The 103,577-nt window shown below is 42.0% G+C and overlaps 2 protein-coding genes across 8 annotated transcripts; both read right to left on the minus strand.

The window, feature by feature from the left end:
* Positions 1 to 822: 822 nt before the first annotated feature.
* On the minus strand, positions 823 to 43,215 carry DAPK2 (death associated protein kinase 2). 5 transcript variants are annotated; one of them, XM_040077615.2, is made up of 12 exons: positions 35,627 to 35,755; positions 35,181 to 35,277; positions 22,701 to 22,922; positions 17,638 to 17,776; positions 16,074 to 16,203; positions 14,975 to 15,023; positions 14,237 to 14,263; positions 10,426 to 10,578; positions 8,926 to 8,971; positions 3,962 to 4,051; positions 3,705 to 3,785; positions 823 to 3,176 (listed from the first exon to the last, which is right to left on the minus strand). In XM_040077615.2, the coding sequence occupies exons 1-12, from the start codon at positions 35,631 to 35,633 to the stop codon at positions 3,102 to 3,104; spliced, it is 1,116 nt and encodes a 371-aa protein (XP_039933549.1). In that variant the 5' UTR covers positions 35,634 to 35,755; the 3' UTR covers positions 823 to 3,101. The 5 variants fall into 5 exon arrangements, with proteins under 5 accessions (XP_039933549.1, XP_058278382.1, XP_039933548.1 ...); XM_040077614.2 differs by lacking the exon at positions 823 to 3,176 and adding an exon at positions 3,415 to 3,525; XM_058422399.1 differs by lacking the exon at positions 3,705 to 3,785 and having other exon boundaries at positions 35,627 to 35,754.
* Positions 43,216 to 54,655: 11,440 nt separating this feature from the next.
* TBC1D2B (TBC1 domain family member 2B) lies at positions 54,656 to 86,174 on the minus strand. 3 transcript variants are annotated; one of them, XM_040077175.1, is made up of 13 exons: positions 85,817 to 86,174; positions 78,991 to 79,144; positions 74,117 to 74,282; positions 70,499 to 70,656; positions 69,324 to 69,499; positions 67,571 to 67,963; positions 66,172 to 66,282; positions 65,055 to 65,248; positions 63,540 to 64,034; positions 62,356 to 62,473; positions 61,488 to 61,673; positions 61,040 to 61,161; positions 54,656 to 58,581 (listed from the first exon to the last, which is right to left on the minus strand). In XM_040077175.1, the coding sequence occupies exons 1-13, from the start codon at positions 86,138 to 86,140 to the stop codon at positions 58,386 to 58,388; spliced, it is 2,793 nt and encodes a 930-aa protein (XP_039933109.1). In that variant the 5' UTR covers positions 86,141 to 86,174; the 3' UTR covers positions 54,656 to 58,385. The 3 variants fall into 3 exon arrangements, with proteins under 3 accessions (XP_039933109.1, XP_039933111.1, XP_039933108.1); XM_040077177.1 differs by having other exon boundaries at positions 61,542 to 61,673; positions 69,324 to 69,550; XM_040077174.1 differs by having other exon boundaries at positions 69,324 to 69,550.
* Between the last annotated feature and the right edge of the window lie 17,403 nt (positions 86,175 to 103,577).

Below are 103,577 nucleotides of genomic sequence, written 5' to 3' on the forward strand. Positions count from 1 at the left end.
TGCTACACCAACATTAGTCCTGAGAACGAGAGATCCTACACTCACAGCATGCTCCTACCTGGAAAAGTCAGGGAATAGTTTGGCTGGACACGAGTGCTGCGTGTTGTGGTTTCTGTGCAATGAAGTTTCTTGGGAGCCACGTTGGAGTAACTGAGTGCCAGAGAGAAAGGCATGGCCTTAGCTCGCCTGGGCACAAAGATGACTGAAGACTGAACAGTGAGCTGTCTGTAATGTCTTTGTTAAAACACCACCTTATATCTTTATAAAGAAAGAATTAATAAGCCAGAGCTTCACACAGCCTTACACTCCTCTGTCTGCCTTTCTGTTGTGTCCCATCTTTCTCAATAGTTGCTAGGATTTTACATGAGAGTGACCCCATCTCCATGAGAGCACAAACCTGATCCAACAACCTAACACCTATTTTAACCAAGGCTTAATTTTCAGAAGTGTAATTTACACACACATCCCACAATCTCAAATTTGAAAACCAAACATGTTTTTAAAGTCCAGAAATTCAGAAAAATACCACTGGCTTGGAGTCTGGTTTTCCACATCCTTGGGAAAGCAGGAAGCAAAATTTGGTAGGTAAGCTGGGCAGCTTTTTACCCAAATATACATTTTTATTGTTCTGTTGATGAAAGATTCCCCCCAGACACTGCCAACTGCTGGGTTTTACTCTGGTTGGCAACTAGGCCCCACACAGCCCCTCGCTCACCTTCCCCTGGCCCTGGTGGGGAGGAGAGTTGCAGAGTAAACCTCAAGGGTTACTTTGAGATAAGAATAGTTTTGTAATTGAACTAAAGCAAAACATCATCATCATCATTATCATCATCATAATAGTTATTTATTAATTAATAATAATGGAAAGCAAAACAGAGGAATAAAACCCAGGAAAGAGAAGTGATGCACAATACAGTTGCTCACCACCTACAGACTAATGCCCAGTCCATCCATGAACAGTGACCTGTGGCTCCCAAACAACTCACTCCAGTTTACATACTGAGCATGACATTCCACGAGCTGGAATATCCCTGTGACCATTTGGGGTCAGCTGTCCCTGGCTATGGTCTCTCCCAGCTTTTTGTGCACCTCCTCACCAACAGAACATGGGAAACTGAAAAGTCCTGACTTATGGTAACCACTACTTAACAACAAGTAAAACATCAGCATATTATGAACAGCATTATTCTCATACTGAATCTAAAACACAGGACTGTACCAGCTACTAAGGAGAAAATTAACTCTATTCCAGCTGAAATTAGGATACACTGAAACCTCGGGTTTCCCTGTCACTGCTCCCTCTTAATACATACATTACTGCAACACTTTTTGAGGATTCTGTCTCAGAAATTACACAGGAAGTTCAGAAATACACCTTTTAATTGAATATGAAGAGAAGCCCATGCCCTGCACCTTGTCCCTTGACCAGCACACATCACAGGCTACGGCAGCACAACATACGAAATAAAAAGAAATTAAATAAGTAGTATAAAAATGCAGTGCCATATTTGCAGAAACATTAACTCTGCAGCTTCCACAATTCATACATTCACATTCCTTTCTTCCAACTTTCCCACTCCAGGATCACCTCCACGTCCCTCTCATACTCACTCCTCTCAAGTGCTTTTTTCCTCCCACCCCCTCCTTCATTTTATGTTTCTTCCATCAATCCTATGTTCTGCCTCTCTCCTCCAAGCTTCTCATCCATTTCTTTCCTTTCACACAAGTAATTTATCAACTGCATTTTAGTTTCTAACTAAGCAAGGATACAACATTACAAATAAAAGTAGAGTATTTCTATTTCTTTCTTAGAAACTGGAAGCCATTAACATTAAGCTGATACTAGTTTTCAACACCTACTCTAAAACCTCAGCCTAGAGGTAACAAGTGTAAAGCCAAACAAAATCAGTTTCCTCATCTGTCTATAGTTGTTTCTAATAAACTTGCTTTCTGATTTTTAATTCATTAAATGGCAAAATAAACAGGAACTTCTAACAGCAAATACATTCAATGAAAAAATACCCTAGTCTATGCACATTTTTGGTACCAATTGAACAATACTGGCTTAGAAACTAATATAGTTAAAATGATGTAACTTCCCTCTGCAAAGATGTTACATCAATATCAAAGTGCTTATTTCCTCAATTTTGGAGACAACTCCCTGAATAAAAAACAGATGTCTGCAGTCTGCGTTACATGTAAACAGCACCTATACAAATAGGTGTTAACAAGTCTCCAATTTGCTGGCAATAAATAATATTGACAACAATAACAAAGTCTAATAAAGACTATTTCTTCACATCCTTAGGTTTCTAAATGCCCCTTTTTTGGTGAGGCATCCTGTCATCATTCCATGAAAATGTTGTATTTGGGTTCATGAAAATCACTACAGATTTTTTTTCTCTTTGTCATCCAAAAATTGCCTTGCTTCATTGCCACAGGCAGTTGCACTCACACTGACAATGGGAGTTGTGCTAATCCTCACCCAGAGACAATGGCCAGAGCACAGTTCTTGTTGCAGTTCAGAATTACTTACTGCCAGGTTCACAAAATCAAGGTTATGCTATGTAATGGCATTGTGATTTTCTTCTCAGTGACAGCAATAACAGAGTACTACACACAGCTAACAAAACCTGTCAGATACCTGCCATCAAATATTTATCCTATTAACAAATATAAAAATTGCATTTAAAAAAAAAAAAATCCTAAAGACTCACTAGCAATTTCCCTGACTGAAATAATAATGCACAGTCTTAACCACTGTGCGGAAAGTGAATTTTTCTATAGTAAAAGATTATCAGTAGAAACCCTACACCCTGAGTGCAGTCAACATCAGAAATAGACTGAAGTATCACTGAAACACTCAACATATAAAAGCACTCCAACTGGTGCTTGTGCTGTAGCATTTCCCTGGGAATCTTGGTTCCCAATTTTCTAAAATGCTCAGTAGGTATTTAAGACCATCATCCAGTTATTGGTGTAGTTTGAGAAGCAAGAAGCATCGTATCAAGGACTCCAACAAGTCAAAGTCTGCTGCCAGGGCTGCTTGCTTCAGCAAGGATGGAAGGTTCATGTCTCCTGCCCATGGAATTCTCATCCCATTACGATATGCTGCTTCTCCTCTGAAGAGGGGCTTTTCTTTGTGAAAGATCCTCACTGTCACTTTCACAGTTTCTCTGAAATAGAAAGGCCACAAAGGCTCTGTCGTGTAAATGAGATACCATGCTCTTAAACATGTTGTTCCAATATTATCAGTGTCATTTACTGAGAAGAGCAGAGCTAATAGAGCCCTCACAGTTTCACTCCAGAAGGTCACAGGCAGTGCCAGGGTCCCCCACCCTCCATCACAGAGCTCAGCACAAGAGCATTGAGCTCCCCTGCAACTGCTCAGATCTCAGTCACACCTCATGGACACTGCCTGTGATCCAGACATCATCTGCAGGCTCTTTGCTGCTCCTTTACACAATAAATGTGCTTAGCCCCTAGGAAGTCTATCAAGCCACTGGCTCTCCCTGCACAAGATTCCTGTCACAGTAACAGAACATACAGCAGTATTAAAAACACAATTGATGTCATGGTCCCATCTGGTTTCCCACCCCAAGCCACTGCTGTCCTGTTGGGCTGTGCATCCATATAAGGACAGCAAAAATGACTGCACAGTAAGACTGGTTCTTCTCCTCTTCCCGTGTGAGGAATGTACCTACCGAACTCTCATCTTGTGTCCGGACCTTCTTCACCAGTGAGCGTGATAAGTGGTTGCACAGTGAAACAATGCGGTATGAAAGCTGTGCAGAGAGGGAGGAAAACCAATTGGACCACACATACCCAGTGCAGACATATCCAAATACATTTCATTCACTTACTGCCTATCACAATTTTACATTCAAGCTCTATCTTGCCCTCTGCTCCCATCAGGCTTGGAAAGCCGCATGTGAGGAGGATTAAAGGCTCATTGTCATACCTTCCATCGCCTTCTAGCGTATTGCCTTTTGAAATTTTCCATGTTAACAACAGATGATTTCCGAACCAAAGCCTGTTGCTTGTCCATGGGCTGGAAGATAAAAGAGCAATTTATTGTTTAGGTCCCTTTGGTGCATAAAATATGTAAGATACCTCATGTTGAGCTGGCTGAAAGGAAGCTGGGGAAGCTGCAGATTCATACAAGTAAAAGCAGAAGAAAAAGAATCAAATCTACCCCACTCTGGGCCTAGACAGGACCCTTTTGATTGCAAATTAAATCCTAAAATTAGCAGGTGCTAAGGCTATGCTTTCACTTGGTAAAGTTGCTAAGGTGCTTTTTGTGCACACCTGCCCCTTCTCCCTTTTCTCTGGATGACATCACTGTAATAAAATGGGACAAATGTAGCTGTCATGTAGTATTAGTGACAAGGATACATGCTATCTGAAAAAACTCCAGCTTCGTCCTTTAACCATAGCCAGAGTACGAGAGCACAAGGCATTGACATCCTGGCAATAAAATAACTGCAATATCTAACTATGGAAAAATATGAAAAAAGAATATAGATCAGAATTTAGACATGTGCCTAGCATTTTGGACGTCTACGTGGTGTCAAGGAAGAGATGTTCCACAAATCCTGACACAGTCCTTCTGAAAATGAAGCACATTTCAATTCCAAAAGCACATCAAAATTTGCATAAACCATAAAACCAAATCTGACAGATTGAGAGAAAAAAAATTGTTCAAAAGCAGATCAGGCAAGAGTGAAAAGAGAAAAGCCAGGAATCAGCCCTTCAAAGGGTATGGAGTGACAATCATTCCAGCTGTTCTGATCTGCATATGTAGGAGGTGGATAACACAGAAATATTTGTACTGAACTGGAATGCAACCAAGCCATGCACCTGAATGGTGCATCTGCAGCTTCCCCAGCAAAAGTACCAAAGGAGCATGGAAAACACACCAGTGAGGATTTAAACATCGTTTTTCAGCAAAATAATTTAAGATGTTTGAGACAACAAATTCATTTTTCTCATCAAATGCTGTAGGTTTAGCATTTTTGCAGGTACCTCAGCAGCACTTCAAGGAGCCAAGCTATCAGGTGGACCCTCTTAGCATTTAGATGTACACACCATTTGCATTCAGCAGAACTGGGACAGTTAAGCATTAAATATCATTTCCTCATGCTGCAAACAGCCAGTATGGTGCAGCAGGTGAGCAGAAATCAGTTTGAAGTCGAAAAAATGTACTGGCTAAATGTCAGCTGTAAAACCATTATGAAAAATTTCCCAGTGCCCTTTCAGCAGCAGAACCATCACTGACCCTAAATAACTCATTTTACTGCAGACTGCTAATAACTACCTCTCCATTTTAAGTACCCTGTAACCCAGTGACCTTGTCATTCTCTCAATCATCAGGATCTGTTCCCAAAAGCAGTGTGTGATTAGCCTCAAGGACCAAGTCACAATGACATTACCCTCACCCAAACATGCTCAAGAACAAGGTGGCCTCATTTTATGCTCCTTCTCATCATGCCAGTGTGTTTGTTTGTTCATAAAGAAAATCTATATGAACAAAGAATATGAGATCATGGCTGAGGGGAGGCAGACTATCTTTCTTGAGAGTGTTTTCTGCAAATTCTAACTCTCACTAGGCTTTAAGTTACATTTTAGGAATTAAAGCTCTCTCCCCCTGACAATAAAATCCTGTGTTCCAGTTCCCCTGGACAGTTTTTAATGGGTCTTCCAGCTCAAAGGAACCTACAGAAGCATTCTGAAACACTAAAAAATGGTCATGTGCAAAATTCTCAATACTATTTGTCACAGTAGAGCCCAATTCTCCCCAGCCATCAATGCCAGCTTGACAGGGTCACATCCTGGCTATCTACACTACTTTGAAGTTTTTGAAAATATCACATATTGTGCCAAGAACAATGCCACAGAGAGCACATCCAGCTTCCATCCTCCTTCAAGTACAATGATGGGAGCAGCAATATCCCAAGTGAACAACTCTTTTCACAACTCTGAATTTACATCGGCCTCTGCACATCTTTGTGAGGACGTGGCAGTCATGGGTCCACTGTACTCTGCACAAATTGGATGAGAGCACGCTTTTATCTTTTCATCTCAAAGTAGAAAACATTATTCTTAATTGTCTTAGGAACAACAACAATTCAGTTTATTTAGGTCATTAACTTCTTTGCAAAAGGAGGAGGGAGGAGGGGCAGTGAGAGATATATGCTAATACATATATGTAAAGATTCACTCTAGCTGGACTTGAGCTATTATCTCACTGATTCTTGAAGATGCACAACAGTCACCTTGAAGCAAATGCCCACAGAAATTTGGCATCTTTTTCAGTCGCTAACCATCAGGGAACAACAGCGTCCTGGATAAATAATTATTGTGTTTGAAAATGAGATTGGTACATCTGTGCATATTAATACAGTATAACCAAATGACTTATTTGAAATACAAGACAACAGGACATGATTCGAGGTTGGGTCAACTTTTCTTTTACTTTTTAAAACCTAAGAAAAAAATCTTTATAGCAAGAACACTAGTCTCAAATGCCACACCATAGATTAAGTTAGTTGTAGCTTTGTAATCTTCCCTGTAGAAAACAAACCAGAGGACTATGTTATCACTTAGTCACAAACTGACATTTGCACTGCAAAATTACAGTCACTTAATCATTACAAGTTCCTGATGGTGTCCTTTGAATAGGATTTATTTGGTATAGGACAGGAAACTCAGCTGTTGATTAATCCTTTATTTTAAAACTTACCTTTGACGGTAAAAGAGTTCACCCTGCACAACTGGCCTAAACATTAATCCTAACATTGCTATGGGCAGTCATTTCACAGAGAATTTCCACAGTACTAGCTAAATGTTAAATTACTGCACCATTTGCTTTATTTTACACATTTACACAGATTTAACCTTTGTAAATATTTGTCTCATTATGTGTATAGAACTGCCTGTAGCAGGGCTACCCAGCTCTCTCCTGCAGTCAACCAAAGATGCTATAAGGGGATTTTTATTTGTTTCCAGGCATCCAGTTTCTACTAAGTACAGACCAAGTTATTCTTTGTTCCACATTAATTACCTAGTAATCTTTAGGAACTGTAATACATGATGCAGAGTAAAATAGAGGCAGTACCAAAGGCTTTGGCATTAGATGTGTCCATACCACTGTGATAATCTTGTTCCTGCAAGTTCAGACACTGAACATAGGAAAAAAAAAACAACAAAAAAAACCAAACAACTTCAACACTACAAACCACTGTGAGATTATGGCTTTGGTCAGCAGCTCGTGCAACACGTCAGAACTTCTACTTTAATTCTAGGTCATGTTTTTGTGTAGAATCTATGCATTGGAACTTTTTAAACCGATGTATAATGAAACAAGCAACAAACCCTGCACTGAGCCTGATCTCAGTGTTACTGATGGGATTCTGTCACATCAAGATTCAACCCTGCAAGTAATTCTTCACAGCAGGATCTATTTAACAGCTCCATTAATGATTCATTAATATCTTTGTTGAAAACAGAGTCAAAGTTTCCATTCACACAAGCTACATTTCCCAGTTGAAAACTGCTCATTAAATCCTGTATCCACTTGAGTTCCTCAGAAAGTTCCACTCTGAGGGATTCATACTGGCTCTGCAGCTCAGCGTATTTCCCACACACGCCTGCGAGACTGGCGTCAACAGCCTCAATATCATTGTGCAAATGCCTTTTCAGGGACTCCATTTTACGGTATTCATACTTCAGCTGGGACAGCTTGTGCCTCACGCTTTCACCCTCTTCTTTATACCAAGCTTCTTTCTCATTATAAATGGAAAGCAGAGCATCCATGTCTTCCTGCAAGGAATCGTGGGATGCAGCCAAGGTGCTGAAACCTTGCTCCACACGGGAAATGTCCTCTACAACACGGGCAAAGCGCTCAAAATTGATGTAGGTGTTGTTGGGGGGCATGCTCGAATGGCACTTTATAGTGTACTCCCTCAGGCGTTTTGTCTTCAGCTGCATGTTCTCCACCTTCTTGTTTTCCTGGACTTTGGTTTCATCTTTCAGCTGGTGAGTCGTCAGACAGAGGAACCAATATTACTGAATGTTTACAAGACTGCAGCAATTCAAAAGCTCTACACAAATCATGCAGCTTGGGCTTCCACAGTGCTGGGAGGTTCTTTGCTCACAAAGATTTTCCTTCATGCATTTGATTAAAAGAAACAAACACCAAACACCCAAGCCCAGAACTGAATGGGACAAGTGATGTGCATTCATTCTAATGTGATAAGTGCACAACATGGCTGCATACTTATTTTCATGCTAATTTTTAACAATTAACAGTGTTAAAGCTATCAATATTTGTACAAGGAAAACCAACAACCCTAAAACCACTCCAATTAATTTTTGTGCAATGCAAAGGAAAAACTGAATTTCAAAAATCCTCATTAGTCATGCTGAGACTAGTTAAATATACCTTCAATAAGAGACTTATCCACATGAGCAAGCAATGTTTATGATGAAAAAATACATACAGACACACAAATATAAGCAAACCAGAACATGGGGTACAGCAGTTCTCTCTTCAGAGAGAATTTTCTAAATTGCTTGCAGTCAACTCTCAATTCAAGAAAGCACTAAAGCCAACACACAGTATATGCCCATGCAAACAGAGAAGAATGGAAAAATGCAAAGCCCAAGTCCCACTGTAATGTGCAATAAACGTCAGAGCTTTGTTACTCTCTTTTTGAAAGTTATGATAATAAAGGAAGTCATCTGCAGAAAACCAAGGATTTGGTGAGATCCAACCAATTTCCTTCCAGTACATCTCTTTGAGTCACCCAGCATCACAAAGTACTTAGGGGGCAATTTTCCACTTAACACACCAATAAGAGCGAGAATATGATCTCTGCCTTACTCATGGAAAAAAACAAGATCTTTTTCTTTATTCAGTCTTACCGTTATCCATGGATGAGACAGAGCTTCCTGAATCGTAAGCCGCTTCCTAAAAAACAACACAAAAAACCCCCAAAGACTTGAATGAGAAATACTTGGTACACAAGTCCATTGACCCACACGCTTCCTGGGCATCCTATGAAGCATTTATCAGGATAATTCCAGGACAAACCCTCAAATTTCAGGATTATGTTTCTCCCTGAGGCACACTGCTTGTGTGCAGTTTAGTTACTGTTCTGAACTTCAGTAGGTAACTGTCCTCACTCCACACAACTTTAATTCTTATTTCATCAAAATCTACCTGTACTTTTGTGCACCCTTCTATAAAAGGTAATACAAGATTCCTTTGTTTGTTCATCCGACATGCTTAGAAAATACATTCTTGCTATACATCTTTGATACGACTGTGTCTGAATCAACAGTAATTATACCAGAGGTAATCAACAATAATGATACCAAAGCCGTCCTTTGGAACACAGTATTATAGCACTGCAGGAGCTGTTGTTTCCTGAAAGCAACATTTCTGAGAGGAATACTGCAATCAAAGTGGATCAAACCTAACTTCTTTCTGCATTGTAGCAGTTTGGTGAACAGCACATTAAGAGCACTGAGAATCAAAGAGAAACACAGCATTGCACAGGTACCATGTCTGTATATGGGACAAATACCAACAGCTGACTTCTTGGAACTGCTAGACCTGTGCAAAACTCTCATCAAACACCTACTCTACCTCACACTGAGGCCTGATGATTTGCAGAAATCTTCATTGAATGGCTCCTTCTCTCTTGTAGCTATTTTCTCCCCTAATGAAGCCATTAGAAAGAACCACAATGGTCTGACTTTCCTCCAGGACAAAGAAGGTTACAGGGAAGGAGATGCTACTTCTGTGAGCACTTTATTAAAGGCAAGAAAAACTGAAAAAAAACCAAAACCAACCAACCAACCAACCAAACAAAAAAACCAAAAAAAACCACAAAAAAAACAAAAAACACCCCAACAACAACAAAAAAAGATTGTGGTTCCTGTAACCTGGGAACAAAGATCTGCATAGCTGTCACACAAACCCTAGGTGACTGCCGCAGATACAGACTTAGAACAACTCCATATCAGCACATGTAGTGATTTTTCTGGCATTGCACCACTGGGGGCATATTCTGGGATGGTATCACCTCCTTGGAAGTAGTTCATAAGAGACTGAAAGAGTGGAGTGGTTGTTACCCTGAACTCAAGATTGTGCACACCATTTTCAGCCCTTCAGCTACGCCATACTGTACCAGCTTGACTCAGGTGAGAATTCATTCCTGAATATGGCATTTAGCTGAGGAGATCTGGTTCCTCTCCTCAGGGTGTCTTGGTGCAGTGATTAACTAGGGGCACAGCAGCCTCATCCTGTCTTGCTCTTGACTGGCAATTCACACTGCAAGAAAAGCTCTTTCACTTGTAACACCACATTTCACCAGGTTTATTTTAGAGACAAATGGGTCTTTCTGAATATTTGCTTACCGTGTATCTTTCACCAGTAGTTTCCGAATAAAGTCTTTCGCCAGGTCACTAGTATTGCTGAAAAATTCTTCATCAAAATCATAATTCACAGCTGTGATGTTGGCAAGTGTTTCTTGTTTAGTTTCTCCGAGGAAAGGTGATGCACCACTGAGCCTAGATAAGCCAGAAAGAGGGGAAAAAAGTTGGAAAAAAAGGCAGCAGAAGTCCCCTAATGAAATTACAGTGACTGTGGAATATGCTTTTAGGACATTTGTGGCTCTTGTGCTGGAGTAGGTCTGCCATGTAGGAAAAAATGGCCAGCTTTGGCTCACTACAGCTGTGGTTATAAGCCAGACTTGCACTGAAAGTCTCTAGTGCAGCACTAATGCATGCACACAGAGAGAAATGCAGATTCTCCTCTCCTCTTAATGTCTCATTAAGTCATTGCTAATCAAACTAGAAAAAGTTTCAGCTGAGGAGAGTCCCTATCCCTGTGAGCCCACAAAGACCACCAGGCTGAAGCTTCTATAACCTTCAAGCAGATAATGTAGTGTTTCTATAGTTCTTCTTCAGGAAGGAAAACTCCGTCCCTACTTCTTTTCTCTCTGCAAAGTTCCTGATGAGTTCCCTGCACAGTGGGTTCAACCAAGAGACCTTTGTCAGCTGGAAGCAAAATGCAAGGTATGATCAGAAGGCAGGCATGTGGCCTTGCCTAGGAGTCAGCTCCACTGGAGAGGCAGGGCCATGCTGCTCAGTAAAAGGAGTCCACAAGCAAAAGGGCTTTGGCTGCAATAAAATCCAACTGTTTCCAAACAACACCAAATTTACATTATATTGGCACCCTGCTCCAAACTGCAAGGATATAATGGAGACAGCATCATAATAAAATGCCATTTAGCAATCTTAACTTAAGAAAAAGCTTCCCTCCTGCTTTGCCTATCTCTCAGCTGTGACTGTTGACCTTCATCTTTGATGACTCTGTATGTCTGCTCCATAAAACTTGTGTCAGAACAGGGTCATCCCAGACCCCTCCTGCCCTGCCTTTCCTCCAGGCTCCTCCTCCCCCAGCACAAAGGGATGCTGACTTGCAAAAGTCTGATTTACAGAAAATGTTATTTATATTAAGGAGATTGATCTCAGCCCTTTTTTATAATCTTCCGGGATATTATTGTGCTTATCTATTACGTCCAGCTTTAATAACATAGTTTCAGGATGCAGCAGGCTCAAAACAGGACTGCAACAAACTCCAGAGAACTAAACTGAGTTTTTGAATACTAAACCATTTGCTTACATGACCCCACTCTCAACAGACTTTTTACCTTGTCTGTATTGCCAGCACCAGGTTGACTGGGAATGTTGGGGGATAAGCAGAAAGTTAGATGGGACCACCTGAGCCTTTCAGCCCAATCCCCAGCTGCCACATGTGGTTTTATACACAGAATAAACACTCAAGTATATAAACTGCTTCCTCCCCCCTCTACAATCATACAACACCACCAAAGCATCTGACACAGCAAGAGAGCATGAGTGAAGTCCTCCAGCTGTCTTTGATGCAGTAAATTTAAGCCCATAAACCACAGTCAGTCTCAATTCTTAAGGGGTTTTACATACTTCCTCTTAAGCCTTGGCTCTACTTCTGCTGGCTACAAGCAGGCATCTCTCCCCAGACCATGGGCTTTGATCCAAAACTGAAGCTTGGAAACCTGCCCTAGGGCCACGGTTTCTTTTCCCTTTCCCCAAATTATGCCATGAAGCAGCTGTAATTCTACCTACTGGCCCTTTGTTGGAAGCCAAAATCAACAGTGCTCTATGCTCTGATTTCTTCTTTTTTCTCTTTGGGACTCAGTTTTGAAATCTGTGAAATGGAAGGATTCTCAAATCCTAATATCCAATGGAAATGGTTTTTGTCACATCCCGACTCCGTGCCTATAGACATGTACCAGCAGACCTCAGTAATAAAGGCTTTGCCCTTACAACTCACTGAATCTCTTCAGAGTTACTGAATGGAGGACTTGGATGCATTTTGATCTCTGCACCTGATGATGGCATCCATTTGATTGCTGCCACATTTGCTGAAGTAAGTGGTATCATAGACACACCCCACTTAGAACACTTCTGAGCAAAATGCTTTAAAATTAGGAGGCAATACGAGTTGAAGGCATGCACATTTATAGTCCATAGACTATCATGCAAGCTGATCCCTCCCACCATAAAAAAGCATGCTCTTTTTTCCTGATCATTTGTATGGAGGCATTTTTCTACCTTAATGACCATGGCAATCATTAGTAGGCAAGCAGGTAAAACAGATCTCCTGTGCTGGATGCAGTACAGGAACTGCTCCCTTACTCTGCCCCAGCACAAGTATAACAGGAAGACCTGAGGAGCAGCTGGCTCTGTGCATCACTAATCACATGCTATGTATTCCCACCTGCTTTAACCTCAACTCCTAAGTTTTCCTCTCATCAAACAGGAACACCCATTTTACAAATTCACAGAGTTTAATGTCATGGCAAGGACAGGTGTGTCAGTGCAGACCAGAGCGCAGATGAAAAAAAAGGGCCTGGACAATATTTTAAATCCCTTTACCTGAGCTTGGGCTCAACCAATACCCCAACCTTTTCTTTGCACTGCAGAAAAGAAGGGAATTTGTTGCACTGAATGTGATTCCTCAGACCCTACCTCCTTTTTACAGATTTTGGGGTCTAACCCTTGTGCATAGGCCAAAATTTATTTTCCACGCTGAAAAGGTAATCCTTCCCCTTCAAGCCTCTGTACTTGTCCTGGCCCCTGAGCTGTGTAGTGCAAATCCATCTAATACAAGAGTCCACCTTCTTCAAGTCTAGCATCAAGTTATTCCTCTGAGTATCACAAGGAACAGCCAAAGCCAAGGGTGTGACATTCCCAGGAAGGAGTCTCCACTCCCTGCTCCCCAGCAGTCAAGGGATTTCAATGGAAGCAGTTAGGACCAAGGATCACTATCCAACTCCTGCAATTCTCATGTCAAGTGAGAGGAAAAGCAAGGAGTGCTGCTCCTCTGTTGCACAAGCAGTTTCCCAAATTGTCAAGCTCCATCCTAAAACTCTCAGCTGCTTGTTCCCAGTTGCCTACAGAAACTCATTTCTTTGAGAGCCTAAGCGTGTCACAATTTCCTCCTTTTATTTATTCATCACCAGTTGACACACTTTTCTCTGAAAGAGAATCTGTATCTAAAAAGTATTCTGTGATCTATTTTCCCTTTATGCTTCCTGACTATAATGATACCCCCAATCAGTCTTTGCCTTACTAGCTTTAACAAACCCATTTTTTTTCTCCTGTAAGTTGAATTCTCAGTTCCCAGGGTCAACTTCCCTGCTCCCCTTTCAGATTAAATTCCCCTTTTTGAAATGGGTGACCTTAGTTATGCATAATAATCTAGACTGCTGCCTTTACAAGCAAATAAAAACTTCCCTGTTTCCACCTGAAATAACCCAACTTGTAAATGGGACCGTTACACTTTCTGTTTCTATGCTCTCACGCTAGTAGCTCACAGTCATTCCAGGAGCAATTAATCCTCTTGGCCTTTCCAGCCTCTACCATTTGGAACTGATGAGATCCCATAAAATGCAGAAATGCCCATTGATGCCAGGGGCATTTGTTTTTCTTCTGCTCAGAATGTCCATCTTTTACTCCTTATTTTAAACTGAAAAGGCTGCACGATAACCCCTGTCCTTTAGACAAACCCCTGCCCATCCCAGGTGTACAGGTCCCTAAACGACTGGAGGGAAGAACTGTTCTGTACTAGTGCAACAGAGCTTTAGGAACATTTCTACAGGAGTGAATCTGTTGTACTCACAGTATGTAGGTGATGACTCCTATGCTCCTAAAAAACAAAAGATATTAATTGCAGGGGTTCTACATCACCAGTATTCTTAATGTGCAGAATACACAAAAGTCAATAGTAGCTGCAGCAGAGGCAGGAGAGCCATTGTGGCTTTAGAAAACTGCTAACATCTCTTATAGAATGGAGTTTTGGGGAAAAAATAATTTTACATATAACATCAAGTAATGTGGACGTTTGAAGTCTCTGTGTATTTCTACTCAGTGAGTACACATGAAACACAGAGGAGCAGCATGTTTGATTTTTTTTGCCTGTCTTCCCAGCAGGCAACATTAGTACGCAGGTCTCCTCTGCATGGAAGGCTCTTATAAATAAAGCTGTCACAAGCTCTGCAGGAACATGTTTCCTTCTCAGAGCACTCCTCTGCATGGACAGCAGCAAACAGTTAACTCTGGAACTGCCATCACTCCAGTTTTTCAATGTAATTTTGCAAAAATTAAGTATTTATCTTTTCATTTAAAAGTATGTATAAAAATGGAATGACAGAACAAAGACTCATTAACTGTATTTAAGGGGTGGGTTTTTTGGGGGTGGGGTTTTTTTTGTTGTTTTTGTTTGGTTGGTTGGTTTGGTTTGGGTTTTTTGTTTTTTTTAATTTGTTGCAGTGCAACAGATTCTATTAAGAGCAAAATAGGAAAAAGTAACTGTAGAGTAACTGGGGGGAAAAAGGTACATACACATTATAAAACTTACCACATGTCTGCAGCTAGTCCAAGTGGTTCATAGTTTACAATTTCTGGAGCTGTAAGAAATATTTAATCAAACAGCAGCAACTGAGGTAACAAATTTTTACCAGGCTGCATTGTTTATAATTTTACAGCCCAAATAGGAGTTCAAGTTCACAGCTGTTCAGAAGAGATTATTGCAGAGTAACTTGGAGCATAATACAGCTCAAGAATAAGGGTAAAACAGACATTATATAGTAATTCTACTGCAAATTACAACAAATAACAATTTCAGCTCCCAAAAATGCTGCTGCCCCTAAGCATGAGCTTTTGTTTTGTACTTTAACTGGTGCCATTATAGCAAGTTTGTAAAGGCTAGTCAGAAAGAGCCCTTGAGGAAGAGATTGAAATTACTTGCCAGACTATATTGCTTAGCCATGTCAAACTATTATCTTTATAAGAAACGTTTCCTCATTGGAAAACAACCCCATATAAGACTGCATGCAAGAGAAAAGAGCAAGGATGAAATAAGTCGAAAAAAATGATCTGTGACAGCTATGTTTAACTGGAATATTAATTACAATTCTCTACTCAGCCCCGAAACAAACTCCAAAGTAGAAACTAATAGAAAGGAGTAGGATTAACCTAAAATCCAAGTGAGACGGATCAGAATTATGACCAGTGAAGAACAAAAAGAGAGCCACATGGAAAAATGTAAGGGGAGATGAGGGTACTCAGTAGGTGTACAGTGTGAGGTAGTTTTATTTACAAAGCAATGACAGAGATGCCCATATAATTACGTACTCATGTACCACACTGTAGAGATCTACTTACCCCAAGCAACAAGAAAAAGATTATAATTTCTATATGCAGAGTTTCACAATCTCAATCCTGAATTTACATCACTAAATATTTATTTAGCAGCAGCCAACTCTCACAGGAGTAGCACATATGGTTTACAGAAAGCACCTTTGCCTATTTCAGAAAAATAATGTAAACGTCTAGATTTAAGTGGCCTTGACAGAAGTAAGATTAAAACTACTTCTATCCCTCAATTTTTAACTTTGACGAGATGTCTTGACTTCCTCTGGAATTTGCAATATAAGACAAAGGAATGTGTAACTCACCTACAAATTCCGGAGTTCCAAATATGTTTTTAAAATCAACTCCATCTTCTATTTTGTGAGCCAGGCCAAAGTCAATGAGTTTGATGTGCGGAATAGGGATATTCTTGTCTAGAAGCATAATGTTTTCAGGCTAAAAATAACAAAAGATAGATCTATGTTATTAAAATATTAATATCTTGGAAAGTAACAGAGTTTTCAAGTGGTTTTTTTTCCTTTGCATATACATCACCATAAAACAAGAAGCACATACCTGTGGTTAACCATTTACAGTTCTTTTGACAGAGGGGGCAGGCAGCAGAAGCAGTTCTGGTGTTTGCAGACAGAATGCTACTGCCTGGCCCTGAGTGACAGCTGCACAGCACAACAGTTTTGCTGACAGCAATTTTACTGATTTGTTCTTGGAATTTACACTTCACAATATTTGCCCAGTTGACTCTACACGGTATTGTAAGCCAATGGAAGATGTTTTGTTAAATGCTGAACCTATTCAGGGAAGAAAAAACTAACTTCTCTATGAGACTAAATTCACAGCTACAACAAGGCCAGGAAAGATTCAGGATTTACCAGCTGAGCAGTCCAGAAAATGCGAAGAGTTGGAATCAGAGGTCCTAGATCATACAGGATAGCAAGCTATTGAAAGAACATGTGGCATTCCTCACAGAATTGTAAGAAAAAGCTGAAGCTTGGACTGTGAAATCAAAACTAACATGTTTAACCACAGACTTAACTTTTTTACCAGATACAACATATTCCATAAAGTTCTTTCTTCAACTAAATTTCTTAGCCTTAGCTACTCTCTACCATGGCCCGAATTCACAGGTTTCAGTGTAAACTACGAGTTCAATTTATCTCCCATGATGAGCTTTAATGCATTAATCTGTCATAACTTAATCACAAGTTCAAGTGCAGCAGTGAGAGAGTCTGATCCCCTGCTGGCAGCTGCCTGGCCTTTCCACAGCAGAATCTAACGTGGAAGTTGCTCCTGCCAGAGCTCTCAGTCAGAGCTGCACTGGGAAGCAGAGCATATGAATAATTTAGTCTCATAGTCATTGGAACAAGCATATTTTAGCCTCAGGGTAACAAGTCTGGTTTTCTTCCATGGATCTAGGGCATATATGTTCACCATAGACACATAATATAAGCTTCTTTGGAACAGATAGAACAGACTGAAGTGGAAAAAGTCACTATCACTATCTCTTGGAGGACTGTTTTATTCCTTAAGTGGTATAAACCATTGTAGCTCCACTGCAGCCAATGGAGCCCTGTCAAGTGCTGAGATAATGATGAACCATACTCCATCTAATCAGATCACTGCTTAAAGATACATGTCTAATTTAACACTTGTTAAACTTCACACCCAGTCCTTTAAAACCCAGGAGAGTTATTAAGTGAATATATATTAGGTCATTTGATAGTCACTATCAGTTAAATGATTCTTTACTTATGCTTTCTGATTTCTGCCTTGCAATTCTTGCAACATCTTCATTGACCACCTGACATTACCGGTATTAAATATCAAAATTAGCAGCTACAGATCAGCCAACGGCTAAATCAACATCTCTACCTTTAGATCAAAGTGAGCAATTTTCTTAGAGTGAAGGTAATTCACACCATCCAAAATCTGCTTAATGAACCTGGTTGCTTCCTCTTCACTCAAAGATTCCTTCTGTGCCAGGAAGTCAAAAAGTTCTCCTCCAGAAACCCTGCAAAATACACCAAAAACCATCCAGTTATCTCCTGCACTGTAATCCATAAAGTAAGTGTAAGCAAAGAAAATTAAAGCAGCAAAGAATTTCAATACAGTTAGAAAAAGTCTACTCCTGTAGACAATTACGAGTTTTGTGTTCTAGTCCCAGGTGTGCCCAAACTTCCTGTTGGCTTCAGCTCTCTTCCCTGTAAATTAAAGACTGGCTTTTCCATTGATGCTGCAAGGATTACAAAGGACCAGACCCAGAGTTAAATTGTTTGCTGAATCCCCAGACATGCACCTCTTTCAAAAGGTCAACTTGAACACTTCAACTGCTATTTTTCAACATTTTCATTTTGTATGAACAAGTTGTAAGAGTCAACAACTGCTGAAGAATTACTTTTCTTAGTGGTTGCCATCAGAACCTGAGGTAGTATAATGTGCCAACAGTACCTCTTTTCTTTCCAGAACAGCCATTACCCTATTCTACTACAGATTCTTGCCTAACATAACTAATAGGAAAGGATATCTTTGGTGCTGAATTTTTTAAGAAGAAAGCTGATTGTAGCAGGCTGGAAGGTACCAAAACCAGTTTTCTCAAATCAAGGAAGTGCTCTAAGTAACTATGAGTTTTCACATCAAAACTGAAATCCATTCTACCTTTAGTAATATCTAAGACTTTATTTTCATTTCTGTGCCTTCTACTGAGAGTCCCAGTGCTATTTTTCTGTTTATCTGAAACAAGATGACCTAAATATTGAATTAGGCATTGTTTGCAGCTATTATTCATGATTATGTTTACATTAATTGTTGCCAGTTCACAATCGTTGGGGGCACCCACAAAACAGTTGTTACTCTTGGGCGCTGGTGCACCACCACCTCGCTCAGAGTGCAAGCAAAGGACCTGAGAGATGCTACAGTCATTTTGGAAAACAAGCCCTTGCTCCTGTTGCCCAATGAACTGCCTGTCAAAGCACTGGCAGGTCAAAATGCTTTGAGTTCCTCAGGTGCTGTGAGTCACAAACAAGTCAGATCACACTGAGTTCTTCTGAGGTCTTTGGGGAATCACTCCTCTGACCCCAGGCTCCTACACCACACTGGCAGTGACAACATGGTGATTCCCTACTCTGCCTCTTTCAAAGGAAGCTACTGTCAACAGCTACAAAACCTACAAGGACAAGTCCACCTCAAGCAAGAACAGCATGTCAAAAGCCACAAAGACATTGGGTTTGTGTCTTAGCTTCCCCTGCTGTTCCCGTGGGTGACAACACGCCTTGATGTTCCAGAGACTTACACTGGGCATAGTGACTTGCCCATTGATTATTGGGGTTTTTTTTTCACACCTCTCACATAGTCAGGAACTTTTCTAAGCAATGTGAGGATTCCTCACCTGGGCAGAAGTTACCTCCCTTCACCTAGGCAGAAGTCACTTGATGCTTTAATTGTTACTACTAAATGGCTGGCAAACAAAAATTGGCTTATATGACCCAGAAATATGTTGCAGCTTCTGTCTTTGACTGCTACATTGTCCTCCCTATTAATCTCAGTTATTCAACCTGTGAGACTATTACTTGATCTCTTGGTTTTCTTTTCTAGGTGACACCTACCAAGGGTCTCAGCACTACCAACAACCTTTCTGGACAGGTTTTGTTGTACCCTGTATGACAGAGAACACAGTCTCCTTTCCATATTGTAGTAGGTTTAGAGGCCTTTGCTCAGTAGTGCAACAATTGCTACAGACTACTGTGACAAACCAGTACAGAAATCTGTAGGAGAAGCCTGGTAGTTTCTTGGTGAAATCTGTGTATAGTGAGCAAGCAAGTCCCATTTATTTAACAATTTCTGTTTCGAGTGCACTTAAGCAATCACCCCCAGCAGACACTCCATCCCATCCGCTCATCAGGAAGCCAGCTGGACCGGGATACGTGCTTGTACTTCTCTACAATGTAACCATGTAGGCAAACTGTTCTCTCTTCCTCTTTTACCCTGCAGAATCTCCTTGGTGATTGTTTCTTAAACTGGACACTTTAATCTCCCTTAGGCCAGATGACAGCCCAGCTCCAGTCCTGCAAAAGCAGGTTCCATTTCAGGAGAGCTCCCAGGCTGAGCCCCTTTGGCAGAGCCCTTCAGCTCAGGGTGTTCAGGATACCTTCCTGCTTGGAGGAGACTGGCAGCTCCCTTCAGAGCAACCTCCTTTGCTACACAAGCAATGTCAGAAAATAGTTCAGCTGCCCAGACTGAAGCTACTGAATTCTCACTTTCTCTTGGTGCCACAACAGTGGCCAATTAAACCAGCTGGGTCAGGTGCTCAGGGTACACCAGGGAGTTTGCCCCAATGGCAACCTCACCAACATCCTGGGCACCCAGCTATGCCCAAGGCATGACTGAAGAAACTGCAGTCTGCAAGAACGAGGATCACAGGATATTTACTTGAGAGCTCCTTGACGTATTTTTCCACTTCTCTTTAGTTCACACTAACCTTGAATGAGGCTAGGGAGGGGGCTTTCCAAGCTACAGAATACAGCATAAAATACAGCATAAAAGTAAAGGAAACAAGCAAACAAAAAAGATTCTCGAAGCCTCTTTGTTACTTTATCAACAAAAGACTCCCTTCGACAATAACCACATAAGCATTTCATTTTCTGAAGATCAGAGATAGGCATACATAGGCATACTAATCTCCAGTCTCCTGAGATATAGCCTAAAACATTGGCCTAAGCTGTAGAGATCTTAAAAGAGTAATCTAAAGGAAAATTCTAAAGTAGAAGAGATGTGATGATTTTTCATTAACAAAGACTCAGGCTTTAAAACCAGGCTTCAGTAAACTCTACCAAGAGAGTGGTAAACAGTTTACTGCAAGATCATTCTTATCCAAGTTATACACCTGAATTCAGAGAAACCCTCAAGCAGAAGAGGTTTAGCAATCCCAAAAGCCAGCCATTATGGAATCCCACAAAAAACCCACACTTCAAGCACTTATCCGTTTGCAGTAAAACACTCATAACTGCATCAAGTTACATTTGAACATCCAGGGAGGTTTGCACCTGCAAATGCTCATTTCTCAACTGTTACAGAATTCCTTCCTCTGGTTCCATCTCTTTCCCTTTTACCCTGTCACCATGGAAGTAAGCAAATGATACCTTTACTTTTCCTTTGAAGTCCAATAAAAGACAAACAACAACACTGCCTTACTTCTTGGACAGAACTGTTTTGTGTACGCAACCCTGAGGCTTACCCGTGGAGGAGACACTGGTGTATCAATTCAACCTCCTCTGGGCTGCTTCTGCTAGGGGAAAGTAGGCTCCAGGCAGGGCCCAGGACACAGGAAACAACCCCACAGAAAGCTGTGGGGAGCAAGTCCCTGGACAATGTGCAGAAGGAAAGAGAAGCTGTGTACCTGCCAAACTGCACTTCACAGCAATGCACCTGGCACTGCTCTCGAACAGGAGAACCAGCACCTGCAGAGCTGACCCCTCTGAAAAGAGGAGATGATTTTGCCAGCACTGTGAGTATGAGAGAAAGTCAACATTTCAGATGAATCCTCTTTTAAACACCAGGGCAGCCTCTTCAATTACCCAGCAATACTGGGGCCATTCTTTTGAAGCTGAAGTTCACTGTAGATTGCCATAAGATTGGTTGGCCAGGTGCTGTAACACTTACTTTGATAAACAGCAGGGAATATGAGACTCTCATGAGACCAGGGTATCAGAGAGAAAGAGATCATCTATTTACAGAGAGAATTTAATTATCTTTATTAGCAATTATCATCATCTTCAATTTGTATACAGCAGCTGAATGCAGATGCCTTAATTAGTCGAAATTCTGTTGCATGCAGACTTTTACAAACTGCAACATGTTACAGCCTGATAAAAGGACACACAAAATGTTTCAGGCCACGTGAGGACAGGAAAAAGCAGGAGATAATAAAACAGGAGGTTGCTTTAGCTCAAAGTAGTCACCAGTGAGAAAGAGCAAGCTCCTTCCCTGTCTTCCAAAGCTTGGCTACAAATACCAACATTTGGCCGTAGACATATATTTCAAAGTTAACAGATGCTCGTCATCACTCATATGTGATCTTCCAGCAGTCACACTAATCTCCAGGAATGTTCCCTGGCCTAAATGCTGGCTCCCCTAGAGAGTTCCCTCAGGGATAAAAGCCTCATTGCCTGGATTCCATACACAAAGTCCAGGCTGGTGTCCTAGGGAAATATATGGCCGACCTAACTTCAACCATAATGGCTGTATTTCTTGCCCTGTGAACACTGAAAAATTGCATCATTTTGCATGTAGGAATGCATAGGTCCACTTGTCAGTGGAACCTAAATGGCAGTGGTTTGTCCCCTCATATGGTGGCACAAAAGTAAACAGCTTTTCTTCATTCCTATCCTGCTGCTATTCATCCTCAACAGTCAATGCCCAGGGATCAAAAAACTCTTTTCCCTCACCCTCCTCTCCTTTTTTCTCTAGCTGATCTAAATAAGGAAAATAGGGGAGTAGTGAGAACGGCTACGAATTTTGGAAAATGCGTGATGGACTCACATGTATTAAAAGAGATGAAAGCAGGAAGAAAAATGAAATGCTTTTCTTGAACAATGAGCATTAAGCGGCCACTTGTACTTCCTCCAAGGTTCATGTCAGGGCAGCCCTAGGCAGACATAAGGTAATCACTCCCATAGTAAACTGTTTTCAAGTTGGCAAGATTCCCTGGCTCCGTATCAAATTACCTCAGCTGGTGTTCAGGTGAACCTGTATCCCCAGGGCACATGGATAAACTGGGGGCCTGTTTGCCACCAACATTACTCAGTGCTCATGCCGGGATCCGTGAAGCCTGAGAATGCAACACCTGCATTTCTCAGTGCCCCTGTCCTCCAGCAGCCTCTGCAGTGCTCTCTGCTTTCTATTCACCTCAGCCATCCCAGCAGGGAAGAGCCCTTACTCACAGCTCCAGGATGAGGACCACGTCTGTCTTGTTCTCGTAGATGTCGTGCAGCTCAACGATGTTGGCATGCAGGATCTGCTGCAGAATGGTGACCTCACGCTCAATCTCCTCCCGGCTCACCCCGCGCCGGCTGGCCCGGCTCTGGCGCTTCTTGATGAACTTGGCAGCATATTCCATCCCTGTGCTTTTCTCTCGACACTTCTTCACTATAGCAAACTGGCCACTGAGAAGACAAGGAGACAACAAAAACTCTCTTAAGGCTTTTACATGACAGCTTCCCAAATAAGCCAGTCCTACACAAAGCTTGATCCTGCAAGCCCTGAGCAGCACTGCTGAGCACTACTAAGCTTGTTCTTGGTACAAGAGTGAGGACTGTCAAGACTCTGCAGTCAAAGGCAGTGGAGCAATAACAAGGTAACCTCCTACTGTGTCTGAAATTTAGCAAAACCAAACAATGACTGACAAAAGGAGTTAAAACCTCTAAAAAACAGTTCATGTTTAAAGGAGTAAGATCTGCCTCAAAAGGTTCAAGTTACCACTACTTCATTCAGTAATGCTTAAGACATTTAAGTCTGCAATACACCACTGGGCATTCTGACAGAACACACACATGCTAAAATATTTGTCTTAAGAATAGTTCCTAGAAAAGAACTCAAAGTAATTTGAATTCTTTGGATATGCAAAACTGGCTTCCAGTAACCAATTTTCAAATTTAAAAAAAATGTTTATTCATATTTATGCATTTACTTGATAATTTGGCTGTAAATATAACTAGAGTAAGTGCAGGTTTCTCACTGCACCTCAAGGACAAAGAACTTCCCACTGAACCAAATAGGACAGTGGCTGCATTAAGGTTAAAAAGTATGTACTTGCAATTTGTTAAAAAAATTTTCCTCACCATGGCTCCTAATGTAGTCCAACTGCAAAATTCCCACCTTATCTCCTACGAATTGGCAGATCTCCAGTCCCAGAATACACATTTAGTATCAGATACTTCCTTATTCAGGACATTATATTCAGACTTGGAAGGAAAAGACTCATCTTGCAGGTAACCATAAGCTTTAGCTACTGTGATTTTATCAGACAGGATCTCTTTATAAGAATCACAAACAAAGTCATTAAGTGCAGCCCCCCATGACTACACTGTATAAGCACTGAGTTGGTCAACAGCAATTATATCATTCACGGGCTCAGTAAATGAGAAATGCAAGTACTGTTGATATTTAAATTATGCAGCATACACAGCAATAATACTCAGCACCTCATTAGAGCTGTACTTGGTGCTTCATTAACACAGTCATCTGATTGGAGCCTGTTTTAAACATACAAAGGTGAAGAAATTAAAAATTAAGGCTGTCACTTGGTACTCAATTGCTCTCAAAGGCTCCCACCCTTTGGCAGAAGCAGCCTCTCATTTCAGTGTTCAAACAAATACCAGGCAGCCTGACATATTTTTTAGGCTTTCATTTTCATACAGATCTTAAACCCTTATCAGGAAGAGAGGCAGGAACAGATGGGACAAGTGTAATTATCACTTTAGGAATAATCATTCACAAATGGAATTGAGACTGTGGCCATTTGTCACTTGCTTTAAATGATTCATATTTCTCCTGCTTCTATTATTACCTGCAAACTCTAGAGAAATTCCCACTACAAAATCCCCAAACTTGCCTTTAACATTCTACTGAAAGAGTTTGTTTTGTAGTGCTGAGAGTTGCTTGTGCAAACATCATAGGTTTCATGTTTTTCTTGTTTGTTTGATCATATTTGCAAGACGTGCCTCTTGCTTGGTTCAGACTTTCTGATGAAACATGGTAGTAATGTTCCTGTGCTTGTTTCCTTGAATCCTCTCTAGGGACAAATTTTGTTAAAGTTCAGGAGAAAATATGTGCTTATGAGTGCTGATTATGGGAACGAACACAGTCATTTTTGCATTTAGAAATTCCAGTGATACTGTGGATTTTGTACATTTCTGTTTATGCGAATGCTTACAAAAGTAAAAATGTCACAGCATAGGAATTCCTGTCTTCGCTTTTGACATAAATAATTGTCCCAGATTATAACTATTAGCGTACCAATTCCCTTGTAATCTACTATTGCTCCCCTGTGTGGCCACCAACACACACTGTTGCTGCTCCTGTCCTAGTCTTCATGCCATTTCCCATCTCCTTTAAAAACAGGCTTTTGGAGACACGTCTTTAGCGGGACAGTTTGGGACTGAGGAGAAGAGGTTGCAAGCCACAGGGAAAGACACAGATGCTCAATTTCCTAGCCTTCAACATTTAAGACGGTTACAATGCAATTACCAATTAATAGCTCCTGGAGGCCCATTCAGCTGTGAAACAAGAGGATGCCTCACAGGCATTTTATAATCCTAGTCAAAACACTTTGGATTTCTTGTCAGCTACAGAGATTCTAAGGTAAGGAGCAAGATAACAATGGTTTTGTGCCTTCTCATGTATCTGCATTCAGATCATAAGAATCAAACTCTGTCAGCTTCCAAAACTTTTGACCTAGGCTAGGAAAAAAACAGAAGAAAAGCATGTCCCCTGACACCTAAATTGTCGGCACTGAGAAATTAAGCCATTGAGATAATTTCCCATGGGGCATTTGTACCTGATCGTAGACTTGAAACTAAATTTCACAGTTCAGATATCCAAATTTCATCCAAAAGACCTTGCCAGAATTCTTGGGGTTTGGTACAGCACTGAAATGAAGATGACTTGGATCATGAACAGAAGTATTTACAACACACAGGATAAGCTCAGAGGCTGACACTTCTGGATGGAGCCTACCTGGACCTCAGTAAAGCCTTTGGCACTGTCCCCCACAGCATTCTCCCAGAGAAATTGGCTGCACATGGTTTTGACATTGGTCTTTGAAGTATTTTCCAAATTTAAGGACACTACAATTCCTAATTTCTAAAATGGTTTTTTTCCAAGAAGTTACATTTGTTCCTTCCAGTAATATTTTGGACAGCTGTGCAACAGCCTTGTCACACACTGAGCATCCTCAATTGTGGATACAGCTCACGAGTATGAACAATAGCAGCTGCATCCTGTCAGTAGTAATGTAATTAGGTACAACATCAAATCTGTCCATCAGTAATGATGGAATTTATCCCAGCAATGAAGACAACCTATCATTTGCATTGCTGCTATCATGTTGGAGGTTTGTCACTGAATAAGAGCACAGAGACAATATAGACAGAGGCTGGTTTTGGAGTCTATTCTCAGAAGCATGCTTTAGAAGAGCACAAGTTCAGCTCATTCAATCACCATGCACTTCAGGAGATGTAGGAGTGCATTTTTACACAAGTACAATAGAGTAAATTACTCTATTTAAGGAAAAAAAAATTCCGTTTACCTTTGAACATATAAGGAAGCCAAACTAGAAAGTTCTGTGCCCTTTTCATCAGCATAGTGCCAACATAGAAGCACCTTTTGGGCTTTGGAAATGATTCCCAAAATCTAGAGCTGTTTCTGTTGGCAGTCTGACAATAGAACCCTCCTTGATCCTTCTGTATTTAAGGAGCACAAAGGTGCTCTGGGATTTTTAAGGTGTCTTAGCAAGGTGTCAGGGGCTTCTCTGACATCTGTGCTCGGTTTTTTCTTTTGTTTTTGTATTGTTTGTTACTTTCAGCTTTGATTAAAACCTTTGCTTTACAAAACACACTTGAAGAGCCATCTCGCAAAATTACTTTAAGCCATTTCTCTGCGAGGTCTGGCCCCTCAGAGGTGACGGACCTTCGTGGGGTTTATCACATCGGACCCCACGCAAGATTCCATCAAGGAGAGGATGTGGAAAGGATATGGGAAGAGAGAAGCTGGACAATCCAGAATAACAGGGCAACTTCTTGCTCTTTGTCAAAGTTTCCTGTTCATGCTGGTTCTGGAGGGTAATGCTCTGGGGCAGAATGTCACCTGAGAGCAAGAGCAGTGCAGCTGCCAGTCCAAAATGCCCCAGTGCCCAGCAGTGCTGCTACTCCACAGCTTTAACATAAACAGAGCCCTTAAGCAACTGCTTGCACAGGCATAGGTTTATTCCAATCTTCCTCTGATGTTCCTGAAACACTGCACAGCTCAGGAGCTCTTCTCAAAACACTGAAAATAGGTAAGCAAAGTACTGAGATGACAGTACAGGTCACCTGCCTCCAATCAGGCTTTATGAGGCCTGAGTGGGGAGAAGTCAGGAATCTGATTCTGTCTGTCATTTGAGAAGAGCAAACCATTTCTTCTCCAAGTACCAAACATATGCTCCCTTTCTGCATGTTCAGTCTATTTCTTTATGTCCTGTTCATATTCAACTTCATTTCATTAATTAAAGCATTCTAAAAAATATGATGATGATTTAGTCATTAAAACCTGAAATTCCCATAAAAGACATGATATATGTGAACACGTTGACAGATACACTTCAGACTGAAATATGTTTTCAACAAGTTCTTTGAAAAGTAAGTGAACCTGGCAAAGGACAGTGCTCTGGCATTCTGCCAGACAAGAGGTGACACAACGCCCTATATGAGGCAGGACAATTTACTCAGGAATAGATTTGCAAGGGATTTTAGGCAGCCTCCCACTGACTTTAACACTAATAAAGTTGCTACACACTTGATGAAAAGTAACACCTTGGTCCTTCTGTACCTAATTTCCCCAAATGTGTAAAATACAGGTAATGCTGCTGGAAAATGAAATAACATTATATGGGGTAAGGATACAAATTAATTTCATGCCTCTAAATATCACTAGAAGTGCAATTATAATAATTAATATTTTATTCACTAAGTGTTCCTGCACAAAAATACATGACCTGAAAGGAGGCCAAAATAAAACCAAACAGGACCTAAACCAGTCTTTAACTGCTTAAATTCACAGGCAGTACTATGAATGCATGCTAGTTTAAAAATATATTATGCAATCACTGTGTGTACACACGAGTTAATAGACATAAACACAAGCACAATAATAGTGTTTAGCCAATCTGAGCACAGGGATTCTCTGCATTCAAGGCTGGCATGTTTAGTTCAGCAGAGATGGTAATTCATTCTCAGTTACATCAATTGCTACTATGTCACAGGTTTTGTTCATCATGCCTTTTTGCCACTATTAAATGAGGATTGGGTTTAACTGGTCTTCTCAAGCTTAGAAAGTCTGCATCTTATTATTTTTCCATCTTTTTCACCCCTATTTCATTTTTCTTCAGAAAAAAAAAATATACAAATAAATTTTATCCATTTATGGTTGCATTTTTTGCTAACTTTCAAAGCAAAGCCCTAGAGAATTCTTGTTGAATTCGAGGAAAAATATTTTTTGGCCTTTTTTTTTTTTCAAGTGATTATAGCAATTGCTCAACTATAGTTTTATTAAGCTAAATACTCTCTTCCCTCTTTGCTTACACTTCAGAGATGACTTCTGCTATTTGTAACTCCACTGAGTGCTCTTCCCAGCAGCGAGGACAGGATTCTGCTTGGAACAGCACTGAGAATCCATTTTTATGCTTTTAATTCCTTTATGAAACACAGATCAACAAAAGCCCACGCAAAGTTCACAAAATATATGCATAAAAACACCTTGCTGGAGGGTTTTTGCAGGAATTCTGTAGTCACACAAAAGTCTTCTGTAAATTACAATTATTTACAGTTCTTTTTTTTTTTTTTTTAATAGACTTTTTGTTTTAGATTAAACCAGGATTTTGGTACTGCAGAAATTTAACCTAAGCAGTAAATAAAATGGAAGTCAAATAGCACAGTATTTATAAAGAAATTAGAGTAGGACAGCTGAAACAGCAAATCAGCAATACTATGACAAGGTCACCAAAGGGAAAGAATCTCACTGCTTCTGTAAGGCTTTATGGAATAGAACAAAAAAAAGCCACCAAAATTTCTTCTGTTAAATACTCTGATGGCACCTCTTGTAACTTCACAAAGGGTTCTAAAAATAAAACTGTCACAAATGCCACTGTACTTCTGCTTAAGAAGCTTGCTTGGTTTATTTGTTTGCTTTTCTCTTCCCCCAAAACAAAATGCAAAGGAAGTGGTTACCTCTCCTAAAGCAACTACACAAACCTAAACTACCAGATGCCAGATTATAACAGAATGATCCAAAACTTTTTTAAAAAAGGCATTTAACAGGAATATTGCTGGACTACTAAAAAGTAGTAGAAAGAAAAAAAAAAAAAATCAGCCTCAACTTTTAAACACGCTGGTATTTTCACTCACAGCTCATGTTTTACTGATTGTGTAGTGCTCTAGAGCACAGTGACTTTGGGGGATAAGTTTTGATATTCCTGAAGGGAAGTGCTGAGGACCTTTGGACATATCATGTCTCTCATAAAGTCACTGTCTGGCACCTTTCATCCACATCTCTCTAAACTCACACAAAGGTAACCGACATACCCTGACCCAAAGGTGATCTCTGTGTCCAGTACCAGAAAACAGTCAGAAGAATAGAAGAATATGGACTCTAAAAAAAAGGATCTGATTTACTGGAATAAGTAAAGAGCAGTTCATTTGAAATTCGGAGTTTGATAAATCTAATGCTTCTGAACAGTGCTATGAATTATTACAAGCTATCAGTAACACAGTTAATACCTTAAACACCTTGTGGGATCCTTAGCCAAGAGTCACAAGGAATTGTGCCATCTACTGAATCATCAACAGCATCTCCTGAAACTGTTCAATGTTTTTGAAAACCTCCCAGTCCCGCAGTGGCCATCAGTGTGGCTCTTATCAGCTCCTCCTGAGACTGGAGGTACAGTCAGCAGGGAGAGAGCACGAGCCCAGCAGTTCTGGCAAGTTCCCGATAACCTGGCAAGTTTTTGTGTAATCTGAAGCTCAAGAATAAAATGCACATGATGAAAAATCTTCCCTGCTTATCAAAACTAGCTTTTGGATTGAGTATCAGTGCTCGGAGTGGCAGTGAGCAGAGTGCAGAGAGCCAGGGAAGGTCACAGCTGACTCATGCTTGCAGGAATAGCTGATCTGATAAGCTGCTCCTCTTGCCATGTGGAGCAACAACAAGGCAGACATGACGTGCATGAGGAAGGTTAGCACACTGCACCTGAGTGTGTAAAGGTCCAAATCCACCTAGATACTGACTGAGAGTAATAGACCTGGAGTGGAGCACTATTATGGTCAAATAGTTAATTGATTGTTCTCCTTCCCCACGTATCAAACAGATAGAAACTATGCTGGCATTTCATTCAAGATTTAAGGAAATTATCTGTAAGGCCAAAACTGCAAAGGGTTGCTGAAACTCCCATTTCACTGCTCAGCTATTACAACAGATCTTCACTCTGGTTCAAACTGCTGGTGTAGTGTTAGCAAGGATTAACAAATGTCACCTGAGATAAATTAAGCTTGACCATCAGACAGGTACCTGCGAGCTCTGTTCTGCATCAGATGTTAACAATTTGTCCAGTGCTTTATCACTTTGAGCTGCACTCTGTTTATTTCACATGCATTTTTACTCATAATTAGTATTTTTTTCATTTTAAAAGTATGAAATTAATACTATACAGAGTATATTTTCCCAGCTGTTGAAGTTTCCATCTGCTTTCTACTGCAATGCAAAATGGAAAAAATAGTTTTATTTTTACAGAAATGGCAAAACAAAGATTGGGATGAATATTCAATGTCTTTTTCCTGGGATTAATATTCTGCTTAAGATTCAGTGGTTAAATATATTAGAGAATTTAAGATTTGTGGGCACTACCACAGAGGTCATTCATCTCTAATTATACTCTCAAAGCCAGACATGGACTGAGGAGAAACACTGAGATAATTTCCATCATGAAGAAGGATGTTGATGATAAGGTATGTGTGAATTTGTTACAAAGTAAGGCCAAGGCTAGCTCTTCTCTGTTACTGTAGTTAGAGCAACTTTGTTATTAGGAAAAAAAAACAAACAACAAAACCTCCCATCTTCTCTGCACTTCGTGCAACAAATATTTCATTTTGGAAACAGTTGAGGTAGCATTGAAAACTGATAGGGAAACCTGCTAGAAGGACTAAAAAGAAAAAAATCAAGAACAGTGATCGTATCAGACAGCTGATAACAATCACAGTGATTGTGACCAAGTACCAGATGTCAAAGCTGTTTCAGCAAAAGATTCATATACATGAAACCTGACATAGAAGATTTGTAACAAGAAACATTATCAGAAGTGCTGGGTAGTCCTCAAGAATTAAATTAACATTTTGCATCAAACACAAAGACCTGCTTTGTGTGTGTTGAAAAATAAAGTAATCCAAAGATATTCTTCAAAATCTAAAGAAATAATTCAAAGTGCAAACTATCAAAGAACAGAGCTAAAGTTCATGTCTGAGAAAGCACAGTACTGAGCAATTTCTACAGTTAGAATAAAAACATTCTTGGTATGAAGATACTGTGTAGTGTGAGTTAAGGGTACCCTTCCCAGCTTCTAGCACAGCACCTCTGTTTAGCATGGAGGGTTCAACTAGCTCAGGGCCGTGACTTTTTTATCCTAGATGTCCATGTTCCTGCTGTACAAAGAACACCTGGGTTATCTCTGCTTTTTTGTTTTCACTACATAAATAAATACCTAGTTACACTGTCAGAACAGCAACTGGTGCCAGGCTCCAAGGTCCCATTATCACTGGTAAAATGCTGCATTTGTCCTTTAAAGCTTCACCCAGAAAATGTGGTTTCTCTTTTCTCAGAGCTGATCCTCCACACACAAGCACAGAGGAAGCAGGAACTTGTAGCTGGAGATGGGGAACTACAGGGAAGCATAACAAGCCATAGAGGAAAGATGGAGCTTGGCTTTAACCATGAAACCACAGCCCAGGTTAGCAGGGGCTGAGAAATTGAAGGCTCAATTATGCCCAAACTAATCACCAGAAATCACAGCGATTATTTTCAGCATGAAGGCATTGACTGGCCCAGGAGATGAGGGATGAGCACAGCTCCCAGTTACTGAGGCAGACAAGAAACTGGAGTGGCAGGTGGTAAGGCTGGCCCACTCTGTGGAGGAAGGCAGAGCCCCTTCCCTACAGTGAAAAGACAACAGTGAAGGAAAGGAGGAGACTTCCATGACCAGAAATATCACTCCAAGGTTTGTCTGTTTTTCTCTGATAAATGTGAATCCTTGCATGCTGCAGAGCTGAGCTGCAGGAGCAGGACACTGGCCCAGGACAGCAGTGCCAGGCTGCAGGAACACACTTTCTCAATGGCCACTGTCACAAAACACTGGGAAAAGCTCCATGATATTTTCTACCCTCAGCAACAACCTGACACGCAAAAGTGACACTGCCCAGAAGTCACAAATGTCAACAGCTTTCACAGCCTGGCTGGCACCACATTTAGGTAATAGATTAATGACTCTATGGTACATCCTTTTATAAATCACACTGCACATCTCAAATTCCGGTACCTACCATCACCATCAGTGTTTACTAGTAGAGCTGGAAAGGGCTCCTGCACCTTTGTATAACACTTTTTGTTCAGTGAGCTACAGCTACCCATCCAAAACACAACAACTGAAACATTATATTAAAGGTTTTCCAGTGAGCTTTATTGCTGCAGTGAGCTTTATTGCTGCAGTGAGCTTTATTTCCTGGAAACTATATCCCTAGCTCAGCAGGGCAGTTCTTCTTTCTCTGCCCTTGATTTAAGACTTTTCCATTCTTGGTTGTCTCCAGCTGTCACCACCCTTATCACAAGAACCAGCAGTTATTTCACCTGCTGCATATTTCCAAGAAAAGTTAGTCTTCACTTCATATTTTTCAAGGAGTATTTCCAGTGATTTGGCATGTCATTAACATCCCTGCAAATGGCTTAGGCCAGGACTCTCCTCAAAACAGCCCAAATTGTTAAAGCTGTATTATCTCTTTATAATGTTGAAATTTGCTTCAGAGAGTCCTCTTTTTAAGCTTCCTTTCAGCTATGGCTCAGTCCCCACAGACTTGAAAGTGACTGATACTATCTTGAGGGAAGCAACACAATTATATATGCATATTTGAAGTATTGCACACATTCAGCATAGGCCATGCTAAGCTTCCCAAACAGAACTGCTGTAATGAATGAGGCCATCAGCAAGTTGTCTCTAATGCCACATGCCTGACAGATTGCCCCGTGTGTGTACCCTTTGGAGAAGTTGAGCAACAGAAGTTGGTACAAGATTAATATTTGAAAGACTGAGGGAATGCTGGAGCTAAACAGCTGGTCAGAGCACACAGCTACAACCATGGAAAAGCTGCTCTATTCTCTGCAAAATGCCTTCTCTCACACTCCTGCCCTGGCATACGAGAACCGCATTGACAGCCCCCTCCAAGCTACTGCCAGCTCTGCAGGGACTCTGAGGATGATCTGACCGGGCAGTGCCCACCCACACTCTCCGTGTGCAGCGTTTTACACGGCTGAAGCTGGGGAGCTTTGCTGGGTCACCCTCAATGCTACACGATGACAGGAAGTGCCTCCTTTCATCACCAGACCAGAGAGTTCAGCCTTTGCAGTCTGTGGTGGGAGCATCCTTCCCTGAGTGCTGTGCAAAGACTTTCAGATAAACAGGTGCTGGCTCTGTCAGTGAGATCCTCTATTTTATCTCATGGCTGAATCCCAGCTAGAACAGCACTAGGCCTGTGTTAACAACTAGTTTTGTTCTTAAGAAGTAACAAACTCAGAGTGGAGAACAAGAACAGGACAAACTCTTCACAGATGTTGTTTGAAAATATTTGGTGACTTCTGCTGGCAGAATTATAATAAATGAATCCTTTAACCTACCTCTACCTGTCAGTAACTAACAGCTTGTTGCAAACTGAACTAATAAAAAGTATCTACAGGTTCTGTAGATGCATCAGTCAGCATTGGAAAAGATCAGTCACTGCAATCTGTCCAGCACGTTAACTTCCTTCTAACTAAGCAAGATACCATTTGTCACTGGATCTTATCAGTAGTTACTGGTCAGAGATAAAGAGCCATGACAACCCAGTTGACACTGCACATATAACACACAAAACCTGTAAGTGAAAATACACTGACTAAGACAGTGTGACATTATACATACAGCCTGAAGAGAAGGAGGGCTGCTGTGACCATACAAACTTTGACTAACCTCTCAGGCTGATTCAAGCAGCAATGGCCGGCCTTTGCCAGATTGTTTCAGCTACACTTCTCCATTCGAAATCCCCAATATCCATCATCTTGGAGAATGAGTTCATCATCTCAAAAGATTCCCAAAACCAATTCAGAAACCAAAGTAAAAATAAACTACTCAGTCTCTAGTTTCTCACTTTAGTAGTTTGACTGTTTAACCTAGGGTCTCCTAGGTTAAAAAACACACCTCTTACACCCTACGTACACACACACAGAATTTCATTACTGCTCACAGTTGTCAGGTTTTCACTGTCAAACTGATACTCTCAGTACTCGGCAATACTTAAAAGTAAGCAGTCATAGGAAATTCAAGTTATGGCCTTCCTGAGAAGGAAGGGAATGGAAAACAAATAAACAAACAAACCTACCTCTACCCCTCTCCCCTTAAAAGAAGTCTTTTCAATAACTCTGAAGATGAAATAGCTGAGAGTGAAAAAAAAAAAAAAAAAATTTGGCAGGGACACAGCATCAACTGAAGCGTTTTCATGGAACTCATTACTGGCCCTTAAAAAAGGGTGATGGCACATATACAGTCGTTTATCAAAACCAACTGCCAGACATAGGGAAAGAAGCCAACCTGTGTATAGCCCTAATTTTAGCTACTTGCATATTAAACCAAAAAACATTAGAGGGTTGGACACCGAAGGGAAACCAGCCATCCTCACTAACCCAGAGCACTGTGTGTTGCTCAGTGACTAGGGGAGTCTTGTGGTATCCAGTCCACAAACCCAGCAGTGTTTAAGGAGGTGCTCAGGCTAAGCATGGTAAAAGTTGGTAATCCCACCTATAATTAATAACTGCGGATAAGCCTTTATACATTAAAAACAACACACAAGCATTAACCAGTCCAGATGAAGATTTGAGAGGTAAAGTTTTTCAGGAATACATGCACCTTTTTTTGCAGGCACATATAAACATGTGATGTCAGTGCTTGGAGCCAGCTGAAAACAACAGTGCTGTGGAGTGCTGTTCAAAACACCAGGATAAGTGAAAGTGCCATCCCTGTTGTGACAGCACCACAGGCTCCGGGTTCCCAGGTGGCTCCAAGAACAGGCACGTGAACTCAAGCCTAAAGCACAGACACAGGTGACACCTATCTACAAAAGGCAATACAAACATACCTTTTATTATCCTAGTTGCAAGAAAAGAAATGGGAAAAACAGTTAGCACATTTAATCTAAAACAACAACAACAAACAAACAGACAAAAAACTACAAAAAAGTCCCATCCAAAGTCCAGTCTTTGTTAAGGTGTGTGTTGCTACTGTAGTATATTGTAACTGATCTAGGCTGTCACATAGATGGAAGTAGCAAATATCCCCATGTGTCAGCTTTTAGAATCATGCGCTGTCACCTATAGGACCTTACCTTCCCAGCTCTTCGCCAATTTCATAAACATCCTCCACCTTCTGTTGCTTGAAGAAAGCCATACTTGGTCTTTCATTGATGCTCAAGGATGATGCAACTAGAATATTAATGAAGAATGACATTCATTACATCTTGCAAGAGGCTAAGTCTCACTAATACACATTTGTGGTATAGGCACTTTGGATCCATTGCAGCTCAGTCATGGCCAAAGTTGCCACTGACAATCAAAATAACTAATTCAGCAGTCTCAGCCAAATAGTGAGGGTTCAAATCTGGAAAGTGACGAGCACCTTTAAGTGAAGGTGATTCTTGGCCACCACTGATGTACCCAAGAACACACCTGACTAGAAGTACAGAACACACCAAGAAACACAATCGTGATGAAAGTGTAATACATGAGATAAAAATTTGTGCTAAAACCAAAGTAATGTAGTCTAATAAAAAACCTGGCATGAAGAGTTGTCTAGGAGACGCATATCCCAAAGGATCTCTGTCCACAAGATTCCGTTGAAACCAGCCTGAATATTCATCTGGGAGATGTGTATTCCAGGGGATTTTTACTGGAAACAGCAAAAATATCCATCTGGGAGATGTGTATTCCAGGGAATCTTTACCGGAACCAACATGAATATTTGTCTGGAAAGATTGCATCCCAAAGAAACTTTACAATAAAGCGAGAGACATGTCTCAACACGTAAGACAAGACCACCGAAAAGAAGGGACCCCCTCGAAAAGGATTGAGAGAGTATAAAAGGAACACTCTGATAAATTGTATTTCGTGAAACATGGTGAAGCCTGTCTCACCCAGTACTGTTCGCCTGGCACAGTACCGAACTGATTTTTGCTTGTGGCTTTTTACAGCTGTATTTTTATTATGGAATAAATTCTTTATATTAATCAAATTGGCGATCCATGTATTACAAAAGGAAAATGAATTAATAATTCGACACAGTTCTGGACAATAAAGCCTCCACACTACACTAAAGAGAACCAGCACGAGAATTAGCATTACAGACTCCCTCCGACAGATCCTGAACCAGAGAGACCAGGAGGCAGAGCTTCCTTTTACTCAGGTGAGGCAGCACAAAGTACAGGAGCTTCTCAGCTCCTGAAGTACAAAGACAGGACAGCACACAGACATTTGAATTGCTGCTGGAAAAAAATGCTGTGATTCCATCTCGAGAGCTTTCACCACATCTTCCATGACACACAGTAGGTGTTTCCAATGGGAAGAACACCAGCAGCAACTGCTGCAGGTGTTACTTCGTGTAACTGTGCAGTTTGTTTCCTGAACACAATCTTTTAAGCTGATAATCTCTGTGAGCTTTGAAAATACGAGCTTCACACCGGTGCACTGTAGCATCTGTGCTGCTTCTGGATGAGGAGAAGATGAGCACTCACATAATTCCCTGGGATACACCTCCACAGCAAAGATGTTATGGTAACAGAATAGATTTGAACAGAATAATTGGCCAGTAAGGTCACGACCCATTTGTTGTTCCCTGTGGAGATGAACACCGGCACTATGCCCAGTGGCCCAAATATCCACTGTTTAGAACAGAACATGTAAAATAACTGTAAGGTTTCTAGCACCACAATAAAATCTAACTACATTCAGACATATAGTTATTCTCATACATCTCTACACTCAACAGCATATCTTGTCAATGTAATGTGCTTTAGTTTATGAATCCCAGATGTTGCTTCCTTCAGATGCACTGAGGACTTCCAAGTTTCGTATCTCTACACAGCCCCTGTATATTTTTAAATTGCAGTCATTGGCATCTGACTGGTGTGTATTGTGAAACATCTTTCACAAGCAAAAAAAGCTCAATTTTGATCCTTCAGAAATAAGTTCAATTCAGTGCTGAAAAAGATTCAGCAGACCTTTAAAACAGGACTAAGTATCAAAGAGCAATTGCAGTATGCCTGTCAAACTGAAAGGCACACAAATTGAAGATTTTTCTACAGCAAAAGCAGGTATCATAAACAGAAAATACACTGTAAAAATCTAACAATTCCTCAATACACACCCAAGCTGTCATCATTCACTCACCTCAGAAAAAAGATTGGTTGCTTTTTTTGCACCAGCCCTTTTTACAAACTACTGGCTTCTACTACAGGAGTGGCAAGAGCAGCATTGCTGGAGTTCTGCGCTGCACATGAAATGGCTCAAGGCCTCTGAGGCTGCTGCATTTCTATTAGCAAACCTGCTCAAACCCCAGTTTCAGAGCTCTGTAATGGAGAAAAACATGCCTCCCTTGCTCTCCTGTGTCACAGTGCTTTAGCAGTGATCTCTCTTGTCAGGCTATCCAAGGCAAATGAGAGAAACCACACAGGTTATGACACTGAAGCCCAGGGTAACCATCACACTATTAAAATACATTGTAGAAACCAACACTTGCCTTGGTGAGCATGATGCACTGCAATGTGTATTATTTTTTTTCCACTTTCTATCATGGCTTTGTCAATATTTTCATAGTTTTTCAAGGTGAAGCCAGGTGAACTGTTCTGTTGCTCAGTAATTTCCTTCCCAAAACCATGGTCATGCCTGTGACGAAAATGTCTATTTTACTTCTCAATGAAAATAAGCAACTCAAATTTCACTTTGTAAGCAAATTACAAAGTGATTTATACAAAGTGAAGAATACTTGAAGTATTCTTCAAGTAACCTTTCTTAATCTCACCAAAAGATCACTGACCACTATTGCTCAGAGCTTGAAACTACAGTTAATAAATGCTTGAGTCATATTTACAAGAATGAGGACATCTCTGAGCTATTTGCTCCTTACTAAGTTTATATAATATTGCTTGCTATTGTTCAAAACAGAATTTTCTGAAGTGTTGGCTGCATTCAGCCTTCCCAGACTTCAAAAAAGCAAGCTGTCATGGGTTGGCACAGTTTAGTTTTTAGTTAGGGAGGAATGAGGAGTGTTTTTCCCTGTCAGGACCTTGGAATTGTTTTAGAAAGGACAGGGACCTGTCAGAAGGCTAGTTTGAGATACTGGCATCTGCTTTGACCACTGAGAATGTTAAATGCCACTTTGGGAAGTACTCCTATAAATCCTAGTTCATTCAGGTCAGCCCCTTTTCCTCCTGGTCAGCTGAACAGGTACCATCGAGTGGGGCCTGCTGCTCTCCCACCCCCTCTGGCAGGGAGCTGGCCCGGAGGCTCCCTTTATTATCTAATAATAAAGATTATTAGAAGGAGGGATTGAGAATGTGGACATTTTTAACCAGACTTCTCTGGGATATACTACAGAGAAATGGGCTGTTTCTTGTAACATCTTAATGTTGTTTGGGGGAATGCTGGTTCTAATCAAATTAGGGATTGATATGATTGAGATTTAAGTGAGAATCTCAAAGCCCCTCACTCCTGGGGTAAAAAGAGATCTCAGCCTTTGAGACAAAGATGATTTTTAGAGAGAAAGCGATTTGAAGTCTCTATTTCTTTTGAGATAGAGACAATTTTAGAGATAGAAAAAGAAAATCCTTGTTTTGTACTAGAAGAAACATTCTTAAACAATACCCCAGATACACTGAGAGGCCCATGAGTAGCCAGAAGAAAGGGTGCTAAGGGGTGGGACTGCACAATCTGCAATAATTCCAGGCGGTTGCAGATTTGTGGCATTGGGAGGCACTAGACTGTTGTAGTCTTGTGGTGAGTGTCCCCATGGTACTCTAGAGAGACTCCTCTCCCAAAGTGACGAAAGATTATGTTTAAATGGTGAAACTGACTGAAAATCACAGGCTGTGTCTCTCTATGTTGTTTTGTAAGAAAGTTAACAGTTTGTAGGGGGAGGGAAGAGTGTTTTGAAGTTTCATTCTGTTTTGTTTTAGGTGTTTTTCAACTTTTCTTTTCCATTCTTTTAGTGTGTGTTAATAAAACTATTTCTTTATTTTTACGCTTAAGCCTGCTTTGCTTTCTCCTGATTTTCTCCCACAAAAATCACTAAGTTAAGCCACTAGATAATTTTGTGTTTCTGCCTGGTTTTTTTGAACTAAAACCATTACACAAGCAAAGGACAAAGCCAAGCCTTACTGAAAACCCCAAACCTTTCAGTCACCCTGAATTGCAAAATTATGCTCTGAGTACATGCAAAAGTCAAGTACAGGTAAATGCCCAAGTAATAAGAGATGCTGCTGAGACTTGCCCAAAGATTGTAAATCCCTCAAGCTGACTATTCGCTTCACCAAAATCCAAGGTTGTAAACATGTTTATAAACAACATTAATGCAAACACACCTAAAAAGCCATTGTTTTAAAAAAGAGTTCATTGCTATTTAGAGGAGCAAGTTAAAAAGATTGCTTTGAGAGTGGGGAACCCACCCAAATGCATCTGCAAACTGTCACTTAATGTTTGATTGACAAGTTCACTTATTTCCCAGCATCCTGCAAAGAATACAGCTGATTCTGCAGGTGCACAGAATCTATGCAAAAATAACCAGGAAATTCTCATCCCTTCTGCTGATCTCTCAACTTACACCCATTTCTGCAGAGGTCAAAGCAGTAAGTTAAATCATCCACAAAGGATCCATTCAAGCCCAGAGCCTTGCTTTCGAAGGTTGAAGAAAAAACTGTTGCACAGTATTCAGACCCCCAGTGGTACCTCTGGTATGTTGGTGTTTCCCATGTCTACCACTTCATGTTATCCTATCCTGCCTTCCACAGATCTCTCTCCCTGGCTTTCACCCAACAGTCACACTTAGCAAATGCCCAAAATAGATCATACACTTGATGACTCAAAGCAACTGTCATTGGCACAGCACAAGGGGGTAAGTCCTCAAAAGATAGTCTTCACATGCTTAAAATTCATCTGCAACAGAAGTGCCATTTCACAAGCATGAATGTTGCCCTTCTCAGACAATATACCTTCACCTTAGGAAATTAAGGTGATATCATTTTCAAAGATTTCTTATACTACAAGGGTTTTGTTGGACACCATTTACAAGTACAGAGCACAAGTAGAACAAAGCAGGAATGAGAGCTTTTTTTTTTTTTTTTCTTTTCCCTAGTCAGGTGGTGATTTTTCTGTTGGTGGCCAGTGAAGGCAGGCAGAATTAGAGATGGACAGACATTCATCTTGGACTCAGACAAAAAAGTAGTTCAAGATCCAAGGAAAGAGCAACTTTGTTTTCCTGATACACACCTTATTCTAACATGTCAGGGGCATCTCCCCCCCCCTCCTCTTCACAGTGAGCATTTTCATATGAAGACCAGCTTCTACTCAGCATTTATATTGCTGTGTTTCCATAATGACACTCCATAGCACAGTATGGTACATATAGTTTAGTATAAGAACATAATTCTTCACCTTTTATTGTTGTATCCAACTCCCCTTAACACAGGGCAAATACCACAAGGCAGCAAAGTATTGCTTATCTCGTGTGAATGATTTTACTACAAACATGGAACAAAGCTGTAAAAAACCCAGAAATAGGATACAAGCTCTGAGATGGCAGTTTCAGGCACTAGAAACACATCCTGCCTCATCTCTTCACATTCTTCCTAAACTCTGCCCTACCATGAAATAGGATCATACTTAACCTAAGAAATCACAGTTCCCCAGTGTGATCTAAGGCATATATTCAAACACACATACTTTACATCAGTACAGTCCCTGGATAAAGACATTCTTAATGCAGTACAGAAGGGCCTTTTTCATGCAGCTTATGCTGTGTGCAAAGGACATTGATCTACAGAAACCCACTCTTCTGTAGAGAGTGACAGAATCCCTCTCAAGAGGAGCAGAAGAAAGTTCTGTATGTCTCCTCTAATGAAGTTTTCCTTGCACAGGTAAGTTATTAGCCTGTCATTGCCAAATTATGTGACAATCAGTGACTGGTCAAATCAGTGACACGTAAAACCCAAGATAAATGTCCTCCCACGAGTGAACAAGAGCAGAATACAGAAATCAGAGGTGAGAACAAAAACTGTTGAACCACTTCCCTTGCCAACAGCCTTGCATTTTTTTTCCTTAGGGTTTCTTCTGTCCTAAGGAAACCAGTTTCAAGTGACTGAGGTAACAGCTGAATAACCTGATTTTCTCAAGTACATCTGACATGAGCTGAATCATTAAACCCTTTGCCAAATTCAGAAGTATTCCCTGTGGCACACTTTTATATTACAAAACATTAGATACACTAGACCAAAATCCCAAACCCATTAGAACAGATCAAAGTAAAAGCTCCCCATATGAACTGTTTTATAATACTGAAAGATGACCAAAACCAATTTAGAATCAAAACCAGACTGCTTTAAATTAATGATCTGGGGGAAAAAAAACCCAAACCCCAAACCCATTAAACAAATTAAAGTTATATTGTCTTCTAGTTTTGGTGTTTTATGCCAAAACTGAACAGATTTTTATAAGCATTAAAGTATTAAGTATTTTCTTCTTTCACCTCCATTCCTTCTTTCATCTTTCTTTCTTTCTCTTTTCTTTTATCCCACAAAAGACTAAGCAATTTCAACAGAAAAAAAAAAAAAAAAAAAAAAAAAAAAAAAAAAAAAAGGCAAACTAACCAAACCAAACAACCCAAGCGGGGTTTTTTCTCTGCTTTCAAGCGTAGCACCGTTAAAAGTTCTATTAATTTCAGCAAATCCTCATTTTCACTGAAACATTTTTCTGTCAGAAAACAAAAGTAGCCTAAAAATTTTTCTGCCAGGAAATAGAGGCAACTATTAGTACCTGTGTGTCTATAAAAACCACAAAACATACCCAGCATCTGAGCAATTCGGCCCCATTACAGAATCACTGCTCCTGCCACTAACTCTCAAGGACTCCCTTTATGATCTCTCAAATTTACCCTGCAGTAATTACATATGTCGCTAATGACCCAAGACTGTATTTCCAAGCCTCTGCTTCAAGCACATGTACCAACCACATTGGCTCTGCAGCTAATTCAAGCTCCCCAGCTCCCAGCCAAGGCCAGGGATCCCAAAGCCCAGCGTGCCTGAGTGATGAGCTGGGTGGGAACACAGCCTGGACACTCAGGACACAGGGGAAGCCTTCAACGCCAGGCACGCTGGCATGGCATGGGCAGAGCCCTGCTTCCCGTCTCCGAGGCACCTTTAAGGATTACTGCTGCACATAACTCACATCACTGCCCCAAAGTGAAGGGAGACCTCACCTCTGTCATCTGTGTTTCTTGCACAAGCAACTGAAAGGCACGGGAAACCAGAATTAAACTTTTCCCTCACACGTTAAGCGGGTGAGCATCGTGATTTTGGTCCTTTTGCAGCTGGTGACTGATCCCCCAAAGCAGGAGCAATCCCCACACATTTTTACCCTCTAACTCACATCTTCCTTCCTGACTGTCCTCCACAAGGATGCAGGCCAGGCCTGCAAACCAGCCCTCTCCGCCGTGCCGTGTTGCTCCAGGACCCCCGGCTCACTGGCCAGAAGAACAGGTGCAAAGAAAGCCACTTGAAGCTATTTGAGGGAAAAGGCAGGAAGAAACTCGCAGATACTCTATGGAAGTTGCACAGCATTCGCTGAACGCTATCAGCAAGCCGAGCCTGAACCCCGGACCAACCGTGCCCCATGGCCTCGGACAGGAACAGCGCCAGACCGAGCGGCGCTTGTGGAACCGCTGCATTGCCCGGCCCCTGCAGGATCTGCTCGGGGATAAAGGACAGCTGCTCGAGGCGGGGGTGCTGCGGGGAGCTGCCTTTCCCCCCGGCTGGCGGCTGCGGGCACACACAGAGGCAGCACAGGCACCGTGAAGAGGCCGAGGGTCTGCACCCCGCCAGCCCCGTGGGAAGGACCCGCGGCCGGCCCCGGAGCTGCCCGGCCAGGGGGGCTGCACAGCCGCGACACCTCAGCCCCTGAGGCACAGGCGGGACCCGGAGAGGGAGCGCCGTGAGGGAGGCTCAGCGTAAGGGACTGACCCAGAGGAACACGGAGAGGGGAACCTGCGGAGGCGCCGCCGGCTGAGGGGGCAGCGCCCACTTACCGCGTCCCCCGGGCTCCCTGAACACGCAGGGTCCGTCTGGCCGGGCCGGGCGGAGGCTGAGGGGGCGGCGGGGCCGGGCCGGGCCGGGCGGAGGAGCCGCGGAGCCCGGCCCGCCCCGGGCCCGGAGGGAGGGCTGAGGGAGGGGCCTGGCTCCGCGCTCCGCCCAGGGCAGCCCCGCGAAGAGAGGGCGAGGGATGCGGAGCTGGCCGCAGGGACATCGGGACGATCGCCTCGGCCGCAGCAATGCTGTCTGCATGGGAGTGTGGGGCCGATGCAGCCTCTGGGACACCCAGCAGCACCCCGACTGTGCCAGCCCTGCGCTGCCCCTGATGGGATGCAGATACCTCAAGCTGAGCCAGTCCAAAGCCTTCCAGACCAACACAGGAGGCTTGACCGGGAAACATCTCAGATGTAGAATCCCATTTCATCGCTTTAGTAAACACAGGGTGTGTGAAAGCAATACCAAGAAAATAAGACAAGAGGCAAATCCAAAGGAGAGGCACTTAAGTTGTTTCTGTATTCTATACAAGCCAAAACACAAGCTTAGATTGGTTACTGCGTGGTCTGAAACTCACCCTTTACCCTGTGAAATTGCCTGTTGTTTCAAGAAACCACTGTGACAAAGAACAGCACGGGTCCCCAGACCCCACTGTGCAGCTCAAGCTGCATTCACACGCACTACTGTAACAAACCTCTGCCATCCTGCTTCCCAAGCTATCGTAGCCCAAGTGTTGGCTTCCAACATCTGTTCACTCTACTATCATAAAGACATCCCCCAGACCTGTAAAACTAGATTTTCTCTATCTTTATTGGGCACAAAGTAATTGCAGTGAAGTTAAATTTCTTCCGGGCAAGTTAATATCCATCATTTGCTAATGAGAAATGATGCGGTATTGTTCACACCTTCAAAATAAATTACAAGTGCCAGGTTGCAGTCACTTCCAATCCTCTATGTGATTACAGTAACACAATGTTAATGGCAAATTATCACACATAAATAAGCAGGATCTTTTCCTTTGCAGTAAGGTGTGAAGATAGGTAAGAGTGACTTTATTTTAGGCAAGTACCTTAAAGGCAGTGTTTTTTATTATCACAGCTAAAAAGAAACTTAGCTTATCCCAAGTCAAGAGGACTGAACTATGCCCCTGATTGCCCGCCCTGGGAGTGGTGTTCACAGCCCATAAGTTCCACCCGCCTCTTCCAGCTCCAAAAGGAAAGTGGCTGCATCTGATACTACACAGGGTGGAGGACAGGAAATGGGAGCAATAACAAATGTTTCAAAGGGCACTGGAAGCATTCAGAATTCTCTCAAACAGAAATAGATATTTAATTTCTCACCTTTAGTTCTACAATGGGATATCATGTGGAAGTCACAGCAATCATACTACAAAATTATCAGAGCAAAGGGCACAGGAGGAAGGCCACAGCTTTTGTTTGTTCCTAGCTGCAAGGAAGGGAACTGTCACTAGAGGACACAAAGAGAAAATGATAGTCACACACTCTCTGACTCCAAGAAGAAGGCTGAAAATCTTTTATTATTTACAAAAACCTCACTTATATAGCTTATGAACAATGACCAGGGATTGGAGAACAAGATGGAGAACCTCTCCATCCCACTGGCCAGGCTAGAAGTCAATCAGTTGACTTTCATCCAAAAGGAATGTGGAAAACATGATGTTTACAGTACAGACTGTGAGAATTCAGCTACAGAGCTGTAAACATATCACAAAAGCTCACAAAATATGGCAACATCTCACTCTTTTTCTGTTACAAGAAAGAAAAAGAAAAAAGAAAAATGAACAATGTTCAGTTTCTGTGTGGGGAGGGACGATTGGAGTGATCACTCACGTCATCTGCATCTGAGTCATCACTTGATGGTTCATCCACTTGATGACTTTCATTTTGGTCACGGTCTCCAGCTTGCCTATTGGCCGGATTTTCCCTTTGCGGTCGCAGGTCAGGATGAACACACTTCGCAGGTACTCAGCATACCCCAGTATCTGTGGATGCACATGCATACCCGTGCCCCGAAGCGGTAAGGTCACAGGGGCCTTCCCACTATTTGGTGACTAAATTCCGTAGCTGAACCTTCGCTCGAGGTTGATGCGTCTCGTCCGAAGCCTGTAACAAAAGATGATGGTTCAAAATGACAGGATTATTTGAATTCTGCGGCACCGTAAGGTGATTAATGGTATACAAAGCTTTTGCCAACTGACTGTGTGGGGTCTCACCCTGCATTCCCTGTTTTTGTGTTTGAAGAACCTGCTTTAGATTACCATGAGCGTGCTCTACAATAGCTTGACCAGTCGGAGAATGAGGGATACCAAACTTGTGTGACACGCCCCACAACTGCAGGAACTGCCGCACCTTCTGCGTGGCGTAAGCAGGACCATTGTCAATCTTCACAGCAGGAGGTATGCCTAAAATGGCAAAGGCCTGCCTCCAGTGGGCAATGACATCGCAGGTCTTTTCTCCAGTGTGAGCAGAAGCCCACATCACAGAGGAGGAAGTGTCAACAGTGACATGCACATGCTTGAGCCGGCCAAACTCGGCAATTTGAGTGACATCAGTCCACCAAATCTCCAAGGCCCTAAGGCCTCTGGGGTTTAACCCTGCCGGCAAAGTCGTCACACAACTCGACAGCGTCACGGGCCTCAGTTGGCATCAACTGAAACTGCTTTCTGCAAGGTATGTGTGTTCTGATGGAAAAAACTCATGCGATGCCTTGGCCTGCGTGAGGTATCAGGCTGAGGTGCTACCCACGCTGGGTTAGCCAACTTGTCAGCCCTCACGTTACCTTCTGCTACAAATCCTGGCAAACTGGTATGACTCCTTACATGCAGAATGCAGTATGGATGAACTCGGGCCTGAATGGCACACAACAGGGTCCTCAGCAAATGAAACAAAGCAGCATTGCTGACTTCCTTCAAAACTGAATGACCCAACTGCTGTGCCATGTCAGCCACATAGGCAGAATCTGTGACCAAATCAAAAGGTCGCGGGGAAAATCTTTGAAATGCCATGACAGCAGCCCTCAGTTCAACCAATTGGGCTGATCTATCCTCATGACCTTCCAGAATCTGCCACTCAGATCCATCCCTCCAAGTGACAATGGCATTGCCTGTCCTTCCCGAACCGTCAGTAAAGACAGTGGGTTCTTGGACAGGCTCCTGACTAATTTTGGGCCGCAAAGAGATTTCTGTGAATTTTACCATGTGCAATAGCTTGTGGCTGGGCAGATGATAAGCAATCTGTCCAGAAAGTTTTCCAGAGCACTTTGCAGAGAAATACTGTTTGCAAAGGTCCAGTCAAAGTCTTCCCGCTGTACTGGGAGTACGATCTTTGTGGGAACCGCAGCCATTAATTGCAAACACCTCTGTTGGCCTTTGATTATCAAATGAGCGATCGGCTCAAACAATGCAGTTGCCGTCTTCTGCGGCTGATGGGGCAAAAAACCCCATTCTAAAACATGCAAGAAACTGGACCATTTTTCCTTCCATTGGCCAATAATGCCTGTGGGATGCAAATCTGGAGTGGTAATAAAAACACTGACATCAACGGAGGGGTCAATGCAATAAATGTGGCAAGCAGAAACAGCTCGCTGAACCTCCTCCAGCACCTGATGTGCCTCAGGGGTCAATGTGCTAGGTGATTTCAAATCAGAGTCTCCCTTTAACAAATCAAACAAAGGAGACAATCGTATCATGGTCAATCCCAGATATGGATGTAACCAATTGATGACACCCACCAATTTCTGGGCATCATTCAGTGTCTTCACTGAATGTACAAATTGCACCTCTTGGTGTTAGACCGTTTGTTCCAAAATTTTGACTCCCAGATATTTCCAAGGAGGTTGTTGTTGAACCTTTTCTGGAGCCACCTGCAGCCCATGAGAATGCAAAGCATTGATCAGTTGAGGCTGTATCCTCGGCAATTCATCTTGGGTGGACGCAGCCACTAATGCGTCATCCATATAGTGATTAAATTGAGCATCAGGAAACTGCTTGCAAACTCCAGACAAGGCTCGGGCCACATACCATTGGCATATGGCCGATGAGTTGTGACAACCCTGGGGTAAAACTCTCCATTGATATCGCTGTGCGGGCTCAGCATAGTTGATAGCTGGCACTGAGAAGGCAAATTTCGGTCTGTCATTGGGATGCAAAGGAATTGTAAAGAAGCAATCCTTCAGATCCACAATGAGGACTGGCCAATCTGCGGGAAGCATGCTGGGTGACGGCATACCAGCCTGCAACATCCCCATGCTTTCCATCATGGCATTAACTTTCCGGAGGTCTTGTAACAACCTCCATTTCCCAGATTTCTTTTTAATGCAGAAGACAGGAGTAGGGACTGGTAGAAGACTCCAGATGACCCTGGTCCAACTGTTCCTGAACTAAAACACAAAGGGCTACTAGTTTATCTTGAGGAAGGGGCCACTGATTCTCCCAAACAGGTTTGTCCACCAGCCACCATACAGGAGGCGTGGGACACTCTGCACCTTTCATTGCAGTGACCCTCATCAAAAATCCGTCCTGATGCGCACTCTCCACGTGGCCAGAAAATCCCTCCCCCAGAGATTGACACGAGTTTCGGCTGTGACATGAGGCCAAACCATGGCTGTCTGTCCCTCTGGGTTCATGATCACCACAGGCCTCTGGCTCATGTAGCATTGCGCCGTTCCTGCCAACCCCATGACAGACGTCTGCACCGAATCCAATGGCCACTCCAGGGGCCAAGCAGCAAGGGAGAGAATCATGATGTCCGCACCAGTGCCGAGGAGCCCGCAAAGGCGGATTTCTGACGGTGTCGCACCAGGGATGGACAGGGTACACACTTTCTCAGGGCGGTCCTTGGTCAGGACAGTGATCCAGTGAACCTGAGGTGGTCCAGTGGATCCAAAGCCGCTGTTTCTCCGCAACCAGTTCTCTGCTCTGTGAACAGAAGACTTAAAAGGCACAAGTTGAGCAATTCCGGTCTTTTTGGGGATAGTGACTGGGGGGTGGGTGTGGAAACCATGGCATAAATTTGTCCTGTAAAGTCTGCATCAATGAGTCCTAGATGCACCATGATACCCTGGGCCGTGGCAGTAGACCTCCCCATGAGGAAAGCACTCATGCCTCCACCCACAGGACCAAAAGCGTCCAAGGGAACTTTGAGCACTCCGCAAGAGTCTAAAACGACTGTTGCTGCTGTGCAGACATCGAGACCTGCTGAGCCGCAGGCGCTGGCTGTAAGTCGGCCAAGCAGACCTCCATCGGCTCCAGGCCCTGGAAAGAGTTTTGTGTCTGAGCGCGTCTTCCCTTTGCACTTCGCTTCCCATTTCCCGAGCTCAACAAAGGCTGACCATTAGCATGAGCTGTCACCCTACGGACATCTGCAGTGTGATTCAGTCCTCCACACCAACTGCAGAAACAGACGACATTTGTCCCCTCTGTATTTTCTTCCCTGTTTCTTGCTGGCCTGAGCATTCCCCTGCTTTCGCTGTCTGCCCTGCGGCCTGGTTCAGGCCGGCCATGGAGCAGTAGCCACGGCAGCCATCTTATAACCTGTGGCGCCTACCATTGCACTGGCCTGTACCATTTGCTGTAGAGAAGGATCATCAGTAAGGGCCCCAATGATCCTCCTTCACTCGGCATTGCAGTTAGTTCTCACAAGGTTTTTGAGCACAAGCATCCATGCATTCAGATCCTCCACCTGCCTCTCAACAGAGGCAGTCAACCTCTCTGCAAATTGCAGAAAGGGTTTGTGTGTTCCCTGGACAACAGCCACAAAGGACTCCTTTGGAGCAGCCATTTCTGTGGTTTGAACCAATGCTGCCATGCCCGTTCTGTGGCACTGGTCGAGCACCAGAGGGTCAAGGGCAACCTGCCTTTGAAGATCAGCAAAATTACCCATTCCAAGCAGCACATCAGTTCCAATGACACACCTGGCGTCCTGCTGACTCAATGCAGTATTCTGCGCTACAACTGTGCCTGCCAACTGTGTCCGTTGGCATTCAAAGATGTCGTATTTGACAGGCTGAAGAAGAACATGAGCCAAACACCAAATAACATAGGGTGGCAATGCATCAGCATCAAGAGATCAAAGCACCTGCATGACTTCAGCAGACCCCAGCCCATAATTTCCAACCTTATCCCGGAGCTTGCTCATGGCTTTCCACGATAAAGGTTGATGTGTATTATGATTTGCTCCCTGAAGTACTGCGAAAGCCTTATGGCGTCCTGGGGAGGCTGCTGCATCTGCTAAATCTCATCCTGTGGACTCCACAGGAACAGGGCCAGATGTCTGTCTGGGGGGTACTTCACCATCACCCGATATCACAGTGGTCTCTACAGCAACAAGGCTAGAGAGTTCATCTCTGCCCTGCAAGGGGCGATGTGCTGAGTCACAACTGACCATCTCCTCAACCTTGTTTTTTACATACCCCAAAATCGCGTGTGGTCTCTCGGACGCACAGTCACCTGACATGGAGGTAAAGTCCACAAGCCAGCTGAGGAAGACCCACCAGCCCGGGACCCCCTGCTCCGGGAAGACACCGGCCTCATAACGGCTGTGTCTCTGCCTGTGCCAAAGGTGAACACCGCAGGGCTTGCACTCACCGGGGCCGCTCTCCTCGCCGGGAGGGTGTGCGACTCCAACGTGGGGCAGAGCGGACCCAGCGCGGGGCCTCCCTCCCCCAGGATGAGGAGGGAGGGGGATGCAGGCAGGGACGTGGCTCTGTCTTTCGCTGCCGCCGAAGGCTCAGGTGACAGAGCGGGGGATGAGGGAGTGGAGGGAGCCTCGGGGGTGGCGGGATGCAGCTCAGAGAGGGGCATGGCCAGCGGAGCCACAGCACTGCCCCACACTGCCGTCAAAGGCTCCGCCGCTGGCGAGACCGGCCACTTGGGACGTTCGGGGAGGGGAGAAGCCACGGGAGGGGCAAGGCTTAGTGCCAGGCCGGCACCTACATCGCGGGTAATGCCACCCGCCACGCCTGGTGGGGCTGGGACAGGAGGGGAGCAGACAGAACCGCCCCCAATAGAGTCCCGCCTGTGGCATGGAATCCCATAGCGGGCACTGCCCCCTCTGGATGCAGTGAGACGGTCGCCCCACCCACTGGGACCAGGTCCGACAATAGACAAGTCTATTAAAATGCCGGTTTTCTCCTCCGGAGCTGCAAGGCAATATTTCGTGGCAATGCCGCAGTTTGGACATTGTGCCATCACCGAATCCGTGTCCAGTAGAGCTGTGGCCGGTGCCCGCGATCCCCCGCCTCCCCCCAGCGCCGGCAAGGCGCAGGGAGAGAGAGGCTGTCCCCGCTCTCCCACCTCCCGGGCTCGGGGAGGGCGGAGTCGGCGCAGCCGTCCCCACGGGACTGTCGGGGACCCGCAGGTCCCCGCTCATCTGCTGGTCGGCCGAACCCAGCTTGCCAGGGGCCACATCCACCCCCAGGGAATCGATCCCATGATTGGGGGGGAACCTTGCCCCTCACCGCGGCCTGGAGGGGAAGGGAGAGCTCCGTCTCAGCTTCTGGGAGAGACAGCTCCTCCCCCTCAGCCTCACTGTCCAAGCCAGGCAGATTCCCTGCTGAGCTAGAAGAGGATCCACAACGTGCTATTAGAGAATAGTAATGTTTCCAACAGCATCCATTCGGCCACATCTGCATTGAATCCTGCAGACAGAGTCAGGATCATATATTCACCCAACTCACCCCAAATCTCTGTAGAGAATGCTTTCTCAGGGCTACCAATAAAACTGTGAGCTTTTCCACAGAGATATAATCTCTGAAATTCATTCCCCGTAACGAAAATTCGCTTTCTTTCCAGCAAATTTATTCAAAATTCAAAGACCACCGTATCTCCTGCGGAAGACGCAGGGGCTAGCATCTTTGCAGCTGTATGGGGAGGAGGTTACACTCACGGGGAGGAAACTTACCGCACCTGCACGAAACGCAGACTGCAGTTCCACACACGGGGTCACCAGATGTTGCTAGAGAGATAATGATACTCACACACTCTGACTCCAAGAAGAAGGCTGAAAAACTTTTATTATTTACAAAAACCTCACGTATATAGGTTCTGAACAATGACCAGGGATTGAAGAACAAGGTTACCACCTCTCCATCCCACTGGCCAGGCTAGAAGTCAATCAGTTGACTCTCATCAGAAAGGAATGTGGAAACATGATGTTTACAGTACAGACTGGTGAGATTCAGCTACAGAGCTGTAAACATCTCACAAAAGCTCACATAATATAGCAATAAGGAACAAAACATCCTGAGAGGCTACAACTGCTTTTGAAACTGGGACAAGCTCTCCTTAGACCTAGAATAACCTCATTTTGAATAAAGGTTGCCAAGAGCAGCAAAGGTAGATTGAATCCCATGGGGCTTGTAAGCCCAAACACAGGTTCTGCAGTTATTCACCCTTAAAATACTGACTCAAGTCTTCTTTGTAACATCTTTGGATGAAGGTAAAAGCCTTTATGCGCATGCAGGGCAAGAACAGAAAAGAAAAACTTGAGCAGAGTTTCAAGTAGGCAGCACCAGCAAACACTGCAGCAACGCATTTGCCAGCCTCCTTTAGAAGTGACAAAGTAGGAAACTACCTTTATGTTCCAAAGGGAGAGTTTCAGGATTAAAAACCAAAAAAATACCTCCTGCATTTCTTAAAACAGGCAAATAGCTTATTCCAAAGTTTAATCACCAATCACAGCGCCTGAAGACATCACTGATTCCATTCACCATCTCAAACCTAACATCTTAGGGGCAACTCACTGCACAACCTAGCTAGTTTGTACACACCAAAGGTACATTGCATTTGAGAGACAAAGGCAGGATGCAGCAGCTCAGGACTGGGAGAATCTTAGTTGGCCAAAGTCCTCCTAATTTGTTACCATATTCTGTCAGCCTTCTGAGTTGTTTACATCTCTGTAGCGGAGCTTCTCACCCTTGTAACATAAACAAAGTAGTTGTTTTCACATTTGTCTTGGATTATGTAACCTAAAAATGTGTATTGTATTTCATCTGTTGAAAGCTGTTTTTTTGGGAGATGTGTTATCCTCCTTACTCCAGGGGGAGGGGGGCAGATGCCTTCTGATAATGGCCCAGCCATTAAACCCAGGTGGGGCAGTGTTCCTTATCTCTGTCACCACCCCTCCACCCTCCAGGGGGATATCTTCTGGCCATTAAGGCCCACCAATGACATGACACATTCCATCATCCCATTGTGAGATACTCCATCCACTGGAGGAGGAGCCAGCAGTTCCTAGCTAGATAAAAACTGGGACTGAAGGACACAAGGAATCCGGTTTTTCCACTGGACCCCTGGAGGAAGACTGGACCCATCTCGTTACCACTGAATTTTCCACAGGACCATCTCCACTCCACAGAACCACATCTGTTACTCCAGAAGGACTTATGCAGACTGTTTTCAACACCCTGACCAACAAGATGCCAGGTTGTATCTCTGATTCTGTCAGGTTTGGGGTTTTTTTCCCCCCAGGATCTTTGTTTGCTTCCTTCCTTGTTTTTTTTGTACTACTGCATTTGTGTTTTCCTTTTTTTTTCATATTCCTAGTAAAGAACTGTTACTCCTGTTCCCATATCTTTGCCTGAAAGCCCCTAACTGCAAAATCATAATAATTTGGAGGGAGGGGGGTTTACATTCTCCATTCCAAGGGAGGCTCTAGCTTTCCCTGGCAGAAAACTGTCTTTCAAAACCAAGACAGCATTCCTCTGTGATGAGGGACAATTGATGGACTTCTAGCCTGGCCAGTGGAGTGGAGAGTGAGCAACCTTATTCTCCAAGCCCTGGTCATTGTCCAGAATCTATGTAAATGAGAGCATGTAAATAAACTATCTTCTTTTTGCCATGACAGCTTACTGTGTGGGTATTCATTCTTTTCATGTCCTCTAGCGACACTAATTGACCAGGCATATATTTTAGTATTGAATGTTTTAATTACTGGAGATACATATTTTTAATAATTGTGGTTTTAAAAAAATCACATTCAGTATACAGTCCTGAGTTTTGCTTTCTAGTCTCATGCTCTGAGAAGTTGGCACTATAGGTGGGCATCCTTGAACTGTAGACAAATGTGGCTCTTACAGCAGATCACCACGGTGAAAATACCACTCGGCTAACTTCCAATTGAACCTTCTACCTTATTTTCCAAGGGGGAAGTTTCCAAGGCAGAGCACACCCTTCCTTTGCATTATCTGAGGGAACATACTTCATCTGTGGGAATTCCTAAAGCTTTACCACTACATGGATTCTGCTTTCTGTTGAGGTCAAGGAGCTGCAGATAAGGAAGCTGTGTTTAGCACTTCTGAAAATCCCAGAGAAGGAACGCCTGATACCCTGTAATACCAGCAGATTCAATGTGTTCTGCATCTCTGAGGTACTTAGAGAGCACAATGAGACTCTGCAGGTATTTGGTCTCAGTTCAGAGTAGGCCAGCTGTGTTTATCCTAAGTTATGCATTTCTTAGGAACCAGGTTTTTAATGTACATCAGCCACACTCACATCCTTATTGAAATACCACTGAGAGCAGATGCTTCAAGCTTAGTCCAAAGGAGCAAATGGAAGCCTCAGCTGCTCTTTACAGGCCCCAGCAGCTGCTATGGGCAACACAACCTCCTTAAGCTAAACATGCCAAGTATTCAAGTGATATCCAAGTTCATTGCTCCTCATGCACTCTTCCCAGGATTTTCTGTTTCTCTGACTTAAAATTTTCAATATATAGGACACAAGGCCCTTAGGCCACAGTCATGTTCTGCGTCAACTACTGATCTCTATGCTGTTCTGTAACCCCTTTGAACAGATTTCCAGCTGTGCCAATATCTACTCCTGTAACAGCTTGCCATTCTGTAGCAGAGCCAGAGGACAAGAACTGTGCGCTATTCACCTCTGCAATGGAAGATATGCTTGGATATGCAATTACAATCATGTCCTAACTCTTATTTTTTCCTCCCTTACATTTAGCTATTAAGTGACATATCTGAAGTAGCTGAGGTATTTAAGCCTCTTTTAGGGAATGAAACCATTCCAAAATGCAAAATTCATATTTGAAAGACAGATATTGAGACTTGATTTCTCAATTAAGTGAGTACTTGTTCGATTTCCAAAACAGCTGAAACTATTTGACTACAAAAGACTGTGTCAGAACATCAGCAGCAAGCCTCCTAAAGAAGGTTTGGGGTCAGGAGGTATTGTACAAATAATATCCCAGAAAGCGTGTGTACTCAGAAAATTCCTGTGAATGCTCAGGCAAATTTTGGTTCCCTCCTCCCCCCTTCTCCCAAGAAATGAAGGACACCAATGACAAGTTTACCCAGTCAGCATCACCTACACACAACATGTCTATGGTTCACTTCTTCAAGCTTCAAAGCCAAATTTACATGTATGTTCCTTTATAGAGATTCTCTCAGACCTCATTTTCAGACAAAAATACAAGCTCTACCATGGTTCGTTCTGATGACACCTGCAGATATTTCCATCTGTTATGGGAAAAAAAAAGAACCAGAGCAATCTATAAAGTAAATAAACAATTTATTTTTTCTTTACATCAATCTTTATGAAGATAACATCACTTATGTTTGTGATTCAAATTTCTTGTACCGCATATTGCTGATTTTTAACATGGCACTTAAGGGAACAGTCACTTAAACAGCTACACAATTTCATTAATTTAATCAATTTGCCATTTCTCAGTAATATGTCCGAACATACAGCTCTGTCAAATTTAAGGTCGTTCATTAATTTCTGATGTTTTATAAGGAAGAAAAAAAAAAATCTTTCCACTTCTGCTGAAATATCTTACCATGTTTACAAACACTGTGGGGAAGGGGAGAATCTCTTACAGAAGACACCAAAAGGGCAACAGAAAAATCCTTTTTATTGATTACATAGCTGATAAAAAGAACAACACCAAACGTGATAACACTGATAACACTACCTGTACACATGTACAGGTCAAGCTGAAATACTGTGCAGTTCTAACAAGTAGAGGTGTAGTGCACCCATTTTTTGCCTGTTTAACAGAAGATATTAGACCCTTTTAAACAGCTAATTAAAAGTTTCATGCATACATGAAGAGAGATGGAGGAATATTCTGCACAAAGCAACTTATTGGTCTGGGTTACATCACATATTCTGGGATCCATGTGTGAGGAACTCTTTGCACATTATGTGCATGGCCTGGAAGTTAAAATATTGTCTTGGCAGTTGTCAATTGCCCACTATTTGGCTGCCATGAATGGTGAACTTCACGCACCACTTCAGAAGTTCACACACAAAGACAAAGTCTTGGACTCCATGCACTTCAGATTTGGCAGGCCACTGAGGCACGCTGTATTTTGCCCTGGTTTCATCAGGTTTAAACACTGTCTGTGTATCCTGCATGCCCCTAATGAGTTACTACTCTGCAAGGTAACCAGATTTAAGCACCACTAGAAAACTAATGTGCAAATGTCATACAACAACATTTGCAACAGCAAACAAGGCAAGCTCCCCTGTTGTTTACTTCCTGCTATACGCATCTTATTTTTATTCCACAGAGACTTCTAGTGGCCACAGGTGAGAAACCACTGCAATTTTTTTACCTTTTAGCTCATCACTAAACCAGTAACAAGGCTTAACAAAATGAAGCCAACAACTTGCTGGGAAATTGAGCACAACAGCATCGATTCATTTCATATCTGCAAGCTGACAAAACACCCAGACACAACACAACTTGCACAGGGTTCCTAACATTCATGGGTAACAGCCACACTGTGGCAGAAGAAACAGTTACTTCGTTTTACTGTATAATTGGAAACAACTTAATAGAATGAAACATAGCAACACATGCACGCACAAACCGAACCATCAGCACAACTCTAACAAAAATGGTCTTGTAATATTGCAGGTTGTGTTTTGTCAGCTAAAGAACTTCCTGAACCGTTGCCTTGAAGTTAGTTTTATCTTCACAACCCAAACACTTCAACGCAATCAGTCTGAAAACATCTCCTGAAGTCATTGGAGTAGTTCACAGGGAAGACTCAAAGCCAAAGCAAAATGGATTGTAGGCATAGGGTAAGCACAAGTATCCAAATTCCTCATCTTACTATTTCACTTGTGGTCACTGAAAGGAAGATCACCTTAAAAAAAGTTCATTTAACTCTTGAAAACAACAGTAAAACAAACATACAAACAGAAAGCCTACATTACATATTGATTTAGAGACCAGCTCTTTCAAAACTAAGACAGCATAACTAGAAAATTAGAAAACCTGGTCCCATTTTTGTATTCAAATACTGATTGTAAGTAGGAAAAGAATACAGTACATGCAATAATAACAAAATTCTGCCCTCCAGTACATGACCAAAAATAACTAGGGAATTAGAAAAAATCCCCAGCTACTGCCTACCACAGACAATTCAGGGGACATTTCAGAAGACTAGCAACATATAAATCAAGATGATCACACCACCAGTCCCTCATTGGCAAGGATTTGCTGGCTATGTAAAAAATATGTGTCATACAGGAAGCATAAATTTTATATCAAAAGTAGTCCCCTAAGTTACAACTTCACCTCTGATTAAATAGTTCCCTTCCATATAAACTAACTTTTAATATGCTTACTTGGAGAAGGCTACAACTACATTATCTAAAATAAAATGTTTTAAAAAGTGCTGTGAAACAGAAGCAGGATCTCTCTCTGCACACACTTGACTTGAACGATTACATGATTATACCAAATAAAGTACTACTACTTCTAGAAAACCAAAACAAAACACATAAAATACAAGCTTGATGTGCTTGACTCTTCCCAATGGTTAGTTTTGTTTTTTGCCAATTAACCACTTCGCCAGAGCCCAGTGATTTGCTCCCTAGTGTTTGAATCCTAGTTTTATCATGACACACTGTAGTCAATCCATCACTCTGAAGATCCAAGAAAAAAAACGTCGCAAAAGTCCAGAGAATAGCCATCAAGAAAAAAAAACCTCTCCTTCTCCCCAGAACCATTTACAAGCACTGCAAGTCACTAAATGAGAAAGAATGGTCCCCAGTCACACTTCCACAGCAGAAACACTACAGCTCAACAGCCCAGATGTTGCTCCTTACAGCTGTCTTGCAGGAAGTGCACCCAACACTCACAGTAAAGCTGAGTACATTAGGAGAATATTGCATTTTTCTGTTGGAAAAGGATCTTCAGTTCCTGCATGTACGTTCTGACCTTTAGGTTCGTTTGATTGATTGGTAAATATTTGTTTTATGAACCCAGTCCCTACCACTATTGTACAATAGTTCTACAATCATGCTGAAAGAATGCTGCGTCCCTTCTTTAAAGAGCAAGATTTCACCCTAGGTCCTAAAGAGGGAGAAGCATTAAAAGAAAAGAAAACAAAAAACAACAAAAAACCCTCACAGAAATAAAAAACCATAACAAAACAAACCTTCAACAGATACACAAAAAATGAGCTTCTAAAGCATGGTACTCCTGTGACAAACTCCATTCTTCCATAATATCTGGAGTTTGGTTGTGGCCTTTTTGAACCATTGCAATCAAAACAGTGAATACAAATAAAATTGATTAAACAGAGTTTGATGTAAAAACCCCTTTGCAGTAATGAGAATCTTTATCAACACAGCTGCCCTGAAAAGTAGAAACGATGTTTGCTATCACTGTTTCAGTACACACACTATAGTCAGTGACAAAAATAGGTACTTATTTTATCTTTACTTTAGAGCACAAATATTCAAGTGTTCTGTTTGGTGATCCATGGCATGACACTTCAGGAAAAGACAAAGGAATCTTCATCCCATGCTTGTCTGGTTAGTGACCTCAAGAATGGCTACACTGAGCCAACCTGAATCCAAGAAATATGATGGCCTCTCACATTGAGCCTGCACTACAAAAAGCATGATTACATCAAATGCCCCTAAACTCAGAATGACAATGAATGTAACAGAGCATGGACTTATTGATTCACATCCAGGCATTAATGGTGCACTGTGGGAAAACAACTGTCAATTCAGCTAAATGACCAAACTGAGACAGATATTAAGTGCTCTACAAATGATTCCGCGAACATAAATGTAAACAGAAGTGTTTGGCCTCCATACAAAGTGGTATTTCTGAAAGTGCTGGGATTTGGAAATCTGTCCTGCATATTTCCAAAAGCAACAAGTTTACATTCTGTTTGACAGGATTAATAAAGTGTTTTGGAGGTTAACTCACTTTGGTCATGATCCCAAAGAACAGTTTCTATTAAGCCGTTTCAGCTATCCTCCTCATCATCACTAATAAGGTCTCTTTTTTCTACGCAGGTCTCTCGCTCGCGCAGGAAGTCCTCGCGAATGGCTTCCAGCTCCGTCAGCTCCAGGCGTACTTTCTCCAGGTGATAGGCCCTGCGGTTCCTGATCTGGCGTAAGGGAAAAGGGTTCAGGTCTCCAAAAGCAATAGCAGTCAGTTTCCTGCAAGATCACACAATGGTAGAAGACAATCATTTGTATTTGGTGGGTTTTTAAATCAGTTTTAAACTTCATCTATATCACCTTTTATCATACATCACATATCTCTGGTCTCTTTCACACATGATAAATCGCAGGTGTTATCAATATTTCAAGAAATTTCTATAAAGTATACAGGTTTAAGGTTATTTCAAGAGATAAAGTGTAATCAAGCACCCAAGAGTTCCCCAAGCCACCTGTAAACACTGCTATAGAGATCACAGCCTTGAAACACTGAGCAGAACTAAGCTTGGGTCATCAGAGCTTCCTTGGCTACACTGAATAGTCAGTACATCCAGTTACCCATTACAGATTTGATAACTTCCTTCCTAGAACCCACTGAAGCTCATTCAGTCCCAGACCACTCAGCTCTCCAGGTAACCAAGATAATCTGACAATTAAGAGACCAGATAAAGCCAAGGACAACACAAACACATAAGGATAATACGGGATACAGACAAGGCAGTTTCCAACACAGTGAGAATGCTCTGGAGTTCTGCTGGCTGGAGCAGAGCGATCTCTGGGCCAGCGTCAAGCCAAAGCTGTCAGGACACAATGCGAAGCACCACAGAGGATCCAGCCCCCTTCCAGAGTTACACTGCACCCACCCTGCAGTCCCAGCAAACCTAGCAACTGGTCAGCCTGATCAGTCCAAAAAGACTGCATTCAACTACACCATTATTGCTGATCTACACTCAAAACCATCTCATTGTTTACTAAGGAAAAAAGGGGAACTGGAATATTTAATTTATTCTATTTTAATTGTCAGAAATAAATATTATGAAAACTTCTTTGGACAGTTTCTTTAATGGTAGGTTTGTATTTTTGAGTGATCAAGGAATGATTTCCTATTTCTACACAGAACATATTCCAGCAGCTTCTCTACCTGTGCACATGCCATAGCTCTAGAAAAATCCAACTCTGACATTCTGTAACTAGACACATTGTGTGTGTGTCCATAGAGAACTTCCTCTTACTACAGAGTTTGAACTTAGAAACTCTGCACAGAATGATTTTAACCCATTCAGAACACCCATGAATTCTATACAAATAAATATTTCTGAGTTTTTCCTCTACAACAGTTTTTTTTTGTCTATTATCAAGAAAGAGCCCATTCTAGGTGTTTTTGTACTGCTCAAATGTTGATGATGTAAAACTTGTACCAACGTGGCAGAATAAGAAACCAGGCAGTTTGAATCCTGTCTTGTCAGTCCTAGAAGGCAAATCCGTATTTCCTACTCAGTGGCACTGCACTGCTTCCACTCTTAAAACCCCAAAAGGCTGAGACTTACAGATCAGCACAGAGGTTGCAAATATCTTTGATGTACTGAATTCTGTCCTCACTTGAACTCCCCATCTCCCAATAAACCCTAGTTAGTTCATTTTGTTCGAAGTCAAATTCAGCAATTTTAGAAATCTTGAAAATAGGTTATTTCAGCATCAAAAATTTAGACAGAAGAATCAAGACATCATTTCCGTAAGTGGAAAAGGAATGGAAAGCCCTCTGTTTAAATATCAAAATTTTGTTTGAATTAGATGAGAATAATAATAATAAATTTTTCTCTCTGCAGCAATCCCAGTAATCCCTTTGAAGTACAAGATTATTCAGCTTTAATTTCTCTCCAGTCAAAACTGAAACACAAGAAGTAAAAATAATAAATCTCTTGCAGCAGGAATCAAAGAATAAGCCTAAATTTATGTGAAATTTATTACATTAAAAAGAAACATTTCAGATTTCAATATACAATCTTGCTCGAAATTGAAAATTAGTGAGCTTCAAAAGATGTGCAGAACATTTTCAGACATTAAGTCAATCCCAACATGACTTTTCTTATTAAGATTAACCTGCTGCTCTACAGTCTTGAAACCAGGAATCTAAAACCACTAGACCCTAATTTACAAACTGTAAGTCCTATGCAAGGACTGAAGACCAGAAAAGTATCTAATTTGTATTTATTCTCTGCTTCGAAGTATATCTTAAAACCAGCTGGAACTATGTGGCAGGAGAGCCTGTGCATTAACCACGCATAAGAGATGTAAGCCATGGGACGTGGCTCACATCTTTAATGCTTGAGCCAGGATGCATTTTCAATTATCAGAAAACATTTTATTAACAAGTTATATCTGCAATGCAGCGGGAAACTTCACCTATGGTTGAAATTCTAACATGTTGCTACCATGATACAACACCTGAACAAGGTAAACTCCTTCACATGCATAAATTACTATTTAAGCCTACATCACTTCTGATTTGTCTCTGCTAGATAAAAGTGCTCATGACAAATCCTAGCAGTTGGCTACATCTCTAGCTGCTTTATATCTGAATTAGGATCTAGATGAAAACAGCATCAAAGCCACAAGAAAGACATTTCCCATGGCCCACTACAAGTCTTTCAGTGCCACCCCGCTGTGAGTTACCCACCTGGCATCAAGGATGGTGCGTGTGAAATAGCGAAGGTACTTGAAAATAGACATCGAATCTTGCAGCTTTAAGATTTCCTCCTCTTTGTATTTAAAGAGTGCCAGAGCAAATCGGAATATTACCTGATAAAAATACATACAATGTTTGTAAATACGGAATACACTGAATCTCATTATAACCTTTAAAAACTCCCAAAAAGAGTTCCTCATGCATAGGCTGCACTTGAGCCCTCCAATCACATCTCCCTCTAACTCCCTTCCCTGCCCCAGCCCCTATTTCGAAAAGCTGGAAAATGTTTTGAATGGTTATTTATGCACAGTTCCTCCATTGTTTTCTTCCTACCAGTCATTTGAACTGCAGTTTTGCAAAACAACCTTCCTGCACTCAGTAACACTACAGTACTTTGTTATCAGGTAACAAATGAACAAACTCAGCCCATTCAGTTCACCTTTGGTCCCTCATAGAGGAAGGAGTCCCAGATTTTGAAAAGGATGTCACTAACCACGCTGTCCACAAAAACCACAAGAAACCAGTTGAAAGTGATGAGAGTATAATCAACTTTATATTGTTCAAAATGAGCATGCAGTCGTGGAAGCTTCTCACTCAATAAATCCTTAAACACTCGCTGATCAACCTAAAGAGATGACAAATAGGGTGTTATTGTTCCAATTTTCCAGCACGTCATGCAGAGCAAGGCTGCTACCAATCTGTAAGTACAAGTTTTTTCAGAGGTAACCAGGAAACCCAGCATTGCCTAGTTCACGTTTCCAAGCCAGATCCACCCAAAGCTCGCACAGCTACTCCACTGCACATTGCCCTTCTCTGCTTCTAAAGCCAGCCCCAGTCCCACAGGGCTCCTCACACACGGGTGGAGTGTTTCTAGTACTGGTCACCAGTGCTGCACTGGTACAGGAGCAGAGACCATGCTGGGCAAACACTTGGCTGGAGGAGGCAGCCTGGACCAGAGCATCACTGGGAAGCAGGAATGCTACAGGGGCTACTGACCACAGCCCTACAAAGGCATTCTCATCTCACCCTGCCCTCCCCCAGAGCCCAGCACCACCCCAAACGTGAGGAAAGGATACCACAGCTCAGGGCCGTGAAGCTATCAATGAGAAGGACTGCTCCAAGCAGGACACTGAACAGCTATCTCACTGTTAGAGTCCTTGTCCAAACGAAGGTCTTAGTGCCTGGAACCCACCCCTGTGAATTCCACTCCCACCCCCTTCCAAAGAGGCCTATCAGGCAGTTGCAGAGGAAAGCTTTAGACTGGCTGCAGCGTACAGGACCAGACTTTACCCCAGCAGAGCACATACCTGGGATCCCAGCAGCGTCTTAGTATAATAATCACGAGGCATGAAAACTTCCACTATTGTTACAAGACACCAAAAAGCATCTTCCTGTTCCAAGTACAGAAGTGCAATTGCTACCAACCTGAAAACAGAGTTTATTTTGAGGAGAAGATTATTATAGTATCATAAACTATATTAAGAACCATTACAGTGAAGTATTTGCTTCTGTTCAACAGAGATAAATGTATTAACAGCAGAGCAGTGAACAGCAAAACTTAACGAAGTTTAAGATGGGGCAAAGCCATGCCTTCTCAGACACTCCAAGTATTTGTGTTCAGCTAAATAAGAAAACGACAAAAATTTGCTCTAAGAATTTCTTGACGTGTTGGTGTTGCCAATTTTAAGAGCTCTCTAAACACAGTCTAGTTTAGAAAGGAGATGTTTATTATAAGGGTGTTAGGTGGAGGTTTCCATACTACTACTACTGCTACCACCACCGCCTCACCACCTCTACATTACTCACTGCTTCTATTCTACTACTTCTTCAGTGCTATTTCAAATGACAGAGCTGCTCTAAGTTCAAAAGCCTATTCTAGTACATAAAATAGTGCACAAGTGGACATCTATAGTAGCACATCACAGGGATGCGTTAAACCAATACACCTGCACCTTGACTACAGATCTCCAAGTAGCAAAGCTATTCTGGCAAAGGCCAACTGCAAGGAATCAGAAAGTTTCTTAGCATTAACACAAGAATCCCCTTTAAATTCTGCAATTCTGATTGAAGACATCAGTGGAAGATGCTGAAATTTGTTGTCTTAACAATTAAAAAAAAAAAAGCTTTCAAGCATTTTTTTCTGCTTGTTTTAAATGGAGAAAAAACCTAACAAATTCTTGCACAAAAAAGCAACAAGATCCCCTACAACTGACATGAAGTCAATGTAAAACTACATTTAAGTAGCTTGCTTCTTGTGAGTTAATTCCAGCTCTAGTTTTGATGCTAAGTTGATTTTACAAAATTTATTATCCAGGTCAGTTGCTTTTTTCACTGGTTTAAAATATGTGATATTTATTTGTTTATTATAAATTACAAGCATACAACCCATAAGGCAAACTGCTGCTTGAAGCCATGTTGCTATACATGTGATTTGAAAGGCTCATTAAGCGTTTCACTACATAGCTATTACCCAAGATTAGACAAACCTTACCTGTTGAGCCCTTGGCAATATCCTATATCAGGATTTCTCCAGGAAAATGCCAGCAGCACGTTTCGCAGCTTCTGGATCCCTTCAGATGTTGGGGAGGAGTAATGTTTGTTGTTTGGCAAAGTCCTCAAGAGATCCAACTCAATCTGTTTAGATGCGGGATTTGGTTTTTCCAGAGCTTTTTGAAGCAAGGTTTGGAAGTAGCCAGGAACAGCGCTGTCCTTGAACTTTTTAACATGGAGACTGACGCACCATTTCCACATCTTGGAACGGTGTTCATGCGGAATTCCACACCGAATAAGGTTCTTCAGTTCCACACAGCGCATCATCTCTCTATTCATTGTGCTTGCAAGATAGTTTTCCCATTTCACTCCTGTGGAGATATCTCGATTTTCACTGAGTGAAAGTGATCTTAAGTCCAAAGCTCGTGATTTTGCTACTAGTTTCTCCTCGTCATCATCCTCTGGGACGGTCTGAAAACCATATATATCATATTCACTGAAATGGAGAGGAATAAAAGAGATTTTAAAAATATGTTCAACAGCCCTGAAGCTCTCAAGTTTCCACCATAAAGTTACTTCAAAGCCACTTTCCCACAGCTCTCAAGTTCTTATTAAACATTTTTCTGAAGTATATTCTTTATTTAACAATTACTTGTACAATTCCAGATACAAAAGACTTGGTGCCCATGTTCCTGTATATATTACTACACAAATTAAGCAATTTATTTAACAACAGGGTCGAGTTGGAATGTACCCATCTCCTCAGCAGCTCACCTTCAGCAACTGTAGGGAAATACCCAAGTTTGATAGTGTATATTGTATTGATATTGTCTAAGTTCGATATTGTATCTCAATTAATGAATAAATGGCAGTGAAACTTCCCAGTGTGACAATTCCAGAGCCTCCCTGGAGCCACACTCCCAACAGAGACGGTCACTGCTGGGGCCAAAGCCCCCCGACAGCCCTTGCTCGACTCCTGCACACCCCACACTCACAGCCAGGGCAGGTTTCCTCACAGCTTCCACCCCAGGCTTCCCTTGGCAGAGTCTCGGTCTCCATAAAGCATTTTATTCAAAGCGCAGAAACACAGAAAAAGCTGGTACCAGAAGCACCCTCAACAAAAGAATCCCGGGGCTTTCACCCCGCACAGTCCAAGCCTTCCAAAGTCTAGCTCCTCTTGCTCCTCCTCCTGAGCCCTTGCTGTGTCTCCCAGTGTCCCTCAGCTGGCTGGTGCCACCAGGCCTCGTGCCCTTTGTTAGGTAAAGAATTAGCAGTTCATGGCCACTCATCTTCCAGATGAGACCACCCAGAGCTCAATCTGCACCTCAAACTGCACCAGATGTATTCCCCAACACAATGTACTTATACAGCTAAAAGGATTTCATGGCCGCTCCCTCATTAATGAAGGAAAATACAATAAATAACCCAAACCTGCAAATACAGTCTCACTGTCTGTTTTCCAGTGTTGCAACAGAGCCAAAACACACATACATTTAATTTAATAAGACCAAAGTACCTGACCAGGTGGGGTTTGAAAAATGCTTGTTCTGGTTGTTCACTAGGTTCTGCTTTCAAGGCATCTTCCAGTAACTGTGTGATGACCTCACGAGCAGGACTTTGATCCTCAGAACAAACAGGAGTTTTCATTTCTTGAAGCAAGATCAAGTATTTACTTTCAATCTGGCAGAGTTTGGCTTCTAAGCTGGTATACTGCAGAAAACAATATATTATATAAATCTTCAGACACTTACTTTGTACTACTTCTTTCAAAACCTGGCTCAATGCTATTCTATTGGTTTGTATATTCTATTGTTTTATGTTAATAGCCAGCTTAACTCTCCCATCTTTGTAACACCGGGAAACAGAAGACCCCATGTTTTCCACCACATGTATTTTTGCATAGGGAAAATCTGAGCAAACCTTAATTATCACTGCATTGCATGAGATACCTTAAAAGAACAAAATGGTTGCATTGTAGCAGCTTTAGTCTGTGCATGTTTGAACAAGAACAACTTAAGTGGCATATGAGTTAGGTAACAGCATGTAAGAATTGTAAACACACCTCTGTGCCAAAAATACACTATTGAAGCCTGGCCACTGAGTGCATGGCTTCCAAAAAACCAAAAGCAAAGCCTACCAAACCAAAGCTGCAGGTATCTAACCTCAGTTACAGATGAGTGCATTTTCCCAAACCCCAAGCACTGGAAATCTTTATTGTTTACCTGCAACATCTCTACACTCAAATTCACCTAGAGAGAAATGGCATTCACCATCCATAGCCATCCTTCGTGCTCAGGAGAAAGCTCCACCCAATGACCTATCAAATCCTTACACATCCTGTCACAGACCTTTAAAAAACATCATTACAGCCTTAATTCTGAGGTAAGAATGCTTTCAGACATGTACATGCCTTTGTTCTTAGGTTATCAAAATGGTCCACCAGGTCACACAATTTTAAAAGCAATTACTTCTTTCAAGAATCAATTCAGAAAGATTGGTCTGTAAGGACAGAGAGCATTTTTTCTTTTTAAGTTATCATATTGAAGAGATTTAAATTGTTCCATTTCCTGGGTAGATTTACAGCTGAAGTATGGAAAACTGCTTTAGACATTGCCAAGTGAAAACATGCTGACCTTTGCCTGCCATTCTCTCTCTCTTGCTTCTGCATTTCTTCGTAGAGCAGAAAGTTCCAAAATCTCCTTATTTAAAAATTTATTTTGGGTCTTATAACCCTGAAGATTGTCCTGTTGATTAAAAAAACAAACAAACAAAACCAAAAATGCCAAAAAACAAAATTCATTATGCCTGTCAGACAAAGATACAAAGATCATCTTAGAGCATAGAAACAGCAGCTACTAATAGGACTTATAATTAATAATATCAGGCTCAAATCAAATATTATTTTTGGACTTCATGTAAATGAAACACACATGCCAAATATGAGCACAGGGTGGTGCTGTACCTCACCCGCATCCCTCCCAGTGCTCCACTGCCTGCAGAAGGCAGCCTGCTGCTGTCAGGGGACAGGCAGAGAGAACAGGCTGAGCCCATCCCAGAGGCTACAGCCACACAAAAAAGGGGGGATAAATGTTCCTTGGGTTTTCACTACCCTCACCAGCCCTCATTAAAAGCACAAGTTCCATATCTGCCTCCACACAGAAAGATAAATCCTTAGCAATGAGCTTCCCTGCCTAATCCCCTCTGATCCTGGCTACAAACACTGCCTCTGAAAGCTGAGCCTGGGGGATGAAGCTGGTGCCCTCCCAGCAGCCGCAGGACCCTCACACTCCCCAGGCAAGTTCTGTCTGCATTCTGCCAACACCACTGACTTCTAGTTTCAACTTTATTTTTTAAACTTACTAGGCTCACATATAAGAAAGAAAATTATGTATGTTTATGCATATTTTAAGTTACTTACATTCCAAATTCTTTGGGATGTCAATCAATTTGAAATACAACATTTACCCAAAGGCAAGAAAGCCTATTTACAGCAAAGTGGAGAACTTCAGTAACTCCACTAATAACTTGTGACACATTCAGAGAGGTATGTTAAAGAATAAAAATAAAGCATTAGTAGGAGCTGTAGCAGCTTTAGTAGAATAGGTTCTTATACTCCTCTTTTTTGTCTCCTCAGAGCTTCCCTTTGCTTTTCCACATGCTCTTTGTTGCCTCACTTTTGATATTTAAAATGAAAAAAAAACAAGGCAAGCTTTCTGTTTGTTTTCCTCCATGCTTGTATTTTCCTCTTACCCTTAATCCTTCCTGCTCCTTTGATTATTTCTCACATCCCATCTGCTCCACACCAATGATTAATTTACTGAAAGTATAGGACCCTGCACTAGAGATGGCCCAAAGGAAGTTAGTTCTGGTTAGACTGTCACATAACAGCTCTAAGTGGAGGTTTCAAGCTGAGAAAGCCTTCATTGGTGAGTGTCACTGCTGTAGTGATCTCGTACAGTGCAACAGACTAAAAAGTACTTTTACAGGGAGAAGAGATTCCCCTATGCATCAAGACAGAGTCAGTGCTCTTACTTTCAGTCTGTCCAGTTCCTGTAGTTCTTTATTAGTACAGGTGGCCGTGGGGGAATTCATTGCTCCACTTTGAGAGGATGTGCTGTCCTCACATTCGCTGAGCTGACGAGAGAGTTTCATGATGACTTCATCTTTAGCTTGAATAGTTTCCATCAACATTCCCAGCTGTTCATTGAGTTCTCCAACTTTACACTTCAGATTTTTGACTTCCTGCTGGAGACTATCTTTTTCCAGATTTAACTTTTCAAGCTGATTGTTGAGGCCCAAAATCTGGTCATCTTTTTGGTGCAACAGCTCTAACATATCTTTGGGAACCCCCTCACAAAGGTGGCTTGTGAAGTATTTATCATATTGGGAAGATCGGACTGTTTGCTGCAGAAGTCGAACAAGTTCCTGAGAATTAAAAAAACAGCAGCAAAAAAACCCACAAATGAAATTTTAAGTTTCTAAATTTTATAACTTAGAAATCTAACATCAAGCAAAAGAAAGTTTTTGGAATGGGTTGAGACCTCATGCTAGTGTTTTAAAGAAAAAAGGGAACATTTACAACATGATTTCAAGCAGGCTAACACACCTTACAGTGACTGGCCTACATAGATGGCTTCAGTGTCCCTCACTGAGCTAAGGATCCTGCCTGAAAATGGCTATAACAGGTTAAGGAAAAGGAGTGGACAGCTGAGGCCCAGCAGTTACTTGGAAGCTGAAAAAAGCCTTGCTTACAAGCAGCTCTGTTGTAGGATGGATAGGAAGAGGCTTAAGCTCAAAAAGTTAACAGGAAAATGTTACAGAATGGAAAAAGCAAAGGTAACCTAGAGCTCTCTTCTCTAACGGATGCAGAGAAAATAAAAGGAGGTAGAAAACAAATGCTGCTTTGCCAAAAGGAAGTATTTGAAAGGCTGTTTAGAAAGTCTTGCCACAGAAATGACTACCTAAGACACTGTTTTTCTTTTGCTTCACATTAAAACAGAAGGAGCTGGGGATGCAGTGTTGCACTAGACCAATGAGATTTCTAACAGAAACAGGCTCAGAAGCTCAAACGTATTCTTAGGAGAGATAATGCGTAAAATGAGTATAAATATAGGGCTCAGACTCCTTCTTTGGTTTCTCTTTGATCACCTCACAAAAAGGAAAATACAAATAGCAGAAGCAGCAGCTCCACATAAGATCTAAAACATTCTTCTTCTTAAAATGAATCCAAGTTCTTTTAGATAAAACCAAGGTATTGAATAAATTGGAGTTATGAGGGCACACGAGCATGACCACCATGTGACTGCAGTCTATGTACACATATTCTTGGTTAGGCCTATCTTAGAAAACCCCTCCTGAGGAGAGAAAGATGCCAGGTCTATTTCCCACCCACTGCACAAGTACTGAAAGAATCAAAAAGACAAACAAAGAGAATCTGAAAGGAGAAGTTCCTCAGATATTTTATGTACATATAGAAAAAGAAGCTATGACTATCAGCCAGGATCCTGGCAGACACCAAAAAAGTTAACTTTGGAGAATAAGGAAGATAGATAAACCAATTCAATTAACAGCGTGCAAATGGAAGTTTTATTCAGAGATCTTATCTTCAAGAGATGTAAAAGACGGTCCTTCTTGTTTCAAGACTTTTTGTACACAAAAGTTGGTTTAGAACCACCCTTTTATAACAACCAACCAGTTCTTAACACAAGATAGCCAGAAAGGTTAAACTCACAATCACCTGCCAGACCCATTTGTTTTTGTGCACTTTGCCTGAAGGTTTAATTACCTTTTGGCTCAAAAGATCTTTCTTTAGCTTCTCCAACTCTTCCTGCTGGCTTTGATACTTCAGTTGCAGTTCAGAGACCAGTCTGTTCCCATTGCCAGAACACCACTCCGCTGGGGAAGAGTCGCTGCTGTTGCGGTTCTTGCTTGTTCCAATCACATCTTTCAATGGGCGCTTTCCTTTGTGTGGAATGCGGCCAAAATCAAATGGAAAAGCTGAACTAGTCAGTCCTGCATAAAACAATTTCTTCTAGTTCAGTTCACTTAGTCAACAGGCATTTCAAAGCATTCAGATTTCCTTAAAATATATACTCATTAACATTAGACTTTGAGCAGCTTTCAAACCACTCAATACAATAGTGTTAAACACGCCTCATTTTCCAAGTTGCTTCCTTTAGTGGGAATAAAAAAACACTCAAAACCTTCTCCCCTCCCAGATAAAAGACTTGGCTCATAAATTAACACTTTTCCTACAAGACAAGAAGAGAATTTAACAATTCATTACTGAAAATTACAAGCATCCCTAACTACGGCAAAGTAAACTTTGCTTCAAATAATCAGAACAAAACCATCTCTGAGATCACAGCCTACTGCTCCTATAGGAGGAGTCAATGTAATGTTTCACCTCCACACATAGGATGTTTTCTAACAGAAAACATTTTTAAATTACTCGGATGTCACCTGAAGTGCTCTTAAAGAAATGTAAAAATTCCAGACACTGGTCAAATCTGAGAACCAGTTAAAATACACAGCTGAGCTACTGCTTCATGTCCATCCCTGCTTCTGCCCCATTTCAGATGCAAGACGATGCAACAGGTACATACACAGAGTCTAAAGGTAATTCTGCTTCAGTGAGCGACACTACAAGTGCGTAATTACAAACATCAGCATTTCCTTTCGCCTTGTTACTTGCAACTCCTGTGACAAAGTGAACCAATAGCAAGCACAGGAAACCCAAAACAGCGGACAACAAGGCTTTGTCTTTATTCCCTTGTATTTGAACAGCAGGGGACCCCCAACACATCATAAGGAATTGATCTCTTAAAAAATAATTTACAGAGCTGTGGATGTGGTTTGTGTAAAGATAAGCTTCCACTGATTTCCTAGAGACAGACATAATGCAGTACTCTATGCTAAACAAATTAAGGTCTATGATCCCCTTCCTTCCTCCACTTCTACCTTTACTTCCTTCTGCCAGGTGTTTCCTCTTTTCTTCTAGAGCCATTGAGTCCTCCAAGTCTTTTGGGGTTGGATCCAGCAGTTCCCACTCCTCAGTGGTATAAAATACACTCTTGCGATTTTCATTACTTCCTTTTCTTAAGGAGGACATGGAATTTCTGTGAAAAAGACAGCAGGAAAAAGTGACAAACATTTCTCCATTCTGCACTCTTTGCATAAGGGGCTTTTCACAGTTCAAACAGTGCAAACTAAAAACAAGCTAAAAACACAGACAAAACCAATACCAAATAAAAGCTCAAAGAAAATAAGGCATACGCCACCAAATGGCACTTGCAATCAACAGTGCTACATTCCAAGAACAGAAGAATTATTTTGCTTTAATGACATGGTCTTTTGCATCCCCCTGTTTTAGACTTATTTTTGCAGCGGGCAAGTAAAAAATAAAGTTAGGATTTACAAGCAGCATCTCTTTATTGATCAGTTGTAGTTTAGAATTTTAGGGTAACTGCCAAGCATTAAACTGAACAGCATGCAGTCAAAACACATGTGTGTTATAGCTCCATACTGGGGATTAACGGGAAACTCAGGATCATCCAAGAGACCTGCTGCAGCTGAAATGCTGATGACAAGACTCCTTTGCAGTTTTTCTCTTCTACGGTGGAACATGGCCAACTATCTGTGAGAACACTTCAGGGGCATCCTCTGAATTCCAGCCAGATAATTCTACAGGAGAACAATACATTTCCCAGCGGGATAAGATTACCTGGCCCAGCTCCCCCGCAACCATCACGGAACGTCCGCTCCTACGTCCATGAGTATTAACATAGCTCACTACTGCAAAGCCTTTGTTCAACTACACAAGGACATTCCAAATCAAGCCACATCAACCAGTTTAATATTTTAGGTGTAAAACTAGAAATACAGGTAGTATCTCAGCATTTTCCACAGTCTGTGCAAGCTCACAAAGATGCTTTCACTCAATCATCGACATTCTCTCTTCGAAACTTAAGCACATATAACCCATATTACACTTTCAAGATAGTTTGATGATCCAAGCCAGTCTTTTAGCTTCGCAAGTTTTAACAGCAACATGAACTCTAAAAACCAATCATTAAGCATTACACAACTTTTATAATCTGATGAACTCATAAATATTTACAATTTAAAAATAATCCTAACGGAAAACTATTTCAGCATTCAATTTACAAGCTTGGCTACAGTTTTAATTTTCTTCCAGAAAGAATCACAATTCCTGTTGGGGGCAAGAAGCCTAATTTCTTTGATCAGATGTTCCACACAAATTAAGTAGGTCCAAGTGGGTGATAATGGATATATTTCCTGATGATGGATTGGGCACACAATATCAGTCTTAGGAAGTGTCCCCTTGCATCTCTACATCTCTTCTCCAGGTGGTGGCTGGTCTCTTACCAGGCAACTCCAAACTGCCTGTTCTGCATTCACTCAACCTCAACATTTAAAAGCCTGAACACCTTCTAAAGTTTGGAAAAACCACAAAGAGCAAGTCAAGTGACTTCCAGAAGAGCTCCTTTAAAAAACTGCTGGTGGGCCCATGAAAAATCATAGCTGATGTTGAGTTTGTAAAGCTTTTGCACAGGTTTGTTCAAGGTACTCAAGCAGCACTCCTTCATTGCTTTCTATTAGATTAAAATAAGATGAAAGATTAAACAGATAATTTTGAAAACAGTATTTATTTTCCTAAGTACAATCGGACAACCTACTCAAGAGCCGATCATATGATCTAATTAGTCTTTATTTTTAAATGTTTGGGGTTTAAGTCTTATTTTATGGTTCTATAACTGGGGTTTACTATAATTCAGTATGTTTCCATATCTATATTCTGCATAAATAAGAAGCTGAGAGCACGAAAACAAAGAAAACAACAACAAAAACAAATAACAAACAAACAACAAAAAAGCCCCAACCCTAATTGTCTGTATATATCAAATATTACTTAAAAGTGTATTTTTAAAAGTAGAGAAGCATATTTCAACTTTAATTACTGTAAGTATATATAGTGCTTAACTCCAAGACGTATTATTCTTACCCTCCCCCATTATTATATCACAGCTGCCGCCTAGGACGCAAATACAGCTATTACAGCAGAATGTTCTCTGTCAGACGCACTGCAAATGTGTTCAGGAGGAAGGACAAGGCTTTGACAGAGACATCTACACATCTTAATACGAATTAATAAATATAAAACAAAAATGCGCTCGCAGCAAGAGAGGAAACTCCGTGCAGTTTTAGACACACTTTGATCCATCCTGTACCACTGGGGCTGTAACTAATCACACTCCAGTAGGACACTGCACAGGGCACACGTATTCCAAGGGCTGTCAGACCATCGGCCTGTTGTCGCTTTGATGTCAGAGCAGGATCGTGACGCAGCACACCAAGGCTCACACCCAACAGCCCCCAACATGGCGCCCTCTCCTCCTTATATAGATCACAAGGGCCACACGGCCAATTCCTATTGGCTGAACCGCCGGCCAACCAGCCAATGGCTGCTCACGGCCCCCAGGCCCGCCCTCCAACCGTCAGCCCGGGTCAGGGTATACAGCCAGGGGACTCCAGAACTGCTTATGTCTCAGTGATAAAATTGGGATTCATTATAACTGTGAGGCCTTCAGGCCAGCTCTTGGCCACCACAATACCCTGCCCCAAATGGCACGGAACTGCTGGAGAAGGAACGAAATCAACCACCACATTAGGAAAAAATAAACCACAGCCAGAAAAAGAGTCAAAACCAACACCATCTGGTATCTCTCAGATCTCTGTGCTAAACCAGAAAGCTTTAAAAAGGATCTGTTTAACTTGGCACTGCTGATGAAAATGAACATTTTCCTCCCAGCTCAAGAAGGATGTGGTCTGGTTAACCAAAGCTACGGCTCTACTTTGTGAACTGCTCTGTACTAGCACTGTAACATGCTTTAAGCAGAAGTGGAAAATCCATCTGCGTGGGCAAAGCAAAGCACAAGATGCTTTAGAAAGAAACCCAACTGAAAACCAATGGGATTGCTTTCCTTAAAGCAATTAATACTAAAGAGTAAATTCATTATGAGTGAGGGGTCTGATGTTGTTCAGAAGGGGTCAGCCACATTTTTGCTCAGGAATTCAAACCACATCCACTTCAAATCTGTGCCCTGTGCTTTCATTTCTTTAAGAAGAAAACAGAAAGTAAGGATTTATATTGGTTTGATTTTCATCACTAAGAATAGTTCCTATGCATTGAGTACTATGACTACTACAATGCTGGGAATTGGCAGCTCCAAGAAAAAGCAGCAGTGGCTGAGAATACAACTCAGCCCCAATAACTCAACAACTGCTGGGGTTCAGAGAGCAAAACCATCACTGGAAGTGTTGTACAGGACTTAAGTCTCCCTTTCAGATATCAGTGATGCTGCACAATAATGTTCCCTTAGACCTTCAAACAGTAAATAAACAGTTTACTTGAAGAGATAAAATACAACAAACAAATCCACCCCATCACCTCCCATCATTCTAAAAGCTCCCCCAATCATATACCGATGTAGGAAATAGTCTTGGCCAGGAACTACCAATCTCATGGTAACTCTTTCTCCCAGGTTCCCAACTTACTTGATCTCAGTACTCCATTGTTTAAGTGAGAAATTGATGGCACTTGCTTGGACTGGTGCAGGCTGGGAAGCTGCTTGTTCCCCCACCAGGTCTGTAGGAGAAGTCTCCACAGCTAGAATATTTCTAGCTCTCTCTGCTGAAGCATTTTGACTTAGGATACTCAAATCTATATTAAAAGGGGGGGGGGGGGGGGAAGGGAGAAAAAAAGAGAGAAAAAAATAAGCATAACCTTCAATAAGCAAAAGAACAGTGGTTACGTAAAGTCATATATTGCTAAGTCTACTAGGGACATTGTTCAGGTTTTACTTTAAATCGTAATATAACTTTATAAAGCGTTCAGTTCAAATGAACCTTAAAAATTGAAAATTCTTAGGGAGATCTCATTGCAGCCACATTCTTTTGATAAGACAGGACCTGTGTGATGCTCACAAAGCATTAATTCATGAGTGATTAACAAATTAGCCAATCAGAACTAAGTCCAGAACAGCATCACAAAAACACTGACCCAGCTTTCAGGGTGTGCTTCATCCTCTAAGTTATTCATCCTAAAAGCATAACACTACTGCTGCAAGTCAGCGAGCTTTACAGACCTGAAGCAGCCCTGTGCCAGCCCGGGTTGGGCACTGCCAGAGCCAGGAACGCTGGCACAGCTCTGCAGGACATCTGTCACGTCCTGCACCAGTGAGGATTCCCGAATGCAAGCTCCTCCCCAACCCATCCCAGCCAACTCTGCTGGGCACTGGAGGAAGTGGGGGCCCGTGGCCAGGCCATGGAGAGCTGCAGCACAGTCCTGCACAGCCCACAGGCTCCCAATGGCTCTGCAGGAACCAGCCCAGTCCTGAGCCACAGCTCACAACAGCCAGAGGAGCCAGGCTGACCAACCAGCCAGCCAGGGCACCAACAGGCTACCCTGGCAAACACAGACTGCTCAAGCTGCAGTGGCTGTGCTACCCCGGTGTTTCCATTGGTCTGGAGAGCTGCTTTCTCCCTTCAGCAGGCAGAGGGACTAAAAAATCCAGAATACAGAACATACTATGAATAGCAAAACCATTACAGAGAAGCATGAAGTGGCTTACAGCCTTTCACAAAGCCTCTGAAAAGGCAGGTTAAACAAACCCAAGTGCAATTTTCAGATTCTTCTATATATAATTCACAAAGTACTAAAGCGGATTAAAGATTTTTCGACACCATTCTCAGACTTGATTCAACATTTATATTAGAAAGCAACATATTGGATGGGCTCTGACTTAAATAAATCCCTAGAAAATTATGATGTCTTCTTATCACTGGTGAGTCTTTCAGCCTTTGCTCTGACAATTGCATGGCACCAACAGCAAGACCATCTTTAGGCAAATTGTACCCTCCAATTACTCAGCAGAGGGTTGCTTTTATCAAGTATCAAGTATTAGAAGTAGAAAGAACATTCTGTGATGAAGAATATGAAGTATTAAAGATCACTGACACTAGGAATCTCTCAAACCCTTGAAAAATGATATCTGACACAGAAATGTATCGTGTCATGTTTCAAATAGAGGTACAAGTTACACTGCCTTGATTTTTATGAACAGATGCTTCAGGGTCTTATCAGCCAAAGGGATTTCCAAGTTCTTTTGTACTGTGGCTGTTTGAATTGAGCACAGTTCTGCTAAAATAGCTTAGATAAAACTAAACATGGGATCATATTTACTGTCTAAGGAAGAGGAAAGATAATAAGTAGCTTTTAACTACAAAATAATAATTAAAAACAAAACCTGACCCCACCCCAGAAAATCCAAACATCCCAAAAGGAAAAAAAAAAAAACCAAACCCAACCCACAACACACAGACCAAACACTTATGGATACTCAAAGCCAGGGTGGAATACTAACATTCTGCTTTTACACTTACAGCTTGTTTCATCTTCTATCTCTCTGATTCTGCCAAGTGCCTTTAGAGAATGTGTAAAGGAATTGCTCAAAAGCTGAATTCCCAAGAAATGCATTTCCCCTCCCAGACATGCCAATTGTCTGAATGTGGGATCCTGAGGTTCCTCACTGGACATTATCCCCTGTCCACACCAGCCAGGAGCCTGGTTAGAGGCATGGACTGCACAGTACAACAAATGAGTGTGGTTGCTCATGCAACCTCCAGGTAAAAAATAAAAATCTGGTTCTGGTACTTATTTCAAAACACAACAATCTTTTAAATGCATGGCACTGCGTGTTTTATTAATGCAAATTAAGAACTGAAGTTATAGAAACTACATTAACATTCAATCAATTTCAAGAAAAAGAAATAATCCCACATCCTATCAAGAATAAATCATTTACTTGACTTCCACAAGTTGTAAGGCACCTCCATGACAAATCCTACATTGTAATTTTTGTTAACATTAACTTTCCCACATCCCGCTCTGAAAAATACTTCCAAGTATTTTTCACTACATTGACTGTTCTTAAAAACCTTTCAAGGCCGATCCACAATGCAGTATCTAGCTCCATGTATGCCCACTACACCCAGTTAGTCCAGACTTCTGAAGTGGGAGGGGAGAGGACAGGGGAGGACAGACAACAAGACTGCAGTAAGAAGTTCAGGGCTTGGGCTGTAGACAGACTACCTTCCCGTTTAAAACATTACTGATAGCATCTGTACTCAAGCACTAGCCAAATAAACCAATTTTTGTGCATTGGTATAAAGCATGTCATTACATGCACATTCACTTCTTTAAAAAATAAAAAAATAAACAGATAAAAAGCTACAAGACACGTATCATATCATCAACATGAAACCAGAGCCTTACAGAATCCCATAGCTCTAGAATAAACTCTTGGAGTACTTGATTAAAAAGAAGGAACAAGCATCAATCATTCTGGCTGTTTGCATTTTCCCCATCAGGAATCCCTACTTAAATACTTCTGCTGATGCTAAGAGTCATCACTGTAATTTGTCCTAGAAAATGAGATACTCTAGATGCAGCTCCAAATTCTACATAATGCAATTTAACTGCAAGGCTGCCCCTGAATGGGATGAGCCTACTCAGCCCATGCATGTTATGTTGACATGACTTGTCCTGGATATAACAACAACAGTAATTTAAAAAAAAAAAAAAAAAAAAAAAAAATCACATTAAGAGATTCAGCTGGCTCATCCAGAAAGCCCCCAATGATTTAAAGAAAAATACCAGATCAGTGATGAAATGACTGGATGTGATGCAAAACGTAAGGGAACAGCACCTGCACATGCTGCAGCGACAGAGGTTTGTTTCACATTGTACCCAAGCTCTGAGGGAAGTAGCACAAACAAGAACAGATTCCGTGGCCAGGTTCCATATTAGAGTTGATGTGATCCAACACTCTGCTTCCGAGACAGAAGGTCTGTCTGCTGCTTTACTCTGCCTTCCTGTATTTAGTCACTGTGCCTTGTCCCCTCCTGTCCACCAGCTGTGCAATCACCTGACTGCATACTGAACATATTTCACTCATCAATCTAGGAGAAATGAAAAAAAAAAAAAGTCCTCCTTTCTGACTAATACTTGAACTCAGCCTACTCAGCACAGGGTCAGTTAAACACAACAAAAAAAAAGGGAGCCTGTGCAGCAGAGAGCAAGAGGCTGAAGGCCAAAGCCTGTTCCCTTTTGCAACACTTAGATTTTTGCCACCAACACATGTGCCCTGGAGCACATGGCTTGACAAGCTGCTACCCAGACTGGCTGCTGCCAAAAAAGGGGTCTCAAACCATCCCACACTTGGCATTCCCACTAATTCTCCTGGGCTAATCCTGCCACTCACATGTCCCTACAGTAAATCACTTCTGGAAACCACACTGGCAGAAAAACTGATCTGGAGAAGAGGCTGACTGCTGCTGCCTGCAGACCCTGCACGAGGCATTTGGCAGGACCAGCCCTGAGGGCCAGCTCAAGGGAGGAGCAGGGATCTGCTTTCAGCAGGGGCTGGAAGGCCCAGCTGAGCCCCCAGGAAACTCGTGCGGCCAGCTGGGTCGAGCAAGCAGCCACAAGCAGCACATCCTCTCCGAGGAGAGCAGCAAACTGGGTTAAAGGACAACACTGCAATGGGACCTGAACCTCAGAAGGGGACAAGGTGTGACAACAACAGCTTGACACCACTGTGTCTACAGCAGGTGCAAAGGGACATCAACCAAATGTGACATCTGTTGATGACCTGTCTGACCTCAAGACTCTGCTTAAACCCAGGAGAGCCTTACTAATGTCTAACCCAGCACAGAACTGGATTTTACTCAGTCTTATTTATGGATAACTGAAATCCACGAAAACTCCATTTCTGGAGGGACTGAGGAATAAAACAATTCACAAGTGCCTGTGCAATGTAGTAAAAAATGCAGAATAACTGTATAATGCATAGACATTTTTATAACTCTGACACTAGTGTAGAATTACATTTTCCTTGCCTAAAGGTATTTCAGAGACTGAATTCCACTTATGTAATAGCAGTGCAGACTGTCTTCCAATTTTGAAAGGCATTCTTATCAGTCAGATGGATCCACCACACCATATCTTTTCAGGAACAAAATATGATCATTCTGAATGCAAAATATACCTGTTCCCATTAAAAACTGGAATTTACATCTCAGGATATTTACCATACTAACTTTTTAAGATATTGCAATTGCTAAAAGACAATTTCTAAAAATCAGTTTTTCAAGAAACCAACATATTTGGCAAAGGATACGAAATCACATACAAAACTACATTTATGTTCAATAATTGTAGGATATACAAAGTTTACATAGAGTTACTTGATAAACAGATGTGAAAAAGCTCTCTTAAGACTGCTCTCTACCCCAGTGCAACACCTTATATTGATGAACTGACACTGAAGAGAGCCATGCCTTCTGTTCTCACTCAATTTCCAACGTACCAGGGTTGTCTTTGGCAACGAGACCTTTGGAAAAGTCACTGGGCGTGGGGGAAGTCCGGCTGTCGCGTTTCGCCGCGTCGAGGTTGTTGCAGTATTCCCACCTCTTCTGCTGCAGCTCCTGGAGCCAGTAGGTCATGTCCTGCCGAGTGGCAGCCTGCGGGACACGGAAGCAGAGCGCTGCTGAGACCTCTGCATGCTCCTGGTACATGAACACAGTAATTCCAAGTGCAATAATAAACCCAACACAGCTAAGCAGCAGATCACCAAGGTACCACCGCTCAAAATCAGTATGATTGAAAAGAAATAACCACAGTGCAGCAGGTGCACCTTGTGCTCACATGCACATTTCGTGATTCTCATGCCAGAGTTTTTCATTAGAAGTAATCTCATGCATTCCTTTTCTTCAGTTTTACACCTGAACTTTAGAAAACGCAGCAGTCTCCTATATTTTACACACAAAGCACTGTTTGGACATCTAACTACAAATCTGTATTATGGGAAAAAAATCCCATACACATTCAGGAAGATTCCCACTTTCTTTTAACTTGCTTTCCTACCAGCAGAAACCAACAAATGAATAATGCATTGCAATGCCTCATACTTTAATGACTAAATCTACATACTGTATTTCCTGATGATCCCATGAGCTAACTAGCTTCTGTAGAAAAATCGTACTGAAACAAAAAAACCCCAAATCCAACATTAACGCCTAACCTACAAGACTATAGTCAAAAATGTGAATGGCAATAAGATAGGAAAAATTCAAACACACCTTGAATCAGAGCTCTAAGTCATTTCAAAGCATGTCAAATGACAATATACAAATACCAAAAAGAGACAAGTGAAGGTATCTGACACTGCAGGCGCTCTAATGAAAAAGTTATTGTTATTTCAACATACATTGTCAGGACAAGCACTTGACCTGGTAACACAGACTGTTTAGTAACAAGAAGTTAACACTGATGAGAGGACACTCCCCTAACCCCTTTGGGTTGTTAGCAGGTGGAGTGCTGATCTTTTAGCCAGCCTTTTTCCTACCTTCTCCCAAAGTGCACAATGGCATTATCAGTGGAAAAGATGACTATGTTTATTCTCTAAAGACAGCCTAATTTCAAACAGTTTTCTGCTCTGTTCCTCACAACTTAAGGGGGCACCTGCCAAGGCACAGCTGCAAAAGAATGGAAAGCAACAACACACATTTCCTTACAAAAGCATACAGTAAGTGCTGCATAAAGCAAAGCAACGGCACAGAATTGTCTTCATTTTTCACATGGGAACACTTCTGGTCTAGTAAAATTGAAGATTCACTGGCCATTATATTTTGGCCCCAACAGCAGCTGATGACAAGACAAAGCACAAACGGCACAGCAAACAAAAACTGATGCTTCCCCAAGGTGCCCTCTCTGGCTCAGCAATTTGCAATCTCAGTTTAGCAATGCGAGAAATGGATTTTTATTTTACCTTTTGGCTCTTTGTACCCCTGCGAGCTTTAACATTCATGAAACCCTACAGCAAATGGCTCCAAAGCACCATTCAAGGAGATTAAGCAGAAAACCTCAGTTGTTCCTGGAGCTGCTGCTCCAGCTCCTTTCAGTACATTATGCACATGGCAGGATACAATATATATAAATCAAATACACATTCATAAAGCAAGCAGTGAAACAAAGAAGTGATACATGAGGACACTGCAGAGTCAGTTGGTAAGAAGATATGTAATCAAGATACTTCTAATCTGAAGTGGCAATCAGCTTCACATATTCCTTCTTGCTTACTGACATGAAACCAGAGAAAAACATTGCCCTCATTAAAAAATACATAGGGTAAAGAATAGTTTAGAAGGTCAAAGAACTGGAGTCTGAGAAACGCCAATCCCCACAGTCACCTCTGGCACTTTGGGAATGACTACCACAGGAGCAGGTTTTTAAGTCTACAGGCTACAGTCACTTCTTGCCAGAAGCAAACATCTCCCCCTCTACTCCCGGCACTAAAGAATTTCCTTTGGAGCTTTAGCCAGTGATAAGTCTTCACTTCTGGTAAATTTGGGAGCTTATACTTCCTTTAGAGACACATGCACACAGGCCACTGTGCTCCAGCAGAAAACTACCAAGGCTTCAAAGAGCTTCCACTAACAGAGGATGCAGTATTTCTGTGGTTCTCTCTGCTACCACAACACAGCTAATGAGGCAATCTACCTGCAGTTAATCTGAGTTACACCTACAATTAACTTCTGTCCATGACTTCTTGAACAACGAACCTCTCTCACAATTTGTCCCGTTAGCATCTCGCCAGTCACCTTCAGTGAATCGATTTTATTCGAGTTGCTCCTTGCTACTTTCGATTTCCCGGCTGCACTTGTTCTCTACTGAGCAGCACAGACACACCCTCAGCTCCCAGGCAATGCTGCTGTTACATCCAGGGCCAGGCAGCAGTGCCCATCCTTCAGCAAAAAGTGGCAAGGCAAAGCAGTACAAGGTTCTCAAGCCATTGCTTTGTGTAATTTCCCCAAGAATTACTCAATGCCCCCCTGCTGCTCCCTGCCTGTTACCTTGCTTTCCTTTCCTCCCATACATAGTCCTCTTCTGGAGTCCTCCTCTCCCTTTGAATGGTTTTAGCTGAGTTTATCACATCTATCTCAGTAATTTACAACTAAAAGAGTACCCTAAAAATCTCTGTTAAAATTAGTTTTGTTTAAACAAAATTAACAGTTGAACAATTGCTGTTGTTTGAAATAGACTGTTTATAAAAACCAAAACAAAATAAAACCACGAACCACACATAGAATATTTAAGTCTTCCTCTTCTCCTAATCATAAAGAGCACAATTCTGGAAACATATTTTTAAATTCACTTTATCTGTCAAAGAAAGGAACACTTGCCCCATTCCTCATGGCTTTTCCAAGTATTTGGCTACTGTCCACCATGAGAACCAAAACATTTAATTAGGGAGAGCAGCAATCAATCTCACAGAAAATCCTTATAGCTACTAAAGTATTGCTATGGTGCTGTCTTATTGCAGAGCCATGCAGTCACATTTTAATGGATGCATTTCTGTGAGAAGAAAAAACTACCACGAATGTCACCCAAACTGGTGTGAAATAAGAAATTTCACTGAAAGTACACAGTAAGTGTACTGCTGCAAACTTACAGCCAGAGTAGAAGTAAAAGACTCTCTTAAGTCAAGAGCCATACAGTATCACGTAGTTTTCAACTTAAACAATGGAAAACTGCTATAATTTAATTAAAAATATTCCCCTGTATTCACCCACGAAGAACGACGTAGAACTGTCGCATTCTGATGCGGACATGACACAAACTTGGGGAAAACATCCATGCACTGCCATCCTCTATCTGGACCCACCGGTGGAACATATATGCCAACATTAAACACTTTAAAGGAGTCCAAAGAAACGGAACAAGCAGACCTCACATTTTGAGAAACCTCAGGAAAACTCTTGCTACATTTCTGAACACAGACAAACTCTCCCTCAAGCTACTCTGTAAAAAGGGAACATCACCAGAAAGTTTGCATTTCTTAAGATTTACTATTCCTGCTATGCTCAAACAGCAAATCTGGAGCCAGATGGCTTCTTCTGGAGGGCAGCCCAACTTTTAATTAAAGCACTGCAACCACTAACCAGCAAAGTTTAGAGCAAAAAGCATCAGCTCAGACAACAAACCACCCTCAGTGCTGAGCTCCCTCCTATGCTGTGTCAGGCCCTGTGGCAAAACTGTTCAAGCTCAACATCACCCATCACTGCCACATCCTTTGAGATCACTGACAAATTACAGCACCTGCTCCTAAGCCACTCTCAGTTCAGCAAGTTTGCTGTCCAATATTTCCAAGCACCAGGGCCCTGAAATCTGCAGCGTCCAGAATGTTTACACTTGGCCGATAGCCCAGAATTTTTTTTTTTTTCTTTCCCAACTCTGTGCAATTCCTGTTCCCCTCCCAATTCACCACTGTTCACAGAGAAGTTACCCACACATAAGTGACCAGTTATACAGTCCAGCATCACTGGCCAGGGTTCCTTTGTTTTGGAAGCAAGCAAAATATACCACTACAAGACACTGCTTTAAAAATAAATGAGAAATGCCACCTTTGTTCATTTACATATATTCATAATGTTAATTATTTCCCCCCTTAATGTGAGGCCTTGCTGTGCAAACACGGCCAAATGTTCATTTGATTGTATAAGCAGCAATCTGTGTTACAGCATGTATTTGCAGGATAAGTATTTGCTTGCCTTTCCATGAAAATATTCTCAAACATAATTTATCCATAATTCATAAAGTACACAATTTTCTGTGCTCCTTTACCTAAAGGGGTGTTATCTTTTCTAAATATTTAAATAGAAAAGATTTTTACACACACTTGGCTTCTTCTGCTCTATTGTAGCTGTTGGAAATGTCCAGAAAACATACAATCACACAAGTGGCAGGCTGGTTATCTACAGCTCTAAAATACGAATATTTTGCTTTATTGGCTGCAAAGGCTGCAGTATATTTTTTCCAAAATTCTTATCTGGGAAACAAAGCTAGATTACATCACAGAATTCTCAGCTCCCATTACCTGACAAAAGGCTGAGAAATCCAGATGATGGAATAATTACACTAAAAAGAAACTGAGGCATTATAAAAAATAGTGCATTCCTCAACAGCATCATTATTTCAGTCTGAAATTCCAGTAGGTTATTTCTTTATTGCTTTTCTCAGTCTATAACACTGAATGGGAAAGGCCAGATCACAAGATGTGGAAATTTTGAACAAGCAGCAAATTGAGGAAAACAAAGCATGTGAGCTAGAGGCTGAAGAATACATTTGACTTGACTTAATTCCTCGTGCTCTGTGTGTAATGTTTTCTTGACAGACTAAGTGACATTTGTTTTTAACAGGGGCTGGATAGGAAGGGGAGGGAGAGGGATTGGGGTTTTGGGGGGTTTTTTGTTTTTTTTTTTCATTTACCATCTTGAATTAATTTTCAATTCTACATATACCTAAGTTACCTGAAAGATGCTTTTAAAAGCCTTAAAGAACTATCACGTTGGACCGAAGAAAATTAATTTCAGCTGCAAAAGCCTTATTCCTTGGTGAATGACATGGCCACAAAATGCCAGTTGGTCCTGCAATATCCCTTAAGATTTTCATTAACTCCTTCCTTACTATATAAACACCTACAACATAACAGCATCTTATGCACAATCACTTGGCTGCTTTAGGGCATCACAACACAAAATGATCTTTTTCTGCTAATTGCAGAAATTAATTTGACTTTCTTAACTGGCACCATTTCTCTGTCCCCATAAGTGAAACATGAAAAAAGTTCCAATCTATGCAGGTTCTTTCCTAGAGGGCACAAGAAAAAAATTAGCACGTAAAATACAGGCAGAGTAGTAACATCACAGACCAAAAGATACCAATAAAAATATGATAAAGAATCCTCTCATGTCTTACATTCGTGTATCAGTGTTGAACATGATTTGTGTCTTCACAACTGCAGAAAACACCCAAGGCTGCTACCAAAGTACTGACAGACTATTTATTATTACACAGATGGCAGATAGCATTTCACACTACAATCCAAATCACACTTTCTGTGTTTCTCAATGAAAGGCCTCCTATTCAAAATGCACCCCCAACACAAAATTTTCTGAAGTTGTCCATGTAAAATCACAAATCACTAGATGATAATTAAAACAAACAAACACCCACAAACTCTTGAAAGGAAAGCTTAAACCAAGTCTGCAGTTTTAATGTCCATAACACTTGGGCTATAAAGGCAGATTCATTGGAAGCAGTAAAATCTTTTACAGCTACACAAAGGTAGTCTTTACATGTGGTTGCATGCAACTGATTACACTACTTCTACCTAAGCAAATATCGTTAAAATTATTATTGTATTAGTTTTCTAGGTAAATAAATTTCTTATTCTGTAGTAAAGCATGTTAGCTAGCCTGTATTTTGAGATTTATACTCATCAAACCAGAATGCTGAAGAGCTTGATACAATCATGCTCCACAGTCCCAGCAGATATTATGACTGCTCAAATCTCCACTGTTAAGTAAGTGTGTAAGAGGTATTTTCCAGTATTCAAAAGGAAGTTCTGCTGTTTAACACTTAATGGGTTATGTTCGAATACTAAGAATGCTGCTCAGAAAGTACAGAGTTCACGTGAAAAGTTACTTTCTGTGCAGAAGAACGCTTCTTGAAGGACACAAATCTGCTTTTACAGAATTCAAAAATCATGGATCCTCGGAATAATTTATTTCTTCTTTACTGAGTCAAAATGGTTTCCCCGTTTGGGTTTTTTTCCCTAGGCATGACAACAGACGAACGATATGTTAAATAATCCAAACATTCACCTCTCATCCTACGAAAATCTGAGTCCTTGAACAGACAATGCGATAAGCAGCCTCCGCTACTATGAGGAAACAATTCTCCCTCCTCTTCCTTCCTCCCAAAGCAGCCTAGACGCAGACTCCTGCCACGCATTATCTTTTTAAAATAAACATCCCAAAACCGAAACTCAACAACTCCCTCCAAACTTCCAAAACCCCAATCCACCAGATTTCTTCGGAAATCTTTTTTTCTGCCCAGACGATTCCAGAGAACTCGCTCAGCCCGTGCTCAAAAGAAGCATTTCCTTCCCCTCAGAGGAGCACTGTAAACATGAAATGGTAAAGGAGAAAGACGCAACTAACAGACAGCCGGGGCCGGACCGGCACTGCCGATCTCCGCGGCGTTTGCGAAACAGCCCCTTCCTTCCCAGGCGAGCCCGCCCGGAGGCCGGTACCGGCCACGGGGACGGCTCCCGCCCGCCCCGGGCCTACCTTGAGAACGGTGACGGCGCCGCCGGGGCTGTGCACTTCGAAGGCGGCGGGCTCGTCCCCGGCGGCGGCCGCGCCGGCCTCAGGCTGGTGATAGCTGAAGCAGGCGGAGGCGATGTCCAAGTGCCCGAGGGGCAGCGGCTCCTGAGGCCCCTTGAAGTAATAGAGGTAGCAGCGGCGGGGGTCGAACACGAACCAGCGGCTGCGAAAGCCGCGCAGGGGTCCCTTGCCCGACAACTTCTGCAAGTACCCGCAGAGCTTGGGGTTGCCGGGACCGGGCTGCTCCCCGGCCGGACCCTCCTCCCCCTCCGAGCCCGCCACCGGCATCGCCTCGCCCGCCGCGGACGCAGCCCCGCGAAGGGAGCGGGGCCGGCTCGGCCCACGCCCGCCGCCTCTCGGGACTTGTAGTGCGGGCCCGCCCCGCCGGCCCGGGCAGCGCCGGCACCGCGCCCGCCCCGCCCCGCCCCTCCCGAGAGCGGCCTCGCCCCGCCCGAGCGCGGCCCCGCCCCGCCCCGCCCCGCCCCGCCCGAGAGCGGCCCCGCCCCTCCCGGGAGCGGCCTCGCCCCGACCGAGCGCGGCCCCGCCCCGCCCCGCCCCGCCCGAACGCGGCCCCGCCCCGCCCCGCCCCGCCCGAGCGCGGCCCCGCCTCCCGCCCCGCCCGAACGCGGGCCCCGCCCCGCCCCGCCCCCGCACCCGAACGCGGCCCCGCCCCTCCCGAGAGCGGCTCGCCCCTGCCCGAGCGCGACCCGCCCCCCCCGCCCGGAGCGGCGGGCCCCGCCCCCGCCCCGCCCCCGCCCGAGCCCGGCCCCGCCCTCCCCGCCCGAGCGCGGCCCCGCCCCGCCCGAACGCGGCCCGCCCCTCCCCGCCCCGCCCCTCCCGAGAGCGGCCCCCGCCCCCGCCCGAGCGCGGCCCCGGTCCCTCCCCGCCCGAGCGCGGCCCGCCCCTCCCCGCCCGAGCGCGGCCCCGCCCCGCCCCCACGGAGCGCGGCCCCGCCCGCCCCGCCCGGCGCGGCCCCGCCCCGCCCCCCCGAGCGCGGCCCCGCCCCGCCCCGCCCGAGCGCGGCCCCGCCCGCCCCGCCCCGCCCCGCCCGAGCGCGGCCCCGCCGCCGTTCCGGGCACGGAGCCCAGGCGCGGCCCTGCCCCAGGAAATGGGGCGCTGCTGGCGTGGGGAGGCGCCGCCTCGCTCCGCACGGACCGGCCCGTGCTCTCGTGCTGCCGGGCTGCAGCACTTCTCTGACCGAATCAAATACAGTTTTCCAAAGCATACCTTGGTCTATGATCAGAATAAAACCCTTCTCTTGTAGTCTCATGTAGTCTCTCCCATTCCCAACGCTACCCCTGCCCGGCATCGCAGCAGCACCTGAAGGAGTGGGAAAAATGTATGGAATATGCAGGCGCATCGGTGGGTAAAAAGCTGTATTTACAGGGATTAGGCTTGAGAATGACTAGACCAAACTCAGTTTTTATTTCACTGAAATGTCTAGCACGTTTTGGGCTCTAGGAACTTCTGGTGTTAATAATAAGAAACTTCTAAAATAGGAAACTTGGCTGAAGACACCAGGCTACTATACATAAGGAGGTACACATATCTTCACTTCTCCATGTGTTTGGAAAACAGTATATGTGTATTTCCTTTAAACATGCCTGATACTCTGGTACTAATACAGAAAACAGTCTGATGTGGCATATTCATCCAAAAATGGGAGGAGACTGTTCCATGTTTAATGACATACAGCCTTTTATTCGCACCCTTAAATACAGTAAGAAAGTTTGCTGTCAAAATAGTTGTTGAAGCTGATATATGCTACAGTGTTTTTGTTAGTATAATACTGTTTATGAAATAGCATCTGACTGAATTTTGACAGTTTGGAAGTTCCAGTTACCCACAAATCCTAAATTCTCCACAGCTTCTCACCCTGTCCTCATTTGTAAATGTCTTGATGAATTTCTCATTAAAAAGTACCTGTCTCATCAGCCAAAAAATATTTTCACTCCATGGTAAAGCATATAAAGGATGTAAAGCACTTCAATATTCGGTATGGTTTTCCATGGGCTCTGCTTGGATATTGGCACAAGGAACTGCAGCAGTCCTCAAGTCCTCCCCTGTGGCTGTAAGTGAGGAGATAGCCAGTGTTCTGCTAGCAGGAGAACATGAATGATTTGTTTTAGAACATGACGCGTGGCAGTTACCTACCCAGTCAACTCTCGTGACATAACGTGGGATCCACTGAAAGATTACACGTTGCAAATTAAGGCTAAATATTATTGTTTCGGGATTCTTTTAGTGAATGCGGACGGTAAGAAGGGTTGATCCAGCTTTAAAAACAGGTCAATAATGATTCTTCCGTATATTCTGCTCAGTCTCCTCTCCCCCAAATACAAAGTATTCATCATGCTCTTTGTCGGCAACCGTCATTTGCCGGAGCATGAGTTACACAAGGGAAACACTGATTCACTTTAGAAGCTGTCGCTTTCTTATCTCAGTCATTTAGACAAGTTAAAGTGCCCCAGCACTTATCCCTGATCTGTTACATTATCTCATCAGTGTAGTGAAGTGTGGCCTTGTTCTCTGTGCGCTGAGCACTCATGACTCCTGCTGGCTTGTCAGTGATTACATCCTTCAGCAAATCAAAGAGCACAGGATCCCAAATCCTCAAAACTTCTGCTGTCAGTGCTGCTCTTTTTAAATTTTCTGTTTAGCTTCCTTACAACACTCGTAGCAGGAGAATCCCCTAATTTCACAGCTGATTCATGTAAGCATACAGTTCCCCTTCTTGGGAAGTAAGTTCCTTATTTCATGTATGCTTTTTTTTTTCACAAACAGATCCAGATGTGGACTGGCAAATGCTAGCAACTTACCTCTAAGTTGTTGTGGTGAATATAAAGGAAAACAATATATTTACCTGCTTTTTCCTTTCATGTTTTCATGTCCAGGATGCATAGATGACATTCTGTTGCTAACAAATGTCTAGAAAACAAATAGAAATAGCATATCACAAGACAGATTGCCCTCCTGAACAGAGGCCAGGGTTAATGAAGCTTTGGTGTGCACATTACTCCTAAGCATAATGCAACAGGCAAGCCAATGTTACACACAATGAGACAGTCGCTATACTCCCTAAAGGACCACAAAGCTTGTCAAACATGAAAATAATTGGAATTCCCTTTTACTCTGGTGTGGTTTTCTCTCCTAAAAGTTAACTAGAATTTTAGTTACAGCACTTTTGTCTGACAAGGCAAATAACTCCACATAAAAAATAAAACTGTATTTACTCTCAAAACACTGAGACTAGTCTAACTTGTTATAATTGTAGTGACTTTATTTTATAATGAATATGAGCATTCATGGTTCCTGAATAACTCCACATTTATTCTGGAAAAAAAAAAGGTAAATATGCAAGAAAAAGAAAGTCTGTCATCAGTGTGGAGGCAGAGGGAACACAGCCTGTGTCTGTGCCAGGCTCATGGTGTCATGTTTACAGAAGAGCAGGAAACATTGGGGGGAAAAAAAAATCACATCTGTACTGTGCTTTTCATTAAAGTGATTAAATAGCTCCAAAATTAGAGTGGCTGAGAGCATAAACTGCTTCTTCTCACAAAACAGATGATGCCTATATAACTTAGGTCAAAGTCACAGGGAGCTTATATAGCTTGAGTTATAAGGTATCAATATAACCTGATATCAAGACAATCTAAATCATGACTTTTTATATATCTATATAACCTGATATCAATATAACCTGAACCATAGCTTTTTATAACTACATAACCTGATAGAAATAACTTTCTATACAATATAGTGGCTAGTATATGGTTAGCTAGTTGCTTAATCATGAATAGAAAAAAAAACAAACCAACAAAAAAACCAAACCAAAACAAACAAACAAAAAAAAACCACACAAAAAAGAAAAAAAAAAAGAAAACCAAAACAAACAAACAAAAAAAAACCCCCCACCAAACAAACAAACACTCACCAGGTGGATAGCTTTAGTGATAGAGAAGTATAGTACTATACTTATAGTATAAACATTGCAAATGTAAAGCCAATTAGCTACGAAACAAAGAATTTAGGCCAGTTAAGTCCAGACAGACCAAGGAACACTGTAACTGCACATGCTCCGAAGACAAAGTTGAAAAGTTCAGATGTGAAGAAGACCTTTGAAGCCTTCATTGAAGACCCCCAATGACTCCCAGATCGGGGAGACGAAAGTGCAGTGCAAAAGAACTATCTAATAACCACGAGCTCATACCATGTAAATCAGTTCCAGTGGGTATGTGATGATGCTGTAGTGACACTGTAACACTAAGCAATACTTAATGTATAAATATACCTGGGCCCCATCCACACAGGCCCAGGGGTGTCCAGATATGTGAGGGCTGAATTAATACCGTCAGAGAAACTAAAATACATAAATCCACACAGACATGAGGTAGAAATGCAAGCTTAGTTTTAAATAAGTAGAGTATTTTTTAAGTGCTTAAGCAAATAATAGACTGAATTAATAAGAAAAGGACCTAAAACCTAGTTTAAAGTTCAGTGGCATTGCCTTTTGCGAAGATAGTTAAGCTCTAGACATAACAAAAGCAATGTAGCCTTGCTAAACATTCCTAGATGAAACAGATAGAGCTATATGCCTAGAATTTGTGCAAGAAATTACGAATACTGTTGCACATCAATCCTAGCTTACGATAAGTCTAGCAAGACTGTAGAAAATTGTGTTTAAGCCTGATTGGCTTAAAATAGAATAAAAATACTCTGCTTTGAGGATGCTAGCACGCTTACAGGACAGGTTAGGGGTGCTGTCGCTGCTGCAGTTGCAGCTACTGCTGCTAAAATGCTGTTGCTTCTGCTTGGGACTTAGGGACTCTGTGTTAGGAGGCTTCCTGCACGCTGGCATGGACTGTAATAACTTTGCCTTCATGAGACTGATTTTAAGGATGCAATAAAGGACTTTGCTTTTACAATTACCCAGCTTTTGCTCTTCATCGAAGACGTGAAAACCTCTCAGCATCAACATACCACAGCGCTTGACAAGGGTGGGTGAGTCAGGTGGAGATACCCCACTCAGCACCAGCGCTGCAAGAAACAAATACCTGCCCCAGAGACATCGGTCTGTGGGGATTTATTTCCAGCCTTTTGGACATCACAGAAAGTAAAAGTGACTTTGTCTCTTGTCTGATATCTTCTGACAAATAGGGATTCCATTAGAGATGAACCCCAGAGTTTTTCAAAGCTCACACAGAACATCCATTGGTCTTTTCTTTCCAGAGCAATGGAACTACAGAAAATTGTCCGTCTCCATTCCTCTCCCACACAGTATCAGCCCAAGCCTGCATGCTTAGATGTGAGCTAAACTGTCACTTTTCCTCCATTTTAACAAACGTTTTGCAGGTTCCTGCAAAATGTTATCCGTGACTGTCACTGCCAAGGTAAGTACTGCCACCCTGCTATAGCCTAAGTACAGAACTTGCATGTTGTATCACACATTATTTCAAAGGCTGAATGGGTTTGGCTTACTATTAGTTAAATTATTTGGAGGTGGAGAATGAGAAAAACTTTCCTAAGCTTTTTCTTTAACCAACAAACAGGCAAAGTGTTTTTCCAAATGACTGTTTCTGATGCAGTCTGACATGTCATTCTGTATCCCCCTGCCTCTCGGTCACCACAATGTCCATGAAGAACATCACAGTATTACGTTTTCAGAATATCCTCTTTCCTTCAATGCAAACAAGTCAGCCAAAGAATTATCTGGGCTGTTTTAACTGCTAGCAATGTCTCATTCCCCAGCATGACTCTGTAAACACTAGATGGTGCTACATTCCTCTTGCACATTCACCATTCCTATTCCCCTCTCAAAATGGAAAATCGATACAAGCCGTGGATAACCAGGGAAGCTTAGCTGCAGTTTCTGATTCAGTAGGAAAGATCTTATTTATCTTCCATTAACTGTCTCATCTAACACCGAAGTATATGGCAACATTAATACATGGGTTTACTTTGGTTTTTTTGCTTTTATTGCACTACATTTTAGCAAGAACTCTTCACTATGAAAAGCAACAATTATAAATTCAGTGAATGACAGCATTGATTTCTAGCTGGACATCTGTAATCTGACATGTGAAGATATCCAGGGAAGTTGGTAGTGGTGTAGAAGAGAAGGAGTCAAACCAGACACCTTATGAATAGAAAAGCAGGAATTACTTAACTGTGGCAAGGAGCTGAGCAATCCATATGCACACAATCCTTGGCCTGTCAGCATCCATGTGGATCCCCACTGGCTGAAGAACTGCTATTGGGCTTGGCAGGTATGCTGAAGAGGAAAAGCAGGATTTCAAGTACTTTTGTAGAGATTAAATGATTAATGGGTAAGAGATATAACCAAAGACAACAACACATTTAGTAAAATACAATTATTTCAGCTGCATACAGTGTAACTTACTTCAATTTATATGGATTTTTATTTATATTATTACATAAATGGATATACTTCCATGTCATACTTCATTCATTTGGAGAATAGAAGTGTCCAGTAAAAAGAAAGATTCTGTTATCATCTAAATTTACATCTGATTACAACTGCTAAATAGCAGTCATACAGCCCATTAGCGTCTTAAGTTGGGTTTATTTTCAGCACATTTCAGAGGCCCAGCCAGTTTTTTTCACCTGTCAATCTCACTGTGGCCTTTTTCCTGACTTTCTAACTCATTTCTTGGCACACTGTAGCCTGGCTTACATCTTTCCATTGTTTTAACAGCAACCATGAAACTGCTTTTCTTCAGTAGCTCCCAAACTTCCTTCTTTCCATGTACAGTAGTTGTGGACCACTTCCCTCCCTCCATTTACACTGTAATAGAAACCTCTTCAAAGACAGAACAGCTCATAGCTGAGGCTTAATGCTAATGCCAGATAATTGCAGTCATGGGAATATTGAGAAACTTTCACTGTCCCAATCCAGTTGTTTTTGCCAGGAATTGCAGGTAGGAACAAGCCCCGACAATGTGTGTGCCTCAGTGACTGTTTCTGTACTTATAGCTATAGTTTACAGATAACCCCCAGTGCCACCAGCACCCACTGTTGTAATTCCTACCCAGACATGCTCTTCTTATTTCTTACCATTTTATCGTCATTTTGAATGTCCATCTCACTGAAAGCTGATTCCTCTCCCCAGTCTTTAGATATTTAACTGAGGCTTAAAGCTGCAGTGGCAAGTTCAGTATAATCTGCAGATGGAAGGTATGTTGTGAGTGAGAAATCCATTCCCTCCAGTTTCCATCTCGTGTCAATGGGAAAGCAGCAGATAATGATGTAGAGCAAATCATTGCAGTGTTTGAACTTCAGCAGGGTGTATTCCAGCCTAAATGCTTTGGACAGGAACTTTTCTTTTGGTGTAGACAATGAACTGCTTAACATACTTACAGGTATTAGCTAAAAGTTACATCAAACAGTCAGACCAACTCTTTGCAAATAAGTTTTCTTCAAATCCTTTTAATTTTTGACTTCTTAACTGTGTAACAAGTCTACTCATCGCTTTTCAAGAAATTAATCAAATATTCTAGTAAAGGGTAATTGTATTTGTTAAAGAGGAATGGGATCAAAAAAACTCTGCAGATGGTTAACTGAAAGACATTTATGTATTTTTTAAAAAAGAAAAAGCTATAACAGATAGAATCCAAACTAAAAATAGAGATATTTAGCCAGAGTATTTGGTCTAGAATCCAGGCTACATTTGTCACATGGAAATTGTTTTGCAGGAAATCTCTATTGCTATTTGTTTCTGCTCAAGGCAATATCAGAGCAGCTTTTCCTGTGGTTTTCTGTTTTGGAACTCCTGGTTTTGACTTCGTAGAAAGCCAGGAAGCACATGGAAAACTGAAGAAATACAGATTCAAGAGCAAGTCACAACATTTAAATCTGAAGCCAAACTAATCCCAAGTCCTGTCCCACTGAGGCAGTGTCCAGGGTGACTTTGTGATGCTTGTATCCCCAATTGTCTGTTCTGTTTATGCTCTGTACCTTTAAGTCTGGTTCCGAGAGTGAAGGGGGAGAAAGAAGAAGTGCGGGGTTTGTTTTCAGAAACTGCTCTCACTCCTTTGCATTCCTCTCCTGGATTGTGTTGTCTGTAGCATGGACAGACAGCGGGACAGAGATCTCCTTTGCTTCTAGTTAGTTTTTAGCTAGATGAGGCAGAGAAGGTCTCTGGATCTGGACTATTTTGTTTTGTTTTTTCCTTTTTTCTTGGGACTGTTTAAACCTGTCCAGGACTGAAAACCCAGAAGAGCACCAGGAGCTCCCACCTGTGGCCCACAGTGGCCTGGACCTCAGCGTTTCCCAGTGCCAGAGGGACTGATAAGAGACTGAGTGAGCCAAGCTACACCCACAGCAAGGACTTTCTGAGTTTGCCATCTCTCTTCAGACTGGCCAGAGGTTTTATTGTTTCATATTATTCATTTTTATGCTTGTGGGCACTTTGTTTGTTAAATAAATAGTTTTTTCCACTTTTCTCTACGGAAATTCTTTCCTGGACCAGTTGGGGGGAGGGGCTGTTGGGTTTGCTTCCCAGAGAGACCCAGTTCAGGGGTTTTCTCCCAAATTTGCCTAAACCAGGACAGGCAGATACTGAATAGTAGTGTTATCTAAGAAACGGTGGGGAGAAAATGATCCCCTCATATCTAGACAATTCTCTCCTGTATTCAATGTTACCAGAATTATATATGCCGAATTTGCAATTGTACCTGTCAGAAAATACTGTCCATGTGTGCTCAGTCTGAGAAGTGTCAGTTTACACCACCAACACTGCATTCTATTGCCTTTTGGGGTACTGAAGAAGTCTTCACAAAGGTGAGGGAATAGATACCCCATTCAAAGCAATTAATAGCTCTAGCAATCAGGTTTGTTTGGAATCTTCTGAGGGCTTCATTGAGTTAACTTCAAGCATTTACCAGAATAGCTCCCCAGTCACAAGACTGCTGTGGACTGACATAATCCAGTAATTTCCTGCATGTACACACATCTACACACAGTAGCAGGGCCTTTGGTGAGGGGTATCTCAAGTATTGTATTCTGCAAAGGAAGCAGAAAGAAGAGAGGGCTGACAGAGGGGTGTTGGGAGAAGGCTGATGGAAGAACTAAAAGTAAGCAGTAAGGAGGACAACTAAGATGGTTATTTATTGTCAGTGCAGTGAGTGTCAATTCAGACTCTTCGGTCCCAAATGAGACACAATTCCTGAAGGAGTGATACATTTACCTGAGGAAAAAGGGTAGGATATGGGCAGTTCTTGTGGAGAGCTCTAGCACCAAGTGGATCAAGAGACAAGAAACATCTGTTAAGAAGAAAACCAAGGGATCCACTGAATACAGCCTGACATGAAAGCGGAACCAGCTCTGGCCAGGTAGTTCTGGTATAATATTTTGGCAGGGTAGTTGTGTACCTAAATACAGGGTTGTGCTGACGTGGCTGTACTGCTGGGACAGAGGACACCCTCAGCACGAAGGCTTTCTGGTAGTATTTCACACCAAGGTATGGTTTGATAGATGTTATTTCTCTGTTCAAACATCCTCAAGGTACTGTTAGACATTTGCTGCTACAGCTGAATAAACAAGCTTAAGTAAAAGAACAGAAATAACCACCCCAAAAGACCACTTTTGAGGACAAACTTAATTACACTTAATTACACCTTACTACACTAATCTTAAAGCAGACAAAATGATCATACTTAAAGTGGAATAACTTTTTAATCAAGAAAAGACTTTTTCATAGTGTCTAGTCACTCTCCTGTGCTTTTTGGCACTCTGGATACAAACTATACAGCTTGTTCCCAGTTCAGTGATGGACAAAATACAACTCTTCCAAATAAAAACCTCTGCAACCACACACCCATGAAAAAAAAATAGTTGGTGACACAGTAGTTTGGGCTCATCTTCCATAATCTATCTAAAATTTTGACCAAAATAGCTTGTATCTTCTTGTGAACTTTGGAAAAGCTCTATATAAAAAAATCTACTAGTACTCTGCATTTTTGCATTTGAACTGGATTGAAGGCAGAAATATAATGAAGAGGAATTTCTGTCCTCCAGATCCCAAAGTAGTGGGAGTATTCCAGATGCACATGGAGCTATTTTCATTCTCTTACTTTGCTTTCATGGACCATGTGTATTCGAAGAAACATCAGGCCAAAATTCCATTCTCAGTGGTACTAGGATTTGAATACAGTTTTTTGTTTGTTTTTTTTTAACAAATTCTTTTTAACAGCTCATTATGTTCATAAATAAAATTTGCAAACTGGACAAATCATAACTCCCTGCTGTGCATCACAGACAATTATACATTACAGCTGACAACAACCCCCCAAATTTCTATTGTGAACTAACAAAAACCATTAAAGAAAGGATATAAATTGTTCCATGAGTTTAAAAAAAAAAAAAAAAAAAAAAAGAGGTAATACAGGTAGCCAGCAACACTACTCCATTGTTACCGTTAGTAAAAACATAAAAGGACCGTCTTAAATAGAAAGGAAATCCCATTCACAAAAATGAAATCACCTATGAATCCTAATTTTAAATTATTGCCAGGATTGTCTTTTCCTCCTGCCTCTATAATGGCCTTCTAAGATAAAAAAGTTTGCCTCAGCAGTTGTGAAGGTGATTGAAGATCCTGCCTGGGGGCAGAATAAATCATTATATGTCCAGGGAAATGCCCTTGACTCTCTTTCCTTTGGCACAGCCTTAATTTTCCCCCTTTATGATGAAAATATAAAAAGAATTAAAGGCCACAAAGAATCACATTTGTAGATTATTGGATCAGACATCAATTAAATAATTCCACCTGCTTTATATCTTAGATAAATAGGATAAGGAAAGTTAGAAGGTTTTGTAGGGTTCCAAATCCAGGTCACTGAATCAAGCTTCCTGTGTTTTATCAGCATTCATAACCCCCTCAGCTTCATTTTACTGAGTCAAGGTTTTTGCTAGGCTCTTCTCAGATAACAGGCTCAATTTTCCCTGCATTGTTACTCACCAGAGTACAACAGAGAAGCTGCAGAAATACTGGATGTTCTACCCCATCTCTACTGAAGATAAAAATAAGATTGAACCTTCAAAGGACACACTGATATTTTCAAAAGGATATAACAAATCTCAGGTTTCTTCCCAGAAGGAATTTGGTTGAAATATGAAGCTCCTGTTTAAACTATTTCCCCTGGATTTACCAGAAATTTTACTGTCAAATGCTTACTCATAATACCAAGGGCAGTGGTATTAGTGGGAAGTCTGCAGCCTCTTTATGTACACGTGTCCTAGGTTACTATGTAAGATGTGCCCAAAGTATGTATTCTATCACCATCTACATGAGTTGTTGAAACTAGGTTGGGCAATGTTCCCCTTGCCCCCTGCCTCCAGACTGTCTTCTGTTAATGGCCCATCAATGCCCTGCTGCGTGACTCATAGATAACTCCCTCCAGGAGCTATCTCTGTTTAATGGGCAATCAAGGACCCATTGCAAGTCTGATAAAATGGTATCAGCCCATTGTGAGATGCTCCGCCCAGGGGGAGGAGCCAAGCATTCCCACCTGGATATAATCTGGGATTTGGGACAGCACAGGCAGCCTTACCCACTGGATTCCCAGAGGACAAGAGCTACCAGACCTTTCTGAGGGAACACTGCTTCAACAAGACCACTTCATCTGGACTGCTACCACCAGGGTGTCAGGTTGTATTCTGACTCTGTCAGTGATCTTTTGTCTATTTTATTATTTTACCTTTTTCCCCCCTCCTATTAAATTGTTTTTCTGACTTGGAGTCTCTTGATGGTTTTGCTTTCAAGCCAGCACAACACAATGTCCTCGTTTCAAGGAAGCAGAGGAGAGGGAATGTTAGCTGAGTTTTGTACTGTTTTACAGGAAATAGAGTGAGTGTCACTAGAGGACACAAAGAGAAAATGATACTCACACACTCTCTGACTCCAAGAAGAAGGCTGAAGAACTTTTTTTTTAATTTGCAAAGACCTTGCTTATATAGATTTTGAAAAATGACCAGAGACTGGAGAACAAGGTTACCACCTCTCCATCTCACTGGCCAGGCTAGAAGTCAATCAGTTGACTCTCATCAGAAAGGAATGTGGAAAACACCAATTATTTATAGTACAGACCATGAAAATTCAGCTACAGAGCTGTAAACATCTCACAAAAGCTCACATAATATGGCAACAAGTGAAAGCTCTGATGCCTGTGTTCTTTATGAGAACACAAATGTTCTTTGTTTAGTCTAGTAAAGTCTAGACTTTCAAACAAAATGTGTCAGATACACATGATATAGCTAAGGAAGGGTGGTTTTTTGCACTTTTCAGTACTCTCAGATTCGTTATTCATGTTTTAATAACCTCTTCAAAACCAGAGGGACATACTAGAGATCATTACAATTCCTCTTCACTTATCTGTCATACAAAGTTTTAATGTTTTCTTCCATTTTACGTACTGTCTCATAAAGAATGAGATAGTAAAAAAACTTGCTGTAAATCTGTTTTCCATCTATGCCTGGGTATTAGTATTTCTTCGGAAACAGAATAATTTATTATCCGCAGGTTTTGATTTTTTGTTTATGCATCCCATGCTTGAATCAAGTGAAATATTATTTAAGGACCTGAACTGAAGCCTACTGAAGAGAGTTGGAGGCCTGTGGAGATCTGGACCCTAAGTATCTCTGCCTACTACAGAATTACCATAATGGGAAAAAAAAACTCCTCTAAGCCAGTCAGGCCGAGCATGTGGCATTAATAACCCACTGTTTAACTTGGTGAATTTCTTGGAGTGAAAATACCTCAAAACATATTAATGTCTCTGGACATCAATTCCCTCTGCTTTTTCAGTTAGAGGAGATAACTGGAAATGGGAAAAATACTGAGAATTAGTCACGTGGGACTAAGTCATTCTACTAGGAATATTTTCAAGCAAATTCTGCAGAAAGTCGAATTTTAAAGATGTGTAGTAAGAGGGATTAGTGAATGTAAATTCTAATACTACTGTCATTATGAGGATATGTGAAATTACAATAGGAAATTTTTCTATACTTCCTTATCATATTTGATTCTAACATTAAAAGAACAATAATCATTAAAATGGCCATAAAAGAGATGAAACATTTTAAACATATGAAAGACCTCACTGAATTCCCTGGAATTGAATTTATTTCTGTGGATATACATATCAATTCACCTATTTGTTTTGGCAGAACAGGAACAGTCTTTCAGTTTCAAACTTCTTCTGGAGGGAATTCTCTCTGAATCCACTGCATTTTGTATGCAGAACATTTTAACTGTATAAGGAAAAAAAGAGCATCATCATTTCCAGAAAACCCCAAATACCATTTTGGTTAAAATACCAATATTCTTTTTCCTCTCAGGGTCTACTAGTCCGCAGTAACAGTGGTCACAGCACCAAACCAGACAAAGTTGAAGAAGAGTTTGGACCACACTCTCAGGCACCTGGAGTGACTCTTGGGGTATCCTGTGCAGGACCAGGAGCTGGACTTAGTGATGCTGAGGGGTCAACTCAGCATCTTCTGTGACCTCTGATTCTATAAGCAGATGTCTAAGTAGGAGATAATTTCCTTTCAGCTGGGATGGGGGGAAATCTGGTGAACATCAATTTATTTCTAAGTGCCATTGAAGTAACCCTGAACATTGCTAATAGAAGGTTACTAGCGATCAGCATGATTTCACTCTCTGTGAAGTGCTGCCTCCACGGTGATGTGAGGAACAGGCCATAACCAAAACACCCATAACCAAGAGGATGAGAGGCCAACGAAAAAGCTGGATCTGGCAGCTGGACAGACGAACACTTTCCCAGATTAACTGTAAACCATTTCCATCAAGTAAACAGGGCCACCTTGTACTTGCTTGCTCAGAGTTCTACATGAGGGACCAGACCAAAGTCTTTGATTACCACCCCTTCAACCAGCAGCTACCAATTCCCGGAGCATGTCAGCGTGCAGAGTACAGGGCAAGCTTGATCCCTATTGAATTGCCCAAGCTGTGATTAAGCCCCCTGCAATGAGTTGCCTTGCTCCTGGCAGGCTGCCACCTCCACTGTTTTCAGTAGAGAAAAGTTGTAATTAAGAAAAGGAGGAGGCTGGCCTGGTGCCCACAACCCTCTTCAGCAGAGTTAAACTACTCTGTCCTGCATTTGCAGGCACATCCAGCCCCAGTCTGCCTGCGCAGGAACTGGAGAGCAGGGTACAGATGGTGCCCTGTGCTGCAGGGCTCGTGAGCACGCATCCAGCAGCCACGGAGCCTGTACCTGCAGAATGGCTACAACGGCAGGGAAACATCCGGCTCTGAGCAGCTCCTGACTGGGAAAGAGCAGAGGGAAGGACTCATCGACATTGCAAATGCAGAGCACCCAGGGCTGGCACATGTGGGCTCCTCTCTGCTCTTGCCAACGTGAGGCAGTCAAAGGGAAAGGGCAGTGGCGAATTTCACTTGGAGTTTAGATTGTAAAATGTCTTACAGACAAGAATAGTAGATCTTATAGTTAAACAATGGCAGATCTTACAGTTAAACAAAGGCACTGTTTTCTGAAATGCTGATGCTCTTTGAATTCTACCAAGAACGGTCTCCTCTTTTTCCCCACCAAAGAGAATGTGATAGTCACTCAGTGTCACTAACATCTCTACAAGACACCCCAAACTGCAAAATGATACAGACAGAAGAGGAGAACATCTGTTCATATGTTCTGTACTTCTGTCTCAGACACTTCCTAAGGATATGAACAATTATAATTTTATTATCTTTAATGTCTTCCTCATCAAATTTCACTCCATTGTCTGTCCCAGACGAGGCGTATTGGGCAATAGCATTATAAACTCTTCTTTATCTTGCTGTTATTTCAGCCCAAATTGATTTACTGGGGATTCTGAACTGACAAGCATAATATTTCCCATCCACAACAAAAACTCTACTTTATATTCTCTTATTTTAGAATATAATCTTAACCTATTCAAGTGTCTAGAATATGAGTTTTTACAGTTTCAGCAAGAAAATCCCCTTTTAACATACATTTCAATTTTCAGGGACTTTATTAAAACATATTTTTATCGATATGCTGTTGAGAAACACTTTCTCTGTAATTATATACAGTTTTAAAACCAGTAATTAGCCACAGTTTCATATTTCTGTCCGTGGCATCATAATTCTGTAGAGTATCTGGTAGTTCAGGCACATTTAAACTGCTAAATGAAGTTATAAAGTTATGACTTTCTGTGGTGGTGTGGTTCCACCTTGTGAGGTTTCATTGTAAGTGCACAAGGAGATAAAAATTAGCCCTGGGGAGAAAAGGGAAGGAGACAGTTCCTCTGTGACGGCAAGAAATTGCAAGAGATTCCAACAGTGTGCCTGTTGACAAGAGGAGTGTGCGGTTATTGGTAAAGAAAAGAGCATTCAGCATTTTAAGATTACATTAAAAGGGCATGAGAGGGCACAAAGAACTGCAGCAAAACCTCAAGTACTTTCCACAACAGAGATCCAATTACAGACATGAGTTAATTCCACTGAAGTCAGCAGTTACTGGAGATTAATGTGGAAGTAATGCAAATCAAATTTCGGCCCGCAGGCTATTGCAAATCTTGGCTTACCGTATTTCCTTAAAATAACAATCAATTAAAAACCCCAAGTTATTTCTTACTTTTCGACACTGTTTTATTTATTTTCACAACTCTGTTTTTCTCCCCAAAATGCTTTAACTGTATATAATTGAGACATCACACACACGGTTGTTTTGATAGAGGCTTTAAGTAATGGTTTTCATTTGTCTTTGTCCATTTCTGAAGGAATATAGTAAAGTCTGTTTATATTTAACGCTTTTCTGCAATTCAAAATGCATGTTCTCTTGCTTTTGGGCCAAATCCAAAACTGTTTTAAATCTAAACCTCTTTTACTGTTTCAGTTTCTTTTCACATGGCCTAATAGTTCCTTTAGAGTAAGGCTGGTTGAAGAAATACTTGCTAGAGAATCTGTTATATTGTGCCAGTAATGCAATTGCCGAAGGCCAGCGGGTTTGGTACATCACGACAGGACGAAATTTGCATCACACTGAACTACTCACTCAACAGTCTTGCTGTAAGAAAATTAGCAGTTGCAAGACATCCAGCTACAGACAACTGTGGAAGTGCAAGTACAAAGCTCTTCAGAAATCTATCCCTCACCTCTACCATCAGGTGCTGGAAATACTCACCCACCACTAGGCAGTGCTGAAGGATTGAGTGCATGGATCTCAAACGCCAGGGACACACCAGGGTTGCTCTGGTTTTTGTTACAGGACATGAATGTAAATGAAAAAAAATAAAGGCAGTTAGGACAGCTGCACACATTTGTATCTGCAGTATTTTGCAAGAACTTGTCTTTATGGACAGGAATATTTCTCCACAATGTGCTCTTAATTTCTTTAACTCTTTGTTTCTCAGCTTAGGTGGATGACTCCAAGGCCAAACATCCGGCTGCAAGCTCAAGCGTCTCCTAAGGGCTTTGTGACACGGAGGTCAGGGAGCACCCAGGGAAACAACACCCTGAACACTTCCAAGGCCACCTGTCCTTTAAGAGTGGAGATTGATATAACACAAGAATGGCACACAGTGTTAGGAAAACAGGAATTTTAGTTCAACTAAGATTTAACAATCTTAACACAGAGAAGAATGTCAATGACAAAAGGAACCGACCTATGTCTTCAGCACCAGATCCTTTTTGTCTGGATAATCTGATCCCGAATCTTGCAACCTGGTATTTTACAATACATCCTAATCATATCCTCCTACACACACCACAAGGCTTCCAAGATTAAATGTCTCTCTCGAAATAAATTTTTAAAAATCAGGCTGATATTTCAATTAATAGGAAGTAATTTTAACATAATCTCTCTTAATGCCAATGTCTTGCAAATAGTTTGAATCAGCCAATACATCTAACTTAATCTGCTCAAAATGAAAAACAAGCTCAAATCTCTTTTTACTCAATCAGAACTGAATATAAGGATTTTTTTCCGTTAATTTTAACTTGGGCAAGAATATTTCTGTTAATTTTAACTTGGATAATGGAATTTCTGTTTATCTAAACAGAAATCTGTAGGAGGAAGCACTAAAATTCTATAAACATCACTGAACATGATAGCTCTACAATATGTATTAAAATGTTATTACTAACATACAAGTGTCATTTTCACTGTGCAATCTTAGACACGTCTGTTCTGTACACCTTGAATATCCAACATTTCCATTGAAACTTTAATGTACACACATACTGCTAGAGAAATATTTATTCTTTATTCATAGTGTGTAAATCTGAACAGCAAGCTACCCTGCAAGCTCACCACACAGAAGAGTTTTGGAGGTAGATAAGCATTACCATCCCTGCAGAAATGATAAACAGGTTAGGTTCTCTACTTTAAGAGTTTCCTATATAACACATTTCATCTATTGAAAGATTTAACTTTATAGTAATTGGAATAATGACCAGTAAGGAAATTAGTATGTGGTTAGCATAAAAATTCTCAGAGCACAACAGAATGCTTCAAAAGTTTTAATTGTGATGACTTTGATACAGAAGCCATGTAAGTGACAGAGCCCTTCTATTGACTGTTAGAACAGTAGTTAATACACATACGATTGTCTTCAGGCCCCAGTACCTAAATAGTACTGGAAGTAAAAAAAAAAAACCAAAAAGATCTAGCTGATTTCCACCTGGAGGAGGAAGAGAAACATAGAACTGCATTCATGCATTTTATGG

This window comes from Hirundo rustica, chromosome 13 (genome assembly GCF_015227805.2).
Source record: "Hirundo rustica isolate bHirRus1 chromosome 13, bHirRus1.pri.v3, whole genome shotgun sequence".
In the NCBI taxonomy this organism is placed as follows: Eukaryota; Metazoa; Chordata; class Aves; order Passeriformes; family Hirundinidae; genus Hirundo; species Hirundo rustica.

Coding starts and splice junctions, on each gene's coding strand:
- DAPK2 (XM_040077611.2), bottom strand. Junction 17,777..22,700: donor GTGGTCCTCATCCTGGAGCT/GTGAGTAAGGGC, acceptor TGTATTTTGCAG/GGTTTCTGGAGGAGAACTTT. Junction 8,035..8,925: donor TGTCTCATCCATGGATAACG/GTAAGACTGAAT, acceptor ACGACTCACCAG/CTGAAAGATGAAACCAAAGT.
- TBC1D2B (XM_040077174.1), bottom strand. CDS start 86,140: ATGCCGGTGGCGGGCTCGGAGGGGGAGGAGGGTCCGGCCGGGGAGCAG. Junction 70,657..74,116: donor CAATGGAGTACTGAGATCAA/GTAAGTTGGGAA, acceptor TCTTTTTCACAG/AAATTCCATGTCCTCCTTAA. Junction 61,674..62,355: donor AGACGCTGCTGGGATCCCAG/GTATGTGCTCTG, acceptor TCATCTCTTTAG/GTTGATCAGCGAGTGTTTAA.